Source organism: Dipteris shenzhenensis, chromosome 1, assembly GCF_047967505.1.
Source record: "Dipteris shenzhenensis isolate YYH24624 ecotype China chromosome 1, Dip_SZ_1.0, whole genome shotgun sequence".
NCBI classification, from domain to species: domain Eukaryota; kingdom Viridiplantae; phylum Streptophyta; class Polypodiopsida; order Gleicheniales; family Dipteridaceae; genus Dipteris; species Dipteris shenzhenensis.
The window spans coordinates 20,098,035-20,242,213 of record NC_141596.1 but is presented as its reverse complement, the minus strand read 5'-3'; the positions used below and the strand labels follow the sequence as shown (position 1 = coordinate 20,242,213).

The window sequence follows — 144,179 nt, the reverse complement described above, 5'->3', positions numbered from 1 at the left end:
TGAGTCGATTTCAAGTGCTACCGAGAACAGGTGGTGAGATTGCCATGGGAGTAAGAATTACATCGGAGTTGGTTGCTAATGTGTTTTGCTTACCATATTACCCACAAGATGTTCAATTTGATAAATGTTTGAATGAAGTCATGATGGCAGATTTTGTTAACCCGTACTCATCCAAGAATTATTGCATGATTAGCAAGGTGTGTGATCCAATCAAGAAATATCATTTAGCTTGGTTTGTAGAAAAAAATATTGTACTTATTCTCAATGACTAAATGGTGAAGGAAAACTATGCCTACCTCTTAGCTATGAAACAAGGAGAAAAAGTGTCATGGGCAACACTGTTGTGCACAAAGTTACTACAGGAAATTTCTGGGAAGCAGTCGCACACTCCAAACCAATTCTCAAGAATTGTACCATACCTTACAGCACTATTTGGTCATGTAGTATAGAAAAATGACTTGGTCAATGTGAAGTATACATACTAGCAATTGGTAGAGATGGCTATAGGTAAATCATTGTCCACAGCTCTGTGGAGTATGCCGATTGTGATGAGTAAGGAAAAAGTGGTCCTCAAGGAGCAATAACAACAAAATCAAAATCAAATATTTTGATGAAGAAGGGAGCAGTAATTGATTTGAAGAAAAGATTGGTAGTAGCAACTCAGGAGTAGTTTACAAGAAGTGGAGGAGAAATGGGAACAGCACTTGCAAGTAAGGAATCTCTTTCAGTAATTTACTAGAGCAATTGATGTTTTGAATGCTTATGCTAGTCAAATGCAGACAATTCAGTCAGTAAGTGAAATTTTGGATTTGTAAGCATAGAATAAGATATTGTTGCAGCAGATGCAAGACAATCATGAAGTACAAATGGTAAAGCAAGAGCTATTACAATTGCAGAACAGGTTTCAAAGCTATAGGGAATAGAATGAGGATGCTGAGAAAAAATTAATAGACCAGCTAGAGAGACAACATGCATGTTTGCCTACTGTGATGAGTAAGTGGCTAATGGGGATGCAAGATCAATTTTTTACCACTTTAGAAGTAGTATCCAAATGCAATACAAAGCTGCAGACACATAGCCTATTGGTGCAAGAAAGAATGGAATCATCGAAGTATTTGGAGCAGGAGCTGAAAGAAATTTTAGAAGACACTGATGAAGGAATATTTATGACAATTGATGCGATGGATAATGTGAAAATAGAACTTGTCACTATATCTCAGAGTGCATGGGACAATTTCAAACAAAGGTTGTTGATTTGGGCTCAAATACCCCATGAAGCTTTTGCTTCAGAGGAGTATACAACTAATGCTTTAAAAGAAAAAGTTCAAGAACAGGAATAGAGAATTCAAGAATTATAGCACAACTTATGCAGTTTCAACAAAAACCACTGGCGGCATCGACTCAACATAGTAACCCAACATAAATTTTTTCCAAGTTATTGTCTACATAGGTACCTAAATATTGAAGCAAAAATGACGGATGTAGGTAGCAGTTAAGGGTTGCAGCAAAGTTAGTTGCAGGAAGAAGGATTGCAAATAGAAGATATGATACAAGCCTTGAAGACCATGACTGATGCAAGGGACGAAAAGGCTAAAGATATAGAGTATGTTGATATGCATGTTTTCCAAAAAAAAACCAGAGAAGTATGAGTACGCTGATATGCATGTTGTTCCAGAAAAACTAGAGGAGTAGCTTGACCAAATTTAAGATGAAGATGATGGTGGTGATTATGAAAATGATCAACCAGTTCCTTTACAAGTAGATACGGATACTAAAAATTACTGAAACAAACACTTAAGTGGGTCCAAGTCTCGATGATTTTTGCTGAACAAAAATAATTGTTCCATTGGGTGTGCCACTAGGAACAAATATCACTCAAATACCACTTGGACATACTCGTAGGCTATTTCTCTTTCCATAGTAATAATAGGCATATAATAAACCTTAGTAGGGTAGTTATGAGCAACCACTTGTGAAGCGCATGTGCTAGTAGTTAGAATTGTCATGTGGATGGAATAGGCATTCTCTGTTTTGACATTGTTCAGACGTTCTGAATGCGAAAGCGTTTCAACATGCAGGACTATGTTTTGTCTAGATTTGTCTATACTTCCTATATGTTATACTGAATTCTAAGTAGTAATGGAATGAATATACAATAGTATTATTCACTATGATCTGTTTGCAATGAGTTTAAAAATGGAATGTTATTTTTTAGAAGTTCGCACTGTGTTTCTCAATGATACTTTGTTTATTTCAGTAGGTAGATTTCAGAATAAATCTCTACCTATTACAACAAGCTAGAGGATGTAACGAAAGGAGGAAGCATGGGGAAAAGAATCAGCATTTTTTGTGCCAATGTGCACCATTTGATCCATGCTCTCTTTGTTGGACTAGCACACTTGCATCCAGGCCCAGTTGTTTCATACAAGCTTATACCCTAGCAACATCTTGCTCAATTTTACTTCAAATGGTGCATTTTGCATGGTATCATTGATTGGCAAATGGCACAATATATTTAGAGGAGCGTAAAAAGGCTTCAAAAATGAAGACACTATAGGATAACAATAATGAGGACTAGGCACAACAGATTTTCTAGTGCAAGCAAGACCATGCTTGAAAACAATGGCTTGCACTAGAGTTCTTAGTTTTTGCACTACATGAACAATATGACATCTTTATCCCCTAGTTGTATTATCATTGAAATGTGCAATCTTTATTTAATGCTCGTAAATATTTCAAATTGAGTCTTTGCATCCTGACTTATCACTTTTGTACTCCATTGTCTTACACATTGGTCATAAGATGATGGCAGAAAACCCATCGGATAGGCTTACACCTGAAGATGAAATGCATGAACTCTAATTATCTGGTTGTGATGTGGAGTTGGCTATGTGGCCCATTGAAGAGATGAACCTGCTCTAAAGCTTGCATAGTAGTAATAGAAGACAAAATTATTTATATAATCTAATTCTTCATACATACAAGCTCTTTGTACTATAAATTCTTTATATATACAAATTCTTTGTACATAGATTTGTTTATGATGATATAATAAAGTCAAATTTTGTCTCTAATTTTTAGCCTTGTGAGACTGATTTCCTAAAATTTGCTTGGAAATTGATTGTACATCTGTAATGTAGCATTGTCATGCACCATATCATGTTGCATTGCCATGCATCACATCATGCATCTAGTTAGGATGCAACGCTGATACTTACTAAAGCCTTTTGGGGGTAGAACAAATGCCAGCTAAATCTATCAAATATTGCATTCAATCAATTGATATAGTATCCTATGGCTTGTTTTCCATGCTTTTGAGATTTGTTCATCACCATAGTGCTATGATAATAATTGGAAAATGGTATGAACGATGCTACAATCACAAACATATGCAAGGGATGTAGCTCATTAGGACTCAAGAGTTTGGACCAAAAATTTATCCTCAAGCCTTTTGAGGTCATGAATTGAATCATACAACCCAACTTCTCTTTTGGCCCTACATACTCAATGATCCCTACCTCCAAAAGTTCCAAGGCTATGGGATTTCCTTAAGCAAGAATCATAATAACTATTTCTAGAGAGACTCCAAGCACTTGTACATCAGGAGTAGTCCCATCTAGCCCCGTGCCTTATGAACACCTTGGCCCATTCCTTAGGCCAAGCCCTAGGATAAAGGAAAGAATTATCAAGCTTTTTGTTGAAGGAAATCTAATAACCGTGGACCTTTTGGAGGTAGGGATTGTTGAGTATGTAAGACCAAAAGAGGAGTTGGGTTGTATGATTACAATTAATGACCTTAAAGACCTAGGCAAAATTTGTGGCCCAAACAAATCAATCACTATGAGCTAGCCCATTTTGCATATTTTTGGGGTTGGAGCATCATTCATACCATTTTTTATATGGCACATAGCAAAGGAGGAGCTCAATAAAGGAAGAACTTAAGGAGACCCTCAACAAAATATCGAACCTTATTCTCCTTGGGAGATGTAGCAAGGGCCACTTCTTAGCATATTTTCTCTCTTTATTACTTACTATCTTGTCAAGTAATGCATTTTATTTGATGTATGTTATTTTCGTACATGTTCGTGCTCTTATTTTTTCTCTTTTTATAGGTAGACTTTATCAAGGGGTGAAATATTATTCACCATGTGGTATATACAATTATGAACATATAATTTCATATATCACATGGTAAACTATTGGAATACCTCCATTGAAATATTGAAATAATGATGACTAGCTACAACTTTGGTGAGTGCTCCAACAAAACTTTTTATGTAAGTCATTTGGATCTAAATATCCACAACAACCATTTTTTATTAAGTAAATAGATAACAAATTTACATCCCTCATCCTCTACCAGATAGGTTATACCAATCCAAGATGAAAAGATTAAGACAATGACAAGGGCATGGAAAGGCCCACATGGTAGGTTAGTTTAGGCTCATGAACCACCTTAGTATATAATGAACGAGGGAGGCCTCTATGTTTTTAGCTACATTTTGTAACTTGCTTTCTACTTAAGTTCGTTCTTTTTTCATACTTCCAGTACGTGCGCATCTATTTCTTGTCTCTATACTTATAACTTTTTAAACAAGAAGCCAAAAAACATAAACATGTATCAATCCAATCTCTCCAGATACAACTAGTACCTCACATGAATATAAAGCATAGTATATGCAAGTTGCACCAGTATTCAAATTTTAAAAAAGTGGAAAATAACCTCTTTGAAATCTCACTATGTCACCATCCTCCCATAATATCCATTGCATTCAGTGGCTTATAGTTTGATAAAATTGCATCCTAGTCAAATCTCATTATCTCCTCCCATAATATATAAGTTCCAATTAGAAGAAATAAAAGAAAGTAACCAAGTAAATAATGTAGGAACTAATGAAATAGCTACCTCTCATGAACCGTTGTTAAAAATATAGGACTAAGAGGAACCTTTAGAGAAGAAACAATAGAATGAAGTAAGGATTCAATGGAAGTAGCACCTTACTATAGATGGTTCTTTCACAACGTTGAAACAAAAAGGGAGCTTTGATGCCAATGGTGCATTTACCAAAAGTGACAAATAGTGGATCCAATATGGAACAAAGTGTTTTAATCATTCATGTAAAGTTATAAAGTGAATTGATTCAGGGTGTCATCCCCAACGGTAACAAGCAATAATTGAAAATTGAAAAAGTCTTCGCATGATAGACACATAAAGCTAGAGTATTTTCAAAAAGGAGTATTGGTTCTCGTTTACTATTCAATATTGAGGCCCAAAAATCCAAACCTCGAGTTTGGATGGATAGGACTATACAAAACATTACATCCATGATAATGGCACCTTATCATTAGAATATTTGGGTGCTAATCATTAGAATATTTGGGTGGGTTAGCACTCCTAGGAATGTTAAATGGGTTGAAGCTACTTTCACACCCTACCACGAAGCCCAATAGGGGCCCCTAGTTGGTGAAAAATGGTATTAGTTATTAAGAGTGGGAGGGATAGTGGCAATGTAAGATAGGCTATCAGGAATCAATTAAGTAGATCTGGAATCATCCAAAAACTACCTTCTGATGCTATAAAGCCTCCGAACCTCCTTGCTCAGCCCTCTCCTTTCCTCCCCTCGAGTCCTTCTCACACAGCCTACCCCCATCCTCAGTGCCTTTGCCCTCAGCTAGCATCTCGCTCCACCATCCCATAGCCAGCTCTTCTATTCTCTACCCTCAAGCATTGAAGTTGGGTGATAAGGGAAATATTGTGTGTTAGCTTTCTCGATCTTTCAATTGCTTTACTCTGCCCTAGACCCTTGTCTAGTTCTTATTTCCATGCATGAGCTACTACCATACAATCTGCTTGATTGTCAGAGACTGATGAGAGCAAATTGCTATAGACACCTAAGAGAGAGAGAGAGAGAGAGAGAGAGAGAGAGAGTTGTCAGACAATGGAAAATTTTTTGGGAAATGTTTTTGCTCTAAAGATGCTGTGTATACACAATGTCATTGTTCTCGCTACTACTATGAGGATTTAGAACAAAAAATTATCTTTGATGTGCGAGTGGTTTCAAATTGATATGAAATTTTAGTAAACGAGATACAGATTTTACGATTATCTTGTAGCCATTAGGTTGAATATTCATGATATTTTATCTTGATAAATCAAATCACCTCAAAGCATAGAGAGCACATGTTAACAAATCCAATCAAAAGAATTAAGGAGCACTCCATTCACAAAACTAAATACCATAAATGGGCTTTAATAGAACTTTAACATTCCACTCTACATGGTGGTATTGTACCATTCATAAGTGTTGCATGCTTGCAATGATAACCATTCTCAATTTGGAAATGCCATTCATCTCATCAATGCCAAGTTGATAATAGTAAATGGGTTCTGATAGTCCACTTTGCATGGTGTCATTACAATGATAACCACTCTCAAATTAGTAATTCTACTCATCTTGTTGTTGCAAATAGGTATATAACCTATATAATTTCTCTTCCTTTCTACCTTCTAATCTAGCAATCACAAATAAAATAATAAAATAAGCTAAAAGCTCTATTTCCTTAAAAAATGTATAGTCTCTAACAATTGATTCTCAGCATCTACACTAAACCACAACAAGATTTACCAAATTTTGCACCCTTTGGAGAGCAATTTTTATACTTGAAATCCTTGCACAATCTTAGAGCAATCTCTTCACCTCTATTACTAGGTGCGTGTGTGCATCCACTAGCAGTCATATGGTTGTGTGTGTGTATGTAGAAGAGGCACACTTAGTGCCATAGGCCATGACATAGGTGATGATGTAATGCAAAGGCCCCCACATGGGGTGGTGCCTATGATTGTGGAGTTCCAATGATTTAGGAGCTACCTCCATTGATGTAGGAGAGGACACCCTCTCTCCATTTCTATAAAAGAGGGGCTTCCCTCCCACAATGAATAAAACACCCATTTGAATATCTCATGTGTTCTCACTCCCCTCCATGATGAAGCTCTCCTCTCTCCCCAAGTTCCAACATTTGGTATCAGAGCCACTCTGACCTCCATGAGCATCTAGAGCTTCCAAAACTGCCATGTCATCATCTTCCCCATCTCTCTCCTTCTTCATGCTTTCTTCCACCTCTTTTCCCAATTTTTCCAAGTGCTTGTTCTCCCTCTGTAGGCAATCATTTCCTGAGCCCTCTAAGCTCTAGCTTCCTTAGGTTGGGGCAAATCTTCAAGTCCAAGCAATTAAGGAAATACCACTCCAGTCATGCATGCCAATAGCTTCTCTGTCCAATAAACTTTTGCGTAATTTAGCCTGTAGGAGTATCCATTGATCAAATGCTCTTAGCACAAGCTGGGCGACATATAAGGATTCTTTTGATCAAGTTTGAGCTCATATAGAGCTATATTCGAGCTACACTTGTCATTTTTACAGTCAGAATCTCTCTTCTTCTAATCGATGACATGGCGACTTATGGCACAATTCCTTCCTGGAGGATGTTCAAGGGTATATAAGCTTTGTTTCTACTATAAAACCACTCTTTGATTTGCTTTCTATAGCCCGAATTTCAGCCTCCATTGGGGCACTATTTCAAATCCTAAATTTATTCAAGTTTGGTGGTCAAAGGACCTAAGATTCATCCTTGTACATGCAAGGGAGATAACAATTTTGGGGGGGTCTATCCCATTTTTGTAAACCTTGACCCTTGGAAACCTTTGCTAGCATGAGATCCTAGCCATAGATTCATCCTTGACCACCATGAGATGGCATGAGAAACTATGTGACTAGATGTATCCTTGACATAGCAAGAGGCAAACACTTGAGGGGGGGTATGTTGGGATGTGTGTGATCAAGGACTTGCTAGGTGCATGTGTGCATCCACTAGTAGTCATATGGTTGTGTATGTGTGTGTAGAAGAGGCACACTTAGTGCCATAGGCCATGACACAAGTGATGATGTAATGCAAAGGCCCCCACATGGGGTGGTGCCTATGATTGTGAAGTTCCTATGATTTAGGAGTTACCTTCATTGATGTAGGAGAGGACACCCTCTCTCCATTTCTATAAAAGAGGGACTTCCCTCTCACAATGAATAGAACACCCATCTGAATATCTCATGTGTTCTCACTCCCCTCCATGATGAAGCTCTCCTCTCTCCCCAAGTTCCAACAAAATCATCACACATAACTAAAGCAAGTTGATGTAGATTAAAAATTAATGACTTGAAAAGACACACCTCAAAGACTTATGCAACGTTTGATGGGATGTAATCAAATCATATGGTGAAGACACTTCCACTTTGTGATCAATGGGAACCTAATCAACACTTTTAAAGAAATATGTTTCCCAAATCTTTTATCTTAATCACATTCATGGAAATATAGTGCTAGAATCAGCACACAAAGGAATGCAATTTCCTATTTAAGCTTGACATCTTTAAAGGTGACCAAGGGTAATCTCTTTCACACTCACTTCATAAACCCACATCATATCTTCAAGGAGTGTGATGTCTTTTTGAGCTCAAAATCTTTAAAAGGTGACCAAGGTTACTTTCTTTCATGCCTACTTGATAAATCCACAACATCATTTTTTGAAGTTCCTAATAGAAAATATACATATGAAGAGACTTAATAACACATTTCCAAGGTCTTTGGTAGTTAAAGAAAAGATACATACGAAGAGAGCCAATAACAGCTTGCCAAGGTCTTTGGTACCCAAAGCAATCAAGGCATCAAAGGGAGAAAATTTGAACTAGAGACGATTAGTTACAAGAAAAATCAAAATTTAAACAATAAAAGTAAAAAAGGGTAAAAAATCCATTCATGTCAACCTACACTTGTGCATGCTAGGACAACTACTTTCACAACTAGTGCCATCAAATTGTGAGGATAGTATGACTACAATGAGGGATGCATCTCTCTCTATCAATAACTAAAGAGGGATAGTTAAGCTTTCATCAAGGGGGATAGGCTCCACATCTAGAGATTGAGGGATATTTTATGGGGACCTACCAATAACCTTCTTAAAGTTTTGGCTAGAATCTATAGATTTAATACATCAATATGGAGCCACTGTTGAAGAGAGTACCTTATTTGAATGGATTGGTAAGCCAATATCCTATCAAAAAAATCGAGGGAGGGAAGGGAAGGATCTCAAGGTTTCTATTGACTCACAAAGGATTGGGTATATTTGGTCACTCAAAGATATCGAGTCAATTGATGATATATAAGCTTCAAATGTTAGTTTGGAGTATTTCATCACCAGGAAGACAAATGTTGTGAACTAGGGCAACAAATTAGTAGATGGTGTCGAATAGAACAATAGACAATTAAGGAAAGTGGCAAGAAGGCTAGGAGTGAAAATTGAAGTGAAAATGACCTAAAGTAAGGTACTTATAAAGGGCCCGAGCCTTAAAAATGCTAAAACCCTTCGTTTATTTGTTTTTAACAAATAATTTGTAGCAATCCCCTCCATCACACAACTCTCCTTGACATATTCTAATTTGTCGACCAATGCCCTCCATTGCAGGACTCTCCTCTACATAGGAAAATAATACAAATACTCAAAGATCTAAAAAATAGTTAAAATTTTAAAAGTAAACAAATTATCCCAAAGAATACATCTCTCTCTCTCTCTCTCTCTCTCTCTCTCTCTCTCTCTCTCTCTCTCTCTCTCACACACACACGTAATTTAATCACATGTTTCCTTGTATATACAATTTAATGCTATCATATATGAAGTCTGAACTTATCTTATAATTTGGTGGGGGAAATATTTTGATGTGTGGATGTTATAGAGCATCTCAATTGTGATAGATTAGCCCAAAATCAATTTTATCATCTATGTGAGAAGATTTTATGTCACTCGCATAATGTGTGTTATAAGTTGACACAATGTTTCATATCCAACAATGCATAGCTAGCAAGCATATTTGAGACTACCAGTGATTTGAATTGTAAGCACATGTGTAGGATAAGGAAGATGTTTGAGTAATTATTTGTGTTGATTTGAAACTAATTTCAATGTGGATATTCTATTTTAGGATGGTAGACAAGAACTAGGTAATGAGCAACATTTTGTATTATTGCATTATTGACCTCATGAATGATAACTACATTAAAACTATCAAAGTACATGTACCTGCACAAAAGGATGAGCAAGATGATACAATGAATGACATGATAGATGCATATTTTGATCCAAATCTAAAGAATGAGGACAAAGAAGAGGACATTCTAGGTGCTAAAGAGTATATAAAATGCACCCCTTGAGTCCTAATGATTCTCAATTAAGAGATAAGTCAAATATAATGTCATACAACACATTTTGGCTGATAATAATGCTTCTCTTTTGGATGGCTTGTTGATATAATGTCACATTCTTCTCAAATAAGACTTCTCATTTTGAATCTACAAGCTACATATGGGTGGTTTGACATAAGTGTCACATCCATTTTGCTCAATTGTAACAAGAGCTTTGTCAAACATAGACCCACTCCCACATTTGCATTTTTTGTAAGATTTATTTGGCACATTGGTTCCCAAAGGCAAAATAGTCCTAGAGTTCACAAAAGGGGCAAGTAGGTTCCTAAAGTATGGGGTATGGATGATAACTCCATCCATGCTTTCCTAAATGATTGGAGTCTTTATACGGATACATATGAAGATGCTACATATTGTTTGAAGTGAGAAGATCTATACTACTATAGGCAAGATACAAAAAGGGGTGAAATACCAAAGAAAGTGGTATGGCATATGCCTATTATATCCAAGCTAAAACACATGTTTCATTATGCTTCATTGTTCCAACTTATGGACTAGTATTGCACTTCATTGCTCCAACTCCTAGACTAGCATGCTCAAAATTGCTCAACAAATTATTTGTTGAGAGCACAACTGGATGGGAAGGCACGGAACCACATAGATAGCATGTGGTTAGAGTTTAAAGATGAATATTTATATCATGGATTGGCTATGGATGGCATTAATCCCTTTAGATACCTACTGTGACGCCAAAAATTGATATTTTTTATTTGGCATTGGTATTGTTTTCTTCTATGTTTGATAAGAGTTTGAGTATCAAGTGATAGCCTAGCGGCTCTCACTTATTTCTATTTTCTAAGATATTGTATGGGATTGAGAGGATGATTGGAATGGATCATTGTAAATACCATGTGTATGAATGATAAATACCTTAGTATGGGGTGAGAGTTATTTGTGTATGGGATATTATGTGGTTTTTGGAAAATAGGAAGAGTGAGTCATATAAAGAGGTGGCCTCATGTCCATGTGTTCCAATAATATAAGAGAGATCACATGCCAAGCGTGTGGAAGGCATGTGGAGGAGTGTGGAGTCAAGAGGAATCCTTCTAAAATTCCTATGTGGAATAAGGAGAATGTGGACATATGGAAAAGAGAGGGTCCCTTAGGTACTCCTTGAAGATGATGATCATCAATTGGCACTGAAATGTGGCACGCACATTGGTAAGCCCAAATATCATTACTTTGGCCGCATACACACCCCACTCGATTGCGAAGGCAGTTTTACGTTGATCCTACGGGGTGATAGATACTTGGTTGTATCCCGAGAATCCATCTAGGAAGCTATAAGCTTCCTTTCTAGCTACTCTTTCTAGAACTTGTACCGTGAAAGGGAAGGGATAGTGGTCACGCCTGGTGGTGACATTTTCTTCAAATCCACGCATACTCTAATATTTCCATTCTTTTTTAGGACTATCACAATGGGTGACACCCAATCTGTATGCTCTACATCATAGATGAATTCCACATCTATAAGTTTTTGGATCTCCTCCCTCACTATAAGCTCATATTTGGGATTCATAGGATAGGGATACTGGTGCATTGGCTTGATGTCATCTGGCATGGATATTATGTGCTGCACGACTTCGACGGGCACACCCTTCATATTTGAGTATTTTTAGGCCATGCAATCCTTGTACTCTCAAAGGAGGACAATTAAAGCATGCTCCTCATTGGGGGTGAGGTCATCTTCTATGAATATTGGTTGGGGGTCCTCCCCTTCCGGTGCTAGGTTTACTTCTTTAACCTTAGTTGGGCTATCATTTCCTTCGAAGCACCCTTCTTCATGGGTCTAATGCTCAAAAGGAAGTCCAGGCCGGGATAGCACGAAGTTCTAACCGCAATGACAATAGCAAGGCCATGCCACAAGCTACTCTTCCTCCCTTACCGCCCACCCAGAAATGCCACAAACAATAGGTACAAGAAGCCAGTCTCTGTGCACAATGCCACTTCAATAGAAGTCAACGGCCCTGGAAGACCAAAGTAGGGGAAGAGTCTCCAAACTCTTCTTGACCTACACCAGCATGGGCAATCCCATCCAAGAGAAGAGCTCAACGCTACCAATCGCCTTGACTCTGCAAGGGCCAATTTCACCAATCCAAGCATAGCGGCCTCACAAGAAATGGGTTGCGACAAAGCTCTTGGAAGGCAGGGCTACTACAAGACAAGTGAGCCGCTTGGGTCTAGAAACTTTTGACAACATCGAATACGTGATCCCAACTCATTGGGGTTTGGGAGGTAGTAACACAATAACCTGTGTCAACTATGAATGCAGTTCCACAAGAACTTACCCTCAAGCCCATCGCGACAAACAAGCCCCCAAGCCCACGAAGTGCCATGATTCCACGAATAGTGCAACTCAATGAGAAGGTCACTCCGGTCCTCAAGGAAGCAACACCAAAACTGACCCCTAAAAGCGGGGCAGTTACACAAGAACCGTTCTTCAGGCCCATGCGCATGCTATCAAAGGACACCTTACTCAATAGAGCACTGACAATGTTACTCGAGCATAACCCGTCTACAACATCAAGGGTCGTGGTACCACAAGCCACACAAGAACCCACGTGCCTTACCTCGAGAGAGATTCATCAAAGGGAAAAGAACAAACACCTGACAACCAAGATGATGCACAAACTCAATGCGTGCTCTACTTGGCTGATGACGTGGTATGTTGTTGCTCGACATTCATCTCCATTGTTGCTAATCATCAAGTCCACATCTAGATGAGTCCGTACGGTAGGCAAAACACCCACGTGCATCAACAGCTCACAAGTCCTTGGTATCCCAATGCACCCACTCACATTCACGGTTAGCATTTTTTGTGCATTTTCTTCATGTTTTGAATACTTTCACATGAGTCTATGCATCACCACATCCATTTTCCCATTTTTCCCTTCGCACGATACCCTCAGCATCAACATTCCCCTCAGCATCAACAGCCCCCTCTTTTTCTTTTGTCCCTGTTTTCCCTTTTCTTCCTTTTCCTTCTTTCTCTCTTTACCTTTTTTCCCCTTTCCCTTCCCCCCCCCTTCTCTCTCTCACAAATTTTGACATCTGTTATCCCCATGGCTGTCACCTTTATGTGTCCCCACAGCAATTGCCTTCCCCTATCCCCACGACCATCACCTTCCCCCCATCCCCATGGCCGTTGCTTTTCTATTATCCCCACGGCTGTTGCTTTTTAGCGATCCTCATGGCCGTTGCCTTCCTCTTAACCCCACGATCATCGCCTTTTCTATTATCCTATGGACTCGTCACTATAGCTCCGATCCCCTCGACCCATCACCTTATCCTATCCCTCCAGTCGTAGGGATACCAAAACTATAAAAGGCCCCCCTAACCCCTCGGGTTGTCACCTTAACAAAAAGAGCAAAACTCTGTCAAATTTCTCCCATATCTTCCTCAGCCCTCAGCCCTCTTCCAGCCTCCATTGAATGTCCTCAACCTCATCCTGCTCCATCAACTCTCTCCTCACACACCTACCCTCCTTTTTTCTGTGGATCTCGACAACGAACTGGCCCCTCTGAATCCTAGAGTACACCCTCAAGGACAATCCGAATTCCCTTTGATATTCCAGCAGAAGAACTATAAACAAAGGAGGAAATCTTGACACAATAAACCACTCAGGTTCCATTAACAGCAGCTCTGACCACTCGCTCTAAGACATCCAAGAAGCGTACCCTAGCTCCAATGCAAGGGGAGTACAAGATTGTGGGGTCTAGATGCACTCGCTGTTGGATGCACGATCCACTCCCGATACACCTATGAGGGGCATGATTACACCCTCCACTACCACAATGTGGCCGCATACCAATCCCTCAAGGAGCTAGAGGTGCAAGCTTCTCTAGCACTAATAGGCCTTGGATCCGTTCACCTTGCTTGTCACCTTGACATGAAGCTCCTTGTGGAATTCCTCTAGGCCTATAACTTGAACACCAACATCGACATCCTACGTGACACAATAGGCACCCCCCACTTCTACCACCTTAATGTGGACATGGTGCACGTTGCCTTCAACCTCCCTGTCATTGTAGAAAAGTACTCACATAAGAAAAAGTTGCACGAAGCCCTCGGGCAGATCTGCAACTATGACCAAAAGAAGAGCAAGAGCTGCATCCACTTCTCCAGAATCACTAAGCCGGAGTTGGAAAAGCATGTGTGCTCCATGGCTGACCCAAGTCAAGCATCATATGGACCACCACCAATCAATCGTGCCCAACATCCTCACAAGATTGGCAGCACCACAGGAGACCAATTGGTCGGATTACTTGTGCGCTTAGATGCGAGAAGACCTCAAGACTCATTGCGAGGTCTCGGTAACCCCATGCTATATATGCAAGTGCTCTACCACATGCTACAGCAACAATTGCCGATCGGATATGGGCTGCCTGACAAAGCAACCACATGACCTGTGCTAGCAAAAGAAGAGGAGACAGTGGCTATACCTAAACGACTAAGGACCGGATCCAAGCACCACGCCCTCCAACCGTCTCGCTCAGCCACCCCTTGATAGCCAGCTGCATGCCCAATACAAAGACTGCTAGGTGTAGGAATTCCTTAGAAGGTAGCATCATCTCGAGCATGCCGCTCCACTCTTTAAGGCCAAGGCTGCCACCCAGGACCCCATCAACATCGACGACTTCCCTAGGGATGATACAATACACATTGGCCTCCACCTTGGAGCCTAAGGTATGCAGGATGCCCCCTCTACTCCAAAAGTCTCGGCCTCAGCTTCCGCCCAACCCCAAGACTGCCTCCTTCATCATCGGATCCTCCTTGTCCCCATGGTATGGGCTCATAGAAGCCCTCCAGTTTTGCAATGCACCCCAGTATTAGACACCGGGTGGCTATAGCACCATGTCAACCGAGTAGCTCTCACATGCCAATCAGATGGAGCTCTAGATGCTGGATGTGATGGCCCAGCTCTCGTAAGTGGCGCGAACAATTCTGCAAAGGAGGCAAGAGAACGCCTCTTCTCTCTCCTCTGGGCACAACTCAACGCACGCGATAGCCACACACTTATGGTCGCCGCACAAGCTACAAGGCAAACTGCCCTTGACAAAGTGGAGGAATATCATGCCAAGGCCAAAGAGCTGGAAGTCTCCCTCACCAAACTGAAGGATGAGCTCTGCCAGTGAATCCTTGGTCCAAACCCTCATGGACCAGTTGGATAAGGTAGAATCCAGCCTTCATGCCATGAAAAAGCACAGGGCGCAAGCCAAGGAGTAGCAAGCTAGACTCAGGGAGGGATCCGATAAACAAATCCAAACCCTCCAGGATCTCTTAGCACAGGATCATACCCTCATAGTCACCATGCAGGCAGAAAATGAGAGCATGCACACCTCTAGCCGCCTAAAGGAATCAACATTGGAAGACGAGGAGTAGCAAGAGTTCCAGATGTATCGGGAGGTCTCCGCACAATTTACCACTTACACGCTTGCCCCATGCACGGTCCCCCAAACACTCCAAATGCACTTCAATGCACTGTGTGCACAAAACCTGATCTTCCACATAGACCTCACTGCCCCTCTTACACCCAATGCACTCCAAACCTCCTCTGACAATATCCCGACAATTGCCGCCCCATCCTCGCCATGTCATATTTCTCATTCGACCTTCATCCCCTCCTCTATCCTTTCGATCTTTAGACCCTTGCTGCCCACCCCATCCTACTCAACTTACAGACGTGGTGCCGGGTCATCATAGAGTCCACAAACTATCCATAAGATGATGAAGTGATGCGACTAGCGAAGCCTAACAAACTCAGCCCATGGGTCTACACTCTTGATAGCCTCCTAGCCTATATCAACTAGATGCAGACCTATGGTCGGGGGCCTTCTCTATCCAAATGCAAGGGCACTTAGTTGCATACCGCTCCACCGCCTACCATCCCCTCGACATAATCATTTTGTATAGCTGGGTGCTACAGGCTCTCCATGACTCCCTCTAGTCCCTAGTTAACAATTTTGAAACTATTCATGTAGCCTACCCCAAAGATGTCACTGAGGAGGAAGGGTAGGAAGCCATAGCTATCTTCAACTCCACCCCCACCCCCCAAAATTCCGTAGCCACCTCCTACAAATCCCGCCCAACCCCCCCGGCAACCCACCACGTCCCCACTATCCCACACAAACCTGTCGGAGTCCTCCAATGCAAGCTATGCACAACACGAGACCTCCTAGTCCATCTCCTCCAATGCTCCTGTCGACCTTATGAATGAGGCACTCAACACACTCCTAAAGTAGATGAATTTTGAACATACGCCCATGGATCTGTCGCCTGCATGGACTACTGAGGAGGAACCTATGCCCATGGATGACAATGATGTCCCTCCAACATCCCCCTCATCCCCACCTGAAGATGTCCAATGGTGACCCGATCTGCAGTCCTTCTAAGACTTGTCCAACAGCGCCCTAATGCATCACTAGAAGGCTAAGCTTGAAGGCTCTCGCCTCCACCTCTACGAAATTATGGAAGTTCGCCCCCTCACTCAGTTCATTACCTAGTCCTTCAATGATTGGCAGTGAACCCATCTGAAGCGCACACGTGGCAGGTACCACATCGCTCTTGATGCACTTATTCCTCTCATCGACTCAAACGTTGGCCTTGGCCTTCAACCTCATTGGTGCATTCCTTTTTTGAAGAAGGAGCAATTTTGGTGCTATTGTTGCAACGCACACGTCGACTGGCAGATCCACCCCCTTTACATGCCCATGGAACGACGATGGACTTGGGCCCACTTTTGGGAGCTCCAACAAAAGGACCCCGATATTCTTTACAACTTCCCAAAGTACAATTTTCCCAAGGAAATGACTCAGGAGGGATTTTGCTTGCACCTCTAGTCATTCAATGACACCAATAGCTTTGTTCTTGACCCCGTGGTCATTGCAACGGTCCACTTCAACTGCCTCATTCTCTTGCTCCTCCATGATCTCCCCACCCATAGTTGATTGATTGAAGACAAGTTCCATAATCTCAACAACCAACTTGTCTTCAACCCCGACATTGGCCCCTCTCAGTTCTAGGACCACCACCTTACCTTCGAGTCTAGCAACCTCCATTGCCATCACATTTGCACCTTCGAGGACATGCATGCGACCCATTTTTGGAAGTTTTGCTCGTACTTCACATGGATCACCCCACACTAATTGGACCGCTACGCAGTCCTCCAGATAGTCCTCTCCACCCACCTACTCTAGTGTGGCTAATCCAAGGGGTGGCTCAGCTACAGAAAGGGAGGCATGTTAATAGCCACAGCCATGGACCACGGTGACGGATCCGAACATATGGGTTTTGAGCCGCAAATGGCTCAACACCAAGCTAGGTCGATGGGGTTTGCAAATGGCTCAACATTGACCTAGTCCTGCGGGTTTTGAGCCTCAAATGGCTTGAGACAGAGGTAGGCGTCGGGACCATCCAAATTGGCAAGGATAACACAAGAGCCATTTGGATCCCGTATATGGATCACACAAGAGCCATTTGAAGATGAGAGGAGGTCAAGAGAATGCCTTGGTGCCATATGGGCCCAAGTGATTGTAACAAAAGAGATATGAGAGAGAGGTATAAGGAAAAGAGATATGAGAGAGAGTGGTATAAGGAAAAGGGTTGGCCCTCCCTTCAAAAGATGACTTGTATAAAAGGCCAAATGGTTGACTTTGGTCTTCATTGTTGTATGCACAAGTTTGAAATACAAGCTCCCTCTTCTCTTTCAAGAGTGTCTTTGGGTGTTCTCTTGTTTCCCTTGTAGTGCCTTTATGTTTGAAACTTTATCCCCTTCATCCTTCCCTTTCCCTCTCCCTCTATCTATATTCTCCCATCTCCCCCTCTCCTCTCTTCTCCCCTCTCCCCCTTCCCTCTTTCTCTCATGGAAACACATTGCAACAATCTGGGAGCCATCCGGGAGCCGCTTGAGTGACACTTGCGGACGGCTCATGTTTTGCATTGCTCTCATAGGGAGTGGCTTGGAGTGGAGGCTCCATCGACATTCCTTCAAGATCCCCATGACATGTGAGTCACTATAGAGACTACACAACATGTGGTCAATGGAGGTGATTCAAGTGAATGGGAAGGTAAAGTTGCACATATTCAAAAATACTCCTAAAATCTTATGGAGTGGATAAAGACAAGTGGAACCAATGAGAGGACTTGAGGGTGGTCGGAATAAAGAGGAGCATGTGGCCAATAAAGGTGAATGGGAAGGTGAAGGTGTCAAAGTGAGTTTTTACTCCAATGGACGATACGTATGTTAAAATCATTATTATGAGCATGAAAAACCCAATAGGATACATGGATCCTTTAAAGGGTGCTTTTATAATTATTGATGGAAAACCAAATAGTCTAAAGTCATATGATTGGCAAGATACTCCAAGTATATAATTTTGGGCTGTTTCAAGCACAAGATGTTCCTAGTAAATAATTCATTATGGTTCCACACATACATCTATAAAGAATCAAGTGCACATGCATAAATCCAATATTATCCATATCCAGTGCTTCTACAACAATATGTGGTTCCAATAGCACTCTAAGTTCTTTTAACAAAGAAGGTAAAAAGTTCCATGAGCATGTATCCTTTAGGGGGTACTTTTATCATCGTTGATGGAAAATTAAGTGGTCTAAAGTCATGCAATTGGCACAAGATGTTCCAATAAAATAATTCATTTGGCGTATTTCATTTTTTGATGCCATACATACATGTAAAAAGCATCAAGTGCACGTGATACATATAATAGCATCCATTGTTAATCACTTATTCTCCAACAATATGTGGTTTAAATAGAGCTCTAAGGTTGCTTATAGAGGAGATAAGAAATGCCATCAACAAAAGCTGCTCTTCATCGTCGCAAGTTATGTAGCCCAAAATCATGGTTTATGAGTGAAATTGAATTTGTATTCTTTCATATATATAATTAAATTTCCAAATGTCTTTAGGACCTTGTCGGTGGATGTTGTCAAATAAGATTTCAAATTCATCAATTGAGCCAATAAGAGTCAAAACCATTGAAGCAATATGTTTGATTGAGAAAATTTTCCAACGAGCACTCTACATATTTAATTAATTTTGACTATCCATCTCGTGGCTTCATTGGCATATGCTATAATTGTCTTGAGTCAATGGATTTTCTTCTTGGATCATTTCATGAAAGTATAAAAAAGAGTTTATGAGGCCAAAGGCATGGCTAGAAGGTAGCATGGCATAAAAATAGCTAGCAAGAATTAATGTTTTATGTCATTGAGTTTCTCACAAAATTGAATCCATATATGGCATGATATGAATGAAGAGGAGGTAGAATAAGGGAAGGTTAGGTGAAAAAATATGAGTGTTAAAGGTGAACACATTTTGCTTCTATAATTGCGAGGGAAGGGAGAAATGTATTAAAGAGACAAAAAGAAAATGAGAGGACGATAGAAAACTTAGGTTTTACGAGAAGCAATAGAGGGGAGGTATCCACAATAGTTGTTTCTATTGCTAAGAAATCCAAGACTACAAGATGCCTTTATTGAGGCTTATTGGAGGGGGGGGATTGTGAGTAGTATAGAATGAGATATCTTCAAGAATTGCAATCTTCATGTAAGTAGTGACCTCGTGCTTTTACAATTCCCATGATGAGAAGCTGGAAATTACATCAAACTAAAATTTGTTATTTTTTGGTTCACTATTTATATCTTTCATGCAATGCAATGTGGGCAAGGGATATCCAAAGACTTGGGAAAGGAGCTAGATTACATTGGAATAATACAAGATATCATGAAAGTTAGTTCTGGCTCACAGTTGTGTGTGGATGGGCTCAAGTAATTCTAAGAAAAGATTCAAATTATTTTCCCCCCATTGACTCAATCAAACTCTTGGATGCCCTTGTAGGTACATTTGTGCTACCTCACTGTTGTGAAAAAGTACATAATTTGTGTTATTATTATTTAATAGTTTGGGTCATAGAAATTTAGATTGTCGGTGCACATGACAACATAATTTGTTGTCAAGCTAATTTTTAAATCAAATTTGGACACAAAATGGTGGTATGTGATTCAAGTTGCACCAAGGAATGTCTTTGAAGATGTGGAATTTAAGGATGATTTTTGTAAAATATCATACTGGATGACATGGAACCAAGCACTTCCAATGTTCCTCCCCTACCTCATGAGCCAATAGTTATACAACCTTCACAAAATGCTGAAATTTAAGCTCCTTGCATGATTACTCATACCTATATATGGGCGATCTAGTCTTTGGTATGACATCAAAGACTTCGCATAGTACAAGCATGATGGCATCAATATGTTAATGCAAGAGATTCATTTAATGATTGGATGAATGAACACATGTAGACATCGGTTATGTTATATTTGCCTTTGAAGACATCAAATGAATGAACCCATGGGTTTTGTTATGACCACATAACTATGCATCAAGTTCCTCACTTGTCGTTGTTTACATTCTTCTATTAACAAGAGCCTTACTCCATGATTTATCTCACAGCTAATTAGCAAGTCTTTAATTCAAGATATTTATTTTATTCATGCTTGATGAATCACCACATAGATACCATTGTACACACCATGTCCATGCAATATACTTTGCAGACTTATAATGTACCATATCAAATAGAGGCACTGAAAATTTTATAGGTTTGCATTGCTAGTCTTTTTAAAATGTGACATATAGATGGTTATTTGGACAATTATATGTATGCTTTATTCCTCATATAGTTATAGACTAGTCATTATAAATGTGGTGACACTAATCACACTAGTTAGATAGTCAGGCCTATCTAGATTAGTTATGGCAACTGAAGGTTAATCACATGTTGACCTTGATACAATAGTCAACAATAAAAACTATAGCTATAGTAATTAACCCTTAAGGTAATCACAAATAGATTAAATTAACATAAGGTTAAAAGTTTCCATGTAAAAAAAGATGACTAGGCAAAAATGATTGCGTGGCAAAATTTGATCTTATGGCAGTTGGTGACATAGATACTGGCATGGTTGCCTATATGGAGATGTTCATGTGGCTACTTATGCATCTTCCCCAATGTGGCTACCTACATGGCATCATCATCCACATGGAGGATTTTGGGATGTGATGACATGGCACTCCATCATCATGTCACTTGTTAATCTTTTGCTTCATGAGGATGTTTGAGGTTGGTTGCTTTTTACATGGTCATCATCTCACTCCCTATTTCATTTTGCTAAGGTTAGAGGCTCAACAATCTGCATTGGACATTGTATAAGCATTTAAGCCTTGATTAAGAGGGCCTTGGGGATCGTGGATCACTAGTCTATGCAATGAGGACTTAGAATGCTGCAAAGGGTAGCTGAAAAGGCAAAGAAGGGCTTAAAAGCCCTTAGGATAATGTTTGAGTGCAAAGGTATAAGAAGCTATTAAAAAGGTCTTGAAGGACACATATGTAATGTCATGTTAGTACTTGGAACTGTAGAACTAGGTGCACATCGAGATTTTCGACAATCATCCAGGTCTCTGGGCATTTGTGCCTAGCTCATATGATGTGTAAAAACACTAAGAGCCGCAAAAAAGTACATGAAAGGTCTTCAATGAGCTTTGGGAGTCACGACTAAGGAGTACTAAGGGGGGCTTTTTCAGGGTTGTAAAGGTCTTGAATGAAGTACTCATAGGTACTTTGCAGACTATAAAGTACTTATCCTCTCATCTGGTAGCAATGAAGCATAGGATGGTGATGGAGATCCACCTCGAGCACTAAAAACATTTTTTCTTTTTCTCTCTTACTCTCTCACTCAAAAAGGCTCACAAACAGTTGAAAAGACACACACTTTGAAGAATCATACCTTAGGCTCCAAAAGCCCCAATGGCAAGGTTCTGTCTCAAATAGAGGGCAAAACTTGAGCTATAAGAACGACCAAAAAGATAAATAATGCCAGTCATAAAGTATTATAACTTTAGTCCATCTATAAGTTAAGCAATAGGAATTTATGCTTTTACTTAACTATCTCCTAGGAGCCCTTCTATCTCAATGCTTATCCATTGGGGACGACAACCGCTCCTAAAATCTCTTAAGCCATTGTGAAAAAAATCCTCATGGAAGCTTCTTCTAAAACTACACCACTCATAGAGCTAGTGCTTAAAAACCAAACCCATATTTGCATTCCCAATAAAATCTCCTTTCCTCTTTTAAAACCTATCTTAAAAGTCCTTGTGCTAAAAGTACATAGAGGTGCTTGTCCTATGGGAGCCCACTTGGAGCTAGTGCTAAAATCTAGCCTCGGGTAGCTCCCACCTCTAATCAAGTGGGAGCTCAAAGAGTATGATCTAGAAGCTTTGCTCTCATAATCCATTTGTAGTTCTAATAGATGACACCTCTTTACACATGGGCATGAAAGTTAAGTACACATAGCTAGAACAATTACATATCTTCTCACTTATTAAACCATTTGGAATCACAACCTTTGATAACAAGGTGAATGATAATAAATCATTCATAAGGCTCGCCAAAGATCCAAATAGCGAAAGAGGGCGGAGATGATGAATTGAAAGGGATGAGAGAGAGAGAGAGAGAGAGAGAGAGAGAGAGAGGGGGGGGGGGGTTAAAAATGTGGTGGATTTCTAGAGGGAAAAATAGCATGTGGAGAGGGAACAATACCAAGTGGATCGTAAAATCATTAGAGATTTTTTAAAAATTGAAAATGGCTATTTTCACTTTGTTGTGAATCGCCTTCACTTAGGGCCTTAGCACATGGATGGGGCTAGCATGGGTTTAGGATGGGAATATTTTTGTCATCATTACTCCCATCCTACACCAAGTGGTCTAGGATGGATTAAGAATGGGAGTAGCCACTTTTTCTCCCATCCTGGGACCATGGCCTCTAGACCTTGGCGGCCAGAATGGGTTCCCCCTTTTTAGGGATTCAAAAACATGGAAGGATGACATGTGTCCTTGTCGCCACAAGGTCCCCACCTCTTAAACACATGAAATGATGCCACATGTCCTCTTCATCCTAAACCCATCCCTATTCTTTTTTTGTTAGCACATGGTGGGATGGGAATAGTATAGAAATATGCATGGGATCACTTGGGACCATCTTTTCCCATTCCCATCCTATTTCTTCCCATGTGCTAAGCCCCTTAGTCCCTACTTTCGGCAGGCCAATAATGTCTTGCAATGGGCATGGGATCCATGGTTTGGAGTTCCATGTTATATTTTTATTGCTTATGTTATGTTAAATCTCTATAGTTCATTTGAAATCTGTGTTTGCTCTCATCTTGTTGCATCTACCTCAACTTGCATTTCAACTTTCTCCCGGTGAAATTCTCTTTAGGGAACCCCTTGTGAGGTGCTCACTTCATCCATGAGAGCTCCAAATGCACACCTAATTGAAAGCTTGAGATAGGAGCGTTGGCACCTTATCCATGCGAAGTCCCCTTGTACACATTTTCAAGCCTTCTAAAGCCTCTAGAATTGCAAGTTGCAACCACATTGCCAAGGTCTGTTTGCATGCTCTTGATCTTCCCGCAATTCTATAGTGAGGGGAGGCTTTGAGTGATGCTAGATGTAGGTATAACCAAAGGTACTTGTTGTTGCCATAAATGAAGGTGGAGCTATTGAAGAATAGTAGCTTGAATCAAATCCAACTTGATCACCCTATGGGCACTTGCAAGTTGTTAATGTGCATACTAGCGAGTGTTTTCTTGGTAGTGACTGAAGTAAGCTCTAGCTATACTTGGGGCATAGGTCTGAGCAGGTAATAGAGGGCTTGTTTGGAGCACCTTCTCACTAGCTAGAATGGAGGGCATTTCATTGGAGTTCATCGGTTCACATGGAAAGAGGTGCCTACACCTCTTTGGCACATGCACTTCCATGCATGCCTCACTCTTGAGTCATAACATCTCTCATCCATTTGCTAGCTTAAACCATTAGAGCTAAAACTTCTCTAAAACCCTTCTTAGACCTTGAAGAGGCTAAAGCCTCCTCGATAGCCACAACAGCCATGAAACTTCACCACCTCTATAGCCCTATCCACCTCTATCCACCTCTAAAACCCTTCTTAAACCTTGAAGAGGCTAAATCCTCCATAGCCACAACAGCCACACCTCTTGCTCTCACTTTTGATTGCCAATTACATTTTCCTTTATTAGGAGAAGCTTCTCCACCACTAATCACTTCTCTTGCCTTAAACTGTTAGAGCTAAAACTTCTCCACTACTTCTCACTTCTCTTTCCTTAAATCGTTAGAGCTAAAATTTATCTAAAACCCTTCTTAGACCTAAAGCTTCCTCCATAGCCATAGTAGCACCACCTCGATAACCATATACAACTCTAAAACCCTTCTTAAACCTTGTAGTGGTAAAAGCGTCCATAGCCACAATTGCCATGGAGCTTCACCACATCCATACCCAGATCCACCTCTTGCTCTCACTCTCAACTGCTAATTACATTTTCCTTTCCTTACATCTCCTCATACCTCACTCTTTAATGGTTTAAACCGTTAAACCTAAACCTTCTCTAAAACCCTTATTAAACGTTGGAGAGGCTAAAGCCTCCACAGCCACTAGAGCCGTGGAGCTTCACCACCTCCATAACCATATCCCCATCTTGTTCTCACTCTCAATTGCCAATTACATTTTCCTTTATGAGGTTAGCTTCTCCTCACTTCTCCTTAGATTTCACTCTTTAGTCATAGCATCTCGTCCATTTGGTGGCTTAAATCGTTATAACTAAACCTTCACTAAAACCCTTCTTAAATCTTGCAAAGGTAAAGCCTCTATAGTGAGAACAGGCACGGAGCTTCACCACTTCCATAGCCATATCTACCTCTTAAACCTTGCAAAGGCTAAAGCCTCCATAGCCACTCCAGCCATGGAGCTTCACCACCTCCATAACCATACCCCATGTTGTTCTCAGTCTCTACATTTTCCTTTATGAGGAGAAGCTTCTCCTCACTTCTCCTCACTCTTTAGTCATAGCATCTCATCCATTGGTGGCTTAAATCGTTATAACTAAACCTTCTCTAAAATCCTTCTTGAACCTTGCAAAGGCTAAGAACCTCCATAGCCAGAACAGGCCCGGCGCTTCACCACTTCCATAGCCATATCCACCTCTTGCTCTCACTTTGAACTCCTAATTACAATTTCCTTTATGAGGAGAAGGTTCTCTTGAGTTCCATTATGAGGAGAAGGTTTTGCTCACTTCTCCTCACTACCAATTACATTTTCCACCTCTTAGATAGCCATATCCACCTCTTGATCTCACTCTCAACTCCCAACAATTACAATTTCCTTTATGAGGAGAAGGTTTTGCTCACTTCTCCTCACTACCAATTACATTTTCCTTTATGAGGAGAAGGTTCTCCTCTCTCAAGTCATAACATGTCATCCATTTGGTGGCTCAAAACCGTTAGTGCAAAACTATTTCTAAAACCCTTGTTAAACCTTAGAGAGGCTATAGCCACAAGAGCCAAAGTATTCCTAAAACCCTTCTTAAACGTTGAGATCCATACCTCTAAAATCCTTCTCGAACCATGCAAGGCTAAAAGGCCAGAGCAGCCATGGAGCTTCACCACCTCCATAGCCATATCCACTTCTAAAATCCTTCTTTGAATCTTGCACGGAGGCAGCCATGGAGCTTCACCACCTCCATAGCCATATCCGCCTCTTGCTGTCCCCTTTCACTCCCCCTTCCTCTGCTCTTCCCTTTCCCCTCCTCACTTCTCCTCAGACCTCATCCCTTTCCCTCTCCCTGCATCGCCATAAATCCCGCCTCACCCCCTTTGCCCGCTACGTTGATCCTTATGAACCCGCGCCTCCTCTTGAATTCATCGAGGAATTCTCCCCCTTCGACCGAGTCCTTGAGAGTGAAGAGGACGCCAGACGCCGTCACTGGGTCGAACGCTTCTGGGCTCCATGGGAAGCGCACCACTCAACCGAAACCCAGTTCGCCCTCGACACTCTGAATCTCAACAGAGGCAAAGAGGAGCCACCGGTTCCCCCGGAGATGTTCGCAATGCTGCATGCCAAACCTAAACCTCTGATCCCAGACGACCTGGGGGTGATAGAGTGCCCTCAAACTAAAGACGCCATTGAGCATGGGCAAATTCCAGGCACCGCGTGGCGAGAACGAATGGTGTTTAGGCTGACTCCTCCGAGGGATTGGCCCCCGCCAGGATGGAAGGTTGACCCCGACGAGCTTGCGTTTATCAGGCAAGCGCATGCCTTCCAAAACCGAAGGTTTACTCTTGACGACTTTAAGAAGGCAAAGCCATTCAAAGGGGAGGGAAACTTCGACCGCTGGAATATGTTCTTGAAGCAATACGGTGAGTGGGTGGCAGCAAACAAAGAAAGGCTGGACCGAGAAGAGGAAGAGGTAATTTCCAGTTCTAAAGGACCGCCAAGTTTGCTATCCTGAGCTTTACCAATTCGCTTCATCTAACCGAGGACTCATCCTTTGTACGTGCTTGTATTCAACCTATCATTTATGCTTGTATTTAACCAATCATTTACTCATTACAGGCTGTGAGCGTTTCTTGTTTGCATCTCTCGGTCTCTTTTCTATGGGAAGGGCCCATATTTTCCTTGCTTCTGCTTTTGTAGCTGGACGAGGAGTACTATGCTGGAAGACGGCGTATGGGAAAAGAGTACAAGGAAGGCATGGTGAGTCGTGTGAAAGCTATTGATGTACGAAAGGATAATGTAATTGGTAGTTGAGAGAAAATAAGTGATTTATTTACATTCAATAGTCCCTCTTGTGAAACAAACGACGCCTCATTGTGGGATGTTGCTGCTGGCTGTCAAACCGACCCTGACTAAAAATTAAGGAACCCCCTTAAAAGAATTTAAATAATTTGGTGAGCTTAAAGTATAAGTTGATTGGCGAATGTGCCAAATCTTATAAAATTCTGGTTGTAAGGTTCATATAGGTAAAGGTGGTTTGGGATTGTATCTGATCCATGCATCAGCTTTGTGTAGGTGTGATTGGGGTCCACTAGAAGTCTTGTTGTCTCTAGAAATTCATCAATATTACATTGTTTGTCCGTACCACCTCAAGACCTTGGCCACAAAATATGGGGACTCTCCTTTGAGTTTTACATCGAGCGCATGAGTCTTTCCCTTGTGAGTTAGGGTGACTGTTTTATTGAGAGTATCTACAATAGCCCGAAGGTGATAACACCATAGAATGCCCAAAAGTACGTCACAACCATTCAGAGGCATGATGTAAAATTCTTCAGTATTAACATAGCTCTAGATATGAAGACAAAGCTTCCCAATGATCGGAGTGATGGATGTACTCAGCCCTATAGCAGCCATGTCTGCTTGTGCAAGTGAACCCATCTCCTTAGGGCGTATACCGGCATATCTCCTCCCCAACTTAAATTTCCAAAACATGAATGAGCGATCAAATACATTTGCACTCAGCTTACTTGCTAACTCAGGACAAAGAAAATTTGCTTTAGCACCTTGGTCGAAGAAAAATAGAGCGGTTTGATCACGAACTTTGCCCCAAGCTCTACAAAGCTTCGCATTGTCTTCCTGTTTCTTATTAGTGATCATATCAGGTACAAGGCCAGCAGATGGCTTTTGTTTCTTGCTCTTCGTTCGCCTTCTGTTCATCTCTATCCTTCGAGGGATGCTGTCTTTTTTTCTTTAGTGGACAATCATGCACTTGATAGCCTTCCTCTCTGCAGTAGAAACATTTGTTCTGCTCTCTAAGGACCTGTTTCTCCTCTTCTGTGAACCTGGTAGGCCGTGATGACATGAGAACACGCCGTTGGCCTACAACCAAAGTAGCTCTCGATTGTCGTCTTCCAAATCTGTCCTTCCGTTTGAAGTCCTTCCTTTTGAACTCTTCTCTCTTTTTGAATTCTTCTCTCTTGCTGCCCTTAAAACTAGTGGTCCTGCCCTGTAGCAGAGCATAAGCTGTATTGGCATTCTCGATCAACTGCGATAGTTAGAAACCTTGGACTTTGTGCAAAAGTCTCAAATTTCCTTTGGCAATCCACAGTCCACCTGTTAGGCAACGGAACATGCTGATAGGAACTAACTGGTAATAGAGCTTCCCAAAACTTCTTGTTGTATTCTCCAAATTACGGCAATTCTATACATCCAACTTTTGCCAAGCCGTCATGATGTCAACCTCAAATGTGGTGGTCAACCACGCAGCTGAAAAGACCTGCTTAAACTCCACCCATGTGGTGGGTGCTCTCCCTTGCAAAAGCTAGTCTCTATCTAAATAAGAAGAAAACTATGCTGTGCATGGTTAATTTTGAGTATCTTGGTTTCATTACAACTCTTGATGGGGTTAACCAAGTGGTGTGGAGTGTTGCTTTATCCTTAACACGGTTTAAAGGGCAAACTTCAACAGTTGACTAGGCTTGCTGTGCTTAAAGCATAGACCCTTTGCATGAGCATCAGCTTGCGTATGAGGCTCTTTGCAAGAGGGCCTTGTTACGCTCAAGTTGAGGTAACATGACCTTGGAAGGGTCAGTCGACATTTTCCTTTAAAGGATCAATGCTTGTATTATATTTCTTTGGGCTTCATGTAAATGATCAAAAAAGGAATCAAGGTCAAGGTCCTAGGTGAGGATGATATGGCACTAGACTAGGTGGATCTAAGGCTAAAGGGACCTAAATGCATTAAATGTGCCTAGGGGCAAATGGTTTCAATGATATCCCAAGAGAGGGGTAAATGATGCATTAAGGAGGGACCCTAGAATGAAGACATGTGGCATACTAGATCCATCTAGGGAATTTTGGGGCTTGGTGGAATTTTGTAAGCAGGAGGTTCACGTAATAGTTGATTTTTTAGGAGAGCTTGCAACCACCGAGGTTGGCTGGGAGGACAATCAATGTGCCTATGCCCGTGATTGGAGAAAGAACAGCGGCACAACAGATTTGCGTGTGTCATTTGGTATCAGAGCCAGGCAGGCGATTGGGAAAAGGGGGGAGGTGGATGGCGTTGTGTTGTCTGTCCATGATATCTGGATTGTGTACAGTCACAGGTTAATAATTTGGTTAGTACTGAAGGCTGGGGGGGTTCAATTGCTGTGCAAAGTCCGTGAGTTACAATAGTTACGTAGATCAGTCTTCTTCATCATCGGATTGACCACACTGGTATTCCTTTTAATTACGTTTATCACGGAGCAATTTTGGAGAGTAGTTAAGCCCAGGTCTTGTGCCTTCGTTGTGAACGTGAGCATTGAAACGGTGTCTTGAAGCGAGAGAAAAGAATAGGCAAGGTAGTCTATAAATTAGAATTGCCACAGGGTTGTAAGGTGCACCCAGTGTTTCATGTTTCTCGTTTAAAGAAAATTTTGCATACAGGTGACTCACTAATTGAGGGTGTTGTTTTGTTTAAGGAGATAGAGGATAATGCAAGACGCAAACCAACAAGAATCCTGGACCAAGGAACAATGCAATTACGCAATCGGAAGATACTCACGGTGTTGGTTGCATGGCATGGTCTTCCTCTATCAGAAGCTACCTGGGAATCCGTATACCAGTTACGGAGAGTGTTCCCAAACTTTATCATCGAGGACGCTGATGCTTGAAGAGGGAAGGAATGTTACGCTCAAGTTGAGGTAACATGACCTCGGAAGAGTCAGTCGACATTTTCCTTTAAAGGATCACTGTTTGTATTATATTTCTTTGGGCTTCATGTAAATGATCAAAAAAGGAATCAAGGTCAAGGTCCTAGGTGAGGGTGATATGGCACTAGACTAGGTGGATCTAAGGCTAAAGGGACCTAAATGCATTAAATGTGCCTAGGGGCAAATGGTTTCAATGATATCCCAAGAGAGGGGTAAATGATGCATTAAGGAGGGACCCTAGAATGAAGACATGTGGCATACTAGATCCATCTAGGGAATTTTGGGGCTTGGTGGAATTTTGTAAGCATGAGCTTCATGTAATAGTTGATTTCTTTGGAGAGCTTGCAACCACCGAGGTTGGCTGGGAGGACAATCAATGTGCCTATGCCCGTGATTGGAGAAAGAACAGCGGCACAACAGATTTGCGTGTGTCAGGCCTGAAGTCTGCTTAGCCTTTTCAGACTTGATATTGGAGTTGCCGGCTTGGTGGTTTCTGTTTTTGTTCTTCTTAGGCCTTCCACTTTGACCGGCTGTCGAAGCTTTTCCTCGTCCTCATGTGCCAGGGTGCTATCATGGACCTTCACAAAGTGGGCTGCTCGATTGAGTATCTTGAACTTACTACGCCCTATCTTGTCCTGAACTTTTGGTTGAAGGACTCCAAGGGCTTTCCAGCCTTATTTAGGATTTGAACCTTCCGAAAATTGGCAAACTCGTTTGGCTCGAGAAGGAATTCTTTTGTGAAGGCCTCACAGAATTTGTTCAAAGTTGTAAGAGCAGAAGGCTTTTCCTTTAAATCCCGCCACCACAAAAGGCGCTTCCCTCGAAGATACATCTCCACAAGGGTAGCACGAATGTGGTCATGATAGTTGGGTTGTCATTACCTCTGCATGTGCCTGCATGCAGAGTCTGCCAGAAAATTCCAATTCTCTGCAGCCTGTTACAGCTTGGCGCTGCTGTTCTGAACAGCGAATCAGTACCAAAAGTGTATGGACAGCTTGGTGCTGCTCCAGAATAGTTGAAGCTCATGCATAAACTCTACGGACAACCAGATTGCTGTTGTGCATGCAAAAACGAGCCAGAAACAGCAAAAAGGAGCCAAAAAGCTGCTCACAAACATCTCTCTCTCTCTCTCTCTCTCTCTCTCCCCCCCCCCTACCAGCGCTTATGCTTCCCAAGTGCCGCGCTACCATGAAGGAAAATGTCACCACAATGTAAATATCCTAAGTCAAAGTACAGTTGACCATTTATTTGATCTTAATTAAAGAATGTTATATGTGTTAATTACGGTCGAAGAGTCATTTTAATGGTCAAAGGATTGACTACGGTCAAAGATACTTGACTCCAGTCAAGTAAACCTGACTACGGTCAGAGAATGTTGACTTCGGTCAACAAGACTTGGCCTGCGCCAAGAGGGTTAACCCCGGTTAACCAAGATGTGCCAACTCCGGTTGGAGAGACTTGGCTATAATTAAGGCGCCTTGACCTTTGGTCGAAGCTCTTTAATTATAATCAAGAGTGTTGACCTCGGTCAACCAGAGAATATATATATATATATATATATATATTTGTTTAGATGTGCACATGTGTTCAGTGGGGACGCCCACCGTGACTAGGATTAGTCCACAGTGTGTTATTTGCATGCAAAGTGCTAACAATTAATGGGTACCATGGTGGTGCGCTTTAATTAATTGTTGCAGGTACTAGAAGGATTATTTTTCCTAAGCGAATTTTCCTAAGCGAAATGGGAGCCTGACAAGCACCTAGGAAGCGGTTCGTGTGACCGAGAGCTTTGAAGACTCCAGAATGGCCCTAAGTGGCTTGTAATAAGAGTTAGTCTAGATTGTAGACAAGTGGCATGTTGCCAATTTGAATGGGGTTTGAAGCCCTTGTAAAGAAGGATTTCTTTTCACGTATGAGGAGAGACTTACGAGACAGCTTCCTGCTGAACTTTTGTAACAGTTTTTCTGAAAGTAATAAAGACCTTCGGGGGGGTCCAGCCCGACAATTTGTCCTGGGCCCTAGTGTTTGTTCAGAGAGAGGGAGAGAGAGGGAGAGCTGTGGACAGTTTTAATTCAGTCGTTGACGTGAATCCATAGGCTGTTTATTACCCTCCAGCTCGGTTGTATTGGTATCAGAGCCGAGGCTCAAAAACTTACTGAAGTTTTTGACGATTCAAAGTGTTGGAATAAAGAGGAGCAAGCGAGTGTTTATGCATACGGCGGCAAGTCTGGCTAAACATATTGCCCTACCGGAAGTGCAACTCTTTTTTTTAGGCAAGAGCCCAAGCAGCGTCGTGTCTTGCTGGGTAATTATGTGATGGAATTCCTAAAGGAAGCTAAGGAGAGATTCCATGAGCCATCGTGAACGGCAAAGGAAGGGGTCCTGTAAATGCAAAAGGACGAACAATGGAAATCGGGAAGGCAATCTTCTGCTGATGATCTCAAAGGCAAGCGCGGGGGTGTCAGCTGGTGAATGACGACGAAGAGCTACGCTGGTCGACAGAGGCTTTGTTCCTTGAGACGGGACCTGACGCGCCTTCACCAGAGAACAGCGCTAACACACCTCCACGCAGGTGGGTGCTGCGCTGAGGCTGACGTGGAGCGCTGATGTCATCTCTGCTGACGTGGCAGATCTGACACGTGGTGCTGACGCGATGCTGACGTGGCAGCCAGCAGGTACACAGTGCACCAGATGACGTGGCAGGACACGTGGCACAGGACACGTGGCGCTGACGTGGCGCAGTACAGGTGGCAGACAGCTCAGATGCTGACATGGCACTGACACGTGGCAGCCAGCCTGGCAGACCAGTGGTTAAGTTAATCCTGGTAAAGTTAAACCCTGGTTGGTAGACCCGTGGTTAGTGAAACCCTGGTTAAGTCAACCGCAGTCAGTTAACTCTGGTTAGTTGAACCAGTATCCAGTTAGTTCAACTTTGGTTCAGTTAAGCTGGCCTAACCAGACCAGTTTGGTTGGTGTAACCAGTCCAGTTAGTCTAGTTGCAGACTAACCAGACCAGAACCAGACAGTCGGTTAGAGTAACCAGTAGTTACTTATCTGGTTACTGTTTTCAACAAAAAAAAAAAAAAAAAAAAAAGAGAGACAGTTGCAGAGACAGTTTTGGTTATTAATTTTCACCTGCCTGTCAGACTTTTACTGTCAGAAAAGTAGCAGAAAACCAGAGAAAAGCAGAGAAAACAGAGATTTGCAGAAAAAGGAGAATGCATGCCTTTGAACAGTAAAAAGAGGGAAAAAAAAAAAACAGATGCCTTTTGAAGCCATCTGCAGCAGCCAGAAAAGGGCAACATAGTTGATGATGCTTTGGCAACTGTGTGGGTACATGCCTTGAACTGACAGCCAGTACTGGCATAGATTGTGAATGCAAAACACCTCTTGTTGAGGTACCCTTTTCTGTTGGAAAAGCAAAGGTAGTGTGCCTTAGTTACTTGCACTGTGTGAGAAAATCTGCAGATCTCAGAATATGGATCAATCACCTATCCAGTGGGATTCTCAAGATAGGGATGTGCATCCAAGACAGAGGAATGTGCCACAAACTCAACAGGAATTTGAACAAATGGTACGCACTCGTATACAAGAGCTGGAAAATCTTAAAAGGGATCCCAGGGCTCAGCATTTGTTTCCAGCAGAGGCTATGCCTAATCCAGTATATGACGTGCCAATGCCAGAGGCACACTCCCGTGTACAGTCTGAGAGAGAGAGATCTCATAGATCTCATAGGAGACGGTCCCATAGTAAAAAGAGATCGAGGCGTCATCACCGATCTCCTAGTCCATCACCGTCTACCTCGAGTTCGACTTCTGTGTCTTCTTCTTCCTTATCAGATAAACCATCCAGGAAAAGAAGGAAACACGAGAAGTCTGGGAAGAGAAAGTCTTCCAAAGCGACCAGGGAATTTAAAGAGGGAGGAAAATCTGTCAAGTTTATGACCTACAATGGACAGTATGGTCATACAGACAAAGCATTGCAGTTTATCAGACAGTTTGATGCTGCATTCGGTACAGAGAAATTTTCAGAATCCTCCAAATTAAGAATGGTCAGCTTACACTTAACAGCAACGGCTAGTGCATGGTGGAGTGCACTGACTACAGATGGGTCAGCCCCAAGAAAGTGGAAGGGCTTCAAGAAAGCCTTCTACCAGCAGTTCATGCCTAAACAGTTCAGAGACCATGTTCTTCAAGACTGGGATAGCTTGCACATGGATGCAGGAGATACAGTAGATGGGTACAACCAAAAGTTCTGGGATGCTTATTTGCAGGTTGCACCGTTCAAAAAGATCTCCAAAGGTACCCAGATGAGAAAGTACAGAGCAGGTCTCACTCCAAGAATTCAGGCAGTAGTGAATGCTTTGGGGGCAAAGAATATTCAAGATCTTATGCATTCAGCCTCAGTAGCGAGTCTTGTACCGCTACAAGATCCATCTACAGTGCCATCCTTGCATGCAGGACGTGCTGATAAAAAGAAATCTGATTTCATAAAATCAGAAAAGAAAGAGTCCCCTAAGGCTGAAAAGAAAGGGTTTCAGCCTCAGAAGCCGAGGGGTACTCAGTTCTCAAAGACCTATAAAGGCAAATCTATTTTTACCCCTGAACAGATAGCGGAATTCCGTAGAGATGGGAAATGCTTCAGGTGCGGTAAAGAGGGGCATGTGGCTGCCCAGTGCCCAGAAAAGCCTTCATCATCGAAGGGAAAAGAGGCAGAGAAGCCACGAGGACCGCAAAAGCCAATGGCGGGGGGTATTCCTGATATACTGGGTCATGCTTTGAACCCAGAAGAACGAGAATTGCTGCTATCATGGGGCAAAGTTAGAGACCAGCAAGCGCTAATTTTATTTGATCCAGGGGCTACTGATAATTTCATATCAGAGGATCTAGCCCTGAGGCTGGGAATAAAGACGGAAGAGTTAGGCAGGGCTTTGGATGCCGATCAAATGTTTTGTGGGAATCCTGTGCCAGTTACTCCCTTGATAGGGAAACTCCGTCTACATGTTCAAAGTTATGTGGATCAGGAAGACTTCTTCATTTCTCCACTGAAACATTATGATGTAGTTTTGGGGATGCCTTGGTTTCACCGCAAGGCAGTGAAGTTGACTCTTCCTGAAAGAGTGCTGGAATTTGTACATAGGGGGAAAAATCAGCGTGTAATTGCCAGGAATAAAGGGGACACTATCCCCATTGTATCTGATGTTTCATGCGGTAAAGCAATAAAGTCTGCAATTTCTGCGTACATGGTTTTTGTAAAAGAAAAAGAGACTGATATGCATGCTGAAATGAATGATGCAGACAAAGATAAGTTTCAGTTTTTGGTAAACTTTAAAGATTGCTTTTCTGATGTTTTGCCAGGGGAGTTACCCCCAGAGAGACCAGAAGATCATCAGATAGAGTTAATGCCTGGTAGTGAGCCACCAAACAGACCCCCTTATAGAGTCAGTGCGACTCAGAGAGAGGAGATTATGGCTCAAGTACAGGACTTGTTGTCCAAAGGCTTGATTCAGCCCAGCTCGTCTCCTTTTTGTTCCCCTGTACTGTTAGTACAGAAGAAAGATGGTTCATTCCGTATGTGTGTTGATTATCGCGCACTGAACAAAATGACCATCAAGAATAGATTCCCTATTCCGCGTATTGATGATGTCTTGGATCAGTTAAATGGAGCTTCAGTTTTCAGCAGGATAGACTTGAAGAGTGGCTACCACCAAGTGAGGATACAGCCTCAGGATGTGCATAAGACAGCATTCCGCACAACATTCGGGTTGTATGAATACTTAGTGATGCCTTTTGGATTGACAAATGCTCCAGCCACATTTAACATAATGATGGATCGCATCTTCCGGAAGTACAGGCATTTTACTGGTACTTTCTTTGATGATATCTTAGTTTTCTCTAAGACAGAGGAAGACCACAGAGAACATCTTGCTATAGTGTTTCAAGAGCTGAGAAATCATCAGCTCTATGCAAACAGCAAGAAAAGTGAGTTCTTCTTGGAAGAAATCCATTATCTGGGGCATATAATATCCAAGAATGGGATACAAATGGATCCAGCGAAGATCCGTGCCATTCAAGAATGGCCAGAGCTGAAAACTGTGCATGAAGTTCGAAGCTTCTTAGGCTTGTGTTCTTACTACAGAAGATTTATCAGACACTTTGCTGATATCGCAGCTCCGTTACATGACCTCACTAAGAAAAATGCAGCTTTCACATGGGGATTATCACAGAAGAAAGCATTCAATACACTCAAGGAAAAGTTGACTACAGAGCCTATTCTGGTAGTTCCGGATCTGTATCAGTCTTTTGATGTGGATTGCGATGCTTGTGGAGAATGTGTTGGGGCTGCATTGCATCAGAATGGTCATGTAGTAGCCTATGAAAGCAGACGACTTCGGGATGCGGAAAGATATTTAGGAATCTATGAGAAAGAGTTATTGGCTGTAATTCATGCTATCCATACATGGAAACACTATCTTTTGGGTGCAGATTTTACTGTCAAAACAGATCACCAAAGTCTGAAATACTTTTTAACTCAGACCAAGCTTTCAGAGAAGCATATGAAATGGGCAAACATGCTGTCAATGTACCATTTTCAGATTGTCCATACTCCAGGAATTCGGAACAGAGTGGCAGATGCCTTGTCCCGAAGACCCCAGGTCAATAATGTAACTATTGCTTATCATCAGGACCTGGAAGACATGAGGGAACAATATGCTCATGATTCTGATTTTGGTGAAATTTTACAGCAGATGCAAGAAGGGCAATCCACCAGTCACTATTCCCTGAAAGATGGGTATTTAATGAAAGATGATTGCCTATGCATCACCCAGGAGATGAGGAAAAAGATTTTGGGGGAATGCCATGCACCTCCCTATGCTGGACACAGAGGAATTACAGCAACAACTCTAGCACTAGAGAGGTATTTCTTTTGGCCAGGAATGCGGAAAGATATACATCAGTTTGTTACTGAATGCCTTACGTGTCAGAAAATCAAGTATGATAGACAGAAGGCACCTGGCCTACTTATGCCTCTTCCCGTGCCTCAGGCACCATGGGAAAATATTACAATGGACTTTATTTTTGATTTGCCGAGATCAAAGTCAGGGAATGATGGGATCTGGACTATCATTGATAGATTCAGCAAGCAAGCTCATTTCATTCCGGTTCGCAAAACCATAAAGGCAGATCATATGGCTAAGCTGTTCATGGCACAGATCTTTAAACATCATGGTATGCCTAAGTCCATTGTTAGTGATCGAGACCCCAGAATGACCAGTCTATTCTGGAGAGCTTTATTTGATAACATGGGGACGAATCTGAATTTTTCTTCTTCTTTCCATCCCCAGACAGATGGTCAAAGTGAAGTAGCAAATTCTACCATTTTGGATATGCTGAAATGCTACGTGGGTGACCAGAGTTCAGACTGGGAAAAGTACCTACCCTTAGTAGAGTTTGCTTACAATAATACAGTACATAGCTCTACAGGGAAAGCCCCTTTTGAAGTCATATATGGGAAGGTGATTTTGCCACCTATATTAAGGACTAAAGATGAAATATTTGCAGCTGATCAGTTTGTAAGAGACCTCCAGACAGCTTACAGCCAAGTCCGGACAGCAATTGAAAGGTCTCAAGAGAAACATAAAAGGGCTGCAGATAAACATAGGAGACAGCTAGATCTCAAGGAAGGGGACTGGATACTTTTAAAGTTTGAAAAAGCTAGGCTCCGCAAGTTTAAAGGCAAACACAAAGTGTATGCAAAGTTATCTCCCAGATACTATGGCCCTTTCAGGATTACAGAAAGAATAAATGAGGTTGCATACAGATTAGCATTGCCAGAGCATTGGAGGATTCACAATGCATTCCATGTGAGTCTTCTAAAGAAATTTCAAGGACCAGAGCCTACAGAACCAGTATCAGAAGATCCACCAGAAGTGGATGAGCTGGAGGAAGTCCTTCAGCCAGAGCAAATTGTGTACCATACTGTACGTAAAGGCCCTCAGGGTAAGGAATTTTACAGGTATCTTGTAAAATTCAAGAATTATACGGCATTAGATGCCAAGTGGATGGACGAAGACATGTTATCCGATCATCCACAGCTTTTGGATGTTTACAAGGAAGCTTTTCAGTTGAGGTCAACTGAATAGAAGCCGAGGGGATGTCACCACAATGTAAATATCCTAAGTCAAAGTACAGTTGACCATTTATTTGATCTTAATTAAAGAATGTTATATGTGTTAATTACGGTCGAAGAGTCATTTTAATGGTCAAAGGATTGACTACGGTCAAAGATACTTGACTCCAGTCAAGTAAACCTGACTACGGTCAGAGAATGTTGACTTCGGTCAACAAGACTTGGCCTGCGCCAAGAGGGTTAACCCCGGTTAACCAAGATGTGCCAACTCCGGTTGGAGAGACTTGGCTATAATTAAGGCGCCTTGACCTTTGGTCGAAGCTCTTTAATTATAATCAAGAGTGTTGACCTCGGTCAACCAGAGAATATATATATATTTGTTTAGATGTGCACATGTGTTCAGTGGGGACGCCCACCGTGACTAGGATTAGTCCACAGTGTGTTATTTGCATGCAAAGTGCTAACAATTAATGGGTACCATGGTGGTGCGCTTTAATTAATTGTTGCAGGTACTAGAAGGATTATTTTTCCTAAGCGAAATGGGAGCCTGACAAGCACCTAGGAAGCGGTTCGTGTGACCGAGAGCTTTGAAGACTCCAGAATGGCCCTAAGTGGCTTGTAATAAGAGTTAGTCTAGATTGTAGACAAGTGGCATGTTGCCAATTTGAATGGGGTTTGAAGCCCTTGTAAAGAAGGATTTCTTTTCACGTATGAGGAGAGACTTACGAGACAGCTTCCTGCTGAACTTTTGTAACAGTTTTTCTGAAAGTAATAAAGACCTTCGGGGGGGTCCAGCCCGACAATTTGTCGTGGGCCCTAGTGTTTGTTCAGAGAGAGGGAGAGAGAGGGAGAGCTTTGGAGAAGGGAGAGCTGTGGACAGTTTTAATTCAGTCGTTGACGTGAATCCATAGGCTGTTTATTACCCTCCAGCTCGGTTGTAGAAAATGAGAGATGGAGAGCAAGCCATACAAAACATACTGAATAAGAGAGATAGAAAGAACGTACAAAAGGAGAAGGTTTTGTCTAAGTGACAAAACCTTATCCTATCCACTAACCGTAGTTAGGGATCCTAATTGTTGTTAGGGGGAAAAACCTCTAATGAGGGAGAAGTGCCCCTGACTCACTCATTGACCATACATTGGTCACTGCCTTGAATTATGGCGATATTCCAACACCCCCCTGCAGTGCGAATGTGATGATGTACAAGGAAAAGATCAATTACCAAAAGGAGATAAGTTCAAGGCATTGCGAAATGCCTCAAACTTCTCACGTGGAAGTGCTTTGGTGAAGATGTCTGCAACATTGTCATGTATGGAGTGCAACATTGTCATGTGTGGAGACATAGATCATACTAATCTCCCTTGCATGCAACTTCTCTCTGACGTAGTGATAATGAACCTCAATGTGCTTTGTGCGAGCATGAAACATAGGATTCTTTGCAATTGCTATAGCACTCTGACTATCAGTGAGAATTGGAGAAGGACCTTCCAATGATAGATGAAGATCAGCAAATAAGCGGCGTAACCACACACATTCAACTTTTGCTGTGAAAGTTGCCCTATACTCAGCTTCACATGAGGAAGTAGCCACAATAGATTGTTTCTTACTTAGCCAAGAAATGCAAGCATGTCCCTAAAAGAAACAATTACCACTTGTGGACTGCCTAGTGTCATAATCTCTAGCCCAATTTGAAGCACTGCAAGCATGCATATGCAAGTCACTCCCTTGGGAAACATCAAGCCATAAGACTTTGTGCCTTGCAAGTAACGGAAGATGCATTTTATAGCTTGCCAATGTGTTGTCTTTGGGCTGTGCATATACCTGCTCACGTGTGATACTGTAAATTGAATATCGGGAGTGGCTGTAGGCTTGCAATCTTGCATGTTGAACCGACCCAAGAGCTTTTGCACATACTTGGATTGAGACATAATAACCCCACGTCTCTCTTGTAAAAATTGGATCCCGAAATAAAAATGTAACATGCCAAAATTTGACATGTCAAATGTAGCTTTCAATTTAGCTTTGAAATTTGCAATTTGTTATGCATGTGACCTTGTAAGCAGCATGTCATCTACATAAAGAATGATGACCAAAATATCCCCCCCATCCTTCCTGATGTGGAGGTACTTTCAATTGGACTGTTATGAAGCCCCTTGCTGGTCAGAAAGGCATCAATCTTGGAGTACCATGCACGTAGGTCTTGTTTCAGCCCATACAAAGCTTTATTCAGCTTGTAAACTTTATGTGCATTACCTGAAATTTCAAAGCCAGGAGGTTGTTTGACATACACCTCTTCCAACAAGTCTCCATTAAGAAAAGCTGTTTTTATGTCCAACTGATGAACATTCCAATCAAAATGTGCAGCCATAGCAATAACTGATCTGATAGTGGTCATCTTGGAAGTAGGAGCAAATGTCTCCTCATAATCAATGCCCTTCTTTTGAGCATAGCCTTTTGCAACTAGCCGTGCCTTGTACCTGTCAATGGACCCATCTGACTTCCTTTTTACTTTGAAAACCCATGTGGTACCTATGGCATTCTTTCTTGGTGGCAAATCTACAAGATTCCAGGTTTGATTTTTCTCAATAGATTGCAACTCATCTTGCATGGCTTGCATCCAATGCACATTGTCCTTAGCTTCTTCAAAAGTATGAGGCTCTTCCTCATCAAAAAGAGTACCTGCATAAGCTGATTCAACAGAAAGAGCCCCCCTTTCGTGCCTTGCTGCACTAGGAGTTCTGCCAGTCTACTCTTCTTGAGAGTTTGGAGTAGCCAATTTGGAATAGTTTTGGCTGAGTGTATTTCTGTAATCTCTTGCATGATAGCATCTTCCACTGCCTGTGGAGAAACTAAATCAGCTTGTGGCTGAATCGGAGCATGTGGAATAGGAGGAGCTTGCTGTAAATGCTGATTTTCAGTAGGAATGTCATATGCGGAACCTAAAGCAATGGGTAGTAATCCCTCAAAAACATCATCTGATCTAGAAGAAGTTGGCACATTAAATTCAGCTTGTGTATGTGCTGAATTTTCTGAAAATATTACATCTCTGTTGACAAAAATCTTGTGTGAAGCAGGATTGTAGAGATGTAACCTTTGCTCTCTACACTATACCCAACAATTTCATTCTCAACCTTTGCCACAAAGTGTCAAAAATGCTTAAACACATCTGATTTTTTCTTTAAACCATAAACCCTAGTGTAGTTTGAGTAGTCATCAATAAATGTGACATAAGAGAGATAACCACCCAATGCAGGAGTCCTCATGGGACCACAAACATCACTATGAATAAGCTGTAATTTTCGAATAGCTCGCACTACACCCTCCTTTTTGAAGGGAAACCCGTGCATCTTCCCACGTATGCACCCTTCACAGGCATGAGGGGGAGGTGACTCCAAGGGAGGCAAAGCATCAACCATAGAATGTTTTTGAAGTGTCATCAAGCTGCCATAACTCATATGCCCATATCTAGCATGCCATAACTCCACATTTTGCATAGCAATAGTGGGAGAAGGAACTGCAAGTGCGTTATCTGGTCTTTTCTAAAAAACATAAGCTGAAAAAGACCATGAAACAGCGTGCCAGATAGTCTGAAGGCATAAACATCTTCCCTATCTTGAACTGCACACTTGTCATCTTTAAAGACAACCTGAAATCCTCTCTTATTGAGAGAGGACACTAAAAGCAAATTCTTCTTGATTATAAAGCATGTCATGAATTCTGAAATTTGTGCCATCTGTGGCTGTAAGTACAATCTCATCAATACCACGAACTGAATAAGAGAAGCATTTGCACAAGACATTCTTTCTCTAGTGGGTGATAGATGCAGAGAATCAAACAAACACTTCCTGCAATTGATATGTTTGGTGGCACGACTATCAAAGTGCCAATTATTCAATGTCTCATTGACATTGAAAGCGTGTGAATCCTTAGAAGGATCATAACTACAAGTTAGAAAAGCATAAGAGTCATCCTCAGATGTGGCTGTAATATCCGGAGCAGCCGCCTGAAAATCAGAAATGCAAGTAAAAAAGGCATAGTCTTCTTTCAGTAAGTTGGCTGAAGCATCACCATCATGTGCATGAGGAGCTGAATGTGTGACAACCATACTTGAATCCTTTTTCTTTTCCTTGGCAATTCGTTTCTTGGATTCTCCTATGTAGTGACCCGGCTTCTTACAATACTGACAAACACCCTTTCTTTTGGGCTTCTCTGCATCATTTTTAGCCTTGTGAGAAGTTTGTCCAGAATCAGCTGTGTAGGCTGATTTGCATGCTGCTTGTGCTGCCCCTTCCCTTTGGGCTTGAATTTCGAAAGCATGACATGCTCACTAGCCCGTGAAGCCATGTTCTTCCTGCAACAAAAGCCCTATCAACTCATGAAAGGTGAGAGGGTTGCCACCCTCCCTCAAAGACAAGTTTAATGAGGTGTGAAAACCAAGATAAGACTCAGGAAGAGAATTCAAAGTGGTAGTAGCCATCTCTGAATCTTGAACGATCTCATCAATATTCAACATTTGCTCTCATAAATCCTAAAGTTTAGTGAGGTGCTCAGACATAGAGTCACCCTCATCCATACGAGTATGAGTCAATTGTTGGAAATAGAGGATAGAATCACTCACACCTCACTCCTGATCTAGCTCATACAACACTCTCTCCCTCTGCGCGCTTGCCTGTGTGCAAGGCAGTATGTGCAGGTGATGAGAAATGAGGGTGAGATAGGGGGCTTTATATAAGCCCTGCTTGGGGCTGTAAAAACTGACCAGTAGGGGGTCAGCCCCCTGCTTGTAGCACCGACCTGTAGGCTGGCCTTCACCTACCTGGTTGGTTGGCTTGGCCCAGCCCTATAAAAGGGCCCATGTGCCAAGCACAAGCACATGGGTTGCTGCTACCGTGTCGTTTCCTGCTCCAAGAGTTGCACAGAAGGGTCGCGTCCCTCTCCTTTGCTGCGCAGGTTTCCAGCCTGGTAGGTCCTCTGTCCCCTATCCCCCTACAGTCCCCTGCCCCCTTGTCCCCTCAAAACAGGGGCTCACAGGTGGGGCAGTGACTTTTCTAACACCCCCTCTCAATGACACAACTGTGGGCCGATCCCCATGCATCGAATGAGGTTTTCCAATTGCTCCCTTGGAAATGCCTTCGTGAAGACATCTGAGATGTTGTCGTTGATCGGGCAGTATATTAACTCTATGACTTCTTCGTCGGTGAGTTCTTGAACAAAGTGGTAGTGGACCTCGATGTGCTTCGTCCATGCGTGAAACATGGAAATGTTGGCGATTGCTATGCAACTCTAGTTGTCGCACATAACCACGCATCTTCTTGGGCCATATTCATGTCCTCCAAGATCCACCTGAGCCACAATGCTTCACATGCCGCTGTACAGGCAGCCCTGTACTCTGTCTCTGTAGATGAAAGGGCGACAGTAGGTTGTTTCTTACTCAGCCACGACACAGCTCCTGATAAGAGTAAGAAATAATATCTAGAGGTCAATCTCTAGGTACCAATGTCACCTGCCCAATCACTATCACAGAAACCTCCCAACTCAATGCCCCTCGTATAAGTGATGCTGTAGGTGCAGGTACCCTTCAAGTACCTTAGCACCCTCATACCTGCGTCCCAATGAGCCTTCTTGGGTGTGGCGGAGAACTGATAGAGCAATCCAACTACGAAGGAAATATTTGGTTGGGTATTGGTGAGGTAAAGCAAGCTCCCCACCAGGCGTCGATACAGTGATGAATCAACTGGCTGAGATGGATCACGCACACTCAGCTTCAGACCAGTTTCCATGGGAGTCAGTGCAGCTTTGCAATTTTCCATCTCAAAGCGTTTGAGCAGTTCCTTGCAATATTTCTCATGTGAAAATAGAAACTGCTCTTTCCCTGTTTCTCCTGTGAAATAAAGATACTGCTCTTTCTCTATTTCACCTCAATCTGAAGAAAGTAGTGAAGTATGCCTAAGTCAGTCATCTCAAACTCCTCCATAAGAAGTCTCTTGACCTGAGCAATCTTCTTCATATGATTCCCAGTAATGATGAGGCCATTTACATATAGAATTAATACCAGTCACAATTTTTCCTCTGTGTCGAGATAAAGATTTGCGTTTGATGGACTCCGGTGAAGCCTGATCTTCTGAAAGAAAACATCTATCCGTTGGTACCAAGCTCTGGGGGCCTGTTTCATTGTAAGGCCTTCTTCAGTTTGCAAACTTTTGATGGGGATCGTGGAATCTGAAATCCTGGTGGCTGTGCGACATATACCTCCTCCTCCAGGTTACCATTCAAATATGCAGACTTGACGTCCATTTGAAAAATAGGCCAACTGTGATGAGCAGCCAAGGCAATGATTGTCCGAATAGTCACCATCCTAGTTGTGGGGGCGAGGTCTCATCGAAGTCAAGTCCTTCTAACTGTGCATAGCCTTTCACCACCAATCTTGCTTTGTACTTGTCCAAGCTCCCATCTGACTTGAACTTAAGCTTGTACACCCATTTCGTCCCGATGACCTTCCGCTTGGTTGGTTTGGACACTAAATCCCAGGTGTCATTTTTCAAAATGGCATCCATCTCTGCCTGCATGGCTTCTTGCGATTTTGGAATATCCTTCGCCTCCTGAAAGGAACAGGGCTCAGCAAGCTGAGCTACCAAAGCGTAGTTCACGGAGGGAGTCTTCATGTTTTGTTGAGACCGCCGCGCTCCGAAACTGCTCTCGGAATGTCCGTGATCCGTGAGTCTGCTAACGTCTTTAAATACCACTGGGTAGCTTCTTCTCAGATGGAGGTGCTTTTGATGGAGTTGATGGAGTTGACTTGGGAACTGGCTCCGCAATGACATGCTCCTTCTTCTCGGGGTCTTTAGTCGGCTCCACCTCTCAGATGGTGACTTTGGGTGGGGGTAACGCCGGAAGTTCTGGAACCTCTTCTGCAGGCTGTGGCTCAGTCTCTTCAAAGATCACATCCTTGTTGATACGGATCTTCTTCTGTCCGGGTCGAATAGGCGATAGGCCTTTGACTCTTTGCTGTATCCCACAAAGATACAGCTCCGGCTATGGGGATCTAGCTTTGTCCGCTCATCTTTATGTACATGCACAAATGCTTTAGAACCCTTAGATGAGATATGATGGGCTTCTTACCATAATAAGCTTCGTACGGAGTCTTGTCATCAACAGCCTTAATCTTGGTCCTGTTGAGGATGTGAATGGCAGTGTTCACAGCTTCACCCTAGTAGGCTTTCGAGAGATTCCTCCCTCGCAACATGGTCAACCCTGTCTCTGTGACGGTCCTGTGCTTTCTCTCAGCAACTCCATTCTGCTGAGATGTGCGAGCTGTAGTGAGCGGTCTCTTAATTACCTCCTCGCTCTCCTTCTCTACGTGAGCCTTCCAGTCTTTGAATTTCTCGAAAGCTTAAGATTTCTTGGCCAGGCAGAATACCCACGTCATTGTTAGAATTATAGATATAATTCAGCAGTGACCAATGTAATATAATAAGCTAGTTAGGGGCACTTTTCCCTCTTTAAGAGGTTTTTTCCCCTAACCGTAGTTAGTTCACTAACTATGGTTAGTGACTACTAAGGTTTTGTCACTAGGACAAAACCTTATCTCTCTCTCATTGAGTTGTACTCTTTCACACTCTTCTATTGCAACTTAGCTTTCAGCTTCCAAGCTTCCAGCTCTCACTCTCTCTTGCTCTCTCTCACTCACCATCTCCTCACATTTGGTATCAGAGTGGGTTGACCCTGCTCTCTGCTTCTCGCATCCAGCTCCAACCTCCCCGTTGAGCTCTAGCTGCAACTTACCTTCGCTGCTACAATTCGTCCGTACAGTCCGTACGATTGTACGGAATCCTGTCGTACCAACAGACCGTACATGTCGTACCTATCTGCCGTACCGTACCGTACTTGCTCGTCTGTGCACCGTGTACCAGATCTGCTCGTCGTACATCGTCTCCGTACTCCGTACAGATCTGCTCGTCGATCAGCACCGTACTGTACCTGCGCTCCATAGAGATCTGCTCGCCATTCAGCACCGTACTGTACCTACGCTCCGTACAGATCTGCTCGCCATTCAACACCGTACTGTACCCGCGTGCCGTACAGATTGCGCCATACAGCGCTGTACAGCTCTGCTCCGTACCTCGCCGTCCGTACTCCGTACAGATCTGCGCGGTACCTCGCTGTCCGTTCTCCGTACAGCGCCGTTGTACGTACTCTGTACATTCGTACGGTCATCCGTACAATGTACGAAATCCGTACCAGACAGTTCTGTACACTGACAGTTCCGTACTAGGCTTTGTTTGCAGATAGCCATTGTTTGGCTGTATTTTTGGAAATACATTTGGAGCTTTGACAGAAATTACAGATTTGGGGCTTTTGCAGACAGATCTGTAGATCTAGTCTGAAATTTGGGGCTTTTGTTCAGAAATTGCAAAGTTGGGGCTTTTGTCCAGAAATTGCAGATTTGGGGCTTTTAGTAAATCAGTCCCTTTCTGGTTGCAATTTCAAGCCACAAATTGGGGCTTTTGTGTTGGGAGAGCAATTTCTAGAGTTTTCAGTTCATACTGCCTTTCTTGGAGTGTTTTGCAACACTTTTGGCAGATTTTGGAGAGTTTTTGATGCTTGGACAGATTTCTGACAGTGCAAGTACAGAAATCTAAGTTGCATTTACAGCCCGTGCTTGGCTGTGTTTTTTGGGAGTTGTGCATTTCATTCCCAGTAAGGGAATTCAGCTTTGTATCTGCTTCAATCTTTTTCTCAGATATGGCCCATCAAAATCAGAATGAGTTCCAGTTCGGTGGTCTTTCACAGGAAGACAAGTTGGATGGTACCAATTACTCAAACTGGAGTTTCATGGTACGCAATATTCTGATTTCTTGCAATTTATGGGATTATGTCAATGGGGATGAGATCCGACCAGCAGATATTGCACCTGCTACCCCTCCCCAGCAAGGAGGTGGAAGAGGTCGTGCACAGGGTGCAGCTGCAGTACAAGTTGTTGGTGCAGCTACAGTCACTATTCCAGAGCAGAAGAGATGGGATTCACGGGATGCCTTAGCTTTGTCATGCATCTCTCTTTCAGTGAAAAGATTTATCATTCCGCATATCCGGTCGTGTAAGACCTCCAGGGCAGCGTGGGATATTTTGGAAAGCATGTATGCAGCTCGGAATGATGCAAGGGTATCTTTCTTGAAAAGAGAGTTGAGTAATACACATATGGAAGAGGGTGACTCCATGTCAGTCCACCTCACAAAGCTACAGGATCTCAGAGAGCAATTGTTAAACATAGATGAAATTATTCCTGATTCATAGATGATTACAACCACTCTGAATTCTCTTCCTGAGTCTTATCTCAGCTTTCATACCTCGCTGAACTTATCATTGAGGGGGGGTGCAAATCCTCTCACTTTTCATGAGTTGATAGGACTTCTGCTTTAGGAAGAGCAGACCAGGAAAAATTTGGCTTCACGTGCAGGTGAACAAGCCATGCTCTCAAAGTTTAAATCAAAAACAAAGGGACAGGCAAAGACATTAGTAAATCAGCCTTCCAGTGGGTCAGGACAGCCTTCACAAAAGGCTAAAAATGATGCAAGTAAGCCCAAGAAGAAGGGTTTTTGTCACTACTGCAAAAAGCCAGGTCATCACATAGCAGAATGCAGGAAAAGGCTTGCAAAAGAAAAGAAAAACAGCTCAGGTATGGCTGTTTCAGATTCAGCTCCTCATGAATCTGACAGTGGGGATGCTGCAGCCAACTTTGTTGGACAGGATTATGCCTTTTTATCTTGCATTTCAGATTCTAGGTTGGCTGTTCCAGATGCTCGGGATAGTACAGCCACTTGCAGTGATGATACATATGCATTTTTGACTTGCAGCTATGACTCTTCTACAGATGCAGTTGCTTTCAGTGTCAATGAAACACTGGACACTTGGTATTTTGACAGCGGTGCATCCAAGCACATCACTTCTAGGAAGTGTCTTTTTACTTCCTTGCATCCACCTCCCGTTGGTAAGAAAGTCACTTGTGCCAACAACTCATCATATTCAGTACGTGGCACAGGAGATGTTGAGCTCATTGCCATTGATGGCTCAATTTTCAGACTTTCAGATGTCTTATATGTGCCTGGCATAACCAAAAATCTCCTTTCAGTGTCCACTCTTAACAGAGGTGGATTTCATGTCATCTTTGGGGATGACAAATGTGGTGTCCGAGACAGGGAAGATGACTATGCCTTAAGGTTATCTGGTACACTGCTGCGTGGGCTTTTTCAGCTTGATATTTTTGAGAAAAGAGCAGCCCATGCTCTTGCAGTTTCTACCCCTACAGCTGCCATGCAGAATGTAGAATTATGGCATGCCAGATATGGCCACATGCATTACAACAGCTTGATGACACTTCAGAAGTTTTCCATGGTTGATGCATTGCCACCTCTTGAGATACCTCCTCCACATGCTTGTGAAGGGTGCATTTTAGGCAAGATGCATAGATTCCCCTTCAAGAAGGATGGTTCAGTTAAAGCTGTCCGCAAATTACAGCTTATACACAGTGATGTCTGTGGTCCCATGAGGACTCCATCATTGGGTGGTCATCTCTACTTCGTTACATTTATTGATGATTACTCCAATTTTACTTGGGTTTATGGGTTGAAACAGAAATCTGAAGTGTTCACGGTGTTTAAACACTTTTCAGCCATGGTTGAAAATGAAACCGGACTCAAGATACAGACATTGCGCACAGATAGAGGTGGGGAACACTTGTCTGCAGAATTTGATGCTTTTCTGAAAGGCAAGGGTATTGTGCATCAGCTCACAGTCAGGCTGACCCCTCAGCAAAATGGCAAAGCTGAGAGGAAAAATAGAACCCTCATGGAGATGGACAGATGTATGCTGAAAAGCAAACACATGCCTCACAAATTCTGGCTAGAGGGTTTGATGTGTGCCAATTACATTTTGAATCGGGCTCCCACTAAGGCTTTAAAAACAAAAACTCCTTATGAGGTCTGGAATGACAGGAAGCCTTCAGTGGATCACTTCCGAGTCTTTGGATGCCTTGCTTATGCGCATGTGCCAGTTGAATTTAGGCACAAGTTGTCAGATAAAGCCATCAAATGCATATTTGTTGGATACAGTGCAGAAAGCAAGGGGTACCGTCTCTACAATCCTGCTACACGCAAGATCATAGTAAGTAGAGATGTGATATTTTCTGAAAATTCAGCTCACACTCAGGTTGAATTTCAAATGCCTTCGTCTTCAGAGGATGTCTTTGAGGGGTTGCTACCCATTGCCTTGGGTTCCCTTGCTGATTTTTCTGATGCAAATCAGAATTTACAGCAACCTCCAGATGCTTCAGTTCCGCCACAGGATGTCTTGCCTGTTCCACAGGCAGTGGAACAGGTGGTGCAGCAAGAAATTGCAGACATACATGCAGCAAAAACAGTCCCAAACTGGCTGTTACAGACTCTCAGGGAGAGTAAAATTGATGCTCCGTTATCTGGCAGGACTCGCAGTGCAGCAAGGCACATGGAAGGTGCTAATTCAGTGGAATTAGCATATGCAGGTACTCTCCTTGATGAGGAGGAGCCTGCCACATTCGAAGAGGCAAAGGATAATGTGCATTGGATGAATGCCATGCACGATGAGTTGCAGTCCATTGCAAAAAATCAGACTTGGGATGTTGTAGACTTGCCACAGGGTAAACATGCCATTGGCACACGATGGGTTTTCAAGGTCAAACGGAAGCCGGATGGCTCCATTGACAGATATAAGGCAAGGCTGGTTGCTAAAGGCTATGCTCAGAAAAAGGGCATAGATTATGAGGAGACATTCGCTCCTACATCCTGGATGACCACCATCCGATCAGTTATTGCAATGGCTGCACATTTTGAGTGGAATGTTCATCAGTTGGACATAAAAACAGCCTTCTTAAATGGGGACTTGCTGGAAGAGGTGTATGTCAAACAACCTCCGGGCTTTGAAATTACAGCAAATGCACTTCAAGTATGCAGGCTCAACAAAGCTTTATATGGGCTGAAAGAGGCCCCTCGTGCATGGTATGCCAAGATCCATGCCTTTTTGACCAGCAAGGGGCTGCACAATAGTCCTACTGAGAGCACCCTCTACATCAAGATGGATGGGGGGGAAATTTTAGTCATCCTTCTTTATGTCGATGACTTATTGCTCATAGGGTCCAATGAAGACAAAATTGCAGATTTCAAAGCTGATTTGTAGACCAACTTTGACATGTCAGATTTGGGGCTGCTTCACTTTTATTTGGGGATCCAGTTCTCTCATGAGAGACGTGGCACTGCTATGTCTCAGTCCAAGTATGTTCAGAAACTCTTGGACAGATTTAACATGCATGAGAGTAAGCCCATAGCCACTCCCATGGAGCTAGGGCTGAAACTCACAATGCATGATGCAGGAGAATCAGTTGATGCCACACTTTACAGTCAGGCTGTTGGATGCCTCATATATCTCTGCAACACTAGACCTGATATTCAGTTTGCAGTATCTCAGGTGAGCAGGTACATGCACAGCCCAAAAACTATGCATTGGCAGGCAGTTAAGCGCATCTTCCGTTATTTGCAGGGCACAAAGTCTTTTGGCTTGCTATTTCCTAGGGGGGGTGACTTGCAGATGCATGCCTACAGTGATTCAGATTGGGTTGGTGATTATGACACTAGGCAGTCCACTAGTGGCAATTGTTTCTTTTTGGGTAAATCTTGCATTTCCTGGCTGAGCAAGAAACAATCTACAGTGGCTACCTCATCATGTGAAGTTGAGTACAGGGCAGCTTTCATAGCAACAGTTGAATGTGTCTGGCTGCGACGTCTATTTGCTGATCTTCATCTGTCTTTAGAGGGTCCTTCTCCAATTCTCACTGATAGTCAGAGTGCCATTGCAGTGGCAAAGAATCCAGTGTTTCATGCTCGCACGAAGCACATTGAGGTTCACTATCACTACGTCAGAGAGAAGTTGCATGCAAGAGAGATCAGTATGATCTTTGTGTCCACACATGACAACGTTGCAGATATTTTCACCAAAGCACTACCACGTGAAAAGTTTGAGGCATTTTGCAGTGCCCTGAACTTATATCCGTTTGGTGATTGATCAGCCTTGTACATGACATTGGCACTGCAGGGGGGTGTTAGAATTATAGATATAATTCAGCAGTGACCAATGTAATATAATAAGCTAGTTAGATGCACTTTTCCCTCTTTAAGAGGTTTTTCCCCCTAACCGCAGTTAGTTCACTAATTATGGTCAGTGACTACTAAGGTTTTGTCACTAGGACAAAACCTTATCTCTCTCTCATTGAGTTGTACTCTTTCACACTCTTCTATTGCAACTCAGCTTTCAGCTTCCCAGCTTCCAGCTCTCACTCTCTCTTACTCTCTCTCACTCACCATCTCCTCACATTTGGTATCAGAGCGGGTTGACCTTGCTCTCTGCTCTCTTTGAATTTCTCGAAAGCTTAAGATTTCTTGGCCAAGCAGAATACCCACGTCATGCGACTGAAATCATCCTCTAATAAGAGAATACTGCGAACTTGCGAATGAATTTGTTGACATTGGTCCGCAGATGTCGGCGTGAACCAACTCGAGCGGCTTCTTGGCTTGTGATGAGGCCTCGTGTGGGAACTTGTCCCTGTGTTGCTTGCCTTCCACACAAGCCCTGCAGACACGATCATTGACCGCAATCGGTGGAAGTCCATCCACCATCTTTGTCTTCTGCATCTTGGAGAGAGTGCCATCGTTGACTTGATTGAACCGCTCATGCCATAATTTGGATTCGCCATGGTCCCCGTGCACCAACAGAGCGTTGAGCCGATATAGCCCATGCTCCTCGACACCTTGAGCCACCACCTATCCATTTGCCTTGGATGTGACAGTGACCTTGCCGTTGTCGAATAAGACCGACATATTGTGCTTGTCCATCTGATTGACAGACAATAGGTTACAAATTCGGTACATACAGTACACCGGAAATCAACTCCTCGTTTCCTACAATCGTTATGAATGGAATACTACCGACACCCTTCACAGGGCATGACCGGTTATCCCCAACAGTGACATTGGAATCGAGATGCGTACCTTCCATGGTTTTGAACTACTCCTTGTTGGACATGTGCTTTGAAGCTCCACTGTCCACATACCAACCTTCCTCTCCTTCACTGACTGCATAAGCGGAGTAGTACTCAGTGATGATGAAGAGAGCGCCGGTTGTGACATTTGCTGATTCAGTCTTTGGCTCCTCCTTGGACTTGGACTCCCTCTTCTTGAGGTCCGCCGCCTTCTTCTTGCGGCACTCTTTAGCAGAATGACCAAGCTTCTCACAGTAGAAGCACTTCATCTGCCTCTTTTTCTTTGCATCCTCGGTCTTGCTTTTGTTCTTGGAGTCTTTGAACTTACCCTTGCCGGGCTTGTCCCTTGCTACGAGAGCCTTCTTGTCCGATTGAGTAAACAATTTTTCCCAAGCCTCTTCTTGCAATAGTAAAGGCCCAAGCTCCTCGAAGGTGAGAGACTTGGTCCTCTGTCTTGCAGTGATCGTAGTCACGAAACTCTTAAAACTTTGAGGTAGCTTGTGTAAAATCAACAGTGCTAGTTGACTTGAATCTACCTTTTGACCAACTGCCGCGAGCTGGTCCCTTACCACCTTGACTTTTGTTAGATAGTCATGAACATTGTCTGCCTTAGTCATGTCTAGATTGTACAGTTGATGTTGGAGCATCAAAATTCGAGATGTATTATCAGTTTCATACAAATCCTTCAGGATAGCCCACGCCTCTGCAGACGTCTCGGCTATTTGGATGTGCGGAAGAACAGAGTCCACCGTGGTCCCAATGATTAATGCTAGGGAGTGGGCATCTCTCTCTTCCCAATTCTCAAGCTCTTCACCATCCACAAGAATGACAATCTTCCCCTTGCTGTCCAGCAAGTCTTCCGGTTTTGCCTCCACCCCCGTTGTTAGCTTCCACAACTTCCAGGCCACAAGATGGCTCCGGATTTTCATCTTTCAGATCGGGTAGTTCGACCCGTCTACCTTCCCTGACTCTCCGAAGTTTGGGATTGTGAATGAGAGGAATTTCGAGGAGGAGGAAGGAAGAGAAGGGGCTGAAGAGGCAATAGTAGAATCTTTGTCCTCCATCCTTGCTGTAATAAAGAACAGTAAACTGAATTTACAGCGGAGAACTTGACCACGCAGCAAACCTGAGTGTCGATTGGAGTCGCCTACTTGCTGAGGTACTCCGATCTAGAGCTGTGAACCTAGCTCTGATACCATGATGGAATAGAGGATAGAATCACACACACCTCACTCTTGATCTAGCTCATACAACACTCAGAGAGATGGAGAAAGAGATGGTCAAAACTCCAATATATTCTTTCACAATCGTGGGCAGACAAAAGCTCACCGGGTGAGCATGTACAAACAGACAAAGGTTGCTGTCAAGTGCTGAGCCACTTCTGTCCCTTTGTGCACTTGCCTGTGTGCAAGGCAGTCTGTGCAGGTGATGAGAAATGAGGGGGGGAGAGGGGGCTTTATATAGGCCCTGCTTGGGGCTGTAAAAACCGACCAGCAGGGGGTCGGCCCCCTGCTTGCAGCACCAACCTGTAGGCTGGCCTCCACTGACCTGGTTGGTTGGCTTGGCCCATCCCTATAAAAGGGCCCATGTGCCCAGCACAAGCACATGGGTTGCTGCTGCCGCGCCGTTTCCTGCTCCAAGAGCTGCGTAGAAGGGCCGCACCCCTCTCCTTTGCGGCACGGATTTCCAGCCTGGTAGATCCTCTGTCCCCTACTCCCCTACAGTCCCCTGCCCCCCTACAGTCCCCTGCCCCCTTGTCCCCTCAAAACGGGGGCTCGCAGGCGGGGCAGTGACTGTTCTAACATCAACTCTCTCTTTAGGAAAGAGACCCTGGCATCATTGTGGGTTGAAAACATACTCTCCAAAATATCCCAAGCTGCCTTTGAGTTCTTGTATGACCGAATGTGCGGAATAATAATTCTTTTGACAGAAAGGGAGATTGCTGAAAGTGCTTGTGCATCACGTGAATCCCACCTTTTCTGTTCGTGTGTGGGAGGCACCACTGCAGCAGCTAGTGCACCTGGCACTTGTCCTCTGCCCTGAGCTTGTCCTCTACCCCTTCCTCCACCTTGTTGAGGAGGAGTGGCAAGTGCAACCACATTCTCTGGCCGTGTCTCATCCTCAATGACATAATCCCACAAATGTTTGCCAACTAAAATATTGCGTACCATGAAACTCCATAAGGAGTCATTGGTACCATCCAACTTATCCTCCTGTGTGAGGATGCTAAACACTTCATTGGGATTGTTCTGGGTCATAACTGCCAAAGAAAACAAAATGCAGCAAATGTGACAAGAATATCCATTCCTGGGATTTAAGATGCACAACCCAAAAGCTGACAAAAAATCTGTCCACAATGATAGCTTTACTGTCAAAGCCAATCAAAGGCTCAAAATGCACCCAAAATGTCCTGCAAATGAAAAGCTGCCAAAATAACACTACAAAATGGACCAGTGCTTCAATGCCATTCAAACTGAGTCCAAAACTGGCTGCAAAGATGCCAAACAGCTTGTACACTGCCAAATTGCATCCAAATGGCAAAAGCCCCAAATTCTTGCGGGAAAATTGCAACCGAAAGAGGGAAAATTTACTGAAAGCCCCAAATTTTGCAATTTGCCTGCAAAAGCCCCAAATTTACAGATTTATGTGCAAAGCCTACAAAGCAAGAAAATCTGCCCCAAAAATTTCCACAGCCAAACAATGGCTTAATGCAAAAAAGCACCCTGCAAGAAAACGTGACGCCGGGGAGCTGAATTCGTCACCACAATTTGTACAGTACGGACTATATGGTCAGATGCCCAGAATGAGTACGGACGGGCTTGTATGGCAATGTATGGCTGTAGGGCAATGGACGGCTGTAGGGCAATGTACGGCTGTACAGACGGAGTACAAACGGACGTGTACGGGCAGGGACTGCGGGCTCCTGTACGGATGGCGAGCAGTACAGACAAGGACATTAAGGCGTGTACGGACGATGAACAGTCTGGAGCCATACTGTTGTATGGGAGCTACACGGAGAGCGTACAGTCGTTGTATGATGTGGTACCCTGTACGGACGGAGTGTGCAGGTGTTGTATGGGCGGGTTGGAGCTGCAGGTACGTATGGCGACGAAGAGTCAATCCGTACGATGTACGGGGAGCTTGACGGCCGAGTTGTACGGGTAGTGTCGACGGAGCAGCACACGAGCTGTATTGAGCTGCTTGTACGGATTCCTGGCTGGAGTAGGAGATGGACATAAGCAGAGGCAGGTCCAGAAGCTGGGCTCTGATACCAAATGAAGGAAAACGAGAGATGGAGAGCAAGCCACACAAAACGTACTGAATAAGAGAGAGAGAGAACATACAAAAGGAGAAGGTTTTGCCTAATTGACAAAACCTTATCCTATCCACTAACCGTAGTTAGGGATCCTAACTGTGGTTAGGAAATGAGGGAAAAAGTGCCCCTAACTCACTTATTGACCATACATTGGTCACTGCCATGAAATATGGCGATAATTACAACATACCAGACATTTAGCTCGCAAACTACTATAGCACAATGCTGCGCTACCAGACAACAGTTCCTAAGTGTTGTGCTACTAGACAAGCATGTATTGTGGAACAACGCTTGCTGCTCCCATTCTAGCCATCCCATTTCCCGACATGTCTTCAGTGTGACAATGTTAACTCCTGAACCACTATTGATGAGAACTTGTTTGAATATCCTTCCCTGTGCCTTAGTAATGATGACCGGAACTCTCATATCTGTCAATGGGCTTGGTGCGACTAGTGTTAAGTCTGCCTGAAGTGTTAGCACTGCTGGAATTTGTGACCCTTTGGCTATGGATTGCAGAAGCTGCTTGTGAAATTGCGGTACAAGATTTAGTAGCTTACTCAATGAAATCTGAATTGGTACTTCCACAATTGATTCCACTTCCATTATGGGTTTGTTTCCCTTCTTCTGAGGTTGCTCCTCCAGTGGTGCCTTGCTTACCGTGGATGACTTGAGGCGGCTTCGCAGTGGCACGATTGCAAACCACTGTTGGGTGCTGATGACGTCAGTGGGGATGTCACAGTATCTTGTCCCTGCTATGCGTGATGGAGTTTATGGTTTTCAATCTTGTGAGCGACTATCGTGAGATTGAAACTGCACTACGTGTTGTATTTTAGAGGATGAGTTTGGGCATGTTTCTGGATTCATCTAGATATATATTTCTGCCGCATTAGTGGACATGCAAATTTCACCTTGTGAAGTTTTTGCCCATGTTGTGGCCTACTGATATTGTGATAAATTCTCTCTGCCCTATCAGCTAGATGGTGTAAGCATTTTGTTACTTGGATGCTCGTTTGGGTATCCTGAGGAGGCCCCACTCCCAAAAATGCCCCAAACAAGCTAAGGCTCACACTTAATTGTCTCAACCCTAAGACTGCCCTAATTGTACCAAAGGTATTTCATGTTCTCACTGTCCCGAGGTTAGGTTACACGACCCTAGGTTAACTTGACCTCCATATCACCAGCCACATAATGTCCAGGTGTGGATATAAAATGAGTGTCTCTGTAGAAGAATTATGAGTTGAACTTTGTCAGATGAACTGATGATGTCAATGATGAAAATTGTGTGTGAATTGTGTAATAATCCTTTTAGCTTTTCATTGCTGTTCTGTATTACTGGACATGCAAATTCTGCTTGATAAGTGCATCAAGGGCTTTGCAACTGATTTGTCCAAGTTCTAAAAACCTTTACATTTTCATATATGAAAGTGTAACCATGACAGTCATTGTGAGTGGATGGGATTTTAGTGCTAAAATATGCTTGAGTCCTCCCCTCCCATTCTAGAGGTTGCCATAAACCCAACAAGCTGACCTGTGTCTGATATATGATCGAAACTATCCAGTGGTTTGAAGCTCTCTAGGAAGGCTCTTCATTACACTCGGAATCAAAGAGGGGTTCAAGAAATCGTAATTCATGTTTTTTCATGCTAGCATTTGCATTTTCATTGTGGATTTTTTGTTTACACCTTTGGTTGGGGATGTGATGCATGTGATAATGCTGGAGACAGTACGAGCTTCCATTTATATATCCTGGACAGGTATCTTTTCTTATATTAACCTGCATCAGTTACATTATTTTTGAAACATGTGCATGCTGCACAAATTCGTAATGACTGTTATCGGTTTTCTTGCTACCATGTCCAGTCCTTTATCCTTTTTTTTGGGCGATCACCTGTTCAGTAATGTCATTTTTAAAAACCTGTGTCCATGCAGCATTATCTGGGAGAAGTCACATATGTGCATTTATACGAAGGAGCTTTTGTATATTTTGGTGGAGTACATGATGGGTAAGCCTCTAATAGACCCTGCTTTTCATGCTGCCAGGCACACTGAGGATGGAAAGTCATGTGGACTACTGCCTTTTGATAAATATGGAACTTTTACATGCTCTAGTAGACTTGCATTGGTTGCATTATTAATGCGGATCATTCATGTAAATGATGTGTAAGTCTTATGGTGACGCAGGATGGAATAAAAGTACCTTCTATATATGCTTTGAAAAGGATACAAAAGCAGCTACGTAGGGAAAGGGGAAGAAGGGCACAAGAGTGAAACACAGAGAGGGGGGTAGAAAAAGATAGAGCTTGCATAGGATATTTGGAGAGGAATGCAGGAGAGCTGAGTAGAGTAGGGAGTGAAGATGTCATATCAAAATGTGAGGGAGGTGGACTTACACAGTCCTTACCACTATATGCTTTTTAGCCGTGTCTAGAACAACCAAAAACCCCTAGCCAAATTAGCCTAATTCACTAAATTGGCCCATTTTGGCCTTTATTGCAAGCATTCCTGCCTAAACTAATTTTCTCCTATAAACTTGTAATTGATGGCCATACATCCCAAGCTCCCTACTGCAGAAAGAGCTTACTCCATCATGCATGTCACTTGTCTCAAAAGGAAAATGGATGTAGCTCTTTGCCACTGATGTTGTGGCACTTTCTGGGTCATGCAAACAATAAGTATCGACCCATCCTGACAAGCTCGTCATCAAGAAGCTTTAGAATCACATAGATCTTGTCGTCAAGAAGCTTCAGATCACATAGACCTTGACCTTTCCCCTTTGTGCCTTGCACACCCCTTTGTGTCTTGCTCTTGACGTTTCATATAACCATTGACTGACTGCAATGCCATATACCTGCATGGCAGCTCCAAGGAGTTGTCTTTGCATTGCATATTCGGATATGGTGTCCTGCCCAAATGTGAGGAATTGACATGATTTTCATTATAGCTGCTGTATTTGGGCTCAAACAGCTCCAAAAGTTTATGTACTTCAATTCCCAGGATCTTGAGCTCGCACATGTGTGAGGCAACATAGGGCTTCAATCCTTGGATGTACTGCCGTTTACGCACCGGCTGCTTGCAAAAGCCTGATGAATGGTATGGAAAGAGGAAAAATTGGCTTCATGATGAACTCCTCATCTTCCTCCACCAAGAATGGGCATAGTTGTCCAAGTGAATGCCAACATAAAGGATCTTGCCCTCCTTAGTCATTGGATAAAGTTTGAAATGTTCTTCCAATCGCGAGAGATGTTCTACCAGCTCATTAGGATCCTTGGGTCTTCCCTTTGAACCTGTGGACTGTCAACATATCTCAGAAGTTTTTGCTTGGTGCTTGTCCAACCATGCATCTGCCGTAACATGGCGCATCTGGCCCCTGAGGTCCTGCCCACATGGCAGCCCGTTCCCTGTCCATGTGGCAGGTTCTCATTGCCTGATCACACCCTCTATTTTTCTATGGGTATCATTTCCCTTTGCTCCCCTCATATGGGGGCTAAAATGCGGGGAGTTGACCCATATTATCCAACAACCTTGGCCTCCAGTGACACTTCCTTGTGCAAGTTGTAGAAAAATAGAAGGAGATGTGCCGAGGCTGAGAAGTCCACAACAACTAAGCACCTCACACAAGGTCACCTGACGAAATACTCAGTTTTACTGATCTGGATTTGATTGCAGCAGATAAAAAGAATGAACCAGAGATAACAGGCTCATTGTAGGTTCCCTCAGACTGAAGGAACTGCTGCCGCAACTCATTCTCTGCTCCATGCGTTAATAGGAGAGGCTTAGGTAGATAGGAGTAAGCACTTAATCTGGCTGGCCAGCAGGTCTGTGGGCCAACCAAAGAGGGGCTAGATGCTCTCTTGCTAGCGCTTTGATTCAGATTTTACTATACGCAGATGATATGGTACTCCTATCTTCCTCTGTGGAGGGCCTCTAGAGACATTTAGATGCATTACAGTCTTTTGCGAGTCACATGATTTGATGGTCAATCTTGGTAAGACCAAGGTTAATACATCCAGAGCAGGCATGCATAGAGAGCGGTTCACCTTTGATTGATCATCGGTTGAGATTGTTTCATCCTACACATACCTAGGGGTTCTCTTTTCTGGCCCTCTCTTTATGATGAGACCGGTGATGCAGGCCCATTTCAGTAGAGGATATGCCTGTCTAGCCCGGTTAGAGAGGCAATTCTTCCACTCGCACTTCCTAGACCCTCGGACCAAGGCCCTTCTATTTAATTCCTTGGTCAGACCAATTGGGATGTACGACAGCTCTTGTTGGGGGTCGGATCTCTCAGATGCAAAGTGGGCTCGGGTGGAGCATCTACATGTTCTTATGCTATCACGGATGATTCACACTAAGCCGTTGGTTTCCCACCAGATATCCAGGCTAAGTTTGGATCATCCCCATTACAGCTTGATGTAGCATTCCAGATCTTCACGTATCTATGGCATGTTAGAGGGTATGGAGACTGCACTTCAGGACGTTGTAGACTACCATGGTTAGCACTATTCTCGTCTATGGTCCTAGTAGTTGCGAGTGAGCAGAGATGGTGGTATACCCGTGCATACAGGTGGTTCGAGAGATTGGGACTCCACATGGATAGACTTCCTCCCTTTCAATACAGCAATGACATGCCATTTCTCCCACCTGGGTACCACGAGGTCAACTGGGTCATACGTGAGGACCTCCTGCAGCTAGACACATTCTGGACCTGGTTGGAACCGAGTGAGCTCCCAGTGAAGCTTAGCTTCTACAAAGATCATTGCCTATGCAGTTCATAGGAGGGCTTTGTTGATCCTCGAGATATACTCGGATCCATCTTTTCCATGCACTGAGGATCGCTATTGGGCAGTTTCGGGTCCCTTCACATCGGCTCCTCATCGAGAGTGGTCAAGTTGAGGGAGTACCCAGGGAGAGGCGCATATGCACCTTTTGTGATCTACAAGAGATTGATTTGGAGGAGCATTTCATTTTCAGATCCACAGTGTACCATGAGATCCAAAGGTGCTCTACTTTTCTCTCTTTAGAGATAGCTCCAAGTTGCTATCCTGCTTTCTCTCTCTTCTGAACTAGAGATTTTTGGCCGTTTACCTTCATGAGACAGTTCGACACCGAGAGCGATTACTTAGATCAGAGAGATAGGGACAGGGCACAGTAGCAAACTCTTCTCAGAGTATGATCACCGAGTTTTTCCAGCCAGACCACATAGGCTTTGCCCTGCGGGCCTCCGACACGGACGTGATCCTGAGCCGGCGATGCGACACACCTAACAGAGGAGGGATGCATAGATTACACTTGGGGTATTCCCTCCATGATTAGGGTTGGAGTGCGACGGACAGGGGTCATCATAGCCCTTGTTAGACGCAGGGCCACAGCTAGGAGATGGTGCACGCCTACACCCACAGAGAATTGACAGCACTCTATATCTGATTTCATGTTACCACTCCCCCACCATCCTTGAGGGCAAAGGGGGGGGGGAGGGGTGGGGGGCCTTGTACTTTGATGACATGTGGTGGTTGTGATGATAGAGTTGGCCATATTAATATTGATATGATGTTATCACTGATGTTATTATAACTAAGTGGCATTTAGCACTTTAGTATGGGTGTTGATGCTCGTTTAGTAGCTCCACCCTTCCACCCTTTCGGCTTGTGTTGTATCAGGTTTCTCATGGTCTCAGTGAACCATCGGTCTTCCGAAGACTTTAATAAACTTTATTTCTTTATTTCTCGATCACACAGGCTAGAATTCGGGGCTCGTACCGGCCTTGAAAGATCTCCAATGCCTCCATTGCGGTTGTATCCCTCTAGATTAGTGTTACATTCTTGTCCGCTAGCTTCACCCTCATGTAACTACTGTTTGTGCATCCTTCTCCTCCCACTCTCATCTTCATCATCATCATCTTCAACGACCTCCTTGTTTGGTGTAATGGAAGTTGAGACTGCACACTTTACCAAGCTGATCACGACCTTCATATGGCAGTTGAGACTGCACGCTTCTCCAAGCAGATCACGACCTTCCATGGGTTCCCCACCATGACCGGGTCTTCATCTTAAACTTCCACAATGAAGAGTTCGTTCCATCAAGCTTGCTTGATTCGATAAAGTTCAAGTGCAAGTGACGCTGCCGTACCAACCGCAGCAAGTGACTGCCTTCCGAACACGCTATCTGTTGGAAATGTTGTTTTTTAATCCATTAGAATAATCTTGATTTATTTGCCGAATGAGTGCTTAGACAGCATGGGTTTTGGAATTTCAATCTGGTTGACGGGCAATCTTGAAGATTATAGTGGCAAGCTAGATGGGTTTGGTGGGACGAAGGTGTGACTGGTGGAGATTAGTCTTTTTTTGACAAATCTTATAGATTGTATACTTTACGATAGACTATGGACTAGGCAATCACCTGATGATGGTTTGTCTTGCTCTACTTCCTCCATGAGGGGGTTCAAATATAATTCAATTGTTTTTTTGGGTGAGTTTAGACTTTATTTTTAGTCACAGCATTGAAGTTATTCAACAATTATTATTTAGAGTCCTTATTAATGATTTATCATTTGGGTTGCACATTTTCATGATTTGTCTATATATGTTACTGGATGCAGAGTTCAATTTTAGGCACTTTTAGGGTTTTTAATTTAGGCTAAAGTCTATGTCTTTGCAGATCCACTCTTGTCATATTTTAGGCACTTTTAGGGTTTTTAATTTAGGCTAAAGTCTATGTCTTTGCAGATCCACTCTAGTCATACCTTGCAGTTCCGATGCTTACTTTGTGTAATATATGAGTGTGAATACTTAACCTTTTTTAAGCTCCATCCGTATGTAATCCTCATCTTGTTCTCTCTTTGCTCCTTTGTAAAATTTCCCCCTTTCAAATGATCTCTACTTTGAATGATTTTACAAGTCTATTTTTGTTTTTCTGTCTTTCAAAATATGCGAGTGCTAACAAACTTGCTTTGGAATCATACATGAAATTGTTCTAACATTTCTTTTCTTAGCTGAGTTTTAAGGCTAACTATCTCTCAATATTTTTAACACAATTTAAGAACTTGCACATTTGTTGCTAGTAGTTTTGATGATTAGGAATGGGTATTGGGGGTGCTACTTTATAATTTTTATTGTGAACTGTAGGTGGATTCCGATAAGGCGCAATGATTGGTATTATATTCGAGATCATATCAAAGTCGGCATGGTGGTTCAAGTTGAAGTTATAGTAAGTACCTCCTCTAATCACATGCATTTATCTAATCAGTCCTTGACGTCAATAAACATGTGGAGCTCGTCTACCATTGTGGGATAAGGCTACTAATTGATACAAGCTATGAAATACAGGCAAAGTGCACACATGATTTTATCATTCTAATTTGTTCAGATTTTTGTGTGTGGAATGGAATGGATTTAATGAAATCATAAATGATTGTTAGTAGCGTTAACAAATTTTTCATTTTAGTGCCCTTGTGCAGGCAAAGAGAGATCCATATCGCTTTCGGTTTCCTGTGGAGATGCGTTTTGTAAATCCAAACATTGACCATCTTATGTGAGTTTTTGGCTCCTTAGTGTGAATCTAGAGGTGCTTTTGCCTTTGTAACCTTAGGAATGTCAATGAATGTATTTGACCGATAGTAAAGCAGCTCAAGGATCAAGGAGGATGGAACCTATTTGCTTTTATAATGTTTTTTTTTCTAGGGGGTTGTTTGTTTCATACCGCCTCCCCATACGCCCAATCTACATAGGATGCCTATGTGAACTATTATAAGCAATTTAGGCTTCGCTTGGACTTTTCAGGTGGCGTGAAGCATGGCCCATCATGGTAAAAAGATGCATACATGAAAGGTAGTACATCAAATGATGCATACATGAATGGTAGTATATCACATGAAAGTGCAGCACAAAAAGAGTGTATGAAGGGGATGCATGTATAAAAATTTGCATCTAACCAAAAGCATTGATTCGCTAATTCTCTAATTTGAGCAAAAAATTATTCCAAGCTTGTAATTTGGCCGAATGTGACTTTTGTCATGGCCCTACTTGTTTTTCAGATTCCATAGGTTCAAGCATCCTCCTATCTTTGTGAGAAAAGACGAAACCAACATGGATGTTGTAACTGTAAGATGTTTGCAGTTCACAAATCTAATTTTTTTTCATTCTAAAGAAGTTATGCAATGAATTCTACTTTTTTTCACAAATTCACTTTTTTGGACTCCAAAGAAGTTATGTGATGAATTCTAGTTTGTATTGTTTTTTTCCTCATCAAAGAGTCTGCTGCAGAGGGATGCGGGTAGACCTTACTGGCCACGAAGGAGGCCTCATCCTGAGGATGAGAAGAAACAACCAATTTCGCATCATCCATACCGTTTCAAGGTATATGCTTGCGGGATGCTCGTGATTCAGTGTGGGGATGTCCTTTTATTACCTTTGATAAGTTCTTCTTTAAAAAGAAGTACTCGATCCCAAGTTTTTCAAAGGCATGTTTGTGTCTCCAAAGTATCTGTGACATGTCATTGGTGACCCATAGTTTCCTTGGATGCAAAAAAAAAACACACACGCGCGTGCGCACGTGCACTCACACTCACGCACACGCATGTGCCCACACACACATCCCCACACACACACACTCTTTTTTTGTGTGAAAATTTTTTGTTGCTTTATATTACAGAGTCACTATCCCAAAATGGGATGAGCACATCCCCCCCCCCACACACTGCTCTACATTAAACAGAGATTCAAAATAATCGACAAAAGATCCGCTTTGATGCTAAGATTCGCAAGGGATGAGAAAGCCACTTTGCTGAGGGGGATGTTGTGCTATGCTTTGATAACAGATTGGACCGCCAAATGGATAAGAAGTTTCTGCCACTGTGGACCGGTCCATACAAAGTCATCAAGGAACGTAGCAATGGGTCTGTACAAGTTCAGGAGTTGCATGAGTCATATGGTAGGAAGGTGATAAACAAGCGTTATCTCAAGCCCTTCTTTGTGCGTGATGGACCCATGCATGGAAATGCTGTGCATTCCCTGCCTGGGAGGGGAAATTGTTATGGATAAATTTGTATAAGGAAAAAGAGATTAATATGTGTGTGTGTTATTAGCCGGAAAAGAAATCAGGACCAGAGGCTAGAGGCTAAGCATGGCGACGCTCGGAGGCAATAGAGGAAAGGAGAACATGAGGGTGAAACGTTATCATGAGAGGGAAAAAGGAATTAGAAGGGGAGGGAATTAGAAGGGGAGGGAATGAAGAGCAAGATAGCCATGTGGGGTATAGAAGGCCCAAGAGAGCAAGTTAAATAATGGGAAAGTAGGATGAGGTGGCAAGATTCCTTGTGCCATCCCTCCACTTGTCCTCCTAGAGGTTTGAACGTATTATAAAATTGGGAAGAGATCAAGGGAGTATCTTAGACTTGAGATACGGGGCTTGATTTATGTGGAAAAATGAGGCAAAGGGTTGTCGCACACAATTGAGAGTGCTTTGCAAGACCAGTGCTAGTGAGTATAATTAAGGACTTTCCAGCCACATAATGCCTAAATTTCTTAATGCAAAACACCAAAGACAAGTCATGCTTATCAGTCTCTGAATAGTGTCGCTCAGTGTCGAGTAATTGTCGAGAAGCAAATCGAACGGGATACATGAACCAATCCTCCCCTTGCTAGAGAAGAATACCTGCCAGAGTGTGCTCTTCAAACCCAGGATTGATATAGAAAGTCTTTGACCAATCTGGATTGCGTAGAATGGGTTCTGAAGCCAGAGCATTCTTGATTTGTGGAAACCCATGATCACAATCCTCATCCCAAGAGAAATCAACCGCATCTTTTAATAGCATAGTCATGGGTCTTCTCAAAGCAGCATATTGATCAATGAAGCGGCGATAGTATCTTGCTAGATTGACAAATGAGCGTACCTGATGTTGAGTTATTATTTGGGAGAGCTTGAGGATAGCTTCTACCTTCTCGGGGTCAGGCTTGACGCCCTCAAATGGCGAAGGTGGCGGTAGCTAGTTGCGAAAAGGTCAGGGAAATCTTTGAACATTTCTAGGAACTCATCTTTCTCACTTGGAGTGAGGTCTTGGAAAAGCATAGATTCAAGCTGTTGAGGACTAGCTGTTACCTTTTCTGCAGGTGGCGGGGTCGAAGACACCCTCATCATGTAAACTTCCTTCTCTGAGAACTCCCCCCCCATTTGATTCTTCCATTGATTCAGACATCGAGGATGAGAGAGTATCACTGTCTTGCTCCTCTTCTTCTTCTGGTTCCGTGGTACCTGGTTGCATCGGGATCTTCTCCCTAGAAGCACGAAAAGACATGTGTCCTGTCTTCCAATAGCTGACTGCATCACTCTTTCTCAACCATGGTCTCCCGAGTATGGCTGGGTAACTCCTGCCTATATCTTCAATGTCCACTACATAGAAATTGACGGTGGTGGTCAACCCATTGACAGTGATTGGCAAATCCTCAATGACTCCCAGGGTGGCGAGTCGTCGACCATCTCTGCTACCTTGATTCGAGTGGAGGAACGCCTTGTACATTTCAAATTCAATTTCTTCATGATTCGGGGCACCATGATATTACATGCAGCTCCCCCATCAACACACACATTTTTGACACGGCAATTATCTATGATGACATCGACTGTATGTGGGTGCCGATGAATTTCTTCAGAGATAGAAGATACCTCTCTTACCTTTTCCTTTTTCTTGTTCCTCCTTGTTGAGGGCCCTTGCTGTAGCTCACGTCTCACCTTAGGGCTTAATGCTATTAGTTGAGGGAGCGTGATGCTCAAAGAACGATGAGCAAGGTCCTGAACGACCGAATAGTCTTCTTGTTGAGAGCCCTTGTTGTAGCTCACGTCTCACCTTAGGGCTTAATGCTATTAGTTGAGAGAGCGTGATGCTCAAAGAACGATGAGCAAGGTCTTGAACGACCGAATAGTCTTCTTGCCCCGAGCCGATGGAAAAATTCGAGGGCGACCACTTGCTCCTGCGGGATCTTTTAGTCTTCTCTGTTGGTGGGTCTGCCATCTCAGCATCTGAGGACTTTTGTCATGTGCACGGACACGGATTGGTATCTGACGTGTACTAGGTACACAGGACTAGCTCAGGTAGCTTGGGGAGGCTTAGAGCTAGGCAGGCTTGATTCTCGGGTTGAGTGGCAAGGGTACGAACTATTTATAGGTCTTCGCTATTTTTGGCGCTCGGGGCCCGAGTCTATAAAAGGGGCCCAGGGGGTTCAGTTCTCAGTGTGCAGTTGGGATCAAGTTTCGTTCCTAGGTGCCAAGTCTGTTCCTAGATTGAATCGCGGACGCACGCCTGCATCTTAGCGTAGCCCAAGGCCCAGTGGCAGATCCAGGGCTTCACAGCGCCACCTGGTGGTATGGGACACCAGGCTGGTTTGGATCTGATTGGGAGTTCGTGCCAGTAGCTCAGCTCGTGGCTCGGAGGGGACATCTCCTGATTCGGGATCACATCCCGTAGATGTCATGGTTGGGTGGTGAGAAGCCTGCTCAGTTCTCACGTGGTGTGTGTTTGTTTTGCAGATCAGAGGTTTCAGGAGTGCTGGGACGTGTCAGTTGGTATCAGAGCCAGCTCCTGAGGTAGGAATTTCTGATGCGAGAATTTTTGACGAATTCTTTCTCCAGGTATGCCCTAAAATTCGAAATTTGCTGTTGAGAATTCTGCTGGGTTCTTGGGTTAGAAGGGGTGGGCAGGATGTTGGAAAAAGGTAGGAGAAAGAAGGAGAGAATTTCGAACTTCCTGAAGGGGGCTGAGAGAGAAGGATGTAGGAAGCAGAGAGAGAGCAGAGAAGGAGGAAAGAGAGGCGAAGGGACTGACAAGGGCTGCGGGGGAGGCGGAGATTGGACGCCATGGCTGGTATGGATTTCGGCAGGGTAGGGAGAGGCGCAAGGTGCAGGAGTAGGGTGCGGCCACCCCCTGGGAGGTGTGTTGCTTTTTTCGATAAAGCACCACCCTCCAAAGCTGGGAGGCTGGGCCTTTTTTGGAAGCAGGGCTTCCTAATTAGGCTGCCCTGTTCCCTATATAGTAGGACAGGGCTCCAACCACCAGCCATAGCCTTTGCAAACATCCCTCACTTGCGCCAGCCATCCGTACCTGCGTCATCAGCCGTCGTACGGCCTGCGTCAGCCACTGTACGGCCAGCGTCAGTCGTTGTACAGCCTGCGTCGGCTGTTGTACGGCCTGCGTCAGCTGTCGTACGGACTGCGTCAGCTGCCGTACAGCCACGTCACCCGTCCGTACTGCTGTGTCACCTGTACGGTCAGCAGGATACCGGATCGTTGCAAGATTCCGTACGCTGCATCCAGCATTGACTTCAGCCAGAATCCGGGATTGTTGCGCCTCCGGGTTCGCCAGTTTTCAGCATCTCCTTCCGTCAGCATCTCTTGGGACGGTTTTCCTCTATTCCATTCTCCTTTGCGCTTCGATTCAGTCAGTTATTTCTCTTAGTTTATATTCAAATCAGATTTCAGTTATGTCTGACTCTGCAAATCCCGAGTTCACCATGGGAGAGCAGGATTTGGATTACACTCCTGTGGGAGAGGAGGATCAGGGTCTTTATGATGACCTGATTACGAAAAAGGCCTTCAATGAATTCACCATTGCTCTGGATGGAAAATTCGAGCAGGTTAATGCAAATCAAACGGGGTTGACACAGCAACTCCAAGGGATTCAGGCGACTCTCACTCTTCTGGCTAGCACTGTGCAGGCACTCACGCATGTGGATGCCATGGCTTCAATGCTAGGTCCGAATATAACTCTAGACCCTTTTCCGGGAGATCAAAAGTCTCGAACGAAGGAGGTAGTTGATACTTGGTTACACAAGTGGCAGGTACACTTTCAGTTCCACCCATACCCAGATGAGAATAAAATCCAGCTTGCAGCCGGGTCCATGTCAGGTGAAGCGTTGCTATGGTGGAAGGAACTCCAGCCTAAGCCGGATACATGGACAGATTTCGAAGGGATCTTCAGGAAGGAGTTCCTGAAGAAGGAGGACAATTATGATATCATTGGCAAGCTTAAAGCCCTCGATATGTCAAAGCTAAACTTGTCCTTTGAAGTTTATCTTCAAAGATTTCGGGATCTGCAGAGCAGGGCCACAAAGATGGATCCAGTGACCTTGTTAGGTTTCTTCGTGGATGGTTTGCCAGATTCATACAAGTTGCAAATAAAGAACAACAAATGCACAACGTTGCAAGAGGCCATGAATTATGCGCGCATTTATGATGATACCATGGCCGGTGCTAAAGCAACTACAGTTTTCGACACGAGTGGAAAGAACAAACGCAAGTTCTTTCAGCCTACGACTAGTACTGGGGAGACGAAGTCTACGGACAACGCCTCCAAGAAACACTTGACTCAGGCTAAGAATGGTAAAGCCCGTTTCCTTCGTACTTTGAGGCTTAAGAAAGAAGGACGTTGCTTCTATTGCGAGGAGCGGGGCCACAGCAAGAATGAGTGTCCAAAGCGCAAGAATCAAAAGTTAGTGCTTGGATCGAAGCTCCAGGCGGGTCCACGTACCACAGCCAAGGGAGCGAACCAAGTCTCGATGACAGGTATTTCTGTAAATGTCATTACCTGCCCACTCTCTTGTAATTGTACTTTCAATACTTCGTTGTTTGGTTCCCATGATCTTTTCCGAGTTTATGGAGAAGCTAGGGATCAATAGGTTCACATTCTCTTTGATCCGGGCAGCTCTCACAACTTTGTTAATTACAAATTTGTGCAGAAGATGGGGCTGTCCACAGTACCTAGCGACCACACCTATGAGGTGCAGCTTCCAGCTGGGAAGCAGTTTTGGGGTCGCAAGGTTGAAGCGCTTCCTATCCGGATTCAAGCCTACACAGGGGTTCTTACGTGTTATGTTATGCACCTGGAGCATGTAGACTTGTTGATCGGAATAGAGTTGTTGTTGTTTCTGTAATTAACAAGAATGATTTAAGTGTGTTTGAACACCGTGAATTGAGAATGTTGTTAGATAGTTTTAAGGATGTATTTCCTGCTCAACTGCCGGAAGGTTTACCTCCAAAACGGGCAGTAGATCATCGCATAGATTTAGTCCCAGGGGCTCAACCTATTAGTGTACCACCTTATACGATGAGCCAGGTAGAGGAGGATGAGTTAGCTTTACAGCTTCAGGATTACCTGAATATGGGCTATATACACCCAAGTAAATCACCTTGGGGTGCACCTGTCCTCTTAAGAAAGAAGAAAGATTCTACCTGGAGAATGTGTATAGATTATAAACGATTAAATAAAGTGACAATTAAGAATCGATACCCTCTACCGCGTTCCGATGATCTGATAGACCGTTTGGCCGGAGCGAAGTATTTCACTAAGATTGATTTGCATACGGGTTATCACCAAATCCGTATCTATGCTAAACACATAGATAGAACCGCATTCCGAACTAGGTATGGTCATTACGAGTTTCTTGTATTACCTTTTGGTTTGACCAATGCTCCTGCTACTTTTCAGCAGATGTTGAACGATTTGTTCAGGGATTTTCTGGGCAAATTTGTTGTAGTGTTCTTAGATGACATCTTGGTATATAGCAGAACACTTGAGCATCACATAGGACACCTGCGGATTGTCTTAGTTATTCTAAGACAGCATAAGCTCTATGCCAAGATGAGTAAATGTGACTTCTTTATGAAGGAGATCATTTACTTAGGACACAAGATTTCTTCTGAAGGTATTAGCATTGATCTGGATCGTATCCAGAAGGTTTTAGAATGGCCTATCCCTCAGACTGTGAAACAACTTCGTTCTTTTCTAGGATTTACGGTATTTCTACGGAAGTCTGTGCGTGATTATTCACATATCACGGCACCATTGACAAATATATTGAAAGGTCGTGGACGCAGGTCTAGCCAGCCGATCTCTTGGAATGATGCAATGAACAAGGCTTTTGAAACCTTGAAGTTTTCTATTAAGGAAGCACCCGTTCTTGCATTACCTGATCCTACCCGGCCTTATGTTTTAGAGGCCGATGCGAGTGATTATGCGATTGGGGTAGCTCTATTCCAAGAAGGCAGACCTGTAGCTTTCGAGAGTAAGAAGCTAGACGACACTCAATATCGTTGGCCCACACTCGAGAAGGAACTTTATGCTGTAGTGTATGCTCTTAAGGTTTGGAGACACTACTTGTATGGTTCAAAGTTCCTTGTATTGACTGATCTTCAGTCAATTAAGTATGTGTGTGATGGATCTGAATTGAGGGGATGGAAAGCTCGATGGGCATAATTAATGCAAGATTTTGATTTTGAAATACGTTATCGTAAGGGTTCGTTGAATAGTGTGGCGGATGCCTTAAGTCGAGTTAAGTTTGTAAATGCTCTGTCATTTACGGAAATATCCTCAGACCTATTTCAATCCTTGAGAGGGCTATACGCAACTGATAGTCATTTCAATTCTTATTGGCAGAGAGTCCAGGATGGGAGCTCCATGGTTGACCAGGACTCAGGGATTGTGCCACCTACGATACAGGCGGCGGGAGGTCAGTGGATGATTAGGAACGGCTTGCTGTTCCGGAATAAAAAGATTTGTGTGCCAGATGTTTCGGACCTTAAATCCAAGATTCTCTGGGAGTGTCATGATGCTCCTAGTGCTGGACATCCAGGTATACATAGGACTCTGTCTCTTGTGAAGCATACCTTCTATTGGCCAAAGATGCGTGTATTTATTGAGAACTATGTAGTAGGTTGCCGAGTTTGTCAGGTTACTAAGGCAGAACGCCTTAGAAGCGCGGGTTTATTACAGCCATTACAGATTCCAGGTAATAAATGGGAAAGTATTTCCATGGATTTTATTACTGGTTTGCCTCGAACGCGCAAGGGTCATGACTCCATTTGGGTCATAGTCGACCGTTTGACAAAAATGGCTAGATTCTTACCTACTGGAACAACTATTTCAGTTGTTCAGCTGGCTCACGAGTTTGTGGACCACTTGTTTAAGCCGTATGGTTTGCCATCTAACATAGTTAGTGACAGGGACTCAAAGTTTACAAGTAATTTTTGGACACTTGTTTTTGAGAAGTTAGAAACTACTCTAAGTATGAGTTCCTCAGATCATGCACAATCCGATGGCAGTACAGAGAAGGTTAACCAGTTGGTTGAAGACATGCTTCGGGCATATGTATCTATGAGACAGTCTTCATGGGAAGATTATCTCCCTATGATAGAATTTGCTTACAACAGTGCAAAGCATTCTAGTACTGGTTATAGTCCTTTTATGCTTATGTACGGGTTTCAACCTAAGTCACCAGTTATGGTTGGGTTCAAAGGAATTCAAAATGATGCTGCTAAGAACTTCTTGCTAGACATGCAGGAAATGTTGCAGTTTGCCAAGGAGTCTATTAGAAGTGCCCAAGATCGAGACAGATTTTATGCTAATAGACATCGTTCACCAAGAGAGTTCTCTGAAGGAACGATGGTATATTTACGAATTCCTAAGGAATCCAAGAGCCTAAGTACTGGTTTGGTTCCGAAATTATCCCCCAGATACTGTGGTCCTTTCAAGGTCGTTAAAAGAATTGGACCAGTTGCATATCGACTAGAATTGCCTTCTGATGTTAAAGTACATCCAGTCTTTCATGTCAGTAGACTGAAAGAAGTCTTGGGTGCGGATGATCAACTTGTTTCTCCTCACGAGATAATAAAAGTTACAGATTTGACTTTTATTCCACACGAACCTGAGTATTCTTGAATTTCGTGACAGACAGATTCGCAATCGATCTATCACGGAATACAAGATCAAGTGGAAGGATCGTGTTGAGGAGGATGCAACATGGAAGACATTACAAAACCTCCAAAGAACATTCCCGGGTTTTTTAGCGAACTCAGGAGTGAGTTCTTAGAGGAAGGGGAGTATGTCATGTGCACGGACACGGATTGGTATCTGACGTGTGCTAGGTACACATGACTAGCTCAGGTAGCTTGGGGAGGCTTAGAGCTAGGCAGGCTTGATTCTCGGGTTGAGTGGCAAGGGTACGAACTATTTATAGGTCTTCGCTATTTTTGGCGCTCGGGGCCCGAGTCTATAAAAGGGGCCCAGGGGGTTCAGTTCTCAGTGTGCAGTTGGGAGCAAGTTTCGTTTCCGGGTGCCAGGTTTGTTCCTAGATTGAGTCGCGGACGCGCGCCTGCATCTTAGCGTAGCCCAAGGCCCAGTGGCAGATCCAGGGCTTCACAGTGCCACCTGGTGGTATGGGACACCAGGCTGGTTTGGATCTGATTGGGAGTTCGTGCCAGTAGCTCAGCTCGTGGCTCGGAGGGGACATCTCCTGATTCGGGATCACATCCCGTAGATGTCATGGTTGGGTGGTGAGCAGCCTACTCAGTTCTCACGTGGTGTGTGTTTGTTTTGCAGATCAGAGGTTTCAGGAGTGCTGGGATGTGTCAGCTCTAAGGACATCTTCCTTGGGCGGCCCGGTCCACGGTTTGGAGAGGGGTCCGAGGTGGTACGACTTCTTTTCCCAAGATCAGGGATCTCTACGTCAGAATCCTCAGTGTTTGATTCACTTAGAAGATTCACTTTTAGAATATTGCGACATTCCGTGCGATAATGATCCTTCTGGTGGCACTCGTAGCATACAACATTAGCACGGTCTCTTGAAGGGCGGTTGGCTTGATTTCTGATGCCCACCATCTCAAGCCGAAGATCATTTAGGGCCTTGGGTCATTGATTCCAGGTTCTGTTGCAGGGAGAGCCTCTTTAGTTGGAGGGGCCGAGCGAGTAGAAAGGAGGGGGGCTCGTGGGCGAGGCTGGGAAAATCGTCGAGGCAGGGTGAGAATATACACCTTGTTGAGGGTAAGCATCTAAGGGAGGACCATATATTTGAGGTGGAGGTGGTGGATACATCCCTGATGAGGGGTGGGGGTATGCCCCTGAGTTAGACCCCGCAGATTGTTGTTGCAGTAATTGAGGGGGTTGCGGAGGGACAATCGTCTTCTTTGAAGCGGGGTCAGACTGAACTTTATCAAACTTTTGAGCAATCTCATGTGCTAGCACCATAGTTTCTGGATTCTCCCATTTAAGCTTGAGGCGGAATTCATCACTTGCTCCTGCTACACGGTAGCTCAACACATGCTGAGTCATTTCAGCTCGAAATCCGGCATTGTGCTTCTGCGTGGTAATCAAACGGTCCAAGAGCACGGTCGCTCGATCCACATATCGACGCGCCGTCTCACCTTCTGACTGCTTCAAGTTTGCCACCTGCAGGTACACATTCTTCGGCTCCTCTTCTTTGCCGAAATACTCAATCATCGCTGCTGTCAACCTTGGTCAGCTTTGGCGAACGTCTTCGGCTTGCTTCTCATACCACACTTGAGCCAAACCTTCTAGAAATGTGGGAAGAACCAACAGCCATCTGTCTTCAGTAAGAAAGTTGAGAGAAACACAACGGCGCTTAAAGGCCAGAAGATACTCATTTGGATTTTCTTCCACCTGTCCACAAAACACGGGAATATCAGCCATGCTTGAAAGATGGAAAAGAGAGAGGCAAGACGAGGCTTATCTATGAACAAACAATAGAAAGAGGAAGCTTGAACTGAAAATCGGGTGAAGATACATCTACAAAGCACACATAGGCAGGGTAGGTCCGACTGGTGTATTGCGAAATACTACACGGGAAGAATCTTCAGCATAGAATAGTACATAGACAATCTTAAAAGGACCAACCCTCATGATATCACATCCATCTTTACAAGCGAGGGTTAGAGACACGGCGCTGCATGAGGTGGTTCATCAAGGCAAACAAGAATGCCATGACAAATGTGAACAGTTGGAGAGCTTGCACATCACCTTCAGCTTCTTCCAGTTCTTGTAGTCGCCATGCTATTTCTTCAAGGGATGTGCGGTCTAGTATCCTTCTTTTGAGCAATGTCCTTGAGGACCTTTCTGATGATCTTCCGAAGTCGGTAACTCGTATCAAGTATGCTCAACACTTAGTTTCATGATGACCACAATCTTTGCATTCCTTGCAAATGATCACCCTCCTTCGTTGCTTGCAGCTTTGTTGGGGTGGTGCTTCCACTTGCGTCATGCGTGATTGAAGTACAAGCTTCATATGTCAAGAAATCAGCAACTAGATTTCGAGCTCGAGGGATATGCTGAAGTTTTACCTCTTCAAATTGGTTGCAAAGTTTCAATGCTTGTTGATGTTGTGGAACCAAGCCTTTGCTCCGCACCTTCCACCTTCCACTAACTTGTTCACACACTAGTTGAGAATCTGCTTGCACTTCAAGTTGCTTGACGTGATGTTCTTGTGTCTTTTGTAGCCCAAAAATGAGCGTCGAGTACTGAGCTTGATTGCAAGTACTTGTAGGTGCAGACTTTCTATAACAATACTCCTCACCACTCGGTGAAGTGAGCTTCACACTCACGCAACGAGCCTTGGTCGAAGGTTTGTAAGCTCGATCAAATTGAAGGATCCAAGATATCATCACACCAAGACTAGAATTCGGACATCCCAAGTTTCTTGGTAGTCCAAGATAAGTAGAAGGAGAGGGTGGGGAGAATTAAACACTTGAGCCAAATGTTCAGCACAAAATAAACTTGCAATCATTTGTTGATAGTTTATCTTTAGACAAAAAAGAATTACAACTTGAAATTCGAAATGAGGCACAAAAGGTTGATTAGGTACAAATGGATTCCTTGGTCGAAACGTTATCAACCATAGCCGAGGCCTGACAATAAACCATTCAAGACGAGCTTATCCACAGGAATTAACAAGCAGATGCGCCAAATCTTCCTCCAAGCTTGGGGAGCATCCCACCCTTCGATGAAGGACATCCTTTTAATTACCTTCGAAGCAGCAAGTGGCTCGATCACTACACAATGAGTAGAATTAAAATCAAAGTTCTCCCAGTGAATCAATAGTTCTTCACCTTGAACCAGCCACGGTCTATCATCCCACCCGTCGTCTCCTTGAACAATGCACTGGACAATTAGCTGTGAAAGTCGACGTGAAGATCAAGAAAGAGATCTCCCTAATTGGTAGCCGTAATGAGTGGAGGACCAGGCACCAAATCCTTAAACTCGTCGAGAAGTGACATAAATATCCACTCTCCTCATGTGGCATGCGTCCGTGAAGTGGACTTGAAAAAGTTTCGAATCGGCGGTCTAGCACGAGATGTGAATAGAGCATATGAAATGGAGTACTTTTGCTTTTTACAGCAAGAGTAAACTCCCCACGGTTAGAGAGTTACAGTTCCGGAGATTTCAATATATAAACAAAAATCATTACATTTTCATCGCTTCCAACTTGTTGGCCCAATGATAAGTCTCCCTTTTGTGAAGGGGGAGGTCTTGGGTTCAATCTTACTCTTTAATAAAAAGAGAGGAGAGGAGAGGAGAGGAGAAGGAGAAGAGAAAGAGAAGGAGAAGAAGAAGAGAAGAGAGGGAGGGGCGCGAGATCTACTGTTACAGTCTTGCAGAAACTCAGAAAAATTGTCCGCGATCAAAAGACGTAAGAGCTCAGAAAACTGTCGCATGGGTGAACACAGTAGACACGCGAATCGAATGCGCACGCAGAAACTCAGAAGGAGCACAGATGTTAGAGTTCTGCAGATGCGATCGGTACGAGCAGAAGATTTGCCGGTCAGAATACATGTAGGAACCGTGAGCAGAAAGCAGACAGATTGAAAGTGCAGAAGCAGGGAGGTTTTGCAGCCGTAGGAAAAGGGAAGGTACACAGTTTGGAGGTGAAAAAGTAGAGAATTGTGCACGGAAGAGACTGCAGAGCCGCACCCAGTCGTAGGAGTAACAGGTTTTACACTACTAGCCGTGGAGATTTCAATCCTAGCAGTCACACCATTTCTATTAGCCGGAAAAGAAATCAGGACGAGAGGCTAGAGGCTAAGCATGGCGACGCTCGGGGGCAATAGAGGAAAGGAGAACATGAGGGTGAAACGTTATCATGGGAGGGAAAAAGGAATTAGAAGGGGAGGGAATGAAGAGGGAGACTATGACACAAGGGGAAAGGGAGAGGGGGAAGAGAAGCATGTACATGATGGGACGGGGAATGTAAAGATGGAGACATCAAGGGAAGAGTACTATGCTTTATTTTGAAAGGAAGGGAAGGGAGAAATCAAAGTACTAGCTAGGTGGCTTTACAAGAAAAAGCGTGTCCCATCAAGGAATAGCCCCCTCGTTTTATAGCCAAGAGAGGAGGTCTCTCCCAATAAATGCATCCTCCCACATGCATGGTGTGTGTGAAAAAGTCTCCCATGTAGGCTAGGCGGTTACGCACTCTCAATTGTATGCGACAACCCTTTGCCTCATTTTTCCACATAAATCAAGTCCCATATCTCAAGTCTATGATACTCCCTTGGTCTCTTCCCAAATTTATAATATGTTAAAAGCTCTAGGAGGACAAGTGGAGGGTTGTCACAAGGAATCTTGCCATCTCATTCTACTTTTCCCATTATTTAACTTGCTCTCTTGGGCCTTCTATACCCCACATGGGCCTATCCTATATGGAGGGAATAACCCAATATAATATCTATCTCCACCTATTTTATATTACTTTTCCCATAGACTTTGGGCCATATCTCACTAAATGTAGCCTAGGTGGAGGGATGGCACATCGAGGAGCCATGCCACCTTATATTTTGTAATATTACTACCATGGATTATGTACATCACACCTTATGGGTCCTCTTACGTGGAAGGGTGGCACATAGTCATGCCCTGCCACTTCGACCCTGGGCCCTATGCACACCATAATTTATTATACTATTGCCACACATACAAACACACACACATATTAATGCCTTTTCTAGACAATTTTATGCTTAACAGTGTTTGTATGTGGCAATAGCATAATAAAATATGGTGTGTACAGGGCCCAGAGTTGAGGTGACATGACCATGTTCCACCCTTTTACGTAAGAGGACCCATAAGGTGTGATGTACATAATGCATGGTAGTAATATTATAAAATATAAGGTAGCATGGCTTCTCCATGTGCCACCCCTCCACCTAGGCTGCATTTAGTGAGATATGTCTCAAAGTCCATGGGAGAAGTAATATAAAATGGGTGGAGATGGATATTAAATTGGGTTATTCCCTCCATATAGTATAGGCTCATGTGGGGGAGGTATAGAAGGTCCAAGAGAGCAAGTTAAATAATGGGGAAAGTAGGATGAGGTGGCAAGATTCCTTGTGCCAATCCTCCAGTTGTCCTCCTAGAGGTTTGAATGTATTATAAAATTAGGGAGAGACCAAGGGAGTATCATAGACTTGAGATATGGGGCTTGATTTATGTGGAAAAATGAGGCAAAGGGTTGTCGCACACAATTGAGAGTGCGTAACTGCCTAGCCCACATGGGAGACTTTTCCACACACACCATACATGTGGGAGGATGCATTTATTGGGAGAGAGCCCCTCTCTTGGCTATAAAAGGAGGGGGCTATTTCTTGATGAGACACGCTCATTCTTGTAAAGCCACCTAGCTAGTACTTTGATTTCTCTCTTCCCTTCCTTTCAAAATAAAGCATGGTCCTCTTCCCTTGATGTCTCCATCTTTACATTCTTTCTCCCATCATGTACACGCTTCTCTTCCCCCTCTCTCTTTTCCCTTGTGTCATAGTCTCCCTCTTCATTCCCTTTCCTTCTAATTCCTTTTTCCTCCGATGATAACGTTTCGCCCTCACGTTCTCCTATCCTATATGGCCCTCGAGCGTCGCCATGCTTAGCCTCTAGTCTTTGGTCCTGATTTCTTTTTCAGCTAATAGAAATGGTGTGGCTGCTGAGATCGAAATCTCCACGGCTAGTTGTGTAAAACCTGCTACTCCTACAACTAGGTGCGGCTCTGCAGTCTCTTCTGTGCACAGTTCTTTACTTTTGTATCTCCAAACTGTGTACCTTCCCTGTCCCTACGGCTGCAAAACCTCTCCGCTTCTGCACTTTCAGTCTGCCTGATTTCTGCTCACGGTTCCTACGTGTATTCTGGTTGGCAAATCTTCTGCTTGTACCGGTCGCATCTGCATAATTGTAACATCTGTGCTCCTTTTGAGTTCTTACGCGTGCATTCGATTCGCTCGTCTACTGTGTTCACCCGCGCGACAGTTTTCAAGGCTCCTGCTTCTTCTGATCGCGGACAGTTTTCTCGCTTCGCGCGTCTAGTTCGTTCACCCGCGCGACAGTTTTCTGGGCTCCTGCGTCTTCTGGTCGCGGACAGTTTTTCTGAGTTTTTGCAAAACTGTAACAGCAGATTCTGCGCTCCTCACTCTTCTCTCCTTGTTCTTCTTCTCCTTCTCTTTCTCTTCTCCTTCTCCTCTCCTCTCCTCTCTTTTTATTAAAGAATAGGATTTGAACCCAAGACCTCCCCCTTCATAAAAGGGAGACTTATCATTGGGCCAACAAGTTGGAAGTGATGAAAATGTAATGATTTTTATTTATATGAAATCTCGGGAACTGTAACTCTCTAACCGTGGGGAGTTTACTCTTGATGTAAAAAGTAAAAGTACTTCATTTCATGTGCTCTATTCACATCTCGTGCTAGATCGTCGATTCGGAAATTTTTCAAGTCCACTTCACGAACGCACACGACGCACGCCACAAGAGGAGAGTGGATATTTAGTAACTTCTCGACGAGTTTAAGGATTTGGTGCCTGGTCCTCCGCTCATTACGGCTAACAATTGGCGAGATCTCTTTCTTGATCTTCATGTCGATCTTCAACGGCTGATTGTCTAGTGCATTGTTCAAGGAGATGACGGGTGTGATGATAATCATGGTTGGTTCAAGGTGAAGAACTATTGATTCGCTGGGAGAACTTTGATTTTAATTCCACTCATTGTGCGGTGATTGAGCTACTTGCTGCTTTGGAGGTAATTAAAAGGGTGTCTTTCATCGAAGGGTGGGATGCTCCCCAAGCTTGGAGGGAGATTTGGCGCATCTGCTTGTTAATTCCTGAAGATAAGCTCGTCTTGAATGGTTTATTCTCAATCTCACTACAAAGATTTCTAAGCCTCAGCTATGGTTGGTAATGTTTCGACCAAGGAATCCATTTGTACCCAATCAACCTTTTCTGCCTCATTTCGAGTTTCAAGTTGTAATTCTTTTTGGTCTGAAGATAAACTATCAACAAAGAATTGCAAGTTTATTCGGTGCTGAACATTTGGCTCAAGTATTGAATTCTCCCCACCCTCTCCTTCTACCTATCTTGGACTACCGAGAAACTTAGGATGTCCGAATTTTAGTCTTGGTGTGATGACATCTTGAATCCTTCAATTTGATGGAGCTTACAAACCTTTGACTAAGGCTGCTGACGTGAGTGTAAAGCTCACTTCACCGAGTGGTGAGGAGTATTGTTATAGCAAGTTTGCACCTGCAAGTACTTGTAATCAAGCTCAGTACTCGGCGCTCATTTTTGGGCTACAAAAGGCACAAGAACATCACGTCAAGCAACTTGAGGTGCAAGGAGATTCTCAACTAGTGTGTGAACAAGTTAGGAGAAGATGGAAGGTGCGGAGCAAAGGCTTGGTTCCTCGACATCAACAAGCATTGGAACTTTGCAATCAATTTGAATAGGTAAAAATTCAGCATATCCCTTGAGCTCGAAATCTAGTTGCTGACTTCTTGGCACGTGAAGCTTGTACTTCAATCACGCATAACGCGAGTGAAAGCACTACCGCAACAAAGCCGCAAGCCACGAAGGAGGGCAAAGATTGTGGTCATCATGAAACTAAGTGTTGGGCATACTTGATACGAGTTTACCGACTTCGGAAGATCATCAGAAAGGTGCTCAAGGACATTGCTCAAAAGAAGGATACTAGACCGCACATCCCTTGAAGAAATAGCATGGCGACTACAAGAACTGGAAGAAGCTGAAGGTGATGCGTAAGCTTTCCAACTGTTGACATTTGTCATGGCATTCTTGTTTGCCTTGATGAACAACCTCATGCAGCGCCGTGTCTCTAAACCTCGCTTGTAAAGATGGATGTTTTATCATAAGGGTTGGTCCTTTTAAGATTGTCTATGTGCTATTCTATGCTGAAGATTCTTCCCGTGTAGTATTTCACAATACATCAGTCACATCCTATCCTGCCTATGTGTGCTTTGTGGATGTATTTTCATTCGATTTTCAGTTCAAGCTTCCTCTTTCTATTGTTTGTCCATAGATAAGCCTCGTCTTGCCTCTCTCTTTTCCATCTTCCAAGCATGGCTGACATTCTCGTGTTTTGTGGACGGGTGGAAGAACATTCAAATGAGTATCTTCTGGTCTTCAAGCGCCGTTGTGTTTCTCTCAACTTTCATACCGAAGACAGATGACTGTTGGTTCTTCCCACATTGCTAGAGAGTTTGGCTCAAGTGTGGTATGAGAAGCAGACCGAAGATGTTCGCCAAAGCTGGCCAAGGTTGACAGCAGCGATGATTGAGTATTTCGGTAAAGAAGAGGAGCCAGAGAATGTGTACGTGCAGGTGGCAAACTTGAAGCGGTCAGAAGATGAAACGGTGCGTCGATATGTGGATCGAGCGGCCGTGGTCCTAGACCGTTTAATTGCCACACAAGAGGACAATGCCGGATTTCGAGCTGGAATGACTCAGCATGTGCTGCGCTACCTTCTTGCAGGAGCAAGTGATGAATTTCGCCTTAAGCTTAAATGGGAGAATCCAGAAACTATGGTGCTAGCACATGAGATTGCTCAAAAGTTTGATAAAGTTCAGTCTGACCCCGCTTCAAAGAAGACGATTGTCCTTCCGCAACCCTCTCAATTCTTGCAAGAACAACCTAGGGGGTCTAACTCAGGGGCATACCCCCACCCCTCATCAGGGATGTATCCACCGCCTCCACCTCAAATGTATGGTCCTCCCTTAGATGCTTATCCTCAACAAGGTGTATATTATCACCCTCCACCACGAAGATTTCTCCAGCCTCGCCCACGAGCTCGCCTCCTGTCTACTCCCTCGGCCCCTCCAGCTAAAGAGGCCCTCCCTGCAACTGAACCTGGAATCAATGACCTAGCCAAGGCCTTGAATGATCTTCGGCTTGAGATGGTGGACATAAAAAATGAAGTCAACCGTCCTCCAAGAGACCGTGCTAATGTTGTATGCTACGAGTGCCACCAGAAGGATCGTTATCGTACGAAATATCACAATATTCCAAGGGTGAATCTTCTAAGTGAATCAGGGACTGAGGATTCTGACGTAGAGATCCTTGGCCTTGGGAAAAGAAGTCGTACCACCTCGGACCCCTCTCCAAACCGTGGACCGGTCGCCCCAGGAAGAAGATGTCTTTCTCGGAGCCCTCAGAGGTTGAGATGGCAGACCCACCAACAGAGAAGACTAAAAGATTCTACAGGAGTAAGTGGTCGCCCTCGGATTTTCCCATCGGATGGGGCAAGAAGACTATTCGGTCGTTCAGGACCTTGCTCATCGTTCTTTGAGCATCACGCTCCCTCAACTAATAGCATTAAGCCCTAAGGTGAGACGTGAGCTGCAGTAAGGGCTCTCAACAAGGAGGAATAAGAAAAATGGAAAGGTACGAGAGGTCTCTTCTATCTCTGAAGAAATTGATCGGCACCCACATACAGTTGATGTCATCATAGATAATTGCTGTGTTAAAACTGTGTGTGTTGATGGGGGAGCTGCATGTAATATCATGGTGCCCCGAATTATGAAGAAATTGAATTTGAAATATACAAGGCATTCCTCCACTTGAATCAAGGTAGCAGATGGTCGACGACTCTCCACCCCGGGAGTCATTGAGGATTTGTCCATCACTATCAATGGGTTGACCATCACCGTCAATTTCTATGTAGTGGACATTGAAGATACAGGTAGGAGTTACCCAGTCATATTCGGAAGACCATGGTTGAGAAAGAGTGATGCAGTCAGCTATTGGAAGACATGACACATGTCTTTTGGTGCTTCTAAGGAGAAGATCCCGGTGCAACCAGGTGTCATGGAACCAGAAGAAGAAGAGGAGCAAGACAGTGATACTCTCTCATCCTCAGTGTCTGAATCAATAGAAGTCTGAATCAATAGAAGATTTAGGCGGGGCGGAGGAGTTCTCAGAGGAGGAAGTTTACATGATGGGGTGTCTCCGACCCCGCAGAAAAGGTAACAACTAGTTCTCAACAGCTTGAATCTATGCTTTTCCCAGACCTCACTCGAAGTGAGAAAGATGAGTTCCTAGAAATGTTCAAAGATTTCTCTGACCTCTTTGCAACTAGCTACCACCACCTTCGCCATGTGACTGCCATAGAGCACAGGATAGAGCTGAAGCCTGATGCGAAGCCTGTGGCGCAAAAGTATCGGAGATTAGGGTCCCTACAGACCGATGCTTTGCGCTCGGAGTTGCAAAAGCTTGTAGAAGCTTGGTTTATTGTTCCGGTTCACAATATTGAATGGGTTTCACCAGTGGTAGTTACCCCAAAGAAAAACAACCAGTGGCGAGTCTGCATGGACTATAAGAAACTCAATGCAGCCACCAAGAGGGACCATCATCCTCTTGCCTTTCAAGACCTCATTCTTGAGAAGATAAGTGGTCATGAGATGTATACTTTCTGTGATGGTTACTCTGGATTTTATCAAATCACAATTGTTGAAGATGTGCTTAAAACCACATTTGCCACACCCTGGGGGACATTTGCATTCAAAGTAATGCCATTTGGCCTCACCAATGCTCTTGCTACCTTTCTAAGATTTATGCGGATGGTGTTTGCTCCTTATTTGGGGGATTTCTTGGAGGCGTTTGTAGATGATTCTTGTATATTCTCGTCATGTAAGGAGCACGTCACGAAGGTTAGGTTCACCTTCCAAAGGATCAATGATGCGAATGGCAGTCTTAACCTGGAGAAATGCACCATTGGAGTCACTCAAGGGAGGTTACTAGGACATATTGTCTCATCCGAGGGTGTCAAGCCTGACCCCGAGAAGATAGAAGCCATCCTCAAACTCTCCCTACCAACAACCAAACGTCAGGTACGCTCATTTGTCAATCTAGCAGGATATTATCGCGGCTTCATTGATCAATATGCTGCTTTGACACGACCCATGACTATGCTATTAAAAGATGGGGTTAATTTCTCTTGGGATGAGAATTGTGATCATGGGTTTGCACAAATCAAGAATGCTCTGGCTTCAAAACCCATTCTACGTAATCCAGATTGGTCAAAGACTTTCTATATCAATCCTGGGTTTGGTGAGCATACTCTGGCAGGTATTCTTTTCGAACAAGGGGAGGATCGGATCATATATCCCGTTCGATTTGCTTCTCGACAATTGCTCGACACCGAACAACGCTACTCAGAGGCTGACAAGCATGTCTTGTCTTTAGTTTTCTGCATTGAGAAATTTAAGCATTATGTGGCGGGAAAATCCTTAATTATAATCTCTAGCAAAGGTCTTGCAAAGCAGGTTCTTCAATCACCAAATCCCATGGGCCGGTTAGCCAAATGGTTGGCAATTCTACAAGAATATGATTTTTCTTTCAAAATTGTAAAAGGGGATCGTTCCAACTTGAAGAATGCTTTGATTGATTTAGAGGAGTGTCTTGATGTAACCCTTGTAGCAGCCATAGAAGTGAGGGATCCATGGTATGGCGGTATCTACAGGTTTCTGACTGCCTTTCTCCTTTCCTCCAGAAAGTACTAGCTATGAGAGAAAGAAGATCCGCAGAGATAGTAGGCGCTACACCCTCTTTGATGGGGTGTTGTACCGTCAAGGCATGGATGGGGTACTAAGATGGGCCATTGATGCAGATGAAGTGGCTAAGGTATTGAAGCATTATCATGATGGATTTTGTGGAGGCCACTATGCCAGTGACTATACAACTAAGAAGATTTTACATGCTGGATACTATTGGCCGACCTTGTTCAAGGACGTCAGTTTGTATTGCAAAACCTGTGAACCATGCCAATTCTTTGGTAGGAAGGATTTGCATCTTGGGCAACATCACCCAGTGATGTCCATCCATCCGTTTCAGAAGTGGGGAATAGATTTTGTCGGGCCCTTGCCCATGACTGCCCGTAAAAAGAAGTATCTTTTGGTAGCTACTCAGTATGTCACTAAGTGGGCTGAAGCTATCGCCCTACCCGCTGCAAATGGTAAGGCAGTTTCAAATTTTATATTTGAACGTATCTGCACAAGTTTGGGATACCCATGGAAATAGTCTCCGACCATGGGAGTCCATTCTTAAATGAATCAGTGGAGTTACTCATGGATCGCATGGGTATTGATCATCGCACTTGTAGCATCTATTATCCAGCATCCATGGGTCGAACGGAGCGGACCAATGGCCTCCTTTGTAAAACCATGGGAAAAATGGCCACATGAAACAGGAGCCAGTGGGATCAGAAGGTCACTGAAGCCGTGTGGGCTTACAACATTACTCATAAAACGTCTACAGGTCACACTCCTTTTGAGTTGGTGTATGGAACTGAGGCAGTTTTACCACTAGAGATAGAGATTCCGGCCTTGAGATTGGCACAAGAACAGAGGATGAGAGAAGATGAACATGTAGAGGCCAGATTGGTGCAACTTGAGAAGCTAGATGAAACCCGACGCCTTGCCCTACATCAAACAGAGATTCAAAAGAATCGACAAAAGGCTCGCTTTGATGCTAAGATTCGCAAGGGATGGGAAAGACACTTTGCTGAGGGGGATGTTGTGCTATGCTTTGATAACAGATTGGACCACCAAATGGATAAGAAGTTTCTGCCACTGTGTACCGGTCCATGCAAAGTCATCAAGAAATAGCAATGGGTCTGTATAAGTTCACGAGCTGCATGAGCCATATGGCTGGAAGGTGATCAACAAGCGTTATCTCAAGCCCTTCTTTGTGCGTGATGGACCTGTTGGGATATCTCAAGGTGTATGCCTCAGGCACACCTTGGTTTCTATGTGTGAGTGCTAAAGGCGGACACAGTTAGGTGTCCATAAGCACAGTTAGGTGGTGGAAAGCCACATAGGATGATTGAGAGAATCTAGGAGCAGATCGAGGAGATGATTGTGGAGCTCTGAAGTCATCAGTGATGTCAGTGAGCATGTAAGAGGTGCCTACGTAAGGACCTCACTCTTCTTCATTCTATAAGTATTCTGAATTTGTGTCCACTCTACTCTTTTCTTTCAGTTTACCAACATGGTATCAGAGCTATTTGATCCCCCTTGATCCCATTTCTACCACATCATCATCTTCTTCTCCATCTTCTTCTTCACCATCTCTTCCTGTTCTTCCCAAAATTTGCTTAAGCCTGTTCTCCTCCGTTTCTCTGTCATTCTCCACGCCCTTCCTGCTGGAGATACACCTCGAAGCTTGGGGGAGGGAATTGTTATGGATAAATTTGTCTAAGGAAAAAGGCATTAATATGTGTGTGTGTTTGTTTGTGTGACAATAGTATAATAAAATATGGTGTGCATAGGGCCCAGGGTTGAGGTGGTAGGGCATGACCATGTGCCACCCTTCCACGTAAGAGGACCCATAAGGTGTGATGTACATAATCCATGGTAGTAATATTATAAAATGTAAGATGGCATGGCTGCTTCATGTGCCATCTCTCCACCTAGGCTGCATTTAGTGAGATATGGCTCAAAGTCCATGGGAGAAGTAATATGAAATAGATGGAGATGGATATTATATTAGGTTATTCCCTCCATATAGGATAGGCTTGTGTGGAGGAGGTATAGAAGGTCCAAGAGAGCAAGTTAAATAATGGGGAAAGTAGGATGAGGTGGCAAGATTCCTTGTGCCAATGCTCCACTTGTCTCCTATATGAAATAGATGGAGATGGATATTATATTAGGTTATTCCCTCCATATAGGATAGGCTTGTGTGGAGGAGGTATAGAAGGTCCAAGAGAGCAAGTTAAATAATGGGGAAAGTAGGATGAGGTGGCAAGATTCCTTGTGCCAATGCTCCACTTGTCTCCTAGAGGTTTGAAGATATTATAAAATTGGGGAGAGACTAAGGGAGTATCATAGACTTGAGATATGGGGCTTGATTTATGTGGAAAAATGAGGCAAAGGGTTGTCGCACACAATTGAGAGTGTATAACCGCCTAGCCCATATGGGAGACTTTCCACACACACCATACATGTGGGAGGATGCATTTATTGGGAGGATGTATTTATTGAGAGTGCGTAACCGCCTAGCCCACATGGGAGACTTTTCCACACACACCATGCATGTGGGAGGATGCATTTATTGGGAGAGACCCCCTCTGTTGGCTATAAAAGGAGGGGGCTATTCCTTGATGAGACACACTTATTCTTGTAAAGCCACCTAGCTAGTACTTTGATTTCTCCCTTTCCTTTCTTTCAAAATAAAGCATGGTCCTCTTCCCTTGATGTCTCCATCTTTATATTCTTTCTCCCATCATGTACACGCTTCTCTTCCCCCTCTCCCTTTTCCCTTGTGTCATAGTCTCCCTCTTCATTCCCTCCCCTTCTAATTCCTTTTCCCCTCCCATGATAACGTTTCGCCCTCACGTTCTCCTTTCCTCTATGGCCCTCGAGTGTCGCCATGCTTAGCCTCTAGCCTGTGGTCTTCCGGCTAATAACACACACACACACACATGTATATGTGCGTGTGTTCAACATATTTTGTGAGAATGGGGAAGATCTCATACACTTGTCTATCTACTGATGGCCATGCCTCTTGATTTTCTCATCTTCATCCTCAACCTGTGTGGTGAGTCTTTGTTTACCAATTGTGGTGTGCTACATAACTTGAACATGCAATCCACTTGTCTCCCCATCTCATCTCTGGGATGAATGAAACCAAGGCAACACTGTTAGCATAAAGTAGGATTGACAGAGATGTCCCTGCAACTGTAACACTTAGAGCTCATCTGCGTTATCTAAGCATCAATGTACAGCCTAGAGGCTAGGAGGTGGGGCATACAGGGCATCCCTGTTTTACCCTTATTGATGACAATTGCTTTGATAAACCTGCTGGTCAGGGTGAAAGGCCTTTCAATTGTACATATAGAGCCATCGTTGCCCAAATGCCCTCTTGTACAAGAGGGAGGTTTGTGCATGAGCATTGCACGAACCCAAAATTAATAGTATTGGCCCCTTCAATAAGGGCACACAGAGTAAAAATGTGATCGATCGTGAATTGATCCTCCATAATTGTGCTTAATGCTTTGACATGATACTGCACATCTACGGAAAAGTGTTGTATTTCGCAGCTTAGCCATGACATATCCAGTCTTCATTGTTTAATGATGGGCCCGTGGTCCCCATCTCGTATATAGGCTGAATTGCATCCATTTGCTGGATGATGGTGAGCCCAGCTTTGCTGCTTCATTGAAAAGGCCTGCAATAATGAATCAAGTGCCATACAATGATGGATGAGAAATTCTGCTTGCAAGTCTTAATACCCCTTGTTTCTATTTCTTTGATACAATCATGTCCACGGTGGAAATAGGGAAGTCCTATCCTCTTTATGAGGGAGTCGGGCCATGGATTGTGCTTCTCACACACACCCAAAGCCCCTTGATGGCATTTTTCAGTTTCCTTATTGGCTGTGCTAATCTCACTTTCTGCCTGGTTATTTGTAATCATCATGTGGGATGCTGATGTTCACAGGAATTACTCCTGGTTTTATTGTCTCTTCTGGTTATACGTAATAGAAGTCCCTCTCTTTGCCCCCCAAAAAAAAACAGGGAAGTCCCGGGGCCAACTAATCAGAAGGATTCCTGGCTGGTTTGGGGGATCATATAGTCTATGGGCATAATTTGTGCAATCGGTTGCAAGTAAACTGTGCCGAATTCAATCTACCAATTGCTTTACAGTAGTGAGAGAATTGCACCCTTTGTACTACGAAGAACTACTACTACTCCTTGAATGCTCTTAAAGTATGCTGTCTTGATGGAGTCGACGGGCATCTGTCAAGAACTGCCTATGTTTTTTCTTTTTCTTTCTCAAATATGATAGAAGATACGTCGATTAATCCTCTTATGTTGAGTACTAAAAGATTCTCCAAATTGAAGTCCTTTACAGGTAACAACTCATGTTCTGATAAATTCATTAATAGAAAATTTCAAGGGAAAGGCTTTAAGAATGGAGGAAAATAGATCTTAATTAAGCAAGTACATTCGGAAACTGTTACTAAATTGTTTTACCTGTAAATTAGGCATGGCAGATTCACATGGCTGAGCAGATGGTTTTAGATGAGGAAGAGAGACGTGCTGCTGGAGAAATTGTTCAACCACCGAATATTCATGAAGCTTCAGGAAGGCTGTATATAGATAAAGATAGCTATTGGACCACGGAAAAAATAGGGAAGTTCAAGTTCCCTTCTGTTTTTCTGGTATGCAATTCTGGTTTTGACAGGATAAAATCTGTTAATCTGTTTAACATGGCTATTGTAACATCAGTCTGTCTAAAGTCACATTCTGCACTTCAAAATTAGATGGGCCTATGCTCATGTTTTCAAGTGTTGAAACAGACTCAACATGAATCTGAGCTGGATATTGAAGGAGCTTGGAAAGAGCGGCAGGTATGAGGGTACATTTTCAGATTCTCTCTGTCTACAAATGATGGCTTAATATATCAGTAGGTAAGTTTTGGCAACAGCTTGTATTTGGGTACTGATGCGGAAAAATGTGTTGCTCTGCTGAGTGGTCATTCATTTTGACTCTAGTTTGGTTAGGTGTTTTGTCCAACATCTCTCTCTCACTCTCAGTGGATGAGAGCACACAGTGGAGAGGAAGTCCAAATTGCAGGTTATGTTTTACTGCTGCTCATTGGTGCAGTTGATGTGGTCGTCTTTGTGAAAGGCAAAGAGGGCATGCAGATGCACCTGAATGCATTCGGTAAATTCTATAAACACTTGGTTATGCAAGTGAATATTATCAAGACAAAAGTCATGGTAATTGGCACATGAAACTGCAATTGTCTTTTATGTCGGAAGGGGGACCTCTAGAAGCAGTTGCATAATACGAGCACCTAGGCATTGAATTTGATGACAACTACAAGTGGAATGAGTGTATGGAAAGGAGAGTAGCGGGAGGGCTGAAAGCCTTATATAGCTTTTGAAACAGATGCAGGAAAGTACACTTATGGAGCTGGGAAATAAGAAATTCCTATACACTATGCTCTTGCAAACTGTATCCTCTATGGATTCACATGGGCACCGGACCCCTCAGGGCATATTGGAAAAGAATGGAGACAATCCACAAACGATTTCTCATCGGGGAGTTGGGAACTAAAGTAGCGGGAGGGCTGAAAGCCTTATATAGCTTTCAAAACAAATGCAGGAAAGTACATTTATGGAGCTCGAAAATGAGAAAGTTCCTATACACTATGCTTGTGTAGACAGTGGTCCTCTATGGATGCTCGGCATGGGCATCTGGCCATTCAGGGCATATTGGAAAAGAATAGAGACAATCCACAAACAGTTTCTCATCGGGGAGTTGGGAACCAAAGTACGAACCTTCAACCTGTACTAGCAAAGATAGGGATGATACCTCTTGACGTGCTAGTAGATGGTCTACCTCAACAAAGTGGAGAAAATGGAGGCAAACAGGATCCCATGTAGGGCAGCGAAGGCCACAAAACCACAAGATGGCACAAAGACGGTGTCAAATGGATGGAGCTGTGGGAATACAGCCTGTAGATATCCTTGTGGATGTGGGAGATATCTGATCTGGTTATATAGAAAATGCTACAGAATTATGGCAAGATCTGGGTCCGAAAAAAGGAGTTCTATAAACTTGAAATCAATTTAATGGTTAAATATGAAATGCACCAAGAGCAATACAAATGATACCAAGAGCCCAATCAACACAAAACCTATCAATCCATTCATGGACAAGCTCTGTGTGTTCCGTAGTTAACTAGAAATAGTAGGTTGGGATCTCAGACATGAAAAACGTCATGTAACTAGGAATCCTTGCGTCTGAGGTGAAAGATAAACGAATCCCAAGTGTCCCTCTCAAGAAGGTGAATGTGTCCTCGCTTTCTCCTTTCTTATGTGTGGGCTGCTCCACCATGTTGAAATCTCCACTAAGAATCCATGATTTTTCCTTTGAAGTCCATGAGAATAAATATTACACTCTCCCTATCTTAAGAAATCTAATCTTGGGCATATCAAACAAAGAGTAATCCACTGTGCCATGGAGGGGACAATGATACCATATTTAACAACTAGATGGAGAATAGAAGATGAAATAGAAATGAAAGTCCCTCCTCTAGTGCTTGTTGCACTAGACCAAAAAATGTGATGTGAGAGTAAGTTGTGTGGCTTTTTGCAAAGAGGATCATCAGTTTGTGTCCATGGAAATAAAGAATATCAGTAGGGCTTCCTGGAACTCTTGGATGAGGAAATCTGCCAAGACCCTGAATCAGCTGCCTTCGAAAGCAATGACAGCAACACCGCCAATGTTTCAGCTAATAATTCTATGAAGCCAATGGTGGAAGCATCCATGTCTAGCAAATATTTTGGCAGATGTCAAGGGTAGGAGTTCATTGAGGGAAAGAAATCCTATTGTGTGTGTCAAGTGGTAGGCGATTTGCTACTCGACCAAGCTTGGCTCTGATTTTGGAGTCTCTATCCTTGAAGCTAGAGAGAACAACCTCCATAAAGTCTCCAGCATCTGTTGATGAAAGCATTACCCTGTAGAATCTGGAAGTGGGAACCCTCCTTGGTGTGTGAGCCACAAATTGAGAAGTAGTACTAAGCTTGTCGCCCTAGTGGAAGCATCCATGGGCCTAGTCATTTTGGGAAAGGACAAAAGTGTAGCTCCACTGTGGGGAAGTACTGTTGAGCAGAAGGGAAGAGGGGCTGAGGTTGGGAGGGAGGGTGCGATTAGGCTTGGTCCGAAGAAGGATGCTTTGCGCCTCTTGGATTTGCTATCGAAGTCTTGCCACCACAAACCATAACCCATCACTGTCGAGGAGGGACTGAATATCTTACCAACTTGAAGAGGTGGGATTTCTGTTTGGGATCCTTTCTCTTTCTTGGGCAATCTCTAGCAAAGTTCCCATTAAGTCTGCAAATCCAAAAGTGATCTTGTCGCCCTGCAATCTCAATCCTCTGTTTGAAAAAGAAGCCATTTAGTGGCAAGCTTGCAGCCAATAGTAAACTTATGGAAGCTGATGAAGAGAGAAGTGATCCTTTTGTCTTCTTCCCAAGGGTCGAATTCTGATTTAAAAGGAAAGAGAATCGCGGGCTAGCTACTAACATTGCTAATTTAAGCCCCCCCCCCCCCTAAATACTAGTCTCACTCCTGCTAGAGTTAGGGGATATAGCAAGGGAGAAACTGCCTTGGGATGGGTAGGGAGAGTGCAAGCAAGCTCCCCAATGTTGGATGGTCTGAGCTCACCGAACAACATTGGGGCTGTGGGCTGATTTGTACAACATGTATTTGAGAATCCAAACCGTAGAAGGGTACCCTCCAAAAAAAAAAACTCCAATCTACTCTGTCATAAGCTTTCTCAAAATCTAGGAGTAGAATGGCAAGTCTTTGGCCACTCTGCATAGTCCACGGAGAAGCTTCCCAAAATGAAATATGTTATCAAAAATATACTTATGCTTGTGTATCATGTATAAGGGCTCGAAGAAGGGGCTTCATACACAAACTGATGGCTTTGGCCAAAATCTTATACAAGAGAGTGATGGTGTTCATCGGAAAATAAAATTCATGCAACCTCTCTTAGGGATGTGACTTGGCTTTTTATAGTAGTGGCATTTCCCTTTCTTCTTGGGTTGCCCTGCATCAGCCTTTGCATTATTTGACTGCTGTTTTGAAGTAGCCTTGGATTGAAAAAGGCACCAATATTTATTCCCTTTCCCTTGTCATGGGCCACAATTGCATGACCATTGCTATGCAATGATGAAGATATTTTGTGCCTTGTTTGTTCCTCTTGCACAGCAACAAGCTCGTAACTCCTCAAACTATAGGGATTGAGCATTACCTCTCAAAGACAAAGCAAGAGAAGTGTGAGCATTCAGGTAGGAATCAGACAATTATGACAATGTCCTAGGAATCAGTTCCTTCGGTGACATGACTCCATCAATATTTAGAAGGTGCTCTCAAAGATTCTGGATCTTTGTAAGATGATCAGCCATGTTGTCACATTCATGCATCTCCAAACTCTCAAGCTTCTTTTTGAGAAAAGAGACTCTTGTCTCATTCTTGGCTTGAAACATGGTCTCAAGAATCTGCTGTCCATGTTGCGAAGTCCTGCATTAACGGAACAGATGTGAGGAACGATGGGTCTCTTGACTGACATAGAGATACATGGCTAGGGCCTGAGCATTAGGTGAGTTCCACCCCCTGATCTTGTGTGGGGGCTAGAGGTCCTGCAGCTTGTTGTCGAACAACTTGTTGTGCACCTTTGGGTGGTGTGGCAGGTAAATATTTTTAAGACGAAACTCATTTTTTGGGGCATATTCCTTGCAACCAACAGATTTTTGAACATAAAACTCCACAAAGAGTAGTTGGTTCCATTCAACTTGTTCTCTGGTGCCAAACCCCCAAGCACATATTCTCCTTGTTGATCTATTATCCTGCAAACAAAAATTCAGAGAATGCTTGTAGTTTGACCTAAAAATATGATTCACACTGAGTCAAAATTCTTGCAAAAGACCCAACTCTGCCATTGGACCACATATTTGTAGATTTCAAAGCAGTAGATGGCAAATATGTAGCTTCAATTATAGGACACACGAACGAAGAGCATTGATGAAAGCAACATGAGTGACGAACTGAGTGCCTGAGTGATGGGTGGAGTGACAAATCGAGTGACTTCTCAAAGAATTGAGACGGTACATGGAGTGTCATGTGACTATGAATAGAGGAATGACACACAGGTTGGCAGTGACGGAGCTGAATGAGACACATAGAACTTAGGTGGCAGCTCCTCGTCGTTTATGTATTCTGACAATTGGCTGCATCGACAATCATAAGCCACTCCCATTGTTACTCTATCATACAATGTGCTGGCTCCCATCTTCACCCGTCAAGATTTTTTCTTGAAAGAAAGATGGTTTGCTGAAATACGTTGTCCTAAAGTAGGACTAGCTTGAGCTTGTAGGGGTGTAGGATTTTAAACCCAAATATTGGGTTTGGGGATGAGACGAAAACACCAAAGTGTGGAGTTGTATTTAGCATGCAAGAGTTGTGTATTTGAGAAAGACCAATATGAGGATTATATCCTCTACATAGGAGACTAGGGTAAAAAGCCTCCTAATTGGAGGGAACAAGTTGTCCCAAGAGTGTAGTACTCATAATTCAACAGCATTTACAAAAGGACCCGACATTTGAGAAGCCCTCCTACAACCCGGGGTGCATGCAAGGGGAAAAGGAGACTCAAAACATGCATCTAGAATGATTATTGAGTGAGAGAAAGTCTCTCTCCTTTGCAAATGATGAGAAAACGTGCCTAGAGTGACCAATTGTGCAGTCCCACGCATGCTGCAATGCTCTACAAGAGACCTCTAGATGGTCTCTGTGGTAGTCCCTTCGTGCATAGTAGTGGTCTGCAATGAGCTACTGACGATCATGGTGTGCTCGTCTAAGGGTTCAAGGAGGAGATGGGAAGCTGGTTTCGGAGAAAGGGAGAGGGGAGGTCTTGCAAAAAGGTGCACAAGAGCCATGGAGGGGGTCGATAGAATGTGCTTGCTAGAGTCTGAGGTGATGCAAAATAGGAGGGTAATAAGTGATAAGATGCCACTTGGTTGTCATGTTTGTTGCAAGTGGAATTGTAGAATGCCTTGAATTTCCTTATTCCACGCATCCACTGCTACTATTTTTTTTTTCCACATGGAGGCAAGCCATGCGACTCTCACAAACCTTAGGTTTGGCCAAAATTAACCAAACTATGTGTGCACGAGTTAGGTGGACTTTAAAAATGGCACCACTACCCTATATGTATTAATATAGAAGATGATATGATTTTGTAACATGGTGTCTTGTGTTAAGGATTTTGCAAAGTTAACGTTCATTTTGGCTTGCTTTATGAAGAAGAATTAGAAATTTTAAGAACCTGTGCTGTTCTTGAAATCTGGATCCAAAAAACTTAATTCCTATTGACATTGTGATAAAATCTTCTCTCAATTATTCATGCTCTCATGAGTTATTTATGGTGGGTTGATATATGAAGGCTATAAACAAGGCAAGGGAGAAAGCAGAGTTGAGAGGTGAAAAGTACGAATATCCCAAGCTGAAGGGAGATTTGTATCTGGAGGAATTAGATGCAATGCATCGACTGCGGTACCTAGATGAGAATGAAGCTCTTGAGCGTGATAAAATCAAGTAACTCCCTCTCTCTCTCTCTCTCTCTCTCTCTCTCTCCCCCCCCTTCCCAAACCCCCCCCCCCTCATGCACACACGCACAGGCACACACACATGCATGCACACACAACAGAAAGAAAATACTTGTTTGGCATGCATGCAATAACGTTCTACTTTAAAGTGACATTTATGTGTTGAGTGACATTGGTCATGCATACCGATGTATTTCTATCTTGCATACCGATGTATTTCCTTATCAATAGCTCTCTATTGGGTCTTCCATAGGTAGCTTGAAGGAGAGTATTAGAGGGACTTGGGAGGGACCTTTTCTTCTTTATAGAGGCTACGGCAGCCTAGAGAGAGAAGAATACTTTAGTGCCAAAACTCAAGGTCAGCAAATAATTTCAAAGAGGCATGGGGATGCCTGCCATGTGAGGTAGGTTAAACCTTGTATGGTTCTCTAGTCTTCCAGTTGGAGGCTGCCTAAAAAGACCAAAAGATCACTTTGAATCTGCACGCTTAGGAGTGTGAGACATCGTAGAGAAAGTTGGAAGCTCAATCATGAGCTTTGTGAGCTAAGGTGGCTTAGGTGGCACAGCAGTGAAAGGGCAGCATACCCTAGAGCTGGAAGAGCATAAGGGAGAAAGGCATCTCCTAGGCAATGTGTATCCTACATACTGCCGCACTCAAATCCTTCCCTTACGCAACATTTGAGTAGCATGTACTCCTAAAATGTAGAGCGGAAAATTGAATACATCTTGAAAAATCTAAAATTTAGAAACTACATGAAGAACTGCGACGAGGAGACTATGGTAGTCAGATAGAGTGTAAGAAAGAGTTTTGAAAAAAGCTTTCTATCTTGGAAATATTCCAAATATGAATTTTTCTAAATATAATTTTTGAATTGGAGAAACATGCATAAACATACTCAATAAATTTGTCCTACGTGCTAAAAATAGAAAGAAAGAAAGAAATTTTATTAGAGTCTTCGGAGGACCGATGGGTCTATGAGACTGAAAGAAAACCTGATACAAATCACAGTAAGGGTGGAGCTACTAAACGAGCATCATCACCCGTGCTGAGTCCTAAGTCTAATCATACATAATCAAATACATCTGGGTGTGACAATGAAAAGAAAAAAGACTGGAGCGAGAGTGGAATCCTCCGCATGTCATATAACCAGACTGAAGGTGAAAGACAGCTATCACCACTCTTTCTACAACGGGATTTAAGCTCTCAAAAAAAAAACTCTTCCTCACTCCCTCTCTCTCAAGATGCACTAGGGTTCAGGACAAATCGTCGGGCTGGACCCCCCCGAAGGTCTTTATTCATTACAGAAAATCTGTTACAGAAGTTCAGCATAGAGCTATCTCGTAAAATCCCTATTACAAAACGTGAAAAATCCCTTCTTTTACAAGAGCTTCAAGCTCCATTTAAATTGGCAACATGCCACTTGTCTAAAATCTAGACTAAATCCTATTACAAGCCACTAAGGGCCATTCTGGAGTCTTCAAAGCTCTCGGTCACACGGACCGCCTCCTAGATGCTTGTCAGGCTCCCATTTCGCTTAGGAAAAATAATCCTTCCTAGTACCTGCAACAATTAATTAAAGCGCACCACCATGGTACCCATTAATTGTTAGCGCTTTGCATGCAAATAACACACTGTGGACTAATCCTAGTCACGGTGGGCGTCCCCACTGAACACATGTGCACATCTAAACAAATATATATACAAATAAACATATATATATTCTCTGGTTGACCGGAGTCAACACTCTTGATTATAATTAAAGAGCTTTGACCAAAGGTCAAGGCGCCTTAATTATAGCCAAGTCTCTCCAACCAAAGTTGGCACATCTTGGTTAATCAGGGTTAACCCTCTTGGCGCATGCCAAGTCTTGTTGACCGAAGTCAACACTCTCTGACCGCAGTCAGGTTTACTTGACTGGAGTCAAGTATCTTTGACCGTAGTCAATCCTTTGATCATTAAAATAACTCTTTGACCGTAATTAACACATATAAAACTCTTTAATTATGATCAAATAAATGGTCAACTGTACTTTGACTTAGGATATTTACATTGTGGTGACATCCCCTCGGCTTCTATTCAGTTGACCTCAACTGAAAAGCTTCCTTGTAAACATCCAAAAGCTGTGGATGATCGGATAACATGTCTTCGTCCATCCACTTGGCATCTAATGCCGTATAATTCTTGAATTTTACAAGATACCTGTAAAATTCCTTACCCTGAGGGCCTTTACGTACAATATGGTACACAATTTGCTCTGGCTGAAGGACTTCCTCCAGCTCATCCACTTCTGGTGGATCTTCTGATACTGGTTCTGTAGGCTCTGGTCCCTGGAATTTCTTTAGAAGACTCACATGGAATGCATTGTGAATCCTCCAATGCTCTGGCAATGCTAATCTGTATGCAACCTCATTTATTCTTTCTGTAACCCTGAAAGGGCCATAGTATCTGGGAGATAACTTTGCATACACTTTCTGTTTGCCTTTAAACTTGCGGAGCCTAGCTTTTTCAAACCTCAAAAGTACCCAGTCCCCTTCCTTGAGATCTAGCTGTCTCCTATGTTTATCTGCAGCTCTTTTATGTTTCTCTTGAGACCTTTCAATTGCTGTCCGGACTTGGTTGTAAGCTGTCTGGAGGTCTCTTACAAACTGATCAGCTGCAAATATTTCATCTTTGGTCCTTAATATAGGTGGCAAAATCACTTTCCCATATATGATTTCAAAAGGGGCTTTCCCTGTAGAGCTATGTACTGTATTATTGTAAGCAAACTCTACTAACGGTAGGTACTTTTCCCAGTCTGAACTTTGGTCACCCACGTAGCATTTCAGCATATCCAAAATGGTAGAATTTGCTACTTCACTTTGACCATCTGTCTGGGGATGGAAAGAAGAAGAAAAATTCAGATTCGTCCCCATGTTATCAAATAAAGCTCTCCAGAATAGACTGGTCATTCTGGGATCTCGATCACTAACAATGGACTTAGGCATACCATGATGTTTAAAGATCTGTGCCATGAACAGCTTAGCCATATGATCTGCCTTTATGGTTTTGCGAACCGGAAGGAAATGAGCTTGCTTGCTGAATCTATCAATGATAGTCCAAATCCCATCATTCCCTGACTTTGATCTCGGCAAATCAAAAATAAAATCCATTGTAATGCTTTCCCATGGTGCCTGAGGCACGGGAAGAGGCATAAGTAGGCCAGGTGCCTTCCGTCTATCGTACTTTATTTTCTGACACGTAAGGCATTCAGTAACAAACTGATGTGTATCTTTCCGCATTCCTGGCCAAAAGAAATACCTTTCTAGGGCTAGAGTTGTTGCTGTAATTCCTCTATGTCCAGCATAGGGAGGTGCATGGCATTCCCCCAAAATCTTTTTCCTCATCTCCTGGGTGATGCATAGGCAATCATCTTTCATTAAATACCTATCTTTCAGGGAATAGTGACTGGTGGATTGCCCTTCTTGCATTTGCTGTAAAATTTCACCAAAATCAGAATCATGAGCATATTGCTCCCTCATACTTTCCAGGTCTTGATGATAAGCAATAGTTACATTATTGACCTGGGGTCTTCGGGACAAGGCATCTGCCACTCTGTTCCGAATTCCTGGAGTATGGACAATCTGAAAATGATACATTGACAGCATGTTTGCCCATTTCATATGCTTCTCTGAAAGCTTGGTCTGAGTCAAAAAGTATTTCAGACTTTGGTGATCTGTTTTGACAGTAAAATCTGCACCCAAAAGATAGTGTTTCCATGTATGGATGGCATGAATTACAGCCAATAACTCTTTCTCATAGATTCCTAAATATCTTTCCGCATCCCGAAGTCGCCTGCTTTCATAGGCTACTACATGACCATTCTGATGCAATGCAGCCCTAACACATTCTCCACAAGCATCGCAATCCACATCAAAAGACTGATAAAGATCCGGAACTACCAGAATAGGCTCTGTAGTCAACTTTTCCTTGAGTGTATTGAATGCTTTCTTTTGTGATAATCCCCATGTGAAGGCTGCATTTTTCTTAGTGAGGTCATGTAATGGAGCTGCGATATCAGCAAAATGTCTGATAAACCTTCTGTAGTAAGAACACAAGCCTAAAAAGCTTCGAACTTCATGCACAGTTTTCAGCTCTGGCCATTCCTGAATGGCACGGATCTTTGCTGGATCCATTTGTATCCCATTCTTGGATATTATATGCCCCAGATAGTGGATTTCTTCCAGGAAGAATTCACTTTTCTTGCTGTTTGCATAGAGCTGATGATTTCTCAGCTCTTGAAACACTATAGCAAGATGCTCTCTGTGGTCTTGCTCTGTCTTAGAAAAAACTAAGATATCATCAAAGAAAGTACCCGTAAAATGCCTGTACTTCCGGAAGATACGATCCATCATTCTATTGAATGTGGCTGGAGCATTTGTCAACCCAAAAGGCATCACTAAGTATTCATACAACCCGAATGTAGTGCGGAATGCTGTCTTGTGTACATCCTGAGGTTGTATCCTCACTTGGTGATAGCCACTCTTCAAGTCTATCCTGCTGAAAACTGAAGCTCCGTTTAACTGATTGAGTACATCATCAATACGCGGAATAGGGAATCTATTCTTGATGGTCATTTTGTTCAGTGCGCGATAATCGATGCACATACGGAATGAACCATCTTTCTTCTGTACTAATAGTACAGGGGAACAAAAAGGAGACGAGCTGGGATGAATCAACCCTTTGGACAGCAAGTCCTGTACCTGAGCCATAATCTCCTCTCTCTGAGTCGCACTGACTCTATAAGGGGGTCTATTTGGTGGCTCACTACCAGGCATTAACTCTATCTGATGATCTTCAGGTCTCTCTGGGGGTAACTCCCCTGGCAAAACGTCAGAAAAACAATCTTTAAAGTTTACCAGAAACTGAAACTTATCTTTGTCTGCATCATTCATTTCAGCATGCATATCATTCTCTTTTTCTTTTACAAAAACCATGTACGCAGAAATTGCAGACTTTATTGCTTTACCGCATGAAACATCAGATACAATGGGGATAGTGTCCCCTTTATTTCTGGCAATTAAACGCTGATTTTTCCCCCTATGCACAAACTCCAGCACTCTTTCAGGAAGAGTCAACTTCACTGCCTTGCGGTGAAACCAAGGCATCCCCAAAACTACATCATAATGTTTCAGTGGAGAAATGAAAAAGTCTTCCTGGTCCACATAACTCTGAACATGAAGACGGAGCTTCCCTATCAAGGTAGTAACTGGCACAGGATTCCCACAAAACATTTGATCGGCATCCAAAGCCCTGCCGAACTCTTCCGTCTTTATTCCCAGCGTCAGGGCTAGATCCTCTGATATAAAATTATCAGTAGCCCCTGGATCAAATAAAATTAGCGCTTGCTGGTCTCTAACTTTGCCCCATGATAGCAGCACTCTCGTTCTTCTGGGTTCAAAGCATGACCCAGTATATCAGGAATACCCCCCGCCATTGGCTTTTGCGGTCCTCGTGGCTTCTCTGCCTCTTTTCCCTTCGATGTTGAAGGCTTTTCTGGGCATTGGGCAGCCACATGCCCCTCTTTACCGCACCTGAAGCATTTCCCATCTCTACGGAATTCCGCTATCTGTTCAGGGGTGAATAGAGATTTGCCCTTATAAGTCTTTGAAAACTGAGTACCCCTCGGCTTCTGAGGCTGAAACCCTTTCTTTTCAGCCTTGGGGTACTCTTTCTTTTCTGATTTTGTAAAGTCAGTTTTCTTTTTATCAACACGTCCTTCATGCAGGGATGGCACTGTAGATGGATCTTGTAGCGGCACAAGACTCGCTACTGAAGCTGAATGCATAAGATCTTGAATATTCTTTGCCCCCAAAGCATTCACTACTGCCTGAATTCTTGGAGTGAGACCTGCTCTGTACTTCCTCATCTGGGTGCCTTTGGAGATCTTTTTGAACGGTGCAACCTGCAAATAAGCATCCCAGAACTTTTGGTTGTAGCCATCCACTGTATCTCCTGCATCCATGTGCAAGCTGTCCCAATCTTGAAGAACATGGTCTCTAAACTGTTTAGGCATGAACTGCTGGTAGAAGGCTTTCTTGAAGCCCTTCCACTTCCTTGGGGCTGACCCATCTGTGGTCAGTGCACTCCACCATGCACTAGCCGTTGCTGTCAAGTGTAAACTGACCATTCTTAATTTGGAGGATTCTGAAAATTTTTCTGTACCGAATGCAGCATCAAACTGTCTGATAAACTGCAATGCTTTGTCTGTATGACCATACTGTCCATTGTAGGTCATAAACTTGACAGATTTTCCTCCCTCTTTAAATTCCCTGGTCGCTTTGGAAGACTTTCTCTTCCTAGACTTCTCGTGTTTCCTTCTTTTCCTGGATGGTTTATCTGATAAGGAAGAAGAAGACACAGAAGTCGAACTCGAGGTAGACGGTGATGGACTAGGAGATCGGTGATGATGCCTCGATCTCTTTTTACTATGGGACCGTCTCCTATGAGATCTATGAGATCTCTCTTTCTCAGACTGTACACGAGAGTGTGCCTCTGGCATTGGCACGTCATACACTGGATTATGCATAGCTTCTGCTGGAAACAAATACTGAGCCCTGGGATCCCTTTTGAGATTTTCCAGCTCTTGTATACGAGTGCATACCATCTGTTCAAATTCTTGTTGAGTTTGCGGCACATTTCTCTGTCCTGGATGTACATCCCTATCTTGTGAATCCCACTGGATAGGTGATTGATCCATATTCTGAGATCTGCAGGTTTCTCACACAGTGCGGGTAACTGATGCACTCTACTTTTGCTTTTTCAACAGAAAAAGTACCTCAACAAGAGGTGTTTTGCATTTACACTCTATGCCAGTACTGGCTGTCAGTTCAAGGCATATACCCACACAGTGGCCAAAGCATCAACAACTATATTGCCCTTTTCTGGCTGCTGCAGATGGCTTCAAAAGGCATCTGTTTTTCCCTCTTTTTACTGCTCAAAGGCATGCATACTCTTTTTCTGCAAATCTCTGATTCCTCTGTTTTTCTGCTGTTTTCTGACAGTAGAAAGTCTGACAAACAGATGAAAATCACTAGCAGAAACAATCTCTGCAACTGTTGTTTTTTTTTTTTTTTTTTGGGAAAAGGAACAGTAACCAGATAGAGTAACTGGCTAGTTACTCTAACCAGACTGATTGGTTCTGGTCTGGTTAGTTTGCAACTGGGCCAACTGGACTGGTCACAGTCTGGTTGCAGTGTGACCTGACTGGTCTGGTTGGGTCAACTAACTGGACCTCTAGCCAGTCCACTACCAAGCTTAATTAAATGAACCCCTGGTTATCCATGTCAGCATCCATGTCACCTGTCAGAATGCCAGGTCATCTCACACGTGCATGCCACGTCAGCAATTGCGCTGTCTGCCACGTGTACTGCCACGTCAGCTGCTGAGTTGTCTGCCACGTGTTAGATCTGCCACGTCAGCTGCTGAGCTGTCTGCCACGTGTTAGATCTGCCACGTCAGCTGCTAAGGTCAAAGACGGGGGTGCAGGCGACGGAATTCTGTCGATCATCACGCATCGCGCGTTACGCCCCTGTTTCACCGACGCATCTCCTTCCATGAAGCGTCGCAAAAACAGCCATGGAAGGATTTTAGCTCGCGTTTATTATCTCCGTCCGCAACTCTGTTAGACAAGGAGCCTGCGCCTCCGTGAAGAAGTCGCTACGCTTGAAGGCGTCGTCACCACACGGGAAGCGTGACGGAATATTGAGCCAGCGAAATTGACATTCACGTCTGGTGGGAGCACTCAGCGTCGCCAACCCAACGAATCTCCGTCTGTTCCTATTCGCGTATACACTTCTTCTTCGCCGTGTCTAGTTCAGGTGGACAACGCCGTTTGCGTGTCCACAAGCTTCCTTGCTTGTAAAGACTAGGTGTATCTAGTCGCTAGCGGAAGGGTATGACAGTCAATTGTCCCCTCCATATGCGCCCAGTACTTCTCAAAATGCACTTGGCCTTCCATCGAGATCACCGTCATCAACAAATCTTCCTCCACAAACGATCGCTTCACTTTTTCGGCATCAACATTCACGATGTGCAGGAATGAAAATGTGCGACCAAGATGATCTTTTAGTCGTGCACCAAATTCTCCACGCACTGGGACCTTCACGGGCTATTGGGTACACAACCCCCCCCCCCCCCCCCCCCTTGCAATCTTGAACCGTGCTTCTTTGAAGGAAAAAAAAAAAGCAAACCTTGCTCTGATACCAATAAAACCAGACTGAAGGTGAAAGACAGCTATCACCACTCTTTCTACAACGGGATTTAAGCTCTAAAAAAAAAAACTCTTCCTCACTCCCTCTCTCTCAAGATGCACTAGGGCCCAGGACAAATCGTCGGGCTGGACCCCCCCGAAGGTCTTTATTCATTCCAGAAAATCTGTTACAGAAGTTCAGCATAGAGCTATCTCGTAAAATCCCTATTACAAAATGTGAAAAATCCCTTCTTTTACAAGAGCTTCAAGCTCCATTCAAATTGGCAACATGCCACTTGTCTAAAATCTAGACTAAATCCTATTACAAGCCACTAAGGGCCATTCTGGAGTCTTCAAAGCTCTCGGTCACACGGACCGCCTCCTAGATGCCGCTAGGCATCTCTGATCTGGGTAAGCGAGGAATCTGGAAAGGAGCCCGAAGCCGTCTCTGAAGAGACAGTGGTAGCGACCTCGGATCTCGTAGTACATTGGGCACCTGAAAATAAAATGCTCCTCCGACTCAACCTCCTGACAGTCGCATAATGTGCATATGCGATGCTCCCTTGGGATCCCCTCTGCTCTGTCGCTCTCTATGCGGAGGCGGTGTGATGATACCCGAAATTGTCCGATGGAGATCCATAGTGAGTGAGGCATGTGAAGCTTAGTGTACCCCAGTGGCGTGATGAATCCCTCCTCCGAAATACGAAGACAGTGTGCTTGAATATACATATGGTTGCAGGATAACAGTGGAATGAAGATATCTTTGCAAATTCTTCTGAAGTGAGTGTGTAGAAGCTCAGCTTCACTGGAAGCTCCCTCGGCTCCAACTAGGTTCTAAAGGTGTATAGCTGCATGAGATCCTCTCGAATGACCTGGTTGGTGTGTAGCCCGATCGGGATGGTGGGTAGGAGTACCGGAGGGGCATCCAAACTGTATTGAAAAGGAGGTATCCTATCGATGTGAAACCCCAGTCTCACAAACCATCTGTGAGTCTGTGCATACCAGCCTCGCTCATCTCCCTCTGCTGCCAACCTCTTGGAGGAACTGAGAGCCAACCATGGCAACCTCTGTCTCCCTGATGTGCAGTCCCCATATGATCTAACCCGGTGTAGATATGTGATGGTTTGAAAGGCTGCATCTAGCTGGAGTGGAGAAGCACCAAACTCGGCCCGAATGATATGATGTGGTACAGATGGGTTCCCCCGGATCATCCATGAGAGCATAAGGATCTGCAGGCGCTCCACCTGTGTCTACTCTATATTTGACATGTTAGGTCCCCAACAAGAGCTGGCATACATACCGGCTAGTCGGACCAAGGAGTCGAAGAGGAGAGCCTTGGTCCGAGGGTCCTGGAAGTGGGAGTGGAAGCACTGTCTCTCTAGCTGAGCCAGTGAGGCATATCCCCTGCTCAGTCTGGCTTGCATGGCTGGTCTCATCGTGAAGGTCAGGCCGGAGAAGATGACCCCCAAGTAAGTGTATGAGGATACGATCTCAACTGGTGACCCACCGAAAGTGAACTGCTTCCGGTGCATGTTTGCTTGAGAGGTGTTAAAGATCATGACCTTGGTCTTGCCAAGGTTGACCTCCAAATCATGGGATAAACAAAAAGCCTGCAGTGCGTCCAGGTGTCGCTGGAGCCCCTCGGGTGTGGATGATAAGAGTGCCACGTCATCTGCATAAAGAAGAATCTTGATGATGATCCCGGCAAGCGAGCAATTGGTCCCTCCGGAAGCCCCCATGAAAGTCTCAAGCTCATCGATGTAGAGGCTAAACAGGGTTGGTGATAAGGGACAACCCTGTTTGACCCCTATGGTGCTCAAGGTCTCATTTGTCCAACCTGCGCCTGTCCGAACTCTGCCTGAGACACTCTCATAAAGTGCCATGATTGCCCAGATGATCTCCTGGTCGAATCCTAGTGCCTGTAGGCGTGTGATGAGTCGAGCTCGAGGTATTGTGTCAAAGGCTTTGCGGAAATCCACATAGAGCCATCACGTTATGAAGATCAAGGGGGGAATAATGGTTCCATAAGGGAAGTAAAAAAGCTTTGAAATTTGTGATCTCCAAAAACAGGAAGTTGTTATAGAGACCATTGTCAGCAGGTACATTGGATTAATGGAGGAAGAAATTAGAAGTTTTCCCTATGCCAAGTGTGACTTATAGCCTCTCCTACTGAAGATTGATTTCCTCCTCCTGTAACTCATGTACTTCTTCTACTTTTGTATTATGCATGCTCATGCTGCATATTTGTTAACATATATATTGCTTTACTAACTCCAAATATTAGGCCTTGTTTTTTGCATCATTAGAAGATAACAAATTCGTGGGCTGCTTCTTACTTGTCCATGGCACATCACTAGAACCAAATGTAAGGCATAATCTTTAGTGGTCTCAAGATCACCCACATCTCTAGTAAGTTTAAATATGCATTCCACTTGTAGTTGTCAGTAAATTCCAGCCCTAAATATTTATATGAGTTGATTGTGTCCAAAGGCTCATCTTCGAAAGTGACATCAACTTGTTTATTGCGAGTTCCAATGACCATGACGTTTGTTTTAACCATGTTGACCTGCATTCTGAGTGTCTACACACACACACACACACATACGCACGCACGCACGGAGAGAGAGAGAGAGAGAGAGAGAGAGAGAGAGAGATGTATTAACGTCTGCGGAAGACCTCACAAGCCTATGGGACAAGGTACAAAGTACACCAAAAGGATGATCTCATACAAGTCTTAGTGGGCTGGAGCAAAGGGCGCACTAAGGCCCTTGCTTGGTGTAAGACTACTAAACTGTTAAACTGATAAAATGATAAGCTGATAGATTGATAACCTGAGAACCTGATAATTCTACAGAGCTCAATAGCTCCAAAATCAGATCTAACCCGGAGACTAGCAAGTATCTGTGAGCTGTAGCATGCTGAGATCCGAGACTCAGGTTCAGAAGCCAAAGCCCAGCACCATGGTGGCTCGCCTGTGAGCGGTGAAAATGTCTCGGATCTGCGTCTGTCGGGCTGTGTCATGCTGTGGTGGTGGAGGGGGACGTGCTCTTCTTGATCTCTGAACCCGTTGGGCTTGTTCAAAGTAACCCCTCGCCTCGAGCGGTCTCCTTTGAGGAAAGCTGTGATAGGACGGACCTCAATAGAGTGTGCTCTCCGTGCTGCAGGTGGTCTCTGCATCTCTCTCAGTAATCCAGGCTGCCCGCATGTCAACTATCTCCTCCACCTCCATCCCGATGTGTCCTGGAGCTGATTCAAATGCATAGAAGTTTGTGACGTGACACTGAGCTCTGTCAGCCTGTCTGTCTTGTGGCCTGATCGCCTCCTGCTGCTCTCTGATCTATCATAGTAGAGTCTGAGTCCTGTCAAAGCAACCCATAAACTTTTCATCCTTGTCATTGACAATCTCCTGGAGGAACCCATGTTATTGTTGGTTTTATCGTTACTAGAAGAAAAAAAGCTTATATTCATGAGAGAGAGAGAGAGAGAGAGTATTATATTTCCACATATGCCTATACACCTCTCTTTTTTGGGGTGGGTTGTAGCCGTTTAGAGTTGGGCCTCCCTTTTGAGGAGCCTGGCAGGTATGCAGATGATAGTGTTTTTGGAGAAAATCGATACAATCCTCGTGAGAAACGATGGCGACATGATTATATTGGTGATTCACCAAGATCAAGAGATAAGAGAGAGAGACGACGTCGTTCACGCTCTTCAGAATTGGTTGCTGAAGGAGAGGAGCAGCAGGGTCGAAAGGGAAGCAGTCCTATAAAGGCAGGGAGAGACCTCCAAGGCAGTGGTTCAAAGAAAGCTAGCACCGAAGAAACTTTTTTAGAGAAGTCTGCAGAGAGCAGGGAAGCGAGAAGCAGCACTGGAAAGGTGGTCAATGGAACAGAGTCCTCCAGAGTCCTTGACAACAATAAGGGCATGTTCAAGCTAAGGGTATGACTTCTAGCCTTGATCAATGCTTGTCGCAAAACAATAGTATTTGCAAAGGTCATGCTGTTTCAATTTTCAAATTAGTATACATTCTTTTGAAGACTTTGATGATAGACTTTGATTAAATAATCTGGTTGAAGTCACAGGAGGAACAAACAGAAGAAGATGGAACAGATGCAGCCAAGGATTAAATATTCCATGTACTTTGGGTTGGTAGCACAAAGCTGCAATTAGCACATGGCCCCGCCCCTCAACAAGGGGGAAGAAAACAACTAACAGCGACTTTTAGGTTTGGATTATTGCATTTATTGTAATCTCTTTCTGGGCCCTTTTCTAATTGATCTCTGCAATGATGAATGGTTCTTGAAGCTTCAACACACTTGTCCATTGGATACTTGTACTATGGAAGATGGACCAGATATTGCATTGGAATAGATGCTCTTCTAAACAGTTTATTATCAAAACTTAAGCACTGGACATGGGAACCCATCTATTATGGTAGCCTAGATATATTGTTTCTAAAGCAAACTCTATGTGGATCGCCTGGTCTATAGAGCTGTTGTATAAGATGTGACCGCTTTTTTTTATTTCATGAGAGTTGATTGTCGAGGTGCCTCGCTTTGTGACTATATTATGCATATTTCATGTTGACAAACTCTTTGTGAATATATTATGCATATTTCGTGTTGACAAATTGTATTAATTTTGTTGTGTCAATTGGCGAATCAGATTTTCTGATACGAATTTCATTTCCTTTTCTGACATTTCTGGTATGCAATAGCGTCATGGCAGGCTGGAGGGGAGAGGAATTGCAAGGGGGATGGGGAGAGAGAAAAGGAGGGGGGGAGGGAGGATTCTTTGAGTGTTTTTTGTGATTGGATTTATTGTATTTCATATCTGGTATTGCAAATGCTTGCCTTTATATGATCGCCAAGCATTGTTGTAATTGGCGTATAACCATGGTATTTTTTCAGAATCGCCAAGAATAATTGTAATTGGGGTTTAATCCTGGTATTTGTTAGAATCTTTTGTTTATGAGGTTTCTTCTTAGGGTTTTACATTTTATACATCATGCGTATGCCCTTGGTTTTACTAAAGATTGTGTTTGACGTTGTCGTAACTTTACTACTGTTGTCGCTTATTTCAACCTTTTAATTTTGCTTCTGATTCTGTTATGTGAAAGTGGTTTTGGTGTATGTAGTGTCCTTTATGTGCATGTTGTCATATGTACTGTTTTGGTTTTGTGTATTTGGGTAATTAATGTGTGTGGTGTCTTGTCTATTGTTTTGGCTTTGCTTTTGGGTAACCAAGATTGGAGGTGTGTCTAGATTAATGAACTTGATATATTATCATACATTACTATCTCCAAGCTACTTCTAAAGTATCATTAGATCCATAGTAGTTGAAATTTCTCATCAGGTTGCGCTAATATCTGGTCAGGATAAATGTTATTTGTTATGTCTACCTACTTTGCTGTTACAAACTAACTTTTTTGTCCAATTTTGAATTGTTATGGATATTTTGACTTAATTCTATTTACAATGGTGATCTTTTCTTGCCTCAAAGCATAGTACTACTAGAAAAATGTGGTCTGAGTTTTTAGTGTGTACACATTGTCAATATGGCTTTGTAGTTGACGTTTGCATTGTATGGATACCATGAAACTGATTCAAATTTTGCATGCGTGATTTGTAGAGTATGATTTTTGAGATTTAGATTTTCTTTGCTTGAATATGGTGTTAAAACAAATGTGTGCATTTTTATATGGTCTAATGCATGCACCACTTCTTGGTATTTAATATGTGGGATTTGCGACATAGGTCTTTTACACATGATTTTTTCGATGCACAATATTTTGATCTCTTGCTTGTAATCATAGCTTAATAGAATTGTCTTTGCTCATCTTTTGTTGCGTATCATCCTAATTATTTTCAGTTGTTTCACCGGTCTTATTTGAATTGTGGTAACTAGAAGGCTTGTCTACTAATCCATTGTTTGTTCTCAGACATCTTCACCATGGTTGAATCTCTCATAGTCTTTCCAACAAATAGTTTATCCCATGCACAGCCCCTTTGTTGGCATCTTGTAATAAACCTAACTTTGGAATGATGTATTTTGCATAGGTTTCAAACTTATTTAAAACAATGTAGACGGCTTGTGTAAAACACACCTCATTATTGTTACACTCTCTATGACCTTAAGACGCTTCTTCACTTGATAGAGGTCGTATATTATGGGCACACGTGTCCGTGTGTGTGTGTGTGTGTGGGCTCGTAGACACATTGCTCCTACTCGTTGCCACATATGTTTGAGTTCTCAGAAGACTGTCTCTCATTTATTTTGGTTTTGTTTATGTTCTTGTGAGTTCATTGATCTTCTTCGGTAGCGCCTACGAGCGAGATTTTCGAGTGTTCCTTTTGGGAAGTCTTTCTGGCTCTTTGGTTTTCATCCACCCAGATTGGAGTTTCATCTTTTCTTTGTTTGGGTTCGCTATTGGGCACTCTGAACTTTATGGACAGACAGGAACTGTAAAGTCTTTAGTGATCCTATATTTTCCTTGTTTGGCTTTTTAAAGTGTTCTCTGTAACAATCCTTCTTTGATTGCTTGCAGATGTGCTGCATAGATCATGATGTATATTTAGCATACACTAAGATTTTCAACACACGGGTCTACTTGCAGATAGACATGGGCCAATCATCTCAAAAGGTCCACGTTAAGACTAGATGAGAGATCGAACCACATAACGCCACCATGAGTTGAGACTATGCACCCTATGTGACTTGTAAGACCTTGAGATCGCGGAGCATATGCTCATGAGATGCCCTCACTACTAGAAGATTCCACTGCCTCTATGAGCATGGGTTTTATGACATGTGACTGGTCATTGACTATTCAAATCACAGATGTGTTGCTCTACTTGCGATGAGAGGTCACATGACTCCGAGACACTCATGCATCCAATGCACAGAGGCAGAAGCAACAAATCCCATTTTTACTTCACTAGAGATGACCCCGCTTAGCACCCATCATAGAACATGGGATATCGAGCTCCTACACGCCAGGCATGCATGATGATATCTATTGGTACAATGAGTGGACATCTTATTTAGGACATCCTACTTTAGCCTCACACAGAGATGGGACAACTCACAACGTCTGTGAGTCAAACCTATAGGGTAAGGAAGAGGACATCAAATACAAATCGAATACATGTTGCAAAGGCAAAACGACTTCAATTAAGACCTCACCAAGCACGCCATTCCCATGTGTGAGACCACTGGCAAATCAAGGCGCGATACTTGTAAATTTCAAACATATTTCGGAGATCTCAAAGCCTACCAAATCCTATAGTAAGCCGGGCAAGATACGAGTGTATTCTCTAATACTTTGATTGTTTCATTTATATCATTTGCACTTTAGGAGACAACTCCCCTACCCGAGATGTATTCCACTAAATATTTAAAATCTAGTCTCATAGCCCACTTTGTCATTTGCAATAGTCAATAAACTTCTCTCTCTCTCTCTCTCATGATATAGATATTGCTATATGTTGATGACATAGTCCTTATCTCATCCTCAGCGGAGGGGTTGCAAAGACATTTGAAGGCCTTGGAGGTTTACTACAGAGAGAGAGACTTGATAGCCAACCTTGGGAACACCGAGGTTATGGTCTTCAACACCTCACATGCAGTGCTTCGTGGACTCAGCTTTACCTATCGAGACGAGCTAGTGGAGATAGTGCAGTCCTACACATATTTGGGAGCAATCTTCATAGGACCTTTTCACTATGACACATGCAACCCATTCACGACCCACACAGGGACGAGGTGCTCTGGCACGATTGGAGAGTCACTGCTTCCAGGCACACTTTCAGGATCCACTGGCTCTTCGATACGCTAGTGCTATCGACTACCATGTATGCAGCATGCTTCTAGGGTTGTGACCTATCGATAGCAGAGAGGAGATTTGAGCGGCTACATGTGACTATGGTACCGAGGCTGGCCATGGAGTCACATCTAGAAGACTAGCGAGAGCATTGCGGACACATCGTATGCACATATATCCACATGGTTTGCTAGACACAGGATTCAAATGGACAGGCTCCCTTCCTTTCAGTATAGCATGGATGCACCCCTGAGTCGATCCTGCGAGATGAGATGAACCGTACCATACAGTTAGATCTCCTCTAGCTCCACACGTCTCGAACTTGGGGGGGAGATCAGGAACTCCCCACCAAGACTCGGTTCTACCACAACCACTTCCTGAGCGTCTCAGAGGAGGGATTTGTCATCAGACCCAGTATCTCGAGGACAGAGGAGTCTCACATGCACTGAGAATCGCTATTGAGCAGATGCAAGTTTCTTTCCATTAGCTAAGGATTGAGACAATGAGAGCAGCACGTATACCTAGAGAGGAGCGGATCGACATGCTATGCACACTGGGAGTGATTGAGACAGAGGAGCACTTTCTCTGCGCGTGCGCAACCTGCTACGAGATCTGGGGGCGATACCATTGTCTCTATCAAGATGGGACTGCTACGAGATCAGAGAGGGGACAGGAGGCGATCAAACCACAAGCTATAGAGGTTGACCAGACACAACGGTGAGTCACAAATTTCTATGTTTTTTAGTCAAGTCCAAGACACAATGGGATGGACGAGGAGGAGGAGCTAGCCGATATGTGGGCAGTTTGGAATACTGAGGGGGTTGCAGAGGCCACTTGCGACACAGAGCGACCAGAGTATCCTCTATTGAGGTCCAACCTAGCACAACTTTCCTCAGAGGAGACCGCCCAATAGTAGGGGTCACTCTAAACATAGCTCAACAGGTTCAGAGATCGAGGAGACCACGTCTCCCTCCACCATCACATCATGAGACAACTTGACAGACACAAATCCGAGATGTTTTCACCCCTTATAGACGAGTCACCAGAGTGGCGCGTTTCAGATTCTGAGTTCCAGCTCCAGGTCTTAGCCGACTTGATATGTTTTGTACTTCAACAAGGGTCTTAGCACGCCCTTTGCTCCAACCCTTTGTGGCTTGTATGAGTTATTTTTCCTTTTGGTGTATTTTGCACTTTGTCCCATAGGCATGCAAGGTCTTCCGCGAACATTAATATACCTCTCTCTCTCTCTCTCTCTCTCTCTCTCACGCGCACGCACACACTTTTTTTTAGTGAAAAATTTTGATTGATTATATTACAAGAGTAGCGACCTCAAAATGAGGCAGCCAAAATTAGAGATGGAGAAAATGATCTTTGTAGAAGGCCGTCTTACTGGTGTGAGGCTGCGTCGAGAGACGCATGTTTGTTGAATGTAAACCCTCCATAGGACGATAACCCAATGGATCTCGTGTCATGTCAACCATAGAGCAGGTGCATCCAAGGGTTACTGATATGTAGGGTGATGATCAATGGGCATGCCTTGTGTGTGGTGGCTTGTGAATACCACCAACTAGTATCTCCACTGGATGCTAGTTGCATAGAGGATGAGATGGCTCTCCCTGGTATTCGCCGTCTATTGGCCTCAGTCCTATCATGTGTTTGGAGCTTGTCTATGATCTAGAATGCGAGGTTTGTATGCATGGGATGGGTTGTGAACTCAGCCAATATGATGTCGTGGTGTGCACTTCTTCTCACGGATCATGCGAGAGAGCATCATGACCTGTAGTTTCTCGAAGCCAAGCATGCCTTGACCCTGTTTGGATATGTGATAATTTGGAACCAGAGGTCTTTATTGCATGGGATGCAAATTCAACTAGTATGATGTCATGTGGTGTGCACCTTTTCTCATGGATCATGTGGGAGAGCGTCATAAAGCTGTTGGTCTAACTAGCGAGTCCAAAGGAGGGATTTCTTGTGTACATGCTCAAGTGTGCCGCCTGAAAACTCCCTCCAATCTTGCTAGTGCCACATGTCCTTTGCATAGCCTAGCTTGAGCTCCTAGTTTCATGTTGAATCGGGGTCCTATGTACACATATGCATGCGAGAGAGAGAGAGAGGGAGAGAGAGAGAGAGAGAGAGAGAGAGAGAGAGAGAGAGAGAGAGAGAGAGAGATCTATCAACATTTGCATAAGACCTGATGGGTCTATGAGACAAAGGACAACCTTCAAAAATTGATTGACTACATCTAGAAAACCAGAGAAGATCAGGGGAGTGCACAAATCTCTACTCCTCCTGAATTATTAAAGGGCATAACTACATTCTAGTACTATTATAAAAGGTGGCCTTTTGAACATTAGTTTAAGTTTGACAGTCTTTGGGTTTAGATTTGAAATCCCTAATCAGTGCTTGACCATCTCGACAAATTGCCCATTTTTGTGCATTGCGTGCTTTGTTTACTTTGGCGAGCTCACTAATTCTTTGTTTGAGCTGGGTCAGTGTGAGCTTCTCATATATTGTTACAGAATTGTATTTTTGATATTTCTTGCTATGGAAATTATTTTATTTTAGTCAAGTGTGACTATGGCAAAGTATTCCATAGGAGTGCACCAGACGCAGCGGGGGTCCTAGTGGATGCTTTGTGGGGTTTAGTTGGGATGCCTAACTACCTATGATTTGCCAGGCTAGATGTGGGTGATTCCATGTTAATACTAATGTCGCTAGTGTTACTGGTGTTATTGCATAATTGATCGCAAGGTGTGTATTTTGATGTTTGTATATCAAGCATGCAATTGTGTTGGGATTAGTTGGTGTGATGATTCATCAATTGATTGTAACAACTAACACAATTGGCAGCTTGAGTACAAATGATGAGTTGGATAACGAGGAACAGAGAAGGTGAAGGTGATTTGGATTGATCGAAATATCTAATGGTTGTCAAAGTCCATGGCCCGTATTATAAAGTAATGAATTTTAAGCCGTGCGCTAATTTATTTTATAAATTATCGATGAGGGCATATTAAGCCTTGTGATATTTTAAGCTCATGGAGTTATGTTGAGCAATCCCTCTAATTGTGGACAAGGGATGCTTTTGGATGTACTATTATTAGTTCTTTGCTTTTTGGAATTACAATTATAAATACTCTAGATGGGAAGCAAGAGCCACCATCTAGGGGGGGCAGATTGGACCCCATGCAGTGTCGCTCTCTCTTTCTCTTCTCTTCCCCACTTGTTTCCTTGTTCTTGGTTCCTATGGTTTCAGTAAATCTTGAATTTGTGAGCATGTTTGATTACAATTTTTGTAACAGTATCCAAATCCTTGTGCCCTCCTTCAACTTATGTGTTTGTCTAAGGATCTTAACGCTTGATGCCCTCCCTCTAAAATAGACTTGTGCTTGAGTGCCAGTTTGATAGATATTGCTTATATTGTTCTCGTCCCATTCAGCTTGCATATTTCCTTCTTAAGGCATATGATTATATCATCTAGGTCTTTCTCTTCATCATCATGAAGGCATCCATCCTTCAAACCCCTAACATGTAAGATCATTCTATTATTTCACCCTAGATTCTTGTTCTTTCACTTCCTTGTAAAGATCAACTTTGTTCACTTTGCTCTTCACATCAGCAACAATCATCTCTTGCTTCATTGATTTCACTTGATTGGTGATCGTGTCTTGCACTTTAGAAACCAATTGCATTGTCGGTGGAGATGCATTACATTTTTGTATTGCCTCATGGATGACTTCTTGCTTTCCATTACCCTCCTTCCAGAGTTGCAAGCCGAAGCTTGTTGAGCTCTTGAACTTCAGGCTCTAGGTAATAGATGTGCTTCTATAGATTTGAGATGGTCTTCATTGGGTGGTATGTCTTTGTGCTAGGAGTCAGGGGAAAAGCTACAACAGTCAAGTAAGAGATCTTGCTAGTTGAGGTTGAGATAGAGGTCGAGAGAGGGGGGGGGAGAGAGAGAGAGAGAGAGAGGGGGGGGGGGAGAGAGAGAGAGAGGGGGGGGGGAGAGGGAGAGAGAGAGAGAGAGAGAGATGCCAACGCAACATGTCCTTTGGATAGCTCAAGCTGCCTAGCTTGAGCTACTAGTTTCATGTTGAATCAGGGTCCTTTGAAATGTGCAACCTAGGTACATACACATGCGAGAGAGAGAGAGAGAGAGAGAGAGAGAGAGAGATCTATTGATGTCTACAGAAGACCTCACATGTCTATGAGACAAAGTATAAACGAAAAATTGACTTACTACATCTGGATAACCAAAGAGTTGAGGGAGTGCACAAAGCTAGCTCCTCCCAAGTTATTATAGGGCATATTTACATTTCAATACTGCTATTGTAAGGTGGCCTAAGACTGAGAGTCTTTGGGTTTGGATTTAAAGTCTTTAATCAATGCTTGCCCATTTTGATAAACAACCCATTTTCTTGCTTTGCATGCTTTCTTGACTTTGGTGCGTTCGCTATTTCTTTGTTTGAGCTAGATAAAGGTGAGCTCCTCAATTATTCGAATCTTTGTACCCTTCAATTTATGTGTCATTTTGAGGATCTTAACTCTTGTTATCCTCCCTCTGAAGTAGACTTGTGCTTGTGTGCCATTTTGACTAACATTGATATATCATTTACATCCCATTCCACTTGCAAAGCTTGTGAGGACTCAGGGTCTCCTTAGGCAATTAATGACATGGCCTCAAGGTCTCCTTAAACTATACGTAAGGAAGAATTTAAAAGAATAGTAGTGCCAAGAATAGAATACACTAGAGGATGTGTATTTAAAAACCTAATCTGGTATATGAGTCTTTCTATATGGTGTCAAGAAACCTATAGAAGTTCAAGATGGATTATTTTGTATTGATTCTTTCTTCTTCTCTAAAATATAAAGACATAGTTCAAATAGCTCAGACAAACAAGGTATTGTTTCTTTCATGATAAATCAACAATGTCTCTCTTGGTTTTTTGGTACAACATACTTTTACAGATTAAAAAAGGGCATGAGTCTCTGCTACATATTAACATGGGAAACCACTATAAAATAAGAGGGAAAACTTTTGGCGAGAAGTCATCGTACTAAGAATTAAAATATTATCATTCATTTTGTAACCATGATATATTTTGACTTGAGGCTTTTCAAGAATCATTATTGATCATTAGAATTTAATTCTCTAGCTTCAAGCCACTATGACTAGCAGTTAACAGCCAAAAGAAAGAGCATATGAGATCTTGTTTAGAATAGTTGAAAGATAGATACTAGTGCAATGGTGTGGATTTTATGTATACCCCAAGAAGGTACCGAACAAACCAACCAATAATAATAATAGTATCCATGATCTCTTCCTTGAAATGTAAGAAAATATGTAGATCTACCATTACTTCAATTTTCATCTTCAAGCCTTCATATAAAGAGGAAAACAATAGGATTGATGTTTGTAAAAATATGCTCATGAAATTTATTATATCCAAAATCTATAGAGATATGATAGACTTGTAGATTAATACATTTAAGTTTTTTTTTCTTACTTTATAAAAATTCCAAACACAACCAGCTCTCATGTGCCTCATCATCTATGTAAGGCAACTTCCACCACCTTCTCCCATGAATTGTATCATGTCGAGATGAGGAAGCCATCTCATGGGCGTTTACATTTGCGGTGAAAGCGTCTATAAGTCAAATATAAAAATGAAAATTCTTTCTAAATTCATGCTTCAATATATTCACAAGCTTTAAACTTAGTAGTCCTCGGGAACTTGGAAGGCTTCCACATGTCATCATCCCATGGCACATTCAAAGCTAGAGAAGAATTTAATTTTGAAAGATCATCATTAATGTGTTCTTGCAAAAGGGTTGTGAAAATCTCTTCATCAATATCAATTGCAAGACAAGCCCTCTTGGTATGTAATGCAGCCCTTAGTGTAAGTCTCCATAAAAAATAAGATCAAGCACATAAAGTCCACATTGCCTCCAATAACACATAAACTCTCCATAAAAATAAGACCAAGCAAGTAGCCTTCTCATGACTTGCACAACAAAATATAACACAATTGAACCTTCAAAACAAAAGTCCTTATATCATCAAGAAGTTAAAAAACAAGCCGTTTTACAATTATCTATTCTATTAAGTACAATTAGAATCATGAGAAAGCCAAGACAAACACAATGACCCAACAATTCGAAACCTCCTCTCTAGAAAGTTTTCTTGTCATTTTTTTTGGTTCTGAAGGAAACGGCCATATGATGTGTAAGAACATTAGACTCTTCTTGAATGCCCAACTTCTTGGCCACAAGCATGTGCCATGTAAGTTGGTGGCCTCAAATTTACTCGATGCAAGATATATATATATATATATATATATAACCCATCAAGAACCTAGGTCATTTCAATTAACACACACATATTACACGGTGAGTCAATGACAAAAGTATGCAAAGGCATCATAAGGAAACATTTACAAAATGACACCAGATCACAAAATGGCATTCTTATCTCACTACTACAATAACCATCATGGTGGACAAAAATTCTTGTTGCTGTATCCAACTTGCACACTCTTGAGGATCTTCAACCATAACTACAGCCATGGGTACACACATAATAACAATCCAACCTTCATCATCTAAGATGGTTGTTGCCACACTTAATGAGTAATGGGCATGATCCTCTAAGAGTTGATTCCATTTAGGAACATCATCAGATAAAATGCTAGGAATTAAGCTAGAGGAGGGCAAGTCAAGCAAACAAAAATGGGCACTCCATGCACAAGGATTTCCATTTGTGTAGCCTTGTTTACTTTGTAGTTCCCCAACTAGCTGCCCATAAATTGAAACCCCACTTTGTAATTCCCTTCAATAACTTGTTTTCCAAGCTTTGTGTAGTCATATCACCATACTTTCACTTCTTTTTCCATGTATGCACCCACACTTGCAAGCTTGAAACTAGACAGCTTTCCATTTGCATAACTACATCCTCAATTAAAGATTCTATAAAGACGTGTAAAAAACATTATTAGAATGATATTCAAAGAAGAATTTTAGAACATTAAGTAATAAATGTTTCTCAACATGCAACTCATCATGTACATTTGCATTTTGGGCTGCCCCCTACTTGTTGCATCTATAATGTTTTGTATGTCCTTCTCTTGCTCTTTACGGATTTTGGGCTATCCTCCTCTTGTTGCATCTACAATGTTTTATATATCCTTCTCTTGCTCTTCAAGGATTTTTTGTTTCTCTTCTTCTATCTTCTTTTGTTGCATACTATTATCATTACTATACGAAGAGGATAATGGACTTCCCACATCTCCTTTTGAATGATGAGTATACATATCTTTCTCTTGTTTCTCCTTTTAAATGATGAGTATACATACAAAAACCTATCTTCATGTCAAGCCACCATGGGTAGTTTTTTAGAAATGTTTAATTTTCTAGCTTCCTCAAAGGATGGTTAGTCATAGATACAAAAATGGGCAGGTGGGGGCATTGTCCATGCCTTACATATTGGAGGCATATTCACAAACCCCTTAGTAGAAAGAGAAAGAAAGTGTCTACATCAAAAAAATTTGATATTGTTATTTGCAAATGTGTATGCTTAAAAGAACTAGCCATGCCTTGCATATTGGAGGTGTGCACTGTTATAAATGAATTTGACCAAAGTAAAAAGGCATAAATTTGAGTGTGTGCTTGTATGTGTGGCAATAGTATAATAAAATATGGTGTGCATAGGGCCCAGGGTTGAGGTGGCAGGGCATGACCATGTGCCACCCTTCCATGTAAGAGGACCCATAAGGTGTGTTGTATATAATCCATGGTGGTAATATTATAAAATGTAAGGAGGCATGGTTCCTCCATGTGCCACCCCTCCACCTAGGCAGTCCCATGCCTGCATTTAGTGAGATATGGCCTAAAGTCCATGGGAGAAGTAATATAAAATAGGTGGAGATGGATATTATATTGGGTTATTCCCTCCATGTAGGATAGGCCCATGTGGGGGAGGTATAGAAGGTCTAAGAGTGTAAGTTAAATAATGGGGAAAGTAGGATGAGCTGGCAAGATTCCTTGTGCCAACCCTCCACTTGTTCTCCTAGATGTTTGAACGTATTATAAAATTGGGAAGAGACCAAGGGAGTATCATAGACTTGGGATATGGGAGTTGATATATGTGGAAAAATGTGGCCAAGCTTTATTGCACACAATTGAGAGTGCGTAACCACCTAGCCCACCAGGGAGACTCTTCCACACACACCAGGCATGTGGGAGGATGCATTTATTGGGAGAGACCCTCTCTCTTGGCTATAAAAGGAGGGGGCTATTCCTTGATGGACACGCTCATTCTTGTAAAGCCACCTAGCTAGTACTTTGATTTCAAATAAAGCGTGGCCCTCTTCCCTTGATGTCTCCATCTTTACATTCCTCCTCCCATCATGTACATGCTCTTCTTTCCCCTCTTTCTCTCTCCCTTTGTACCATAGTCTCCCTCTTCATTCCCTCCCCTCTTAGTCTCTTTTCCCCACCCAAAAGTTGTACCACCTCGGACCCCTCTCCAAACTGTGCCAGGCTGCCCCAGAAAGAAGCTATCCTTCTCAGAGCCCTCAGATGTTGAGATAGTAGACCCACCAACAGAGAAGACAAAAAGATCTCGCAGGAGTAAGTGGTCGCCCTCGGATTTTCCCATCGACTTACGACAAGAGGACTATTCGGTCATTTAGCACCTTGCTCATCGGTCTTTGAGCATCTCGCTCCCTTAACTAATAGCATTAAGCCCTAAGGTGAGACGTGAGCTATAGCAAGGGCTCTCAAAAGGAGGAGAAAGAAAAAGGGGAAGGTACGAGAGGTCTCTTCTATCTCTGAAGAAATTGATCGGCACCCACATACAGTAGATGTTATCATAGATAATTGCCGTGTCAAAAGTGTGTGTGTTGATGGAGGAGTCGCATGTAATATCATGGTGCCCCAAATCATGAAGAAATTGAATTTGAAATGTACAAGGCGTTCCTCCACTCGAATCAAGGTAGCATATGGTCGATGACTCGCCACCCTGGGAGTCATTGAGGATTTTCCCATCACTATCAATGTGTTGACCACCACGGTCAATTTCTACGTAGTGGACATTGAAGATACAGGCAGGAGTTACCCAGCCATACTTGCGAGACCATGGTTGAGAAAGAGTGATGCGGTCAGCTATTGGACACATGTCTTTTGGTGCTTCTAAGGAGAAGATCCTGGTGCAACCAAGTGCCACGGAACCAGAAGAAGAAGAGGAGCAAGACAGTGATACTCTCTCATCCTCGGTGTCTGAATCAATGGAAGAGTCAGACGGGGGGGAGGAGTTCTCAGAGGAGGAAGTTTACATGATGGGGGTGTCTCTGACCCCACCACCTGCAGAAAAGGTAATAGCTAGTCCTCAACAGCTTGAATCTATGCTTTCCCCAGACCTCACTCCTTGTGAGAAAGATGAGTTCCTAGAAATGTTCAAAGATTTCCTTGACCTCTTCGCAACTAGCTACCGCCACCTTTGCCGTGTGACTGCCATAGAGCACAAGATAGAGCTGAAGCCTGATGCGAAGCCTTTGGCTTAGAAGTATCGGAGATTAGGGCCCCTATACACCGATGCTTTGCACTCAGAGTTGTAGAAACTTGTAGAAGCTGGGTTTATTGTTCCGGTTCACAATACTGAATGGGTTTCACCAGTGTAGTCAACCCAAAGGAAAACAACAAGCAGGTCTGCATCGATTATAAGAAACTCAATGCAGCCACCAAGAGGGACCATCATCCTCTTCCCTTTCAAGACCTCATTCTTGAGAAGGTAAGTGGTCATGAGATGTATACTTTCTGTGATGGTTACTTCGAGTTTTATCAAATCAGAATTGTCGAAGAAGATGTGCTTAAAACCACATTTGCCACACCCTGGGGGACATTTGCATTCAAAGTAATGCCATTTGGCCTCACCAATGCTCCTGCTACCTTTCAAAGATTTATGTAGATGGTGTTTGCTCTTATTTGGGGGATTTCTTGGAGGTGTTTTTAGATGATTTTTGTATATTCTCGTCATGTAAGGAGCACGTCATGAAGGTTAGGTTGGCCTTCCAAAGGGTCAATGATGCGAATGGCAATCTTAAGCCTGAGAAATGCACCATTGGAGCCACTCAAGGGAGGTTACTGGGACATATTGTCTCATCCAAGGGCGTCAAGCCTCTGACCCTGAGAAAGTAGAAGCCATCCTCAAGCTCTCCCCACCAACAACCAAACATCAGGTATGCTCATTTGTTAATCTAGCAGGATACTATTGCCGCTTCATTGATTAATATGCTACTTTGACATGACCCATGACTATGCTATTGAAAGATGGGGTTGATTTCTCTTGGAATGAGGATTGTGATCATGGGTTTGCACAAATCAAGAATGCTTTGGCTTGAGAACCCATTCTATGTAATCCAGATTGGTCAAAGACTTTCTATATCAATCCTGGGTTTGGTGAGAAGTACCTAAGGTATTGAAGCATTATCATGATGGATTTTGTGGAGGCCACTATGCCAGTGAAGAAGATTTTACATGCTAGGTACTATTGGCCGACCTTATTCAAGGATGTCACTATGCATTGCAAAACTTGTGAACCATGCCAATTCTTTGGCAGGAAGGATTTGCGTCTTGGGCAACATCACCCAGTGATGTCCATCCTTCCGTTTCAGAAGTGGGGAATAGATTTTGTCGGGCCCCTGCTCATGACTGCCCACAAAAAGAAGTATCTTTTGGTAGCCACTCAGTATGTTACTAAGTGGGCTGAAGCTATCGCCCTCCCTATTGAAGGCTTTTATTGACTTAGTCAAAAATTTTCACTCCCTTTCCCCCTTTTTTTCCACATCTATGTTTGGTTCTTGGTTCAAAGTTTTTTGAAAGTAAATTATTAATTTTATTGTTCCCCCGAACCCCTCCCACACCGTTGTCAAATGTTACACAAATGTTCCCCCCTTTTTTTTCCCACCCCCCTTTTTATTTCTTTTCTTATGCTTTACCATTTTATGCTAAGTTGATGTATTGGCTTAAAATTAGTTTTTGGTATGAGCATTATATGCTTTATGGGTTTGAGCAGTATTTTCATTAATTTTCAACAAGGAATTTCGGAAAGGATCTTGTCTATACCTCCTTCCCTTCTTATATGCTTATTACCCTTCATATTTTTCTTATAGGAATCACTCTTCTCCCCCTAACTTAACCTCCTTTACTTAACCACTCCCTAGTCTTACTACCCACCTACCACTTGCTCCGTTACCCACCACCGCCACCCTAGTCTTACATACCCACCTACTACAGTTGAAACTACCTTGAGAACTTGAGAGCACACATTTTAATTGCAGAGAGGGAGAAACGAAGGAAATGAAAAAGTGAGAAATTAAGAGGCACCTTTGCTATAAGTAAAAGGGAGGCGAATATAAAGAACGCAAGCAACGAGCTTATGGGTAGAGTAAGGGACGACTAGCCAACTTGATCTTCACATAGCTGGGAAGGGTAGTAGAGTAAGGTTGGGAGTTGTGAGGAAAGGCAAGCATAGGGAAATCGAATAGAGGCAAGGCAAGGGAGTCCAGCCACAAGTGAGAGGATGCGAGCACTTAAGGAGGAGAAGCAAGCATGTAAGGAGGAAATGTAAGCACATTCCTTGTGCATGTTTTTAGGTCATGGTATGAGATTGGCACCACTGCCATTCTCCACTGGTGGCATTCTTCACAGAGATTGACACAATTCCATATGATCTCTACACAGCGGAGACAGTGATCACTACATAGAAGAATGCACATGTGAGTTTAGGCTTCTCAATGCCATTTCTTAGGGCCTAATAAGAGATCGGCACCACTTCCATTCTCCACTTGTACAAATATTCACCCTACTATTCTAAGAAGGGTATTCCAGTGATCATAGGAGAGTGGTGTCCGATTCCAATCCTGGGTCTGACACTCTCATGTGCTGTCTATTTCTCCTTCTTCTCTTCCTTCCCTCTCTCCCCTGTCTGCTCTCTCTCTAATAATGACTTTTCCATCCCTGTAGGTAGCCCATTTACCTATGTCTCTTGCTGCCATAACCCAAACCATTCCCTCTCTTTGATGTTCCTGCTGCAGCAGTGTGAGGCGTTCAAGGCCTTTTTCTAAAACCTCTTATCTCTAAATTAATCATGAAATAAACATACTCTTTTTCTATTCAATATTAAACTTACGAATCTTAGCATCCAAGTGGGCCTTTTGTTGATTCTTTTATATCTCTGTTTGATGTAGGGCAAGGCGTCGGGTTTCATCTAGCTTCTCAAGTTGCACCAACTGGGCCTCTACATGTTCATCTTTTATCATCCTCTATTCTTGTGCCAATCTCAAAGCTGGAATCTCTATCTCTAGTGGTAAAATGGCCTCAGTACCGTACACCAACTCAAAAGGAGTGTGACCTATAGACATTTTATGAGTGATGTTGTAAGTCCATACGGCTTCTGTGACCTTCTTATCCCACTCGCTTCTGTTCCTTGTAGCCGTTTTTTCCATGTTTTACAAAGGAGGCCATTGGTCCGCTCTGTTTGATCCATGGATGTTGGATAATAGATGCTAGAAGTGTGATGATCAATACCCATGCGATATATGAGTAACTCCACTGATTCATTTAAGAATGGACTCTGATAATGTAAAATTGCAAGCATAGCTATTGCTATTTTTTAGAGTACAAAAAAGACTTCCATCATGTCTCATGTCTATATAAACCTTTTAATTTCTTGAATATTCAAGAGTGCTATAGTTTTCTGCATTCAAAGCAAAAAGAGTCTTGCAAGTCTCTTGTGTATAGCTTTTTAAAATTTTTTAAATCTTCAAGAGCGTGGTTTTTCATGGATTTAAAATAATAACTCAAGGAATTCTTTAATTTAAGAATACGATTCTTAAAAACAAGAAATACAAAATTAGGATTTAATAGTAGTTTTTGCATTGTTAGTGCAACATTATAGAGAGATGTCCTGAAATGTATTAAGTGGAAATGACAGTGCTAGAAAGTAAACTTTTGATTATGAAATGATATTTTCATAAAGTAAACTTTTCATTTGGGAAGGATTTCAAGGATTAGTCCAAATGTAGACATATGAGTCCAAAATTAATGAAATAAGTGTTCCATGGGATTTGGTGAGTGAAGAACCTGCTTTGCGAGATCATTGCTATAAATTATAATGAAGGACTTTCCAGCCACATAATGCTTAAATACCTCAATGCAGAACACCAAAGATGAGACATGCTTGTGAGCCTCAGAGTAGCGTCATTCAGTTTCAAGCAATTGTTGAGAAGCAAATCGAATAGGGTACATGTACCGATCCTCCCCTTGCTGGAGAAAATACCTGCTAGAGTGTGCTCACCAAACCCAGGATTGATATAGAAAGTCTTTGACCAATCAAGATTGCGTAGAATGGGTTCTGAAGCCAGAGCACTCTTGATTTGTATAAACCCTTGATCACAATCCTCATGCCAAGAGAAATCAACCCCATCTTTTAATAGCATAGTCATGGGTCATGTCAAAGCAGCATATTGATCAATGAAGCATCGATAGTATCCTACTAGATTGACAAATGAACATACATGACATTTGGTTGTTGGTGGGGAGAGCTTGAGAATAGCTTCTACCTTCTCAGGGTCAAGCTTAACGCCCTCGGATGAGACAATAAGTCCCAGTAACCTCCCTTGAGTGGCTCCAATGGTGCATTTATCAGGGTTGAGATTGCCATTCGCATCATTGACCCTTTGGAAGGACATCCTAACCTTCATGACTACGTGCTAAGAATAGAAAAAAATCATCTGAAGACACCTCCAAGAAAACCCCCAAATAAGAAGCAAACACCATCTGCATAAATCTCTAAAAGGTAGTAGGAGCATTGGTGAGGCCAAATGGGATCACCTTGAATGCAAACATCCCCCAAGATGTAGCAAATGTGGTTTTGATCACATCCTCCTTGACAATTCTGATTTGATAAAACAAGGAGTAACCATTATAGAAAGTATACATCTCATGACCACTTACCTTCTCAAGAATGAGGTCCTGAAAAGACAGAGGATGATGGTCCCTCTTGGTGGCTGCATTGAGTTTCTTATAGTCGATGCAGACCCGCCACTTGTGAACTGCAACAATAAACCCAACTTCTACAAGCTTCTACAACTCTGAGCGCAAAGCATCAGTCTATGTGGGCCCTAATCTCCAGTACTTCTGAGCCACTAGCTTAGTATTGTGCTTCAACTCTATCTTGTGTTCTATGATAGTTACATAGCGAGGATGGTGATAGCTAGTCACAATGAGGTCAAGGAAACCTTTGAACATTTCTAGGAACTCGTCTTTCTCACTCGGAGTGAGGTTTAGAGAAAGCATAGATTCAAGCTGTTGAGGACTAGTTGTTAGCTTTACCGCGGGTGGTGGTGTCGGAGACACCCCCATCATGTAAACTTCTTCCTCGGAGAACTCCTCCCCTCCATCTGAATCTTCCATTGACTTAGACGACTTAGACACTGAGGATGAAAGAGTACCATTGTCTGGCTCCTCTTTTTCTTCTGGTTCTCAGTGGCACCTAGTTGTACAGGAATCTTCTCCTTTGAAGCACCAAAAGACATGTGTCCCATCTTCCAATAACTGATTGCATCACTCTTTCTCAACCACGGTCTCCCGAGTATGGCTGGGTAACTCCTATCTGTATCTTCAATGTCCACTACATAGAAATTGACAATGGTGGCCAACCCATTGATAGTGATAGGCAAATCTTCAATGAATCTCATGGTGGCGAGCTGTCAACCATCTGCTACTTTTATTTGAGTGGAAGAATGCCTTGTGCATTTCAAATTCAACTTCTTCATGATACGGGGCACCGTGATATTACATGCAGCTCCCCCATCAACACACACTTTTGACATGGCAATTATCTAGGATGACATCTACTGTATGTAGGTGCTGATCAACATCTTCAGAGATATAAGAAATCTCGCGTACCTTTCCCTTTTTCTTGTTCCTTCGTGTAGAGAGCCCTTGTTGCAGCTCTCATCTCACCTTAGGGCTTAGTGCTATCAGTTGAGGAAGCATGATGTTCAGAGACCGATTGGCGATGTCCTGAACGGCTGATATCTTCTTGCCCTAAGCCGATAGGGAAATTCGAGGGTGACCACTTACTCATGCAAGATCTTTTAGCCTTCTCCATTTTGGTGGGTCTATCATCTCAGCATTTGGGGGCTCTGAGAAGGATACCTTCCTCTTGGGGCAGCCCCAATCCATGGTTCGGAGAGGGGTCCGAGGTTGTACAACTTCTCTTCCCGAGATCAAGGTCCTCCACATCAGAATCTTCAGTGCCTGATTCACTTAGGAGATTCACCCTTGGAACATTAGGACAGTCGGTGCGATAATGCCCCTTTTGGTGACAAGAAACCAACACATGAGCCGGATGCTGGGCATGGCGACGCTCGAGAGCCATAGGAGAAAGGGAGCATGAGGGGAGGAGTGTTAAGAGGGGTGGGGATGAAGAAGGAGACTATGGCACAATGGGGAAGGGAGAGGGGGAAGAGGAGTATGTATATGATAGGAGGTGGAATGTAGAGATAGAGACATCAAGGGAAGAGAGTCATGCTTTATTTGAAAGTACAGATGGAAAAATCAAAATACTAACATGGTGGCTATACAAGGATGAGTGTCTCACATCAAGGAATGGCCCCCTTCTTTTATAGCCAAAAGAGGGTCTCTCCTAATAAATGCCACCTCCCCATATGCATGGTGTGAGAGGAGGTTTCTTCCATGTGAGCTTGGTGGGTATGCACTCTCAATTGTACCCGACAAGCCTTTTCCCCTCAATTCAACCCCCATATCCTATAGTGTATCAAACTTCCATGGCTTCTTCCTATATTATAATATACACAAACATTTAGGAGGACAAATGGAGGGTTGGCACAAGGAATCTTGCCACCTCATCCTACTTTTCCCATTATTTAACTTGCATTCTTCGACTATCTACAACCCCCCCCACATGGGTCTATCCTACATGGAGGGAATAATCCAAGATAATATCCATCTCCACCTATTTTATATTACTTTTTCCATGGTTCTTGGGCCATGTCTCACTAAATGCAAGCATGGGGCCACCTAGGTGGAGGGGTGGCACATGGAGGAACCATGCCACCTCAACATTTTATAATATAACTATCATGGATTATGTACAACACACCTATGGGTCCTCTTACGTGGAAGGGTGGTAGTCATGCCCTCCCACCTCAACCCTGGGCCCTATGCCACATATACAAAAACACACACGTATTTATGCCTTTTACCTTGGTCATTTTTATCTATAACTGTGTGTGTGTGTGTATGTACATATGCATTTAATTTCAGATTCCTATGGCCCCACTATTCACTAATTTGAGACGGGAGATAGACCTCCACCATCCCATCTTGGAAAGCACACACCATTGCTCACTTCCTCTCACTTCCGGACTTAGATTCCTCACACATACGAAAGGTAAAATCAGTCTTGGTCATCAAGAACTTTGATAAAATCATGACCCTACAATGTCATGATGCTTACGTGTCTAGATACTATGATATATAATTGTGTGTGTGTATGTGAGTGTGAGTGTATCTATACATGTACATATATATACACATATATACATATGTATACACACACACACACACAAACACACACACATATATATATGTATGTATACATACATATATACATATAGATATGTATACATATATATGTATATATGTATGTATGTATGTATGTATGTATGTACACACACACATATATAAGTATACATACATACATTATATATATATATGCATGTATGTATACATACACACATGTATGTATGTGTGTATGTGTGTGTATGTATGTATGTACACACACACACACACACACACACACACATACATACTTATACACACACACACACACTTACTATCCCTTCCTCCATTGGTTTGGTCACTTGCTCATTAGTTCCCCCCGCCCCTCCAAACCCCTCTTTCAATTTCTCTCCCTAGTATTTCCCTATTTTCACCCACTCTCCACTCATTTCCCTCGCATTTCCCTTCTTAAAATTTCCCCCTCCCCCCTTTTTCCCTAATTTTTTCCATATTTTTCCTACCATTTGTTCCAATTTTCTTCCTAAAATTGTCTCTTAATTTTTATATATATTTTGCCTATTCTCCTAATTATTTCGTATTTCTACCTAATTTTCCCTAATTTCTTCTAAACTCTTCCTGATTATTTCCCTATTTGTTTCCTAATATTTATTTTTTCCTAATTATTTCCTATGTATCCTAGACTTTTCTAAAATTGCAAACTTTCCTAGATACTCCTAATTTTCCCTTTTCCCTCATTTTGTTCTCTATTCCTAAATTTTTCTTATTTCTTTTCTCTAATTTTTTATTTTTTCTAAACCTTTGTATAACAACTTAATCTACTAAAACCCAACCCCCTTTGCTCCTCATCTCTCCCGACTGCCTACATCCCTCTATTCTCTTTAAACTCGTCCTAATTTCTAGTTCCCTATCCTCATCAAGCTCAAGTAAACTAATTTCCCCTAGATTGGTTACTCCTAATTTTCCCCATGGTTTTTTTACTTCAACAGGTGGCTTGAGGATTGGTACTCCCACCTTCTTAACTAACCAAAACCCCCCTACCATTTTTCTCGAGCTTTTAAATCGAAAAAAAACCCAACTAAGTCCCTAGCCGCCCAGCTCCCCCGACTAACTCCCCTCCCCCTATATATATAGCCTACCTCACTTGCTCTAATTTACCACACAGCCTACCTCCCTCGTGGTGCTCTTGCACTCTGGTCTACGCGTTGTACCATCAACGCTTGCCCCGCTATAGTTCTTTAAGGGAGGGGGGGACTAGGGGCATTTAATTATCTACACCTAAGTCATTTGCTATTAATAGTTTCTATCTACACTGCTCATGGCCTAGGACATTGGTCCACCTAAGTATGGATGCTTGTTTTGGGCTTTTGTATCCTTTGAATGTCTCAAATAATTGGAGGCATGGTACAAGGCCTTTGATAACTTGTGTAATCTAGAGATGCAATGCTCCAATGTGCTCCCTCTTCAAAGTATGGCCTTTTTGGTCCTTCATGTCCCGCAATGCAAAGGCAGATGCTGTCTCAATGATTATAAAGCATAACAAAGAATGGAGATTGATTCTTTAGAACAACATACACCCCCCCTGCCCCGCCCCCTCTCGCTCTCTCTACACTCATTTAGTAGCACAACGTAAGGAGACCTTTAGCAAATAGAATGATGTTCAGATACCATAGCAATGTAGGGATAGAGTACCAAACTTGACGATCAAGTAAACATTCAACTGTACACTACATAAGTATAAGGGTTTTAGTTTACACATAAGACCATATAGTAAATGAATCTGTATTGTTTGCACACGCTTTACATAGGACACAGCTTGATCCTCCACACTTCTCAACCTTTTGTGTTGTTGTAATCAATCAACATATATTTGGGACAATTTGTAGCACCCGTTTTTAATAAATGGGGTGCATCTTTTCTAATAAGGAGCATTTCCAATACCAAATAAGTCACCGACTGTCCTTTACTAATCAATGTATTCAAGGTGTCCCCTTGTGCACCACCTACTCACACACCCATGGCCAATGATGAAGTGGCCGGCCTTGTCAGGTAGCAAGGAGTCATCTCTCAGGATTCGAACGAGGGCAGCTGCTCCTCAGGTGGGCAGATGCCTTATTGCGTGACTCCTCTACATGCAAGGTGTGGAGAGGTGAACGTCCCCCTTTACTCTTCACTTGAACTAAAGTGGAGTTGTTGTAATTGTAAAGGCTTCCTTAGATCCAATGAGAATGAATCCATTATGAGTGTTAATTTTAAAGGTTTCCTTAAATGAATAGATCAAGAGTGTTAACGACTTTTCAAAAGGAAGCTCACTAACTACCAGCTTTCCTGGGACTCGGACATGGCGACCATCGGCAGCTCGACCAGGTAGAAGAATCATGGAGAGTAATGGCGACGCCTGAGAATTGCACCATCTCCACCCGTACAAGTAGCAGGGGGATGAGAGGAACCCAGGGGGGCGAAGCCGATGAGCACGAGCAGCAGCAGCAGCAGCAGGACGAGGTGGAGCGCAGCAGCACAAGATTGCCTCTCCTTCTCCCATGGATTCACCCCCCCCTACACCGCCTCGCGAAGCTGCAACAACGCAAAATTTTCCTTCTCTACCATCATGCTCGTCTTTTTCTTCTCAGGTGCAGTGCCACACGAAGCAGCCAGAATTTGATAAGCCAAGCGCTGCCATTTCTTCTTGTGCATGCGAAATGCTAGGACTCACTGGCCTTCTGATGCAGGCACTCTTGTCAACTGTGCTTTCGTGCTGAGCAAGGACTGCACAAGAATCAGTCTCAGAGGACAGCGAATTACTGCAGTCGAGGGCTGGCCATTCAGGTTCACCGTGTTCGCGTACGTGAGTGGTTGCGATAAACCCGGTTGCAAGGTATTTCGACAGGATGATTACGTCTGCACGAATAGCCCGCGGTGCTACACATGCAGTCTCTACGAAGAGCGTTTGACGGACGAAATAATTGATGTCGGAATCTGGCAGCTGTCAAACCTTGAGTTGAGAGCGCCGGGAGCGAGTTGCACAGTTGACAGATTCGATAAAGGAGTTGGTGACTCTGCCAGTTGTGTGATAAAAAATAACCACGCAAGCGAAATGGAACAATACATTCTGCGAGTCATTGTTAAGGATGATGCCTCACCAACTGACCTTGGCTCTCCTGACGATCTTATAGAGATTATGCAGCTTGGAGCAATAATCAGGGTTGTAGCAGGTGAGCCTTTAGTAGGGCTCAAATCAACTTGGATCCCACGTCACTGGACTATTTCCTTCAGGAAAATTGCGTCAATTGATCACGTATCTCTGTCTGTCTATTGTCCTGATCTTTCTGAAGTATTTCATTTCTCTGATAACGTATCACTGAAAGTGAATCTAAACCGTGTGGTGAATAAGTGCTATGAAATTGATGACCTTTACGTGGCCAAATGCAGGTGATATCGACCCACTGTCTTCTGCAATGTATTGGGCAGAAAGTTCTCGTATATATCATCCAGGTGACACAATAAAGTTGATAGTGGCACTCAAGGATGCATATGGCAATGTAGTAGCAGCGAAAACTGGGAGGTCTGATCTTGCTTACTCATGGAATGTGACTGTGGTGGATTTAAAGACGAATTTCACGAGTAACCCTGACTTTAATGTAACTATTGACCGAAATGGGTACAACAACATTAGCTTTATTGTAGATAAATTGGGGCCTCAAAGTGTTTACGTTTCCAACAATGAGCAGAGAGTTGGTGGAAACTCTTTATCCTTTAATGTATTTGCTGGTTAGTGATCCCATTCTCAAAAGTGGTGCCACTCTAAAAGATATATGCTTCTCATCATTTATTAAATAATAGTATGGTTTTGTCTACATCCACAAACCTTGTGCTAAGAACCTGATACATCAATTATATGTCCACTTGGAATTTGTTACATACCTTTCATTTCACAGCTCTTTTAGGATCAGGTTTTGAAACTACAGTATATATAGGGAGATACCTTTGTTAGAGCAGGAGACCTTGGACACTCTAAATGGGCAAGTACTAAGGCGAGCATGGTCTTTTCCAAAGTCTTCTTCTTATAACATCGGGATCAATAGGGTCGGCATTGCCTGATGCCTTTTGGAACAATCATTTCATGCTAGTTCAACTACAGTCTTGATTCATCTCATTCCCAGAAGGTGACGATCTCTCCTTATTATGCCAATGGAGCTCAGAGGAATGGCTTGCAAGGTGGAGGTCGTTGGCAGAGTGTGGCCAGCAAGATTTTAAATTTTTGTCATCCACTTTGAGAGATACCACAACAGTCTTGATTGGATCTCTTGAGCAATATCAAAACTGGATGGCATTTTCAGACCTTTGGGTCATACGGATGTCAGACATTTATAGAAGTGTGATCATTGGAGGGATAAACGTGATACCTCTCCCCATACTAGGTCTGCCCCTTGGCTCCTTGTCTTTTGCCCCCCCTTTTAATGCAGTCTGCGCAGGTAATGGGTCAATGTCTTCAAGCCTTGGGGACGAGTTTATGAGATAAAATCTCTGTCTTCCTTTGAGGAGGAAATTTTAGACAGCATTGGACAGGGTCTCTGTCTTAGAGATGGAGTATATTAGGGGAGGACACAAGACAATCGAGATAACTTATGGAAGGACATGAGATACATCGTAAGAGAATTTCAAAGGATTCATTGAGACATGCTCTCAAGTATGAGGATGGGCATAAGTCAATACGTTTTTTAGTAAGTACGATAGGTTTCAATTGGATACCCGAGGGATAGACTGTGAGAGTGTTTGTGAATGCTGCACTATTGGAGTACTAGATATCCCCACTTGGCTGGGAAAATCTTGGCTGCCAGAAAAGACTAGTTAGGACCTTTTTGATGTCTCCTACGAGTTTATAATTTATGGGTCACCTTGGCTATGGCATTACAAGAACAATAAAGCATGTCTGGCCAAGCATATCAAGATATTACCATCAGTACCACCAACCTAGGTCACTTGCACAGGAAGGTGCTTCCTGTGCTTTAAGAGATGTGCACCAAGGTACACTAGACGGCACCAGAGCACAACTCAGGTAATGACTAACAAGATTTGTGAGCTTGTAGCTCATCCGGTCTTCCATTGGCCTTAAGGTCTGGATCTCCTTCCTTTCCATTGTTTGGTGATCTTTTACCTTTATCCTTTACACATGGGATTCTTCACTAGAAAGCCATTGCTCAAGGATTAACTCCACTACAGTGGCATAGTTGTTGTGTTACTCCTTGCGGGAATCTAAAAGAGTTGTTGTGCCTTCTCCATTTCTCTCATAGGTGCATACTCAACATGCAAGCCCAATTACTTTGGCAAACAGAGGCTCTCCCTGCTCCTGCTCCCTCTCATCCCTGCCTCAACCCACCTGCTACTCGAGCCCCCCCCCCCCCCCCCCCCCCCCCCCGGCTCTCTCTGTCTGTTGTAATCAAAGTTTATGGCGACCCACCAAGAGTCACACCTCGGTCATGTCATGGTCACCTCAGCAACATGCCAAGTTGTTAGACCTTGGTCATACCTAGTCGCAGCATGTTCACATATGTTCACATCTTGGTCACTCTGGAACAGACTTGGACATGACTTGACATGGACATGACTTGGGTATGACGGAAGCAATACATGACTGAAGAGTGCCAAACCTCAACCTCGACTCACCATGGTCAAAGTCGATCAGAGGGAAGTACTGGCGCAATGGTACACGGGATACACCTGTTGGTGCACATGGGAAGCAGTCCAACAGTTAAGAGGTATAGGTGGTGCACCAACCCTCGCAACCAACTAGTGTCAAGAGCGCATGGAATAGACAGGAGAACACATGGAGCACGGGATTCACTGACCCGGAACAGGCTAGATTGTTGCGGAAGCCATCAAGGACAGAGCGGCCCACAAACGGTGGAATGGCTAAGGATGGCTAAGGGTGGAAGAAGACATCCAATAGGAAGAAGGAGAGGAGATTGGCAGCGGGGGGTGGAGCAGAGGAGGAGAAGGTGAAGAGGGGGAAAGGGGAAAGGGGGAGGGACATTCTAGCAGGGGCGAGAGGCATGAGTGAAGGAGTGAGAGGCTAGAGTCAAGAGCTCGCCTCGTGTGTATCTTCTGGGGGTGTATCACTCATCTTGCTTTCTAATGAGTTATGCTACTCTCCATCTCTGCTCGCTACTCTAAAATCTCTTTCCGTTGTGTTCTCCTCCCCTCCTCTCCCTTCACCTGGTACAACGGACCTGTGTCATGTGCTTGAAGTTCTTGCCGTTCATGTCGAGGGTTGGCTTTCATGATGTTGTTCCGCTTTGGTCTTCTTCTTGCTCACATCACTTCAGCACTTGTACCGCTTGCACATAGTTGACACATCTACGGCTTGCACATAGTTGACACCATCGACAAGCACTCGCCTACGTACCATCAGTGACACTTATGGCATGTCTTACTCGCTTCTCGCACCAGTGGCCCTAGGCCTCCGGTAATACTTCCAGAAGTGTTAGGAACCCCCCCCCCCCCCCCCTGAGACACTGTCCCTCTTCTCCCCACCTGCCGCCTTCCCCCCTTTTCCACTGCGACTTGAGCACGCACCCCTTGAGGCACATTTTGGCCACCTTTCCCCCCCTTTTCGACTGCAACCTGAGCCTGCACTCAGGTGCAGCCTTTCTCAGCCCCCCCTTTCTAGCGCCATTGCACAACTGTTGGATGGGTCTCCCCTCTGTTTTGAACTGCTTTGGAGCAGTTATGGAGCTTGGGCCACCACACCCCCCCCCCCGGCACCCCGCCTCCCCTGCCTGTTGGCAGCCCGTTTTTCTGCCATCAGGGGGCTTTTCTGCCCTCTCCCCCAGCCTGTCTAGCCTCAGCCACCTTGGCTTGCTGCCAGTCCAAAAGGGGTCAAAGCAAGTGTTGCTGAAATCCCTGGGGAAGAAAGGTTTTTTCTATCTTTTCCTGCAATTCTCTAGGACTTTTTTCTTACTTTTCTCTCGATTTTGTCCCGTTATTGCTTCCCCTTCTTCCGCACAACAGGAACAGGTCCTTTGTTCGTTTTTCAAAGTAGTGAATCTTGGTAGTGACCTTTTTTGGGTTTGGCTAGAGGGGCTTCAGTGGTTGCTCTCTCGACTCCCTAACCCATTCGTATTTCTCTCTTCGTGGAGGACAAGCAACAGGTGAAGATTGCCATCCAGTCCCTCTAGGATAGAGCATTGGTGGGCCGCATTGTTGGCCTCATGACTACTCAGAGCCAGGTCCGTGATTGGATACAAGCAATCTTGGCCTTAGAGGGTGATCACATCTAGAAGGTTACCATCTATAGGAAAAGCATTTTTCTTGTCCATCTAAGCTCCCTTGATATCACCCATGCACTTGAGGAGCAGAGCCTGATTCCTCAGCCCACACCTAGTGCTCGTCATTTCATGGTACCATGTCTTCACACTGGACATGGATTCAACGTACCATGTCCCACGCTTTCCAATGACCCTCAGGTTCCCCAGCATTTCGAAGGAGTATAGCTCCATTTTGTCTTCTATTGGAGGTGTTTTTCCATAGAGTTAGAGTCTCTGCCCATAACAGCCTTGATTCTAATGGACTACGGGGTCCCTTGACTTAGGATAATAACAGAGTACCAAGAGTCCTTGCCTTAGGAGATATTTCTTTAGACCCTTGGATGGGGTCTCCTTCCACTAGAGGTCGAGGTTTCGAAGCTTCTATGGTAGTGCCTTTGTTGTTGACATAGATGGGGCACCTTGCGAGAGCCTGCCCTGCATTACAGGTCCAACCACCACCTCGTACAAGACAGCAGCAGGATGTCCATGTAGCTAGACATGATACAGAATGAGACTTAGACTCCATGGGTTGATCCTTCCAGATGTGGACGCGGGTGGATCAAACAAGGAACTGTAAACACATATTCAGCAGTTTGCTAGTGATAGGTGTCTACATGATCTGTTGAGACAGGAGATTGAAGGAACAAGGATCTACTTAGCAGTCCTCAATAAAATACTACCAGAACTCAGACCTATCAAGCTATGTGCTTCATTCTCTTGCTAAGAAGGATTCTAATGATGCTGAAAGTGTGTGCATTGGGAAGAAGCAGGATAATGTGACTCAAAACAGGATTGTCAGAAGGAAGATAGGGATATTCAGGGCTAGAAAGTGAATCTTTGAAGAATTTAAAAGTGGAAGATGCAAAAGATTTTCCAGAAGAGAGTCGTAGGAAAGACAAAGATTTGGCCCCAGACATAGTAGGGAGAGTGTTTCACATCTTGTTGACTCAGACAGAGTTTTACAGACACATCCAGATACCGTCTTGCAAGTAGCTATAGATTTCTATGCCTCCCTTCTTATAGCAAATCCTGACACTTAGGCCACAGATGATGCTCGAGGTATTATTTGGCAGCATTTATCTATGTTGGTGACTGTAGATATGATAGTCTCACTTAATACACCATTCACCAACATAGAGTTCAAGACTGATCTCTCTGCCCTTCACAAGGGCAAGTGTCCTGGTTCAAATGGCCTTACACCCTCTTTCTTTATTTCATTTTGGGATCAGATTGGGGATCACATCACCTCAGCCCTGTAGAGTGTTTGGGACTGGGGTGAGATGCAAGACCCACTTACTGAGGGCCTCATTCATCTTGTCCCTAAAGGGGGTTGCAGGAATTTAGTGTCGCAGTGGAGACCGATCTCTTTGGTGGGCACTTTGTACAAAATCCTGGCAAAATCAATAAGCCTACGCATGTAGCCCTTTCTTCCAGATCTTATACATGATACACAGACAGGTTTTGCACATGGCAGGAGCATCTTTAATAATATTTTCCATTCTGGGAGGCTTTTGAATGGGGCATACATAATAATCATAGGCTTGTCATTCTACTCCTATACTTTGAGAAAGCTTATGATAGAGTAGACTGGGGTTTTCTAGAGGGTACCCTCTCTCGCTTTGGATTCATAGATGCATGGATCAGAGGGTACTCAGCTCTCTACAGAGCAGACCATAGCTAGGTTCTCATTGGTGGAGTCAGGGGAGACAGATTTCAGATTACCAGATCGGTCCGTCAAGGATGCCCTTTAGCCCCCTTTCTCTTTTTATTTGCGGCTGAAGCTATGAGCTACTACATTAGAGCTCAAGCTGATATTATAGGGCTGAGTCTTCCGTAGAGGCAAGAGGATAAGCTTTTGGATAGTGAGTTGCCAGATGATACGGCTGTTTTTTTGGATGCCACACCACATACACTCACCTCTTTCAAACAGCCTTGGATTTGTTTTGCACTGCAACAGGGGCCCATATTAATTGGAACAAATCCAATGGCTTTTGGATTAGTGATGAGGACAATCCAGACTAGGGGATTGACATAGGGTTCACTTGGATTTAGAGGGGTGCTTCCATCAGGTACTTAGGATGCCAGGTTGGGATGGGCATCTCTCAAGCACATCAGTTTGCTCCCGTGTTGGAGAGCATTATTTTGGAGATCCGCCAGACTTGACCTTGCATCCAAAGTAGTGGTTGTGAATCAGGTACTATTGGCTACTGCCTGGTTTGTTTGCTCTTGTTGGTGCAGATCTAGAGGTTGCATATCTCAACTAATGAGACCTGTCAGCAAGAACTTTCTTTGGAGTGGGTTAGATGGCACCTTAGATGTTATAGCCAGGTGGCTTGGGAGACCCTCATTCTCCCCACTGGGGAAGGAGGTCTTAATATCCAAATTCACAGTGTATGGCCTTGCTCTGCAAATTTGTTGTGAGAGGTTTGATGCCTGGACAAGAGCCTTGGAAGGACTTTTTCCTACGCAGCATTCAGTCTTGTACTCCTTCTCATGGGGGAGATTGGATGGACAGCTCCAGATGGATTTTAACTTCAGCCCATCTTAGGTCACCCTCTTCCCCTCTCATGGCTTCCATTCTGAAAGCTTGGGACAGCTTCATAGACATTCTTCGGAGAGTTACACCCTCCTCTCGCGAAGAAATAGATAGGCAACCGGTTATGTGGAATGAATCCATATTGGATGAGCATGGCAGATCACTCGGCATGTCACATTATATGTAGTGGTCTAGATGGGAGAGGGGACTTGCTTCCATGATAGGTGCCTGGAAGGCTTTTAGACAGATGCAGGAGACAGAGACAGCCATACCAGTAGAGTGGATAGATACAAATGACTTACCGATCACAGAGTCCACTTGGTTGGGAGCCTTTTCGGGGACGGGTGTCCCTTTATAGGTCATTGCCCTGGGGATGCACATGATGAGACCCTTGTATTTGATGTTCAGTCGGGAGACAGACTTCTCAGACCCTCAAATTATATTCTTTTGGAGGTTGCCTTCCAACCTGTTAGGATTGCAGTATACATGGAGTGGGGCACGGATTCAGTGGTATCTTGATCCTGACCCCGTTCTCCTGGCACTTGGGTCTTGGAGACTCTGGTTATATGGTGGTTCTTCAATCAGGTTCTTGCAGTGGGACCCAGGGGAGTGGGAATGGATTGATGAAGGGCACTGATGACCCTGAAGGAGACTCAGAGAAGAAAGGAGATCCTCTCCAAACTCTGAAAAAAGTAACTCTCCTAGCAGTGGCGTTGCTCTGGAGGGTCCCTGCATGCTCGCCCAAATGGCCATCAGAGTGTGTACTGTGTCGGTCCAAATACTGACCATAGCTTGGGAGGGGTGAACCTGGATACCCTCCATCGCCTCTGTACACCTGGCTCTCCAAATATGCTAAGCTGCAATGCCAAGCGCCTACAGTAGAAGCAAGTTCCCTCTCCCATCTAGACCACTGCATATAATGTGACACTCCAAGTGGCCTGCCAAGGTCATCCAAAATCGAGTCATTCCACATGACTGACTGCTTGTGAATTTCTTCACGAGAGGTGGGTGGAACTCTGCGAAGTGTGTTTCTGAATCAGCCCCAAGCTTTCATAATAGAAGCCATGAGAGGGGAAGGGGGAGATTTGAGATGGGCTGAAGTAAAGATCCATCTGCTGCCAATAATACCAGGCAGTGGCCAATAATACTTGGTTCACAACCACAACTCTGGATGCAAGGTCAAGTCTGGCTGAACTCCAAAAGATGAGTTTCCTCCTGGTACTCTCCAACACGGGAGCAAATTGTTGTGCTGGAGAGATGCCCACCCAAACCTGGCATCCTAGATACTGGATGGAGACTCCCCTCTGAATCCAAGTGAATCCTATGTCAATCCCCAGACTGGAGTGTCCTCATCACTGATCATAAAACCATTGGATTTGTTCCAATTAATGTGTGCACCTACCGCAATGCAAAACAAATACAATGCTGTCCTGAATGAATTCAGTGTGGAGTGGCATCCAAAAAAATAGCCGTATCATCTGCCAACTCACTGTCTAAGAGCTCATCCTCCTGCCTCAGAGGATGCCTGAGCCCTACAATCCCAGTTTGAGCTCTAATGTAATAGCTCATAGCCTCAGCCCAAAAAGGGAATAAAAAGAAGGCTAAGGGGCATCCCTAACAAACTCATCTGGTAATCTCAAACCTGTCCCCCCTGACTCCACCAATAAGAACTTGGCTGTGGGCTGATCTGTAGAGGTTTGACACCCCTCTGATCCATGCATTTGAGAAGCCAAAACGAGTAAGTGTACCTTCTAGAAAGCCCCAGTCTACCTTGTCATAAGCTTTCTCAAAGTCCAAGAGTAGAATTGCCAGCCTGTGGCCATTATGCATGGCCCAATCCGAAGCCTCCCAAAATGAGAAATGTTATCAAAGATGCTCCTGCCATGCACAAAACCCGTCTGCATATCATGCATAAGATATGGTAGAAAGGGATGTAGACGAAGGCTGATAGCTTTAGCTAGGATTTTGTACAAGGTACCCAGCAAGGTAATCGGTCTCCACTGAGACACTAAATTCTTGCAACCTCCTTTTGGAATCAAATGAATGAGGCCCTCCTTTTGGCATCTCACCTGAGTCCCATACACCCTGCATGGCTGAGGTAATGTGATCCCCAATCTGATCCTAAAAAGTAATAAAAAATAAGGGTTAAGTCCATCTGAACCAGGACACTTTCCCTTGTGAAGAGCAGAGAGAGCAGCCCTGAACTCTACATTGGTGAAGGGTGCATCAAGTGAAATAGTCATATCCCCTGTCACCAACCCAGGTAAGTGTCGCCAAATAACCACTCTAGCATCATCTGTGGCTTGAGTGTCAGGATCTGCTGTAAGAAGGGAGGCATAGAAATTGGTGACAACTTGCAAGACGGCATCTGGATATGTCTGGAGTAAACAAGCTGTGAGACGCTCTCCTTACTATGTTTGGGGCCAAGAGTAGAGAAGAACTGCTTGTTGACCCTACCTCCCGTCTGAGTCCAAAATGACTCTCTGGCATGAAAGGCATACTCTGCTCTTTGATCTAAGAGTGACTGCTGCTGAGCCCTTGCTGTAGCAAGGCACTCCTGAATCCAAGCATATGTTTCCTCCCTTTGGAGGGCAGCCAACTGCTGGCGGATATCTATCTCATGCCAGAGGAATCTCACCCCTTCTGATACGAGCAACTGAAGATAAAAGTCACTAATATCAGGGAGGACTATGGCTAAACCTGAAGGAGGAGAAAAATCTACACACAACAAAATTCTGAGCTGCTGCTCCTCCCCGCTCCCTTGTTGCCCCCATCTCCTTCAGCCCCTCCCTCAGCCCCCTCCCTTGCCCTCAACCCCTCGCCCTCCCCCTCCCTCAGCCTCTCCCTTCCTCCTCCTCTCCCTCTCAGCCCGCCCCCTCCCCTCTCAGCCCACTCCCCTTCCCTGCTCCCCCGCTCCCTCTACCCCGCTCCCCTCACCTGCTCCCTGCCTTAGCCCTCCCTCTACCCCGCTCTCTACCCCCCGCCTCTACACCCCTCTCCTCTACCCCCTCCCTACCCCCGCCTCTACCCCCGCCTTTACCTCCCTCTCCTCTACCCCCTTCTCTCCTCTCCCGCTCAGTCCGCCCCCTCCCCTCTCAGCCTGCTCCCCCTTCCTTGCTCCCCCGCTCCCTGCCTCAGCCCTCCCTCTACCCCGCTCCCTACCCCCCGCCTCTACCCCCCATCCCAATACTTCTCACTTGCCAGGCCCCTCCACAAATATTAACCACCTGCCTTGTTCTCGACTTAGTACTTACCTAAATTTCCCCAACCCCACACCACCTCCTCCCCATTTAAGCAATCATCTGCCTCACAGTCCTCCGCAAACACACACATTGGGTCATCAGAGATGCCTCCAAGACAACTCACGACCTACCAAACAAATTTACTCCAGAACAGGTCCACACCACCATTCTGCGATGGCTAGCCTTTGTGCCTATGAAGCCTCCTCCATAGGACTAACCCTCCACAAGACGGACCACTTTCCAAGTGAAGGGTCTCACCCTTCTAGATCCCAAGCCAGAGACTGGATGCTTGCGGCTCTCCCCCCACCAGACCTCACTCCACGATTGTTAGATGTTCGTCTTCTAGGACGAGGTTTTTTCTAGGTTGTTTTTGACACTCCCAGAGGCTGCGAGCACAGTGCTCAAAGCTGAGTTTTTACACCTGGGACATAGGAAGATCTTCTTTAATGCCTTTGATATTAGTTTTGACCCAGTGGAGGCAGATAAGGAAATCTTTTTGCTCTTCATCAGATTTCCCGGGCTTCCTTAGGTTTACCATCAACTTCTTTTTTGTTATTGGGGAGCATTTCGGCGCGGTTGCTGAGATCCCACCCCTCCCTGGGCTGCCATTGACTACAGTAGAGGCAACCAAGGCTGATGGGGTACCTAGAGTTAGGGTCCTCTGTAAGGATCTGAACCTCACGATGGACCATGTTATGATCCAGCACCCGGATGGTTCCTTTTTTTGCCAGAGAGTAGAGATTACAAGTAGGCAAGACCAATGCAGGATATGGATGACCATTGGACACTTTGCCAGGGATTGCCCCAGGAAGAAGAAAAGACCCAAGAAGCCCTCTGGTATAGCTACCGCCCCACGGCCTCAACAGGGGGGTGGTATAGGTCCAGCACCTGCTCCTCGGCCTCGACAGGGGGGTGGTACAGGTCTAGCACCTGCTCCTCGACCTCCACATGGCAGTCCTCCTCAGGATGGTGGTATAGCTCCTACTCGCTAGGGTGCTCCTCCACTAAGTGCTCCTTTGGTACCGCCACCTTCTACCTCAGGTGCCTCATGACCTGCAAGGGCACCCGACACATACCAGTGGGTTCCAGTTTGTGTGTAGATTTCTCCTTCAGTTCACGAGGATACACTAGTGGACTCTGCTTCACCTTGGGCTGTCCCTCCAGTCTCACCTCACATAGTCCGGGATGCTTCAGCTTCGACCTCCTCCCCGGTTGCAGCCTCTCCCCTAGAACCAGCAGTGCCAGACACTCTCCTTAAGGCAGTAGAGGTCTCCGCGGCGTGTAGACACAGGATCGAGTGCAGTCCTCACTTCCTCCCTTGGATAGGGGGAAGGGGATGGTTTACACTATTGATCCTCTTCCCTCAGAAGGGATCCTTCGCACTCCAGTGTCTGGCCTGATTCACAGGAACTCATTTTCAGCTCTGGCAGATGCTTTAGATTTCCCAGAGGAGGAGTTGTGCCCTGTAGTTTTGGTGAGCCAGTGATTGGGTTTCCTGTTGACAGGGCTTCTTTGCCAGGTGGCAGGGTTCTTTCCGCTGTTGATTTTCCACCACTTGGTTCCATTCCTCGCTCCTCGAGTAGGAGGTCTTTCTCTGTTGAGGGGTTTGTTTCTGCCACTAGGTCGGGTAAGGTGTTCCACTCTACATCCTCCTGTCGATGAGGATTGTTAGCTGGAACATACAGGCCTAGGTGGTGTTCCACATCGCCGCCGCAGACAGCTAATCTAGGATCAGCTTCATCCAGGTGTTACTAGGGGTTCCATTGATATCTTATTTATTCAGGAGCACAAACTGGATTCTAGAGATTGTGCCTAAAGAGACATGGTAGCTAGCTAGGAACGGAATGGAAATATGGAAAGCATAATGAAAGGGAAAATGGAAAGGAAGGAAAGTACAAGTGCAAGGCAATAACCAAAATACTCACAATGTATTGATAGCTTGACGTTGACTGATATTTTAGATAATAGACAAGTACAACAATATATAGTGTTCCACTAGACTCTAGAAAGTAACAATGTCGATGGGATATCTCCCAATATGACACGTGGCATGTCTAGGACTCACTAGACTATAAAACCACTAGTACACTCATTTTTTACTCACTTTGGCTTCATATCCCAACACCCCCCTATGAAGGCAAGATGAGAGACTACTGGAATGGAACCAAGAACAGAACATGACAATGACGGTCTAAGGTGAGGGACTATTGGAATGGAACCAAGAACAGAACATGACAATGACGGTCATCAAACTGTGCACCCTATGTAACTCAGAGGCTAAAGTCTGAGCATGTTCAGAGGTTAATCCAAGCACTCTCATGGCTTGAGACTCAACATGCTCAGAGGCTCACATTATAGCATGGCTACATGACCAGCTCATAGGTCTAGGAGCCTGGAGTACACCAACATCGTGGAACTCGGCCAGGCCTGATAACGAGACCTATCAAAGCCAATACATGGCTCCTCTCCCCCTGAGCTGCTGCCCCCCCCCCCCCCTCTCCCTCTCTCAGCCAGCCCCTCTCCCTCTCTCTCCCTCCCCCTCACCCTCGCTGCCTGCCCTCTCCCTCCCCTTTGCCAACCCCCCTCTCCCTCCTCCCTCCCTTCCTCCTCCCCGCTCTCCCTCTCCCCCCTTGCCAGCCCACCTGCCCCCTCCCTCTCCCTCCTCGCCCTCCCTCTCCCCTCCTGCTGCCCTCCCTCCCCCACCCCCTCCCCCTCCCCCTCCCCCGCCCCCTCTCCCCCACCTGCTGCCCCCCCCGCCCCCTCCCTCCCCCACCCCCTTTCTCCCCCACCCTCCCTCTCCTGCTGCCCCCCTGCCCCCTCCTCCTCCCCCACCCCTTCCCTCCCCTTCCCCCTCCCCGTCCCCCGCCCTCCCTCTCCCCCCCCCCGCCCCCGCCCCCTCCTCCTCCCTCGCCCCCCCCCTTTTCCCCCCCGTCCCCTCTTTCCCGCCCCTCCTCCCTCCCTCCGCCCCTTTCCCCACCCTTCCTCTAACTCCCCCCCTCCCTCCCTTCCCTAACCTGCCCCCTTCCTTCCTCTCCCCTGCCCACCTTCTCCCTCCTTGCCGCCTTCAGCCCCCTTCCTCCCTCCTAACCCCCCCCCTCCCTCCCTCCTAAGCCCCCCCTCTTTTCCTCTCCGTCGCCTACCCTCTCCTTCCCCATCAGCCCTCTCCCTTCTATCCTATCCTCTCCGTCCCTTCGCCTCTCTCCTACCCTCTCCTTTTCTCCTCCTTCCTACGCCCGTTTCAGGGCGTCTTGGGCAGTAGTTTCACGGATGGAGCTTTAACAGGGTTGGAATCAACCTTTTCACTTCGATTGGCGAATGGATCCCCATTCAGCCAATCTCCGTCCACTTCCAACAGCTGCGAGAACCGTCATTTTTTCAAAAGACGAGTTGTAGCAGCTCAAGAAAGATGTGGGGAATTAGAGGGTTCCACATCACTTTTTCGCCCGCATTTTTGGGTCACATCCTTCCAGATCATAGGCTAGAGACCAGGAGATCTCGCCCCACACCTCAGGGATATTCGACTTCTGAGACGTGGATTCTTCCAAGTGATCTTCGACTCCCACGAGTCCATAGCCCTTGTTCTCAAAGCTAATCCCTGGCTTTGGGTTCGAGGACGATTTTTCTTTTGCCCTACACCTTGGGCTTCGATCCGGTCGAGGAGGACAGTCAGGTCACATCACTGTTCATTAGGTTTCCTGGTCTTCCTCAGGTACCATTGACTTCTTGCTACTATCGGAGCCACTTTCGGAGTGGTCACTGAGATTCCCCCCCTTCCTGGCATGCCTTCTTCCTCGGCAGAGGCAGTCAGAGCGGACGGGGTGGCTCGAGTTAGAGTCATTGTCTCTGACCCTAACATCTCAGAT

General features: G+C 43.8%; 3 protein-coding genes across 6 annotated transcripts in view; all 3 read left to right on the top strand.

Moving 5' to 3' along the window:
• Positions 1-25,779: 25,779 nt before the first annotated feature.
• On the top strand, positions 25,780-107,352 carry PDE312 (Nucleic acid-binding, OB-fold-like protein). Of its 4 annotated transcripts, none has more exons than XM_087373111.1 (14): positions 25,780-26,641; positions 26,869-26,928; positions 57,091-57,120; positions 57,296-57,369; positions 62,488-62,569; positions 62,820-62,893; positions 63,142-63,189; positions 63,396-63,462; positions 63,625-63,717; positions 88,454-88,621; positions 88,760-88,810; positions 94,420-94,571; positions 106,353-106,746; positions 106,884-107,352. In XM_087373111.1, the coding sequence occupies exons 1-14, from the start codon at positions 25,898-25,900 to the stop codon at positions 106,932-106,934; spliced, it is 2,088 nt and encodes a 695-aa protein (XP_087229237.1). In that variant the 5' UTR covers positions 25,780-25,897; the 3' UTR covers positions 106,935-107,352. The 4 variants fall into 4 exon arrangements, with proteins under 4 accessions (XP_087229237.1, XP_087229231.1, XP_087229223.1 ...); XM_087373105.1 differs by having other exon boundaries at positions 88,445-88,621; positions 106,890-107,352; XM_087373097.1 differs by having other exon boundaries at positions 88,445-88,621.
• Positions 67,211-87,938, top strand: LOC147905517 (uncharacterized). Its single transcript, XM_087378435.1, has 3 exons — positions 67,211-67,234; positions 67,987-68,731; positions 87,898-87,938. Exons 1-3 carry the CDS (start codon positions 67,211-67,213, stop codon positions 87,936-87,938), a joined length of 810 nt encoding a protein of 269 aa, XP_087234561.1.
• A 22,270-nt stretch (positions 107,353-129,622) lies between the features above and the next one.
• LOC147905515 (uncharacterized) overlaps positions 129,623-144,179 on the top strand; it is a 233,189-nt gene continuing 218,632 nt past the window's right edge. Inside the window, exons 1-3 of the mRNA XM_087385680.1 lie at positions 129,623-129,848; positions 129,964-130,446; positions 130,664-131,002. Of these exons, the coding sequence (XP_087241806.1) occupies positions 129,623-129,848; positions 129,964-130,446; positions 130,664-131,002 (1,048 nt within the window). The remainder of the gene's footprint in view (positions 129,849-129,963; positions 130,447-130,663; positions 131,003-144,179) is intronic.

Excerpts from the sequence above, each read along its gene's own strand:
- PDE312 (XM_087373097.1), top strand. The coding sequence starts at position 25,898 with ATGGAGCTTCACCACCTCCATAGCCATATCCGCCTCTTGCTGTCCCCT. Across the intron at positions 26,642-26,868 it reads TGGACCGAGAAGAGGAAGAG|CTGGACGAGGAGTACTATGC; the intron begins GTAATTTCCAGT and ends CTGCTTTTGTAG. Across the intron at positions 62,570-62,819 it reads TGGTTCAAGTTGAAGTTATA|GCAAAGAGAGATCCATATCG; the intron begins GTAAGTACCTCC and ends GCCCTTGTGCAG.
- LOC147905517 (XM_087378435.1), top strand. The coding sequence starts at position 67,211 with ATGGCTGGTATGGATTTCGGCAGG. Across the intron at positions 67,235-67,986 it reads CTGGTATGGATTTCGGCAGG|GTTAATGCAAATCAAACGGG; the intron begins GTAGGGAGAGGC and ends AAATTCGAGCAG. Across the intron at positions 68,732-87,897 it reads CTTGACTCAGGCTAAGAATG|GAATTACTCCTGGTTTTATT; the intron begins GTAAAGCCCGTT and ends TGATGTTCACAG.